Below are 144,179 nucleotides of genomic sequence, written 5' to 3' on the forward strand. Positions count from 1 at the left end.
CAACATCCTGAAAAATCTGATCCATCCACTCCTTATAAGTCTAATGTGCACAAGTACCCCGAGTTCTTGCAAGTCATACAAGTCGTTGCTAGCTTTTACATCCCAGTGTGGTGATAACGCTGCTCATCAGGTAATCCTCTCAGTAGCTTCTAATTCTCAGAGGAGTGTTGTGATCTGTAGGTCAGGCTGTAGTAAAGCTCATTTCATGCTTTTTGTTGAAGTCAGGTATAAGGGAGTCATAAACCATCATGAACTGTGGGTACCCAAGTTAGTTTGTGAAATAGAGAGGCTAATGCTCACTGAGGGAGATACTTCCCTGCTTCTGGCATTGCCTGTGAAGGATCTAGAGCCGGCACCTTGCACCAGCTTTACCACAGGGCACGGTAGAGTTCTTGTAAAGTGGAATTGTGAACTGAGACAGTGATTTGGGGTTTGCTTCCCAATTATCTGTCCTGGTGCTGAACTTTACAGGTGGTCTGAGAGTTGGGGTTTGGGTTGGGTTTTTTTTTTGCTTTTTCTTTTTCCTCTGCTTGTTTTCTTATCTCTAGACCCTTTCTTAAAGGGCAACAACACTGCTTGGGCAAGCCCCTGAGTATTACCACTTATCATCAGAGAGGAGTAAAGAGGCCTTTGCAATCATTTGTTTGCAACAGCAAAGAAACTAGAAGTGCTTTTCTGCTCTTTGGTTAGTTTTCTTTGTTTCTGAGCAGTAATTGAATCTTCACTTCTTTACTGAACAAGGGCTTTTGTGAAACCATGAACCGTGAACCATTTAAGATGTGTATGACCTCTCTTCAACAACCATGGCCATATCCATCTGGAGTCTTTAAATATGGAGTAATGTCCTTTGAAATGTAGGTGGAACTGAGTGAAGTGTTTCTTGAGACAGAGTCTTTAGGAGAAAAGATATTGATGTGTCCTGAAGAGAGAGCAGCTCATAATCAATGACATCCTTGACAGGAGCAAAACCCAGAATTCACTGGCCTGTTGAAGAGAAGAGAAAGCAATGCTTCCTCTTACGGCTTTTTAGAAGTCCAAACAGATAAATGACTGGCAATTTGTTGCAAAAAATATTAGTTTAACTGAACTGAAGTTGTAACTTGGAGCTTAAGAGAAGATGCCCAGGTAGATTGTTGACTGGTGATTTGTTAAAATACTTGAGAAAAATGCAGAGTAAACTTCTGGTACTGTTTCCAGTCCAAAAGTTGTGGTAGGGTTATAATGCAAATACTCCTAAAACAGATTTCACTTTAGGAAATACTCTTTCAATTTTAGACCTGCCCTGTGATGCTGCAGTTTTTAGAACTGTTTGCCTGCAACAACTGGCTGAAATCTTTCACTAGACCAATTAAATGCAACTTTTTTACTGTAGCAGTGGTATTGCCATAGGATGAACCTGTTTGGAAGAGCTTTGAGATCTGTGGGGAAGAAAAGAGGGTTTATAAAATGAAATTTTATGTGTATTTTGGCTGGCTGCTAAGTAGACTAAACATGCTGTGTGTTTTTTAAATCCACTGTTTGACAAGGATGTTGAACCGCTGTGGTTACTCCTCCTGTTTCCAGAATACCATAAGGTTCTTAAAATGTATTAATTGCTCATTAACAATCTTACGACTCTTTGTTGAGTCTGCTGGCCAGAGCGAGGCTATCACTGTCTTACTTATCTCCTCTTCCCAGTGTTACTGAGGAGATGAGTGAGATAACCTCCTATCTAATGTTGCGAAGTATGAACAATGTATTTAAAATTGTTTATATTCTTCATTATTAGTTATTTCATTGACAGAATTTTCAAAAAGATTTAGGTTTCTTTGAGAAGAAAAGATGACTTCACATGAAATGAGCGTTGTTTTAATCAAGAAATCATTTAGACACGTCTGATAAGTTCATGCAATAAAATTACAGTCTAGTAAAACTGGATAGTCTCTAAATACTCCAGCTGACAGAGTCTTCCTAGAAGGATTCTAATAACAAGTCATATACACCTGCAATATGCCATGGAGGTCAGATGGGATTTCCTTTAAAGGCTTTCCTTGTGGAAGCTGCAGCATTTGACATTTAGGGGCAAATCTTCTTGGTGACAGGATGCTGTACCTCTGTCGGGACAGGGCTGTGTGTTGGGGATGTTCACACCGTGCGGGTACAGCCACAGCTTCAGGGAGCGACTGCGGCGGCAGTCTGTCTGTGCTGGGGAACTGCTGCCGGTGCAGGTGCAGAGCCCTTGCTGCAGGTACCGCGTACCCAAATAAAGCTCTGTCGCTTCCTAAGGCATGCAAAATCAGCCTCGACGAGGGCTGAAGGGTACGGAAGTGGTGATGGGGAGCAGAATAAGAAGGAGCAAATGGATGCCATTCGTGCAGCGTATGGAACATGGAGGCAGGAGGTCTCCTGGGCAAGATGCAGCCCAGGGCGATTGTGTTACCTGCACGTGCACACAGCCTCCTTGGCTGGTGATGAATCACACTGTGGGAGGGTGTTAGCGGGAAATTGGGAGTAGCATAAGCTATGCTTACAGTTGCTCACAGAATTACAGAATGGTAGGAGTTGGAAGGGACCTCTGGAGATCATCTAGTCCAACCCCCCCACCAGAGCAGGGTCACCTACAGGAGGTTGCACAGGACGGTGTCCAGGCGGGTTTTGAATGTCTCCAGAGTGGGAGACTCCGCAGCCTCTCTGGGCAGCCCGTGCCAGTGCTCTGCCACCTTCAAAGTAAAGAAGTTCCTCCTCATGTTTAGATGGAACTTCCTATGTTCAAGTTTGTGCCTGTTACCTCTTGTTCTATCACTGGGAACCACTGAGAAAAGACTGTTATCGTCTACCTGGCACTCTCCCTTTATTATAAGTATTGATAAGATCCTCCCTCGGCCTTCTTCTCTCTAGACTAAAAAGACCCAAGTCCCTCAGCCTTTCCTCATAAGAAAGATGCTCCAGTCCCCTAATCATCTTCGTAGCCCTTTGCTGGACCCTATTCAGCAGTTCCTTGTCCTTCTTGAAATGGGGAGCCCAGAACTGGACACAATAATCCAGATGCGGCCTCACCAGGGCAGAGTAGAGGGGGAGGATGACCTTCCTCGACCTGCTGGCCACACTCTTCTTGATGCACCCCAGGATGCCATTGGCCTTCTTGGCCACCAAAGGAAAGCTGTGCTCAGGTGGTGCGAGCTCAAAACACAGCTGTCCGTATCTCTGTTGGGTTGTACCTCACCTGGGCAGCTTCTCTGGGCGCAAGCCTAGAAGTCCAGTTTATCTTCCTGTGCTTTTCTCATATTCTTTGGTCTGCATCCCAACCAAGAGGATTTCGCCTCTCCATTTATTTAGTCTTGGCAAGGATGGCCAAGGAAGAAGCCCTCAGCTTCCCAGCGCTGTGCTGTTTTAAAGCTGTTACTTTTAAATGTATTTGTTTATGTTGAGCTTCATGTTTATCAGCTAACGGAAGGGAAAGCACCGCTCATGAACTTGCTGTAAACATTCGCAAATTGGCTTCACTGGCTTCCCACATGTCCCTACTGAGACGTCTCCTTTGCCTCCAGGTTTAGAAAAACACCTTGAGGAGAGTTGGGGCGCGGGAGGGCCATGTCTCCCCTGCAGACTCCCTCTCCTTGGCGTGATGGGGACTTGCAGGGTTATTAAAGGGAAGACTTAAGTGATGGCTGTGGGCTGTGTGGCAAAGAGGTGGCCTCTCCATCAGGGTGACAGCCCCGCAGCCACTGGGATGGTCTTTTGTGGCCCATGGCGGTCAATACAGGCCGGCTGTGTTGGTGGTTACCACCATGGCCAGGCTGCCATACTGGGTGTAAATGCTGGGTGCCTAAAACAGCAGCTGCGCATGTGTGTCTTGCTAAACCACAGTGGTAAATGAAACTGTAAGCGGGGAAGCAGGGATTGGTGACATGGCCATTAAGAGGGATATTTTTCTTCTCCACCTTTTGAGAAATCATCCCGTAGCAAAGGAGCTTGGCTTGTGACCATGCCGCTGCAGTTTGTCCTGCTGGTGGGCTGCACTGGGCCCAGGCCGTAGGCATGAGGGCTTGCTCCGGCGGTGGCAACCACCTCTTCCCGTGTTCCTCAGAGCTGCTTAGAGGGACACCGTGTGTGACGGGAGGGAAGGAAGGAGCCCTCTATGGCAGTTTCCACTCCACCTGGGTTGGGGGGGTGCTGGGAAGTAGATGATGGCCAGGAGGGGCCGCATTGTGTCTTGGGCTGGTGGCCACTGCTGCCTCTCCCTCAGCCTCTGGCTAGTTTTGGTGGTGGTGTGTTTTGCCTGATGGCTGGAGCCGTTTGGGAGCAGGCTTTCAACCACACCGAGCACCCATGCTTAGACTTATTATGGGTACCCTTGTGCTTGTGAAAATGGGGGTGCGCGTGGAACACCAGGGGCCAGAGAAGCTCCAAGGCATTTCTAGAAAGCAGTTCAGCCCTACGGGTGTGGGTTTACTGAGAGGACAGCAAGGAGACTGCCGCCTGCCTCCCCGGCATCGCTGGCCACCACTGGCAGAGGTGGCAGTTAGGGGACACCCTTGTAATGACACCATGTCCATCTTGCCAGGTTATGGCTGGATCCAGCTTCGTACCTCTAGTAGGTGCTGGCAGTGGTTGTGCAGATCCATCCTGGAAGGCAGCAAGGAAAAAAACCTGTGGGATTTATTTCAGAGACTGCAATCTCTCTGCCTCTTGAATGAGAATAAAGTTTGATGTTTAGTTTCCCTTCAGCTTATCTGCGGAGTAACTGCTAATGCTAGTTACGTGAAAAAAGCGAGTCAGCAGGCAGGGTGTTTGGACCTGTCCTCCCCTCAGATTTTAGCAAGATGAGGAATGGGAGGTTCTCATCTGTATCGTCTGGCTCAAGCTTGCCCATTCACAAAGTAGAAGAGTAGGGTAGGGGTTATTGTTAACGATTAACATAATCAAATTTAGGAAGGGTTGTGCCTTTTGAAATGTATTCCTGAGGGCGCTTGTCACTGGTTGTCAGAAAGTCCTCAAGTATGCTCTAATCCTCAGCTGTTGGTGAAGTAACACCAGTGACTGTAACACCAGAGGATCCTCCTGGCACCTGGATATTTATTTTTTTTTCACTTTGAAAATATAACTGAAATTGAAATTCTTAAATAGGAAAAGGGTACAAACCCAACTGGACAGGTAAATACACTTAGTAAATACAACATTCCCTGCTTGCTGGAGGCCAAGCAGTATCTGGCAGTCTGTGGAAATAGACCTGCTAGTAGATAATGCTGATGGGAGGCTTTATAGTTTAATGATAACACCATTCGTTAGTATTCACAAACCCATTATCTGCTTTGAGCTGTGCAGAACTGAGTGGTATAATGTGATATTCTGAAATTTTCACTAAGTAAGCAAATACCCTGATTGTTGCCAGAGCTTCCTGTACTTAGAGGAATGTACTTAGAGGAAACAGTTGCTTTAAATGTCGTTTTTGTCGAAATATGGAACAACAGGAATAGCTTTTTATTTCCTGTGAACTAACTGGAAGCCCCCCGGATTTGCATTGCTTTGTGAAAATGATGTTCACACCACCAACAGGAAAGTCATGTTCACAGAGCAGCTTTCAGGGGACTCCCATGACCCTATCTCCAGGACAGACCCCTGGGGAATTTGGAAAAGAATGTAAAAAATGAGGTCCCAGCAACACAACATTTCAGCTACAGCAATCTGGTATTCTTTTGACTAAGAAGATGCGACTTTTTTTTAACATCTTTTTAGTGAAGTACTACTACCAACTGATGCTAATTTAAAAAATAAATATTTTCTGAAATAATTAATATTAAGCATTAAGAAATTAACTAGTATTCCCCTGAGTGGCTAAAGTACACTGAAGATCTCTGATAAGAATCTGTGGTCTGTCTGCAATTTTTGTATGAACATCCTGTAGGATTCTGGTAATACTAAAAACAACAACAACAAAACAACCCCCCCCCAGCCAAACAGAAAAACCCCGCCAAAATCTACAAACAGTCCCCCATGTCCCAAGAGCCATAATGGATTTTTTTCAGATTGTATTCTATAGAGCTTCTCTTAAAATCAGTTCATTTTCTGAAAATGGTACAAGGCTTTTAAATAAAACCTGAGCTGAATTGTTGTAATTAGTTCAAATTTCATCATGCACTATGATATTTCAGACAGTAGCTTGACATTCCTTTCAGGTATTATCTATATGTTAATTTGGGACTCACTTAAAGTTTGCCTCAGACTAACAGGATACTTACTTGATGCACTAACATACTAGTAACCATGAAGTGCCATGGTTTTCCACTATGTAGATTTGTTCCAGAAGATTTTTCATCGCTCTGAAGCTATCCCTAGAAGATTTATTTGGAGAACAGCCCTGCATTGACAGAGAAATGAGTGGGGACCACTTCTGCTTCCTTCTGTCCTACTCATGTACATCAGCCTACAGGAGGTCTTGAGGAGAATGACTATTCTAATTCTTCTTATCCATGCAAGGTTTAACGAGCCTTTGGAGATTATTGGGTTGCACTTATTTCCATTGCTTAAACATAGGCATTTGGTGCCATTTGAGATATTTACATAGGCCTGGCAGATATGACCCGAGACCTAGGGGAGAGCTGTTCTCACCTGGCCTGACAGCCGGAGGCAGGTGGTATCCTACAGGACATCTTGAACAGCTCTGTTTCTCTGTGTTCTGTGAATACAGGATCTACTGAAAATGGAAATGACACAACCAAGGACTTTAAATAGCATACTACATGACACAAACTTCCAGTGATTGCTGACTAGAGCTGAACTTAATTTGATGACCTAGAAGGTGAAAGCTGTAAAACCAATAAGCTGTCCCTTGGTTCAGGGAATTCCCTGAACAGTCATAGCTGAAGTCTACCCATGATTTGCTGGGAAAAAAAAAAGGAATAAAAAAAGGACATGAAGATAAGCTGCCAACATTATTTTTTTTTTTTTAAGGGGGAGAAAAAGGGCTTGGGAGAGGAGGAAAGACTGGAGCTTGCTGACATTAGAAAATCATAAAATGTTCCCCTTTTGTCTATTATTTATCTGTCAGCTGAAATTGATGGGTTTACAGATGAAATGAGAAGTGTGCTCAATTTCTGTTCTCCGCTTTAAGTCCTGAAGATGAAGGCATGGCAGATGTTCCTTTTCCTGAACCATTTTGAGGGTTGAAGTTCAAATCGTCAGTCCGGGACAACTAGCTTTGTATCAGCTCCTGTGAGGGACAGACTTCCCGCTCTTCAGACATTTGACCAAGGCCTGTGCTTTAGCACAGACATCGCCAAGCAGCAGCAGCAGTTACCTTTGTCCCAGCAGAGGTTATGGTGGTGACTGAGGGTGAGGGACAGTGCATCAAGTTGCTCTCTTCTCCTTTCTGCCCCTCGGGAAGCTGGCAGCCCCGCTGAAGCCCAGCTAGCCTTCCCGCAGGACTGGTGCAAGTGCTTGTGCTGAGGTTTCCATTCTAATTGCCAATTAATACTACTTCTCATTAAAAGTGATAGTTTCTATGCTTCACTTCAAGCTAGCCTTAATAGTTTATTCATTTTGAAGTGATGTTTTCTGTTTAGGCACTGCGCTTAAACTGATCGTGTTTTTGGATGAGAAAAGCGATGATGTACCCCGCTACATTGCTTTAGTTCAGATTTCAATTTGAACTAAATTCCAATTCAAGTTCAAATACCAATTTAAACTCTAATGGAGACAGAGTATAACCTTTTAAAAAGTAATATCTGGTACATTTTGGTCAGAAATGGGTGAGTTTGTCAGGAAGTTAGTGATTTGATGGAATATTTGACTCTAGAATTGCCAAAATAAATATCTAAAGCATATCCAATGAACAAAATAGTCAAAGATAAAATATTAAGAATAATAAAATTATTAAGACATAAACAATTTCAGAGACATTTTTCAGGAATATTTAAATAGTACAGTTTGATTTTTTCTGATTTTTGTTCATTTGTTACGAGCAAAGGAAATAAAAACCTGGGCTCACAAAGGAGTTGCTTTTTCCTGATGGCTACTTCCTTGAATTTTAAAGATGCCCACGTTCAGTGCAGTGAGGGGCTTTGAATCCACTCTTCGGCTCGTGGATGAGTACCCGTTTACCAGCCAGTGCTTGGGAGATCTGCTGTCACACTTGGGTAGTGCGGTTCCGTGCCCAGCTACCCAGCTCTTGTGGAGGCAGGATGAGAGCGAGTGGAAATGCCTTCATACTCCAGTGCTTTGGACTGTCATTAAGGAAGGAAGATGCTCAGGTTCCCATCTCTGATCTAGTAAGATTTCAGCGTGCCATGTGAAATGAAATTGTTTCAGTGGGAGAGAGGGGGTCAGTCTTGCCTTTGAAGTGCTCCACAGAGCAGCAGGTCACCTCCCCTGCTAAGAGCAGTGAGCTCAGACCCTCTGAGGCAGAAGATGGAGCATGGTAGAACAACTCGAAGTCTGGGTCAATCACTTAATGTAAAGCTGTGTTTTGAAGCAGAGTGACTTTGAGGTTTTGTGGTTTGGTTTGGGTTTTTTTAAATAATGGCAAGGAATGATGTACTTACACTGAGCAGTCAATTTGCTTTGCCCACATTTTTACAAATATGCTTTAAACCCCTAGTTTAGGCGGGACAAATTTAATTTTCCCCCACAGAGTTGCTGTCAACCATTAACTCAATACATGACTTAACCTTTCAGAAATAACGTTTCGAATGCAATTGTAGCTAATACGTGCGTTAATACTAATCCATATCTTGTTTCTGTTGTCTAAGCAGAACTAAGTCTGTCACTTGTGGTTTTTTTAATAGAGTTCTTGTTTCTTGCAAATCACTATTTTTATCCTTTTGTTTAAATGCAGTTTGGTCAGATATAGAAACAATGAAGCTTTTCATTGTGGTATGTTTATTTAAGGAAAAACGAGGATTTTATAGTGTTCAAATGTCTGTTCAATATCTGTTTCTATAATTTAAAGTAAATCTAATATTACAAAAGCAAAAAACTAAATTTTACTAACTTGCTAAGACAGTCTGGATTTTTTTGTTATCCTCTTGGTCCTAGCTAAATGTAAAAGAGAAGTTTTATCAACATGATTTTTTTCAAGTTGTTAATGAACTGCAAAATCAGGTAAGAAAAATATTGGGGTTAACTGGAATATAGCAGTGATTTCCTCTAATGGTACTTTGCAGTTCAGCTAATTCAATATCTAAAGGGTAAAGACAAGAATAGTAATACAGCCAGGGAGCTATTTTGACATTCTGAAGAGAGAAGAAAACATGAGAGGAATGCGAGATAAGTGTCCTGCAGTTGGCATCACCTCGCTATGCCTGTATTTGGTGGGATGTGAAACTGCAGACATCTATTGATCCAGATCTGTTTTCAGCTACGGGAGTTGTACATATGTGTGCGTAGGTGGAAGTGCAGTGTGTGCTACGTAGGGGTCAATCTCCCTTGGCCTTCCCCGTTGTGATTAGTTTAGCATAGGGGTAGAAGACGTGAGTTGTGTGGAGGGAGCAGAGATTCAGACTTAGCGCTGTCACTGTCAAACAGCCATCCCCATCCCATTGGCATAGCCATTGCTGGTGTTTGAACTTGGAACTTGTATTGGAATTCAGTTCCAGTTGGGGTTTGAACTAAAGCCGCATAGACTGGGAAGTCTTCACTGTTCCATCAGAAAACATCATCAGTGTAAGCGTCATGTCTAAACAGAGTATGTCATTTTATAATGAATGAATCATGAGATGAAATAACTTATGACTATTTCACTTGTTGAAGCATTTCAATTAGAAACATATCTGTCAGATATCTGTGCTAGTCTCACCAGTCACCTGTTTACAGGATTTTTAGTCAATTGAAAGACACTGTGTTTTGGGTGGGAGAAGTGACTGTATTCCCTGGAATAAGATTTTCAATGTGAACAGAGTTAAGTAAACAGCGAGAATTTAATTAGATTTCTACCTTACACGTGTTCTTTACAGGGTGAGATTTGAATTTGATGGATGCCTATGCAATTAGCCTAAGCTGGTAGGCAGCTCAGCAACTGAAACTTAGCAAGCAGAGTCTGAGCTGATGTTGTGGGAAAGAGAACTAGGTTTTGCCTTGAAAAATGCACTTCTGTAAGGGAGAGGAGTGTCCAAGAACTGACTCGGCCTTTGTGGTTTTTTGGAGGTCTCTGTAGCCTCCAGAAATGGTGCATGTCCAAATATGGCAGTCATCTCCCTCCTGGGCTGCTCATCTGGCTGTTTGCATCATTCCTGTGCGAGTTCCAAGCAGTAGTCCTCAAATGCCAGGAAAGTAGCTGGATGCGGAGAAACAGGGCAAAATGCAACAAAAGGCTGTAGCTACAATCTGACAGATGTGTTACAGGCGGCACTGCAGAGCGCAGTTTCTTCCGTCTGCTACAGGAGCTTTTAGCAGCCTTTTCAGCTCTGTCATTGACAGGGCTTAATATTCCTAAGGCTCGGTTCCTGATTCATGGAAGTTAGAGGTCTGGGTTGTGATGCCCATTCATTAACAGCACTTTTTTAGAACTATATGTTAATATGACAGTAAATGGATCGCCATCCTTTAGGCAAAGAGTATGCATGTAGCATGTTTGTATATGTGAAGGAACATAATCTTTTTGTAGTTTAATACTGATTTACTAGTGTGATTCACTGAGCTTATCAGTTGCAGCCAGTCTGGGAGAACAAAACGAAACGGAAATGCTTGTCAAAAAAATGAAGCAATTTGTATCGCTAAAATGAGCTTCTGCTTCTGGGCTGACTGATATTTTGTGGGAGGAGTGAGATAAAATAAATGTCTTCAAATATTGTATGAGAGGCTGGGCTGTGGTTGCAAGGAAGCTGTGGCTATTTGAAAACTGCAAGCCTAGCCTGCAAAGTAGGTGACATACCATGGTGCACCTGGCCAAAATCTTTGGATTAGTCTGTGTAATGGGCTCCTAGACAAGGGATAAAGAGCCTGCCTTTTCATCCCCCTCCCGCCCAGATTATGCTTCCTGCCCAGGACCTTTCCTTCTCTATTTTGGAGCTTGGAGGACAGTAGCGATTGCTCAAGCTCTGTGCAGTTTCTGGGGAAGGCACTGTTACAAAGAGGATGTCTGGGAGATGGGACAAAACTGTATCTCTCCATTTGTCTCATTTTCTCTAGTCATGTGTGGCAGGAAACCATGAACTGGATTCTTCATGTCATGCGACTGATTTAAAATCATAAAAGTTTAGAAACAAGCAATAATTTGCACAGTTTCAGCTGGCTTACCTTGTGATGATTATCTTTATTCCCTCAGGGTGAAGTTTCCCACTTGGGTCTTGATTATGTAAGATTCTTAAGTCATTCCTAAATGAGTATCAGAAATGCAGATCTACTTGTGTTCAAAGATACTCAACTAAATTTCTAACGATTTCTGAGGAATGAAGAGCTATTGTTATTCTCTGTCCCATTCTGTCTGTAACCTCTACCCCTCTGATCCTCTGTATCTACTTCTCTCTCCGTTTTCCCCCTTGTTCTCATACATAGCCCATACTCTTTTCTGCCCGTTTCAGTCTCTCCTGCTTAGCCCTTCAGGGTGTGCTTCGTCTGCGCTGAAAACAAGCATCCCAAATAGGTCAGCTGGATCCCAGCACAGAAGTGCCCGTTTCTTGCCATTGAATAAAGGGAGACTGCAGTGACTCGCAGAGATGTTCGTACTTAGACCGGGTTAGGTGAACCCAGACCCTGATTCTTGTACCTGCTCTAACCATCTTGATCTCTGTGTCTCTCATTACTTAAACGCCCCTTTGACCTCTTTAGATTAACCTTTGATCCATAAGCTTTTTCCAGTCTGGCCCTCCCATCTTCCCAGAGGACCAGGAGGAAAAAGCTCATGCTTCCTCCTAGTATATGCAGCATGTTGTCACATCCCTCAGATTCAAAAATACATTTTAGTAGCTGAGGATAATGCTATCTAGTAGTGGCTGTCATTGTTGGGCAACCTTCCATCCTCCTGCGGAGGTGACAGTGAGTGACAGTAGGAAGTGATGCTACTGTAAAATAAACACAGAGTTTTGTAGGGCAGGTGGCCTGTCCTGGCATAGCAGGCTACAGCATTTGACTGCAAATAGGGCCTTATGCAGTTGCGCTCCCTGATGCTCAGTACCTTCTTACCACCCTCACCATTGGTTATTCTAATCTGAGGCTTAGGAAACAGGAAAAATTGAATATAATGGCGTCATTTTGGGGACCACAAAAAGAGACCTGAAAGCACAGGTCCATTCTTCTGGCCATGCTAAATTTAAGAACAAAACCCAACTGAAAAATAAATAACAACATGTTTTTTTTCTAAAACAGTGCATGTTAAATAACAGGCTGAAGGAAATATGCAGAGATTAACTTGAAAACAGATGTTTATAATGATTCGATGATGTATTTTAATTACATTCCCAGATGCAATTAAAACAGACTTCTTCTGAATTTAAGGGATGTGTTGATAAAACTGATAACATTCTACATGATGCTGGAGGAGGAAGTATGAGCTGCAAGCATGCGTCCTCCAGCTGTGATCTCATCAGGTCTGAAAAATTAGGAGAGGTCATGCTGGGTCACTTCTTGAAATGGGAGGCCCAATGTTTTTGCAGGCATGACCGTGTACCACAAGGAGTAAAGCAGGTTATTCATTGGGTGGCGCTTTTCCCTCCTGGTCAGTACTGAGTTGGAGTCGTAGCATGAGTTGGTGTCATTTTCAGATCTAATTCTCTTTCTGCAGTATATGATAAATCCTCGTTCTAATCAGTGTCAATTTTCATCTTTCTGTGCATTTGTAATATAAGATGGTAAATTGCAGTAACAATGTAAGAGAAAAAAATGTGATTATTTTTGCTTTACGTGAATATGGAGAAATTTGACGTCAAACAGCAAATTCGGTGGATCTACATTTTAAAAATTAATCTCAACAAAAGCAACATACTTTTCAGGAGCTGGTGCTTTGGTTTTATTGGACAGCCTTTAATAATTTTATTTTCAATATTAAACCCCCATTTCTCTTTGATGCTTTACTTTAAAAGCAAATGTATTTACCGAGCAAAAATGGTACTGTATTATTTAATTTTCCAGGGTGATGGTGTTTATTGGTCTCTTGGTTGGAGGTTTTCCAAATTCAAAATGGATTAGGTACATTTCCTCTTATTTCCCAGAAGTACTGAGGTCCCTGTAGACAGTGGAGCCTGCAGGTGTGGAGGGACAGGTGCCCAGCATCCGTGCGGAGAGCTGGCCCTGGAGAGGTGCCGTCCCTGACTGCTTCCTGATAACAGCTGAAGAGGGCTGCCGAAGGATCTGGCGTGCGTTGATGGAATATTCAGTGATACAAATGTCTTGCTTCGTTTCCTCCTCGTTTGTTTCTGAGGGACGTGACAACAGTAAAAGCGATAGACTGCTGAGTCACTTGCTGGTGGCTTCGTGACTATAAGCAGGAAAAGGGGAGAGTAGCCCAGATGCACTTAAGTGCACTGAAATACTTGGGGATCAGAAAGCGACTCCAGGCTTTTACCTGTGCATCAGTTAATCTGACTTCTGTCATATGTTATCACCTTTCATGTTTTGCTCTTTATGATAATGTCATAGAAATCCTAATCTTTTGGTTGTTGTTGACTCAATCCAAACAAACCAACCCCCAAATCTCTCAAGTATCTACCTTAAGGCTGATGTGAATGAAGGCATGAAAGCTTTCAGTGGCAGCATTTAGTAATATTAAGCTCCCTTCTTCAAACACCTACAGCGAGATCTTCTCTCCCTCGCTTCTGAGGGAAGTGGCACTTAGGAGTATTTCATACGATGAGATCAGCAAGGCCAGCTGCACGGTCCACCTTGCTTCCCTCCTGAGATGCAAACGCCCCTCTCCCAAATCCTCCTGTCCACCACCCCTCCAGAATTTCACTTCACAGAATCCCGATAGACTTGGGAGTCCGTCAACACCTATGCTGAAGTACCGTTGTTTTCTGGATGTACAAGTTGGCTGTATGTTGACTTTAGTTTATCTAGTGTAGAAACCCCACGAGGTGGTGCTGTCCTAGGGAAAGGATCTCTGTAGTATCTACTGGAGAATAATTCAGACTGGTTATGTTTTTACACGTTTTCTATGGATTCTCCCGCGGCAATGAATTTGATTTTACTGAGTGGAAGGTTTCATAATGACAATTACAGTTAGTCATTATAGAGGGCAAGAAGGAAAGAAGATCACTTGAAGTGTAGTAGATGTAACAGACCAGAACCCTGGAGCTAGTCATTGCCTGGCCAGTAAACATTAACAGTTGCCTCCATATCTATTATTTAACATTAGGATCAGTGTGCTCTCTTAGAGGCTGTGGTTTGACTTGATTTCATAAAGTATGTCCAGAATTACTTTAATTTCCTTTAAAAACTATCATCTTCCTATCTGTTGATTGCCAATTGCTGATAAAAAAATTTAGTAAATCAGTATTAAGAGATCTCAAAGTAAACATCCAAAGGGTGTAGGCAACATATTTTGTCTTCAGAAAAGAAACAAAAATCATATTCTTCAGGTCTGTTATTTTTCTCCTTAAGCGTAGAAAATAAATCATGAACTGTAGTTTCACCATTCCTTTCTCCTCAGATCAATGGCACATATTTACAGAGATTAAGTATTTATGCAGAATGCAAACCATTTATTAACAAACTGATATTAAAGAGATGTTTCTATGACTGGATTGATTTTGTTTAAAATGTTCTGTTGGGCTCTAAATGCACAAATATAGAATCCTAGAGGAGAATCCACTTGTTTTAAATTGAGGTGTTCATATTGCTAGATGCAGAGTATGTGTGTATTCTATAAAAATGAGTTATTTTTTAAATGTGGGCCCCAAAGACAATGATTTAGAAGTAACAGGACAGTTTTGTATGGTTAAAAACTATAGCAGGCTTTTTCCTTATATTACAAAGCCATTTTTTAGTGGACTGTGACTGAGACCAGAAGTGTACGTTTATATAAAGATAACCAATTATTGCTTCGGTGATTGCTCCCCATGCTGACCAGCCTTGCAGTCCGGGTGGTACTGCTGACGTCCCTGGCTCGTTGCGGTATGTTCTGCCTATGACCCAGTTCAGACAATTAATTCTGGATTTCTCTTCTTTTCAGGGTTGTTCCGGTTGTGGAAAATGTGACTGCAGTGGAGTAAAAGGGCAAAAGGTGAGTAGTTCAGCTCTCTCCGCTTAATTATCTTGCTTATTTAAACCACATGGTGTATAATCTCCTGGGAGGCAGGTGAGCCGTTGGTTTCAGTGAAGGCTTGCACCGCCACGGAGCATGGCCAAAGCCAGGCCGTGAGCCCTTCAGCGGGGTTTCCGAAAAGCGCCAAGCTCGGTGTCTGCAGCAAGCAGAGGGCGGGAGGGCCAGGGGTGGGAAACAGCCGAATGCCCTCGCTGTGGGGTGAAGCCCCTAGCCTGGTGCTTGGCCAGGCCCTCCCTCTTTCCTCATCGAGCGGGATGCTGACCTGGCACTCCCACCTTTCCTACCACCTCGCCTCCAGTCTTTTCAGTGGGTAGCAGGCTTGACATCCTGACCTCCTCTGGAAGCGATGCAAGCAGGTCAAGTCAGAAGTGCTCCTGCCCTCAGCATGCTGTGCAGATTGCTCTCCAGGATGGCTGTGATGCATCATAAGCAACATACCCTGACCAGCCCTGGGAGGCAGTAATCTGCAATAGGAAAGAGGAGGTTAATAATTAACCTAAATACAGCCAAGTGTTTCAGGTCAAGAAAAAAAAAAAAAATTAAAAGTTTTTGACAGACCCTTGCAAATGAGTTTTAAAGTTCCCATTCAGCTATCCAAACTTTCTGTGTATGAAACAGAAAAGGCACTTTAAAGGCTTCTTTTAAAGCAGTAACATGGAAGAAAAATATAGCGTACTTAAGCATTCCATAAATTCCCCCTGTAAATTACCTGCTTTTGTAAATATTGTAGACATTCAATCACTCCCCTTATCTCTTCCAATTTTGCTGTAGAGATTTTAACCTAGTGTTTTTTTAACCTAGAGATTTTAACAGCGTGTTCCGTTGTGCATGCACATGTACTGTATATCTACCATTATAAATGAGTGTAAACCAAAGGTTTTGTCATCCTGTGATTGCAGTGGGAACGTTTTTTGAGGTAATTTGTTTAGGTCACCCAAAGGAGTGCTTAGAAGACATGGGGGGGTTGTTTGTTTTTTCTTTTGGGGGGGTGGTTTTGTTTTTTTGAATAAATACACAGCTGGTGTTCTACATTGTCTCACATGCGATAGCTACGTATTTACAGATGAGGGTTTTAAAAATGTTTGTTGACGGCTTTTCTTCAGTGTTTTCTAGAACAAGAAATGTAAATTACTTAATTGGAGACTCAAACAAATATCATTTCCTTTGTAACAGAACACAGATTAATTTGTGAGACAGATTAAATGTGTCAAGGTTCAAAACATTTTTTAAATGGAGTCTCCTTTTTTAAATGACCCATTAATATCTGTTTAATAAAAGTCAGCTATATATTAAAAATAAATAAAGCAAATATTTGGGAAAGGTTCTGAACTCTGGATTTATTTATTGCTATTTTGATCTTGTTTTTCAGTAATAAGTACAAATGAATCATTGTAGAATGAGAGAGATATTACATTATAACTCTGTTGTTGAAAGGCATTAGTTTTCAGTTCATAGAGTATGCCAGTATTTTGTAACTAGATCATTTTAAAAAATGATAGTTTGGGGAAATAAATTGTATTAAACCTTATACTTCATTGATTTCCGGCTGCAGTCTGGACTCTCTTTGCTAGAGCTCTTGCTGGCATTTTTCATTTGCATATTCCAGAGTCTCAAAAAGTTCTCTTTGAAAGAAATAGATGCTTATCTGGTATGCTAGAAGCCAAAACTACCTCAAATTAATGTAGGTTTTTTAAAAATGTAGAAGAGAGAAAAATATCAGTCCATAGCAACAGAAGTCATATTAAACTCCAGATGTTGTGCAAACTTGTCCAGCAAGTCATTGTCCTCTGCACTTTTCCTAATGGGTTCCATCACAAACTTCTGTGACTTTGGAAGTGTGTAGTGAAATATTTACATACTTTTAGATTGTGTAGGAAATTTAATTGTTGACATTAGAGAGTTCTAGACAGGTGAATGAATAGTTATACATAGAAAACAATATTCAAGAAAGGCAGTTGAAAGTATTTTGGAATGCATTTAAAAGTAACTTGATTCAGATGAATGTATATATAAATGCTTGCTCATTATGCTAACACTCTGAGGCTTTCAAATGTGTACGTAGAATTTTGAACAGAAAAATGAGTTTTATTTAAAAACATCTGCCTCTCACCCTTGTTTTAGCCTAGTGCAGCTTTTCATCTCAATTCTTTACATTTAATGCCTGTCTAGAATAAGAACAGCCCTGTTACCCAGGCCTGAAGAAAGAAGTTGGTGAGGGAAAGCAAGGGAAGCATCTTTCCTGCTTGCCTCTGTAATATTTCTAGAAATGGTCTTTCCAACCAATGCATTTGGATTTGAAACATGTCTCTGCTAAACACGGTACCCATTAATGATCGCATCAGTAGTGGTACGTGTCACCTCAGAGATCTACGTGAATGTTGCTTAAGCAGAGAAGGACTGCTTAGAAAGAGTGATCCTAGCCAGGATGCAGGCCAGAAGGGGGCCGCCATGCCCAGCTCTTGTGGTACCCCAGGACACCATGTTAGAGAACATCTGCTCTCCACTTCTCACGTAGCCATTTGCATGGGAAGTACATATCCATTCTGCCCTGCATCATCCACAGCCAACGCGTTGGCTACACTGGAAACCCTTTTGATCTGGCTTCCATGTTGTGCAGAAGTGCACAAACGCTGAAGGGCCTTTTCCAATCCACCCACGCTCTTCAGCAACGTAACCACACCAGTTTACAGCCGTGGGAGCTTCGGCAGCTGCGGAAGTGGGCGCTGGGTTTACCCTTTAATGCCTTAATTATTAACATCTGGAGATATATTTCCTACCATAGTGTGGGAAGAAGTTCCAGACCCTATGATTTGGGGGTGGGGTTTAATTGAAACACATTTGGCCAAATAGTCATATTAATGATCTCACCAGAAGAAGTGCTGAAAATAGTATTTGACTTAAAAGCTGTGAAATGCCCAAGAAATTACCCGACAGCATTTCAGGCATGGAAGACTACTAAATTATATTGCATTTGAGAATCTTTTAATCAATGTGACCATTTGGATGGCCGTATTTAGAATACATTCAGTAAGTTCTCTCATTGGGCTGTTTCCATGAAAATTGCATCTCTATGCCAAACTCCTTTAAGATGACTCATACTTTATCAAGGGCATATAATTGACAAAGTCTAAGGGTTTTCATCCCTTTCAGAAAATTTCAGAAAGGGAGAGTAATTGCAACAGATGGCTCTTATCCTATAAAGCCTTTATTATTACACTGAACATCAGGCTGTTATTTTAAGCTATATAATGTAAAGTATCAAGTATTTGCCAAACAAAAGGTGCAGAAATTTTAGAAAAACATAATATTGCTAAAATAATACAATAATAAATAATACCTTACTGTTTTCCATTAGATGGATTAGCCTAAAACATCTTCATTTTTTTCCTCTTACACTTTTTATTTGGTTTTCTGTATAATAACTGACTGTTCTTCCTAACCGCGCTCAAGTGTGAGATCTGTTGAAACTGATTAGAGTTTTGAATGCTTGCCTACATTTTATTGGGTTACTCAGAAGTAGGCAGAAGCTATGTTTTCTCTTTTATGCCTACCTAGATTTTGAGAACAATTTCAAGCTGCTGTGGAGATAAGAAGTTCTAGCCATTAATGTGTGTAGAAAAAGCATGTTAAGCATTTCATTACCATTTAGAACAAAGACTGTATAGAGCTGAGTAAAATTCTCCATGCACTGACTTTTTCCAAGAATGTTCAATCTCTCATTCATGACCATTTACACTCATTTTACTCCCTATCAGAAACATGTATAAATGGAGGTAACACTGGAACTTTGCTGTAACTAATACAGAATGTTTAATCTTCTAGCACATATCACTTAGAATGCATTGAAGTATAAATTCTCATTCTTTAGTATAAATCCCTTATGATGATTGCCCTGCCTCAGCATTACCCATTAAAAGTAAAAGTCACAAGAATATCAAATGTGATTTTGTCATTGCACGTGAAGTATTGCACTTTAAAAAAAATCTCTGCTAGGAAATTCTGAAAGTAAATAGAAAGTAAGAATGTCATTAACTCTTATGTAACTGCTGCTTTTTGATATTTTTTTTGTTTGAGATGTAAGAAAACTTGAGCAAATTGTTTTATATTGGCATATTTTTGTTTGCCTAATTCTGAGACTGTATCTGTATTACTATACCTACATAAAAATTACTTCTCCATTTCCCTTGATGGGTGCATCATCCCCATGTTGGTTGACCATGCTGCAGAAATACACAAGCTGGATTGCTTGAGCCATTTTGGGTATGGAAGATGGGTAGTTCTGTTACTGGCTTAGGCTGAAAGTCACTGGGACATCTCTGTGGTCCCCCATCAACAAGAGCAGTCAACAGTCTTTTCTTTCCTGCACACTCATACAGTCTTAAAAGTCACACATGGTTTTGCTGTCTGTGGGTGATTGTTCTTCTCCGTTTTCTCTGGGTGATGAAGAGTTGAATGTTCCAGTTGACTGTCTCCCTTTATATTTGTTTTGGTTTGTTTTGTTTTTAAAAGGTTTACCAGATCGGGAGGGCCTTCAAGGTTTTTCCTCTCATTTTAGGTATCAAAAGATAAAGCAAAAATATCTGTGATATTGATTAGTTAAAAGAATGTGAAACCCCTTGTTGGAGAGAAGCTCCAGCAGTTAGTGGGAAGATCACTATTAAGTACTTCTGAGTTTCCTTTACTATATAGCAGAGGGCAACAAATCAGTTCCTCTAGTGGAGCAAATCAGTTATCGCTAGATCTGTGCTTTTCATATTCCACCTCTATTAGCAACTGTCACGGATGGAAATATTTGACACGGTTATGATTTAGCAGCATTCAAAATTTATTAATGAGTTGAGGTAGATGAAGAGGTTGAATTTTAGCAGCACTTAATCATTAACTGATTTAAGGATTTACAAGATGACTTAACAAAATATTTGAAGTGTGACTTAATTACAGATTTGAAAATTACAAGATTCACACTAACTTATTATAAGGTATCCCAAATCAATGCATATGAGCACGAACATACAAACACACTCCACTGGAGGGGTCACACACACCCCCACACCTGAGTTTTTAACTGCTAGGACCACAGGTCCCTTTGCAGCAGGTGACTCCAGTGAGCTGACGGGTTCCCCTTTTAACTCCTTACACACGCACAGACAGATGGACAGAAAGTATTTGGATTCAGTAAAGTATAAGTTCACCCACACTTGTAAGAGCTAATGTGTATGTTAGAGACACGTGGGTAGAGAGGTGGATGAAAGAGAGGCTAGCCTATAGTTAAAATGTCCCTCTGCTTGAATTTGGAGTAAATACTCACAATGCATTGGCATTCCTCAGTGAGCAATAACTGAGAGGGTTGATTTGCCCTGGCTTTTTAATCCTCGAGGTGTCTGCTGAGTGGTGTCCCAACTCAGGGGAGGTGCTGGTCACAGCCCACTGCGATCCAGAAGAGCTCGAAGGGTCTCACTAGAATCACTACTTATAGGGCCTGAGAAAATTGACTTTAGTTAGGTACTTTTCCACTCCGGCCTAATGCAGGCAATGGGATATTCTGGTACATTTCACCAGTTGTGCAAGGCCAGAACTTACTAGATCTTGGAGTTCTGCTCTTACCCCCCTCTTTGGGCCAGACCCTGGGCAGGGCAGGGTGTAGTGTCTGCAGAGATCACGGTGGTAATCATTCCACAAGGATTTATTGCATCCTGTGTGGAGAAGTTATAGAGGGAAGGAACGAGATTCTGTGCTTCTGCTCTATCAGGTTTCTGAGATCAAATTTGACAACTTCTGCTTTTCAAAAAGAAAAAAAAAGAGAAAGAAAAAAAAAAGAAAACTGTCAGGAGTGATTGAATTACTGTTCTAGTTCCCAAGCGATAGGAGTCATGGGAGCCAGGAACGCTAAGGGGTTGCCACAGCATTCTGGTTTGTTACTTTCCACCTTTTTCTTCCTTTTATGTTGGACCAGTATGTGTCTTAGGTAACATTGTTGTCCATTGTATTGTTATGTGCCCCAGGTAGGAGGAGAAATCGCTCCAAGTGCTGAGTGGCCTAAAGTGAGGGAAGGGTTGCACCACCACAGCAATATCAAGACTTTTTTATCAAGAATGATCATTTTTACACTTTCCTTTGGCACTATTTCATATCAGTGTGTACTATTTGGTTTTAATCAGTTCTTCCATAGTTTTGCTCAGTGTTTCTATTAAGCGGCTGCTGTAGAAACTTATCTCGTGTACAGCACCTGTTCATACCTGAGTTGGAAAGACTATGAGCTGGCAACACCAAGGAAAGCACAGCTAATTATACATCCCAGAGAGGGACATAAAGTTGACAAGAGGACTAATGGGCAATGTGCGAGGAAATATAGTGTTTGTAGTCTGGAAAGGGCTAATAGATAATCATAGAATCATAGAATTGTCTAGGTTGGAAGAGACCCTTGGGATCATCGAGTCCAACCATCTACCCTACTCTACAAAGTTCTCCCCTACACCATATCCCCCAACACCACATCTAAACGTCTCTTAAACACATCCAGGGATGGTGACTCAACCACCTCCCTGGGCAGTCTATTCCAATGCCTGATCGCTCTTTCTGTGAAAAATTCTTTCCTAATGTTCAGTCTAAATCTACCCTGTTGGAGCTTGAAGCCATTCCTTCTTGTTCTGTCATTAATTACCTGTGAGAAGACACCAGCACCAACCTCTCTACAGTGTCCTTTCAAATAGTTGTATAGAGAGTGATGAGGTCTCCCCTCAGCCTCCTCCTCCTCAAACTAAACAGTCCCAGCTCCTTCAACCGCTCTTCATATGATTTGTCTGCTAGGCCCTTCACCAGCTTCGTTGCCCTCCTCTGCACTCGCTCCAGCACCTCGATATCTCTCTTGTATTGAGGTGCCCAAAACTGGACACAATACTCGAGGTGTGGCCTCATCCTGAAAGGGGGGAATCAGAAGACTGTAATAAAATAAGCAAAGATACTGATCAGCTGCAGGTCTGATATTCTTCAGGGAGACCTATGGTTTATGAATAGTTTTGAAAATAAGGCCATTGTTACACTGTTTGTGTCAATTCTGCAGTGACAGTAGTGTATTTTTATTGATTTACCCTTTCTTTATGTCACTCAGAATAAAATAATCCTTTTAATTCAAGTCAGGGGAAAAAGAACATCTATGTTTCGTAAAGAGAGCACACCAACAAAGCTGCTGTCCTTGAAAAGAATGAGATATCAAAAGACTTTGAATAATATTGAGTGGGATGTGCTAAGTATTGAAAGTTTTCTACAGTTTCCCAACTGTCAGACTGAACTGCTAAGTGGCATCTGGAGCCATCAGATTTTCTTCATTTGAAATAGTCATTGGAACCATTTGTCCCATTTGTCCAAATGGAACTGAATGTCTCTGGCAACATTTCTATATTAAGATGTATTTTTGCACTGAGTTCGGTACACATCTTTGGTTGACACAAACTAGTGGATTACACTGATTAATTTATCTCCATGGAAAAAGTGCTGTAAAAGCAGATTTCCCAGTAATACTGGGTGATGGGGTATGCTCATATTTAGTTTTCAGAGCTGACTTCTAAAAGTTTTCACGCAGTAGTATTTCAGTTGGCATAATACGACCTTTTAGCCAGCTGTTGCCAGATGCATATCTTTGCCTATAAAGGTGTTGGTATTATAATCTCAGGCATTCATCGTGGAATAAAACATGCTGTCTGGCCTCACAGAGTTTGATTTTACATTTTTACAACTGCTTTTTGGGTATGTCTTCATGATGGTTTCTCAAAGGATTACAGGGCCTTATTTTGATCTGAAGCATGTAAGCCTCCAATGAAGTCACTGAATTTTCCCAAATGTGAGATCAAAGTAAGAGGAGAAAAGACCTATAAGGTCTCCAATTCTCTGAAATCTGCGTGCTCAGGAAGCGAGAAATGTGTAGTTTGGAATCTTCCCAAATTTACAATTTTGTCCATGCAAACTGAGTCACGCTTCCAGTGTCTACTGACTACATACTGATTATAAAACTTACTCCCTAGCTTTGAGTTTTTTAGTATCTGGTCACATGCGTGACAGCACCTGTAGTCTGCATCTGCTTTCTGTATGCTTGTCTTAGTGCCCATAACACTAACATTCTATGATGCAAACGGAGTTTTGTGGGTGTAGATTATGGGTCTGGGACAGCATATGTCTGGGGAACAGCAGAAGCTACATTTTGTAGTTTACCCCTCAGGCTTCTTTAAATCATTCTGCCATTAAATTTATATTGTGTTTGCTGGGGATCTCAGACCAAGCCAGCCATTATAATTGATGTATCTGTGATGTCAGTTCCCACACAAGAATTTAATACTAGATGCACTTAATAACCTGTCTCTGCCTACATTTTCTCTGTAGCAGTGTTCACAAGAAGAAACACGGGCATATATAATTATTACTAGGGAACCACAGTAATATGGTAATCCCTTAAGTCACTTTTTAGTCTTTCTAGCCAAGAGCAAAAAGTGGTTTGGGGGGTTGTTTGAGCTTTTTGTTTTTTTTTTTAATCTCATACCAGTGGTAGTAGTTTGATTCTCTTTGCTGAGCTACCTCCTATTTCAGATTTCAGACCCATGTTTTCAGTGAGAGGTCGTAACTTACATTAGTCATTGAAAACATCTGGCCACATGATGTTGGTTGTCAGAAAAGCAGATCTGAATTTGCGTAAAGTTTGGATTTCATTAGGAAAGGGTAAAAAGCCAAATTTCATACAAAATTCTCAGAAACACTTCCAGCAGAAGCAATAGCAAAACTTGTAACCATATATGCCCGGAAGGAGATAGAACAGTAAGAAGCAGCACGACAGTGGGATTTTCAAAGAGGAAACCTGAAGTAGCTGCTAAAAAAGTGATAGTGGAGTACTTTATCACACAAACAAGTTCCTAACCAGCTGGAGAACCTCTTTAGTATAGGCAAGAAAGAAGCTTAAGATCACAGAAGGAGCAAGACCAGCTGAGAAGGCATTTTTAAGAGATATTAAAAAGGATTTACATTTCCTTTCAGGTAAGTGTAACATCTGAGAAAGTTTTACAGAACAATAAGTAAATTGAGTTATGGACAACATAGCAAAGAAAGTTAACCTAAGTGATGAAAATAATCATTAGCTTTCAGTAACAGGTAAAATCTTCTCCTATGTCATCTCTAACAACAGAAGAAAAGCAAAATTAAGGTAAAGGCAAGGGAAAAGCAACTTAAGACTCCTGTCTGGAAAATCTTGTTTCTATCCCTTAGAATATTTAAGAGTGACTAGAATGGCAAAACCTACCCATAAATTTTGTAGCTCTTAAAGAAGTCATGTGACAGCTTCCACTGAAGTTTAGCTGGAACATTTTTAAATGTTTTGATAGGCCAACAAAAATAATTCTCACCAAGGCTTGTGTCAAAGATCAGTTTGCACAGAGTAAATAACCGAGTTGAGTGAGGGAGTGAACGCAGACACCGGCATCGTCAGAGGTCTTCTCACTCTTTTCTCATTCCACACTGACTGTAAACTGATGGAACAAAAGTATTTCATGGCTAGCTGGCAGAATACTAAAAGCTTTGGGGGGCTTTGGTAACCCTTAGTTTTGTTAGAACGGTTTGCTCGACTGCCAAGCAAAGACTGAAAGACTGCAGAACCGCAAAACAAATGGGTTTAAGTAGTAGTGGTGGAGGGGAGGGACTCCAGCACACAGGGGCAGTCTAAAGTGCCCTCTGACTCCCAGGTCAGGAGTCAGGTGGAAAAAAAGGGAAGAACACCAAAGGCTTGTGTGCTGGAGCAGTGAGTGGAGAGAAGCCGGTGCTGCTGCCAGCTGTGCGTAGCACCATTAACGAGATTGCAAATGAAGGATGCTATTGCGGATCTTCAACTGAAACTTCGTTTCTGCCTGAAAACGTGGAGATGGAAGCTGGAAATCGAGCAAGGGCACATGCAGCCTTGTAAAACTCCTCCAAAGGGATGTCTTCGGGAAGTTTTAGGTATTAAATGTAATTAATTTATCTGAATGCCAAGGAATGGGAGCTGAAATAAAAAGTAAAGGATAGTGCTTGGGAAGGGGAAATTCCCCAGATGTAAGCAAAGTACAAGCTTTTGATAGCAAAACTGCCCTCGCACCCTGCCTCTCATTGGGCAGGATCGGCTTTCGGGAAGGGCAGGGAGATCCTCGATGCCGGTGCGAGTGGCGCCGGAGGGGAAGAACTGTCCCGTGTGACTCCCCCCTCCCGCGGCTGTGTCACTTCCTCGCGAGCTCCTCTGGGTGGCAGTCATACATCACGGATTTCATGTATTCTGACAGGCCCTTTTATACAACCTTGCTTTTTTTTTTTATTATTTTTCTGGTCAAAAACTTAAAGACACCTACTAAGCTGTATACCAACTTGTGGTTGGCATTCACTGACAAGTAATGGTGCTGATATACTCCACGATGCCAAAATAAGGAAAATATTTGGTGTTTATTATTATTAATGATTATTGCATCTTCAGCAACTTAATTGGTTTAGGCTGAACGATCTGAAAGTACTAGAAAAAAATATATTGTCATTTCTGTTCTCCAGTGCTTCTGATTGAGTCAAGAGACTCTAGAGATTAAATTGAAGAAACACCGATTTATAGAATCATAGAATCATATAATCATAGAATCATAGAATCATAGAATCATAGAATCATAGAATCAGTGAGGTTGGAAGGGACCTTTAAGATCATCAAGTCCAACCATTAACCTACCCTGATAAAAACACCACCACTCCTAAACCATGTCCCTAAGCACCTCATCTACCCTTTTCTTAAACACCTCCAGGGATGGTGAATCCACCACCTCTCTGGGCAGCTTATTCCAATGTTTAATAACCCTTTCAGTGAAAAAATGCTTCCTAATATCCAATCTAAACCTGCCCTGACATAACTTGAACCCGTTTCCTCTTGTCCTATCACTTGTCGCCAGGGAGAAGAGGTCAGCTCCCATCTCTCTAAAACCTCCTTTCAGGTAGTTGTAGAGGGTGATAAGGTCTCCCCTCAGCCTCCTCTTCTCCAGGCTAAACAACCCCAGATCCCTCAGTCGTTCCTCATAAGGTTTGTCCTCCAAGGACATATACTTTTGAGGCACAATGTATCTGCCTTCTGGTATTTTAATGATAAAAAGTCAGAAGCTAGAATATTTCCACTAGCTTTTGTGGAAAGATGTTTCACTCCTATGTAGCTTTCAAAATGTTTAAAATTTTAGAAATGCCATTTCAAACCTAACCCCAAAAAGCAGCTAGAATAGCACTGTCTAGAATAGTACTGTCTGTCATGTACTCTCTAAGATATGAGCTACTTCATTATGAGAACTTTATTGCAGTCTGTACTGTCTAGGACCAGCTGCCCATGTTTTTACTATTTATGGAAGAGATTATTTTCTGTAAATATGTCCATGACAAACCTTTGGCAAAGAATAAAACTTGCATGTAATGTCACATTTCATTCCAGGTCTAGGATCTGAACAAAAATAAATTAAAAAAGCCTGAAAAGTTCAAGACCTTTTTTTTTCTGCTGTTTCATCCTTAAATGTGAGCCTTCAAACAATGCCAAATGCAAACAAATGCTAAATAATTTTCACTAATGAAGAAGGAAGGGCGTGGAGCATTTTTGCCCCTTATATTCTTGGACCTTCAACACTGGAAGTGATTTAACACAATGTGCAATAAAACAAAGGAAGAGTTACTCAGACCTAATGAGTTCAACAGATGATTAGAAGGGGTGGGAAATATAGTACCCTTTTGATTCAACCTGTCTCCAGGTGGTAGAATTTCCTTCTTTTTACACTGCAAACGCATTTGTCCTTCAAACGTCCTCTTCCCTTGCGGTTCTTTGAGGTTCTTCTATTCCCCAGGGTGGCTCTAACTGATGGGAAGAGGGTCCTTGACCCATCTCTGATTCAAAAAAAAAAAAAAAGTTTGGAAAAACCCATGCGTACCTTTGGTAAAAGGTTTGTGTGACTTCCTCCTGAAACATCATGACCTCTGTGGTGGTGGTTTTTTTTCAAAAATCAAGAAAAGTTTAAACACAAAGACAATGAACCACATTCCTTGGTGTTAAACTGCCAAGCTTTATGCAGACAGCCTTCCACAGTTGGAAAAGAAAGTTCACTTGCTGTCTATTGACTTCTGCTATCTTTTAGTCTTGTCTTTGTATTCCCGTCCTTTATTTACCATGCCCTCAATCATACTTTGAGGTAGACTACTCCTGGCATATAAAATGTTCAAACTAGGTGTCATGCATGCTATCTTTTGTGAATGAATGGAAGGTGCATGTACCTCACCAAACTTCAGTGACTTTTTCTTCTTTTTTCTTTTAATGGAGGGAAGACAAGCAAAATAGTATTTTGCTGTAAGTACGAATATGTTCCTCCTCAGCATCCTAGCTACTTCTGTATCTGTAACATTTATCTACACTGGACTCAAATATCACACAAAAAGTACATCAGCCAAAGACATACAAATATAAGGAAACATGGAGAGCTTAAGAGTGTACATGGCTCAAGAAGTCGTAAAAAGTGAAATTTGGGCACCTCTGTTGAAAAAACTGACTACCGCAGTTGGAAAATGAGGAATAGCTATGGGGTTAGCACGAAGAGGAATGACATGCAGAAAGCTTGGTCAATTAGCTGGTTTAACTGAAATTGTACAATACTGATAGGCAACTAGTTGCTTGACTCTAATTAAATGGAGGCTGAGTCTGTAGTCATGACTGACTTTTGAATATTAATTTTACTTCACTCAGCTTATTTTACTTCTTATTCAGCTTCTAAATCAAATTCAGACACACTGTACATCTACTCGCTTACTTGCATACCAACTAAGCACATACATACTGATATGTAGAGAAAAGGATAATCAAAGATCGTTATTTCTAGTTATTTCTATTTTTATACTCCTGGGAAGCACTTAGCAGCTTCCTGAGGAATGCTCTGTGCAGCCATGAGGCAACACTGAAATATGCTTTCTGTCTAAGCATTCTGTCTTATTTAGGAGACAGAGGCACGGGCTCAGTTCCTGGACCATAAACATGAACAGCTCTCTAATTAAATCTTTATACTGATAGATTCACTATTGGAGTTTTGGGTTCATTTTGTATCAAGCTGCATGGGTTCCCCCGTGTTGTAAATTCACGAGGCTCGGGAAAGGATACTTTCATAGAGGGAAGAGTAATCCTTTCTGGAAGTGAAAAACCAGAGCTGAATGAGGTGCCATAGAATCATAGAATGGTTTAGGTTGGAAGGGACCTTGAAGATCATTGAGTTCCAACCCCCCTGCCATGGGCAGGGACACCTCACACTAGACCAGTTCTCAAGGCCCCATCCAGCCTGGCTTTGAACACCTCCAGGGATGGGGCAGCCACAGTTTCTCTGGGCAACCTGTTCCAGTGCCTTACCACCCTCAAAGTGAAAAATTTCTTCCTCATGTTTAATCTAAACCTGCCATCTTCCAGTTTAAAGCCATTCCCCCTAGTCCGACCACTACATGCCATCATTTGGTGACGAGAGTTCAGGCTCTGCCCCTGTGTATATGAACCTGTACGGCACTGCCTTTTGCACCGTAAGTGGGCGCTTCTCAGTGTTCCCACCTCGAAGTGCAGCCTGAGAGCTGGTTTAACTGTGGAACTGAAGGAGTCCCAACACCTGAGAATCACCGGGGAGGGAAAAAAGGGAGAAGGAGGTGGCAGAACGAGCACCATGACTAGAGAGTGCTGTTCCCCAGCAGCTGTTGGGGTAGCTCTTTGTTGACATACATGTCTGTGTATTATGTAGAGCGGCCCTGGTAATTCTTGAAGTTGTGCAGGGGACTCATCCAGCCCACAGCCAGCCTGACCGTGGAGCTGTGCAGGTGCTGTAAAACTGTCATGGCTGCTCCTTCTGTTAGTCATGCCAAAAATGCTGGACTCGTGTTTCCACATGAGTGAGCTTTCTCAGATGCTTCCTGGCAGTGCAAGAATCCAGACTTTGCTGAGTCTCCCCCCTCCCTCCCCTCCTGGCCCCCCTTTTCCCTTCTGCATACTGTCAGAGGCTCAGGCCCAAAACTTCTGGGTGAGCCAAGATCTTTACAGAGCTCCTACAGAGATCTTTACAGAGCTCCTACACAGATTCTTTGCATGTCTTCACAGTTGTTTGTGTAATTAATTGCTCGTTACTCATGTGGCTCCAGAATTGTGTAGCTATCGCACAGATAGAGTCTAGTGCTGAAGGATGTGCAGTGGGAATTTTGTTATGTTAAGCATCCTCAGTGCATTTGAGGACTCTCGCCCTGTGAGCATATAGCAGTAATTCCATTTGACTGATATCCACTTCACACTTTCAATAAAATACTGAAAATGGTGAGTGCAGCTGAGGACAAACAGATGATATTTATTGTACATGTTTATTTTAATCCTGAAAGATAGTCAGGGCCAGTGCTCCCTCTGGTGGTTAAAAATACTCTTTTAAAGAATTAATTAATATCCAATTCTTAAAGAATTGAACATTCCCCATCTCTACATCTTCACTAATGTAACACTGAGCCAACGACAATTCTGTAACACAAGTTTAAAAGAGCGTGTAGAGAAACACAGTGACTGGAGAGTGCTACTTTGGTCGCACAATAGTGTTTCCCACTGTGCGGCGTAATTACTGGTCTAACACCTCGAAGCCAATTCACTTGAGTGCTCGCAGTTACAGCAGCTGAAGGAACAAATACAGAGCTTGCATTCTCCTCTCACATGGCTTGGGGTAGTCTGGGTAGAAACCATCTAGGGCATTGCAAGGCCATTGTGCATCACTGTAGATTTTACAAGGTCACACTGGATCATCAAGGAGTGATGAATAGTTTGGATGGTGGGTTTTCTTATTAACAGTTACACCTAGGCCTCTAATCTCTTTCAAAAGCAATGTTTGAGACTGTTTCTAAAATCAGACTTCGGATAAGAGAGAAATAGAAAAGAATGCTGAATTGTCAGGCCCTACTTCTCTCTTTTTGGAAACTGCATCATCATTTTTCATCTTGAAGGAGCTGGTTTTCTTTGCCACACATGCCCTTGGTGGCATTTACGTTCAATGAACATTAGCTTTTGGGAAGAGGGAAGCATGTGTGTTTGTGAGAGAGAAAGTCTGAGCTTATAACAATGCTGGAGTCAGCAGCAACGCTGGTCTGAAGGCAGCTTCTCCGGCAAGGTCAAGCGTTTGTTAACTCCCAGCTCAGTTCCTCTTGCAGTGAAGGCACAGCTGAGGAGATCTGGTGGATGAACTCCAGCAAACCCCACTGTGCTGGTGTGAGAAGCTGCTCTCACTGCCTTTCCGCCCTGCATCCTGCATTGCTGTGTCCTCCTCTCATCAGTTTTGGCAGCTGCCTGGCCACCTGATGAGCTCCTCAGCCTTCTGAGGCCAGGGCAAGCTCACTCGCTAAAGAAAAGTGAGTAAATTTAGTGAGCTGAACTGGTTCAGCAGAGGCTGAGGGAATCATACCCGTTGGTGTAAAGAAGGGTGAGGTGGCACCATCCCTTTAAAAAGAGGAGGAGAAGAGCCACCTTTGCTGGGTAGATCAGCTCAGCTGCCTTTTGACATCTCTCCCTAAGACTGCCTTTTCAGCTGAAGGGCAGGCATGTGTCTGTCCTGCCGCCTCAGCTGCAGGGTGATCGCTGGCTGAAGCAAGTGAAGCATCTTTCAAATGGCTTGGGGAAGATCTGCACATTGTTATTCACCACGTGCCTGAGTCTCTGGAGAGCCTGAGAACATTGTATTCGTACGGGCCAGACACCCTGTGAGCCCGCGCTTCTGGAAACAGTTGATTTATATCCATGTTACCAGTCTCTCAAGTCTACAATCTCCCAGTCCAGCAGTCCCTAGACGAAATAATAGGGGAAATAATTTATAATGGGGTGGTGATTATTTCCCCCCTCCTCAGTACTTTATTTATTACAGCTGAAAATTACTTACTTCATGTGACTCTCTTGCATAGCAAGCTGCAGTTGTTCCATATGTCAAACAGCATTTCATGGCTAATTTGGAAGGGTAGGTGCCAGCAAAACCATCAGCCCACGTAGTTATGCTCTTAACAGGTTCACCTCTGTTTAGAAGTCCATTCAATAGCTTTTCATTTGAACTATCTAATACAAAGGCATTTGGATGCATTTCACAAAAGCTGGGCTAACACAGCCATCTTGCTTGTTAAATGAGTGCAACAGTGAGTGAGCACTTGCTGTCTTTTTATGTAGCACGTCCACGTTTTCAGCAGCTGAGTGGCAGAATATTCATTTTTGTAAGCTGAGCAATGAATTCTCCTTTGTGCTTTCTGACAGTGCATTGAATCAGCAGAGGTACAGATGACTTGGTTACATCTGTTTTAATTTTTGAGTCTCATGAATTGATTTGTAAGAAGCAGAAGCTCTTTCAGTATTACTTGCCAACATTTTGCAGCTGTGAATATTGGAACTTGAACAATACATAGCCCTTGCAGTCAGAGTCTTATGCTCTTCACGCATCGCAGCTAGAAAGCTCAGTGCTGAGCGAAAAATAAGTGGGGTAGCAGCGGTGATCGGTGCTTGCCAGTTTGTGTAGTGTGGATGCTTAATGGGTTGCAGCATAAATGTAGCGCAAACACTAGCTGTTGGGCTGTTTGGCTGGAACATTGAGTGAAGAACGGCACTGGGCAGGCAAGCAGGGAAAGGATGCTGCTCAAGTATTTGCTTGCAATGCAATACGTCTTCAGGTCATGCTTGTCTCTGTACTGCACAGCATAATAAGCGATAGCTTCACCTGAACTTGAAGTTCCAATTAAGCCACTTTGGGTAGGAAAGCAACAGTAGAAATGTTGCTGCCCCAGTGATCTCTGTGGACTAATCTACCCAGTGACATTAGGACACTTGGAGCTCTGCATTCACATGACTTTCCAGCTTCTAGATGGTAGAGTTTCCGTACTCTCTTTTTCAGTGTAGATACTTTGAGACTGATTGAATTTTACTGTAATTTAGTGTAGTTTCACTGATGCAAAAAAAAAATCTTATAGTGGAAGTTGGTACTAATTGGAGCAGGAGCATTGAAATAAGACCTTTGTTCATTAGTGAGGGCTCTGACCAACCTGATCTAGTTGAAGATGCCCATGCTCATTGCAGGGGAGGTTGGACTAGATGACCTTTAAAAGTCCCTTCCAACCCAAACTATTCTATGTTTTTTTCCTTACAGGTTTTGGCACACTAGTTTTATAAAGCTGTTATACAAAGAGGCAGTCTGATACCTGGACTAAAGAAAGGCACTGGAACCCAGGAATCATCCCTAGGTCTGTTACTGGGTCTTGGTGGAATAGGTTGTCCTAAATTCTCTGAGTTTCCGTGGGTAGCATGGAGGAGTAAGGTCCCATTAACTGTGTAGCCTGACACCACACAAGTTTGGGCTACTTGCCCAATACTTACTTTGGACTATTTACCCCAAACTTACTTTACAGTATAATCAAATGGGAAGGCAGAGTAGAGGGAGAGGTGTAAGCAGTGTGTATGTCCATGCTGCCCTGTTAGAATAAGTGGCCAAGGTGGCAGGTTGCATGCAGAGAGAGGGATCCAGTAGTTCTCACACGCACAGTCCCCTTTATGTTTCCTTACTTCCCTCTGGCAAATCACAGGCAAAAAGATGATCTCGATTCCAGTATGAGAAACCATGAGCGTGCAGTATTTGGGACGGTACAGCCCTCCACATGCTCGGGAGTTACGCTCTCCGGGCCTTGGGACATCCAGTAGCTTGACTGGATGTCCAGAAGTTCTGGACAAATAGCCAGTTATTTTTCTTGTTGGCCTAACTGTTCAAGTCAGTAAAATAAAATGTTTCTAGGGAAACCTGGATGTATCTTAGCTCGAAGCGACTCGGTATGGTCTCGGCTCTGCTCCTGCAGCTATGTTTTACCCCTCAGACAGGGCAGCCTGGGAGGTTGAAGACGGCCTTGAGAGAATTGACTGTAGTTGCCTTGGAAGCCCAAGTTTGTATTTATTTCAACCTTGAGTTAACCTCCTTGGCAAGCTGAAGTGGTCATTACCTTACTGAGCGATTTACAGGCACGTTAAGGCCCTTTTACAGTGCCAAAACAGTCTTAAGGGAGCCTTAGACTAAGTGAAAATCTGATCTGTAAACCTCAGTTTTATCTTCCCTTAAGAATGGAGGAAAGACTATTTCACTGTGTTTCAGGGTGCAGTGGTTCAAAGTGTGTTGAAATCCTCAGATGGACAGAACTCCTGAGTGCAGAAAGTATTAGTCGTGTTACACGACTCCTGTTTCTCCGTGGGTGTCAAAATAATCTTGTTGTGCTTTCCTTCAGCAATGGAAACCCCTTCTATGTACTTGAGTGTCTTCTCCCTCCTTAGTCCATCCCTCAGCAGGTCATGAGAGCAGGTGCCCAGGATTCAATGTGAAATCCTGGTCTGAAGTGACACAACATCTGATTTTGTAGAAATATATTGGTTCCTGCAGTGCCAATTAGACAGCCAAAGGATGGGTTTCAAAACTTCAGTTTAACATTTCAGATAGCCTTCATATTTTTAATTACTTCAACATTTATTCAGAGGCCTGGACCCTGATACATTCTTCCTTAAAATATTTTTCAAAACCATATTAGTTACTTTAGAACTTGGACTTTTTACCTCTTACAGCTAACCTAGAAATACATGTCTTCAGCTGTTCTGCTGTTTGCTTTGTTTTGCTGTGTTTTGTGGTCTAACACACTGCCTCAGATTTGGGTTGCTAGCAAACTTTATTCTCAAACCATGACAAAGGATACTGGGGAGTAAATAGAGGAGATCATGCTATCTCAGCAGTTCAAGGAAAAACTGATTGTTTGCCTCAGTAAGTACCTTTTTATTGAAAAATTTATTTTTGTGGGAGGAAGGAGAGGAAAGGCAGCAGGGGGATTTTTCCTGGCAGGAAATTTTAATAAATGAGTGTTATTTTGATTTCATTTTCTCATGCTCTTACCATTTAAGTTACAGTTTTCTCCTCTCCTTCCTCCTTGGCCCTGGTCTTCTTACCTGTCAATCACCTCTCTTCTACCTTGTTTCTTCATCTTCTTAACAAAATCCCGGCCAAGGAGCTAAAAACTGACATCAACCCAGTAACTCCACAAATCTTCCAATTCCTCTCATCTTTCAAAAATATCTAGCACCATGTCTGTGGGTCATCACTCAGTATCCTCTGCCTGCAAATCATAACCTTTTCTTTGCAAGATGCCCATTATACCTACTTGAAGAGCAAGCTCTCCAAGAGTTGGATGTTCTTCTTCTCTTGTGTGCTCAGTCCTCAGCTGACCCCTGCAAGTTACCAGCATATTGCTGGGAATCTTTGTCCTGAGCAAACAGGAGATAAGTTTCTTGCTATACACTATCTTAAATTGTTTGTTAATTAAAAATATCAGTCTCATCTCTCACTGTTCTGCTGAAAATACTTACATCTTTGCATAGCATCCTTTTGTGTGTTTTGAACCTTGTTGATTTTATTTTCTTGTTGGTATCCTTTGAAAATTGGTCTGTGGTTTGAGTTTCTAAAACAGATGCCATGTTTTTTAGCTGTTGTCCTGACTTGTATACCTTTTCCTTTTTGCAGTTGCTCATTAACGTTTTATTCATCCAATATTCCCACATTTTTTGGACAATATGAAGTGTTTCTCCCTGTTTCACACCGCCCCTTGAAAGGACAACTCTGGTTACTTCCTACTTGGAATGTTTGACTTTTGATTTGCTTGATTTGCTGTTTTCAGACTTTGACATACATATTTTTTTCCCCTCTCCCCTCTGTATATATTTTGCAGCCTTTATTCAGACAGTGTTCCTCTTGGCTTCACTGGGAGTCCAAGTAGAGCGTGGATGGATTTTCTGCCTCTATATTTATCTGATTTAAATACATTTGGGGTCTCAGGGAGAGGGACAGCTCAGAAAACACAGATGTCCCACACAGTGTTGAAGAAGAACCTAAAGGACGACACATACAATCTGTGTGTTCAGCTTCTTGGGAAGATCCTGTATCTCGAAGCACTCTGTCTCTGAACCATCCTGAAACTCAAGACTAAGTGACGAGCCTGGTCTCCAAAATCTGCTGTTGTGAATGATATATAAGAAGACGAGTGGCATTGGCCATTCATACAGCAGTGACTGAACAATGATATTTCCAGTTTTCAGGAATTTAATTGCTGATTTGGGGTGTTACATTTTCAATCAGGATTTAGCAGTATCTCTATAGGAATAAAGAGTGGCCTTATTAGAGGGAAAGTGGCCTTCCTGATCCCTGGGTATAAACATGCTATGAACAGAGCTATTCAGAGAGACAGAAAACAAGTTCCATTGACATTCAAAGAGTGCTTTTTTATTAGCCTCTGCCAACCTATTATTGACCAGAAATATTTCTTTGTTTATAGTAATCCTTCTTTCAAATACCAACATGAAATGTTTGCTGTCACCTGTAGCTTCTTACCACCTGACAGGTTTCTTGAGCACAGAAACAGGGAATATGTGGGTTGCTTGAAGAAGTAGCTTCAGTTGTTTAGTTGTTAACGAGTTTTCTTCTTCCACAGGGAGAAAGAGGTTTGCCGGGACTACAGGGTGTGATTGGGTTTCCTGGAATGCAAGGACCTGAAGGTCCCCCTGGACCACCAGGGCTTAAGGTAAGAACTTAAGCTTTAATATTTAAAACGCTCAGATCTCCCTAGATTCTTGTCCCTAGGAAAGACAAAATTATCTCTTTTCCTTTGCAGGGTGATACTGGAGAACCAGGACTGCCAGGAACAAAGGGAACAAGAGTGAGTTCTAACTTTTTTGCAATTCGGATGTCTATGGGTCTATATGTCTTTAATTTTCCATGGCTGCCTTCAAGTTCAAGCTGGGGTTAGTCTTTTCTTTGAGTTAATCAATGGCATCCCCTTGTGCTGCACAATAATTTCAAAATTCTTGCTTTTGCCTTTGAAGTTCTTTCTGTATTGGGCAGTCAGTGCCTTTGTACCTTTGCATTTTCACTTAGTACTTACCACTGCATCGGCAGCACAGGTTGGTATCTTTCTGACATACCAAGAAGCTTTTTTCCAGTTTAAATATGAACCAACCTCATGACCTCCTGCAAAATTCTCCTTTATGTTTGCCATCTAACTTGTAATGTAAATTGGCATCTCCTGGCAAATGTGTTTGTGTGCTACAGTGCAAGTAGACTGTATTTTAGCAATTACAAATTTTGGAACATGCAAATACATTATCTGAGCACAGGATTCCCGTACATCTTTTCTGCTTCATAGTACATGTGTTAGGAAATACTGCATGAATAAATAAGCTGGGAGGATGAAAATGATGTGCCAAGTTAAATTCCTGATTCATTACACTGAAAAGCTGTTCAAGGAGAAAGAGTTATCTCAACCTGGTAGGTTTTTTAATAATAAGGATGAATTGATACAGTGATGTGGAGCATGAAAGATAGAGAAGCATCTTTGCAGTGCATTAACATCATCTTCTGTTATAAAGAGGTGCCTACAGTAAATTTCATTGTGGGAATGATGGTAGCGAGAAGACAGCACCTCTGCATTCCTTTTTACCTGTACATAAGGCTCTGGTCCAGTTCCTGATGAAGGAAAGTCATATTGCTGCTTGAAAAGTTAAATATTAAAAGTTGCTTTCAGTTATGGATTACTCAGGTGCCATGTTTGAGCAGTTTTGAAGATTAGAGCTATTTTGTCAAGGAAGTTTAAAAGAAACTGCTACTTGTTTCTTGACTGTCACCACTGGAGATGAGACTCGGGCTGCAGCTTGTCGTTGCTGTTTTGTGGGTCTGTCATTTCACTTTATGTTTTTGTCAATTGCAGGGCCCCCCAGGAGTGTCAGGCTTTCCGGGAAACCCAGGCCTTCCTGTACGTATGAAGTACATATATTGGTACAAAGAACATCAAGGTTTTAATCGTGACATCTGACCAGCGTTACTGCTAATATTGCTAATTTCTTTACTTTCTTTTCATGTAGGGCATTCCTGGACAAGATGGCCCTCCTGGTCCACCTGGCATTCCAGGATGTAATGGCACAAAGGTGACATTTACATACGTTTATAACAGCATCTCTGTGTTGAAATAAAAACACCCCTCAAGCATATATTCCCTAAACAAAACCAATTTCTCTGTTCCCCTCAGGGTGAAAGAGGTCCAGTAGGTCCCCCAGGTTTACCAGGACTGACTGGGAGCATAGTAAGTAGATTCTTTCATGCTTGATTCACTTGTTTCAACCCTGATTCTTGAAACGCAAATATAACTATATGAAATTATATAGAATATAAGATGTAAAATATACAATACTGAGGAAAAATAACATCAAATATGTCTTTTTCCACAGGGACCCCCAGGACCTCCTGGAATGAAGGTACATTTCACTCTAAGTGTGTTCTTATCCTGCTTCTAACAGTAAGAATTGGGGTGAACTCTACACCCTCTAAGACTAGCAGTCCTTACTTAAAGGCCGAAAAAATGTACTTGCATGTTTCACTTTGTACTGTGTTCTGTAGTCCCACTAAAGACAGTGGGGCAACTTCCAGTTAGTAACAATTGAACACATGTGGTATTCCATGCCGGTCTTAAAAGTGTAAGTATTGCAGAGATTACAACAGGAAAAAACAAAAGTACATATGGTTAATTATGTATAAGTAGTATGGTGGGTACCCAATTGTGCCTGAAGATTTAGACAGATGTTATGGTTCAAACATTTGGTTCGGTATTGACATTTCATTTATCTAAATAGTTTCAAATTAGATAATGTTTGTGGAAGAAGGTCATATAGCCCACAATATGAGAAGCATCCAACACACACCAAACAGTTTTGATATTGTAGATCTGAGTGCGTTTTGTAAGCTGGAGAATGAAATACCGAATGTCAACAGAGATCTTTTGCTCTTTAAAATGAACGGATAAAAAGTCTAAATGTAATCTCAGGTTTGTAATGACATGACTACCTGAAGTTGTAAAATGCCCTTTTCTCTTTCTCTCACGTGGGAAGAACTGACTCAGTCTGCAAAAACTGAAGTACTCAAATGTTTCTTCCCTAGGCATGTATGCATAGGTACACAACGCCTGAAATAAAAAAAAAAAAAATTACAATATTGCAACTTTGTACAAAAACACAGAAAAAATTGGGTCTTCTGCTATCAAAAATAAGAGACGTAAACAAGTGGATAATGATCAGAATAGTTTTCTAAAGTGAGACAAAGTGGATTCTTTATTTGAAGAAAAAGGATGCCATAAATGGCTTTAATGTCAAAATTAGGTATAAGACTGAAGATCTCAGCCAGGAAAAGAGATTGTGAGATTACCGCTTCCCTCAACAGCCAGGTCAGATGCTCAAATTGTGTGGTGACACTAGTGACAAATTTGGGGCAAAAATCTTTCTGATTCCTCATTACAGTATAGGAAATTGGGGTATGAAGGAAAATTTAGTACTGGGATCTCTTCAGGTGGCTTATAGGACAGTGGGCAATTAAGGTCTTAACTTTTAATATCTCTTGCTGTGTTTCCGCTGAATTAAAAGAAGTAAGGTGACTTTTTTTAAGTCAGCTTTCCAAATGATTCCAAATTTTCACAGCTCCAACTTCCCTCTCATCTCAATGTTAGTGTTTTTCAATTTATTTGGATGGATGTTCAAGTATTATTCTTTTTCTTTTCTTATTATAGGGAGATCCAGGTGAAGTGATTGGTCTTTTACCTCCTAGTTTGCTAAAAGGTGATAAAGGCTTTCCTGGCCAACCTGGACTACCTGTAAGTCTAAATGATGTTTGAATAGCAGTGAGCTTCAATTAAAATTATATCAGTATCATGAAATTACCACACGAATATCACTTTTTAATTATGCCATTTTAATTTTTCATAGGGTCCACCTGGAACTCCGGGGTTTCAGGGACCAATGGGGCCACAAGGGCCTCCAGGAGAACCAGTAAGTTTCCTCTCGTGGTGATTTGCACTTTACTTATAGAGCTTTTTTTTAGGAAAGTTTTACAAGGTGTTTGTTGGGTTTTGAGAAAAATAACCTGTGGTTCCAAGCTTCAAGTTTTGCCTCCTGAACTCTACTGGAATGACTAGGTGACGTAGGTTTTCAGTAGCAGCTGTTCCTACAATCATCTTGCAGGCTTGGAGGGTATTTTTGTGGGGGAGGGGTTATAATAGTTATTCCTCCTTTCTCCTCTTCCCCCACTTAATTTATAGAAAATAAACCACAACCCTAGCAGCCAGATGTAAATCAAAATGTTTGCTGAAGTTTGTCTTATGGGCAGCCACAGTAAGTAGCACTGTGGAAAGCAGGATATCAACTGTCTGTTATTATGGTAATTGCCAAATGCTGAAGGCATTTCAGCTATTTGACATTTTGACAGGTCTAACAGGTACCTAATATCTTCTCTTCCTGTACAGGATGCAGGTAACACTAGCAGGGATCAGTTATTAAACTGATGGTAAAAGTCCACCCAGTGTTTCTGGCTACTGAAGTGAGCCATGTGAGACTTCTTACCTTTCTGAAGAAAACTGAAAGTTATGTAAAGCAAAATGGTGGTACAGTTTAGTCAGCATTTGCACTCGCTGATGTGAAAAACAATTTTAATGAAAGAAAAGGGAGGACTAATATTTAGCATGCAAAACTGAAAAAAAAAAGTCAGCAATAAAGTTATTTTACAGTGCAGTACCATAGACCTTTTTTCTGATTGTCTCTTGTCTAGACGCTGATTAGGTCCAATGCTCTTAACTGCAAAACAAGGTCTGATAAGATATCTCAGACAGATTCTCTTTGGTCTTATTATTTATTCTCAGTTGCGAGTTACACACAGTAGCAGAAAAAGACTTTACATCTCGGTTTAATGGAAAGATTTACAGTTTTGCTATCTTTATAGAATAAGGCATTATTCCATCTAGTGTACTGTATACATATATGTGCTAAAATCTACTGTCTTATAGGGTCCCCCAGGGCCACCAGGACTCCCAGGCGAGAAGGTAAGACTCTTTTTATTATAATGATTAAATCTCTTTGTTTATTTACTTGGCACACCAGATCCCCCAAAATCTGGCAACTAATGGCCCTAAAGGAGTGGGGGTTTTACACTCTATTACACTTTTTACTCTATTATGTCTTAATGGGCATCATAAAGTGAGATTTTGAACACATTTTTTAGTTTTTTTTTTTCTCACTTTTTGCATCAGTAGTAATTACAACATTCTGTGATTCTTTGAACTCATCTAAAAGTGTCAAAATTTTCAGTAAAATGTTGAAAAAGAGAGCATACTGACAATAAAATTACATTAGATAAAATAGATTCTATCTATTTTTTTCACAAATTGCTGTGACACAGGACTTAAAAACAGCAGGGGAGTTAGGACATAATTATTTATTTGTTTGTTTCACACGTGCATTTAAAAGACACATTCTGTCTTTTCTATCCTCTCCTAACTTTTGCCATGTACGAAATATCTTTATATGTATGAAGGCATGCATGTATGCACTTCTGATAAAAATTGACTAAGTACGTGTAATTTATATTTTCAGGGCTACATGGGCTTGGGCTTTCAGGGTCCCAAAGGTGAAAAGGTAAGACTCTTGAAAACATCTAGAGAACAACTGTCAGAAATATTCTTGATACTTTGTTTTAGATAAATAAACTGTTGGAACCTATCAATGGAGAAAATCAGCAGTGTAATTTTTGGAAGACTTGAGTAAATCTGTAACTTACACCTAAATGAACAAAAGTCATGAATGGGTACATGCTTTGTTCGTGATGATGTTATACCTGACATTAATTTATGTCATTATCCTGTTTTCCAGCTCTGACTAGTACCAACTACTTTAGCATGCAGTAGGCAGATCTGGAAACCTTTACTCTGTATATTCGGACTCATCATAAGATTTATTGGAAATAGGTTTAGTTCTGAGGGATGAGATTTAATGTGCTGTAGTAGGACTCTTGAGGGCCTGTCTGCATTAGTCTGGACTGCTAGTATATACTTTTGAACGACATCTTTGAGTTGTCCCCTTTTTCTGTGTTTTGGCTCAACCAGGAGCAGTTTTCAGAGCACACAGGTTGGTTTACTTTTGAATGAAACTAAGGCAAAAGATGTCCTCCAGGATCCCATTTACTCTCTGTCATTGACAGAGGCCCTTTGGAGTATAAGTAAATTGTGTTACTTAAGTGGTGTTTTTTTACCCATCGCCTTATTTACGTATTTTGGGCCACACTCTTCCTAATGGATGGCTGGGTTTTTTTTGCTACATGTCACAAATTTCTTGACAGATGTTGGCCATGCAAGTATGTGGAGATTTCCTGGACTCCTCAGGCTATGCATTACTACTTGGCAGAAACATATCAAGTCTTTTTGGAGGTCTTCTACTGTAAAAGATAGTGCTTTTGCATTGTATAAGGAGATGAGGTTCTGACCCTGCTATGGACACATACTTGCTAAAAAAGCATAATCCATAGTTATTATCTTGAAGTTGGCCTTTATGGACAGTTGTAAAGCTGGTAGAACACTATAAGCTTTGACTAACATTTTCCTTCAAACATCTGACCTCTTTCCTCCTAATCTCCTTCCTCCTAAGGGAGGCATTAAAAAACTGTTGTACTATTACAATAATGAATTGGACATGTTCCTTATATTTGGTATTAGTCAATCTTTACCCTAACAAGAGATTCAGAGATTTTTCTTCAGGGCAGTCTCTGTCTGTCACCCATTATACAGTTGTGTCTCCTATAACTGTGTATGTAATCCTTTCTCTGACTGATTCTGCCAAAATAAATGTAAAAATTAAAAAAAATTAGCTATATTTTTAAAAGCGAGTGGTAGTTCTCTTTAACGTTATTTGCCTTAGTAATGTTTGTTCTGTCAGTACTGTTTTCAATGGACTATCCTGGATTTGGTGTTGACAGGGAGAACAAGGGGTAAGGGGTCCCCCAGGCCCCCCAGGACCGTCACCGCACATGAAGGAAAAAGGGAGTGAAATCATAAGGGGAGAAAAGGTGAGACCTTAAATGACTAATCTTGTACTCTTCATTAAAATATGATCAATAGGAATTAGCAAACAAAAGTAAAACAGGAAAAAGAAAATATTGTCACCTACAGCCAATTTTAAAAAAAATTCTCCATGTTTTACTTCATGAATGAATTTTGAAGATATGATAGATGATAAATGCAGAAATAATTGCATAAATAGGTAATGCATACAGCAGAGGACTTTCTGAGGAATGAGGATTGGTAAGCATAGTCTTGTAAACACCAAATATTCTGAAAATTTGAATTAAATAGTTTATACTGGACTTTTCATATACAGAACCACATTAATGGAGTCTGAGTGCTACTGATTTTTTTTCAATTATTGAATTAGACCGTCTAAGCAATATATACTAGGATCATCAGCTACCTTAATGGATTCACAGTTTGTGTTTGTCTAACTTCTTTTTGCACATCATACTATTAGGCATAGTTCTTGAAGTAGAGAACAGGGTTAAATGTGCTTTTGCTGACATGAAGAAGAAATGATTTACAGCCTAAATGAATAATGGTTAAGATTATGCTTCCTAATGTACTTTTTTTTTTTTTTATAATTTCATTAGGGTGATCCAGGTGAAAAGGGTGAACCGGGAGCCCCAGTAAGTATTGTGTAGGGGTTTTTTTTTGTTGCTATAGAAATTATGAAGAATCTGATAATGGCCCTGAATATCTTTATCGCTATTTGATAAAAGAAATTTACTTTAGAATTTGGTAGTATTTTTAATCTGTTGTGTATTTATTTTCCAGGGATTCCCAGGTTCAGGTTTCAAAGGAGAAAAGGGTGAACCTGGGAAGCCTGGTCCACGTGTAAGTAAGCTTAAGTTTGTCAATACCATAATTACAGTTGTATTGTTTCTATTAGCTATTTAAACTTTTTAACCATTAGCGGAACAGCAAATTTTGTATATTTCAAACAAACAAGTTTTGCTGTAGGACAGATGTACAAGTTAAGGTAGTAATAACATACAGTAATATTAGTATGTTCCATGTTTTCAGATAATTAAAGACACCTAACAGTAGCTTGCAGTGCTGAAGGCAAAGGCAGACTTCCATTGATCCCAACTGATGCAAGATTAAGTCATTCCAGAACAGAAGGAAAAGCAAAGCAAAGCGAATCACTCTGTAGGAATGACTTTAGCTAACGTGTTGAACGCGTTGAATTTAGTTCAAATACTCTTACATGCAATCTACAAAATAAGCCTGCTTAGCCTAAAGTTACCATTTCTTACAAAGAAGACGAATGGAGCAAAACATAGATGACTGAGATGAGTTCTCCTGCTGGTTTCTAGCCTGACTGTAGGTGATTGAGGCCATACGATCTGTTACATTTGCCTAGTCTGACCTATATCATAGTCTCATGCACACAAATTCAGCATGAGTCATGCTGTATCTTTCGTAGCTGAGCTGGTAGCAAAAACATACATCTGCTACATGCAAACATATCTAAAGTATTGTTTCTCAAATTGTGGGTCTTCATAAACTGTTAGAAAAAGAGCCAGCACGTCCATAGGCATTGAATTGTACTTCAGTCTGAAAAAGAGAAAATCTCCCTCTATGTTATATTTCAAGGTCAAGTGTTCTGTCATCCTTTCAGTAAAGATATGTGATGGGATTATCTTTGCTATCATGTATGTATGTTTATTCTTACAGTAAATGAGGGCTTGAAAGCTGGAAGAATGGAGAAATGTTGGCCTAGAACTTGTTGAGGAAACCAGAGCATCTTTGAACTGTTCAAAAATATAGCTTCAGTTTCTGCAGCGTGCCCTGAACAAAGTTTCTGAGATATTTTATGTATAGTTTTTGCTGTCCAAGGAAATCATAGCTACTTCTGAAATTAAGATAAGGCGTGAAACATGAACAGATTTTAAGATCTGATATTCTAGTTTCATGGAATGAAATCGTATGATTAATTCCACTCACAGTGTACATTTGAAGACTCTCCTGACTTTACAGATCATATTTTTAATTAATCATTAAAAATTACTTGTAGCCCTTCTTTATGAGATACCATAGCTGCATGCTTTGGTGGTGATGGCCTGTTCACATTTGTCGTATCATTTTTATCCTTCAGTTGCATTGTTTGAGATGGAATTTTTGACCTAAACTGATGGGATTATTTTTTAGACTGAATTGCATGCACTGTTACTTTGTGTATTAAGTATAGACGTTTTCTTGGTTTTATGGGACGTACTCATGTTACTTATGATAAGGCATACAATAAGCACTGTGACACCAAGTGAAAGCCAGCCTCCAGTGGACTAGAGGCTAGAAGCCTAGGTGCCAGTCCCTTCATAGTCCATAGGAAGAGGAAGGGAATGCTGAAAAGTAGGGTAGTCCAACTCGGTCATTTATCATGTACCTGATGATTTCCTCAAAGGAATCTAATCCCTTCTGTAGGCAAACACAGTGGTCTAATAGGGAATCATTTTGCTCTGGATGGGAGAGTCTTGAATTCTAGGTTATCATCCACCTTGTGATTTGAAATTACAGCTTTCAACTTAGGGAAGTGGTTTTTACCACTAGATTACCAGGTGATCTGATACGGGGCCACTCTCCAAGCCTTCTGCTGAAACTGAGCCACTGAATGTCTATGAATAAAGGTTTTGTGGGGCTGGAGAGTATATATATAGAAAGGGATTGCTATGAAGGGAGAAGTTTCTGGGTCTGGTTCCAGTTTCCTGTGCTGTTGAGGTATTTTGTCTTGAAGTCTCCTCGACTGGGAAATCCGTATGTTATTCCTGGATCTGGGAACAGATTTGCAGGATTTTGTTTAATTCTGCAGTTTGTAGGATGTTGAGTAACATAAGCACTAGGCAGTCACAATTTGCCTGCTTTGTACCCTCTGCGCTGTTAGCTGTGGCAGCACGTTCGGATTAATGCGCTACAATCGTGACTGTTTTGTTCTAGTCTTTCACCCACCATATTTAGAAACTGCATGTATGCGGCCATCTGTTTAAGCAGAGCGCAACTTGGTGTTTTACAGGGAAAGCCTGGAAAAGATGGTGAACCAGGACCAAAAGGAGACCCCGTACGTATTTTACTGGATTTCCAGTAGCATTTCTTACATTCAGAACAAAGAACTGTCTGTGTATTATAAATGGTAGAAATTTTCTAGCCTTCTCAATTATTTACTTGAAGTTGTTGCTTTCGGTGAATTAGTGACTGGTTTGAAAACTTAAAACTTTGATGCTGCCAGGGCTAAGATGCAACTATATTTGTCTTTTCTGGTCTTGCTGTCTTCTACACACAGGGTTTGCCTGGTGGGTTTGGGATTCCAGGACGACCCGGGGAGCCTGGTACAAAGGTGCGTAGTAGCGGCCTTTGCTTCTCATCGCACAGAATGAGGAGTTAAGAGCTTGTAGGACGTGTTCGTAGATGTGCATTAAAGCAGTGAATGCACATAAAACAACGTTAAATGAATCTTACAAAGTTCTGAAGTCCTCACTCAGAGACTAGAAAAAGTCAAAATTTAGGTAATGTAGGTATCCCTGGTTTAGATCTCTCGTGTGAATTGATTAATGCAGGCTTTATTTTCACAAGCTCTTTGCCCAGCCAGCGTACGTACAAATGTACTTTCCTAAAAATTCCAGTTTCTCTTTACATAGTGTAAAGCAGTACAGGCCTGCAAACTAACTACTTGCTGCTTATTGTTATGGTCCAGGTACTTATCATTTGGACATTGTATGAATCTGTATCAAAGTGTTCATTTGCTAAGGAAATCCTATTTTGCGGGGCAAAAAAATGTGATCTGGATTTAAAATGTAAATTGTGTTTTGATTTAGGGTGACAAAGGTGAACGAGGTTTCCCAGGACCTCCAGGAAGAGTAAGTAAAATAAATTCTCGTTTTATTTTAAACTTTAATGAAAATATACATTTTGTGAAAGTTGAAGTGCTCAAACAATGAGGGGGAAAAAAGAAAGACTATGCATGTTCTGATCTCATTCTAGTCAGTCACATCCTCATTTTTTCTTAATGGAAACAGAAGTTGGATACAGTCCTTTTGAGTATGTTTGAAATTTGGAAAAGGAGCTCTCAAAGATAGGAATTTCAAATGTTTTGGACTATAAAAATGATAGGCATTGTTAATCAATACAAAGTATCCACAAGAGAGGCTCAAAAGTGTAAGCCTGTCAGCTTTGCAGTCTATAATTTTAACACTTCAAATAAAAAATGGGATTAGTCAGCAACAAATAGATCATTGATGGTGCTGCTTCCCCAACATGGGGGAAAAATCCCAGCATCTGCTAGTTTGATTTGGAAAATTGTGCTTACTTCCTGAATATTTTATTGTAAAAGTTAGCATCCTATACGTCAAGCTCAGATCAATGTTAGCAGAAATTGCCAGAACTGAACATTTTAAAATTAAAGGTAATGCAAACCTAATGGGTCAGTGCTTAGACCATGCTGAGGTTTCTTGGCATCATTCTTATTCAGAAAGGTGCTATGCAGCTCTCCCCTTAATCTTACTACTGATATGAAGGAATTTTGATAGAACAGTACTTTTTCTCTGGTAATTCCTCAGCAGCTACAACCCTCTAACACTAGTTGTTATGTATTGCTGAAATTGCAAGCATAACCAAAACTGCTCAAAATTGTTATTGTGAAACAAAATGACCTCTGTGCCATCAGGTCAAGATGGGAGAGATACAAACGAGGGCACAGTTGTATATTTCTAGTGTCTTAGTCTTTGTCCTGTGATTCAGGTAATAGATCCTGGACCAGTAGATACCTTTGGTGAAAAAGGAGAGCCTGGAGTTTCAGGTTTGCCTGGACTGAAAGGTCAAAAAGGTGAAAAAGGTGTGTATTTTGTCTTGTCTTTTTGATTGAGCTATGCTTTTAGTTTTCTTATTAAAGGAAATTAAAATTGCACTGTCTGTGAGCTCAGGAGCTCTGTATGACAGTGAAATGTTCCAGTTATTTATTTAATTGCTTTCAGGTTATTACATTTTGTTGTAGTTTGTAGGACACTTCTCATCATAAATAAAACTGCCTTTCAGTTATAGATTGGCAAAGGATAAACTGGGATCTGTTTTTATGGCAGCTGAGTAATCCAGTGATATTATTTAAGAAAGATGGAAATCAGCACGAGCATGAAGAGGATAATAATGCAGAGAATCTTGACACTCCTTTTAAAAAGTCAGTAGCTAAGTTTTAGTCTTAAAATTGGCTTGCATAATTTACAAAATTCTTCAGTAAACAGGGAAAAAACAAGCATTCCCTTTCCCATTCCCCCATTACAGACCTTACCCTTTTGAAGAAAGATCAGTGGAGAAGATGGCGCACAGCAGGGCCTTTTCCCTAAATGCAGATATCTGTAGATTGTTTAACTTAACCTTTGATTCAGGGCATACTAGCTTGTAACATGTACTTAAATAATATGTGCTAAAAGTTCACTGATGTTGGCATCGCTGACTTCATTGACTAATTGAAAACCTCTTTTTCTAAAGGTTTCCCTGGTATACAAGGAATCCCAGGACCTCCAGGTATGAATTTATGGCCACTGTTTTGTTCACATTTTTCCTGTGTTCTTTTTGGGTGAAGAGTCCTGAGAGATGTTCTCCTTAGCTGCTGCCAGTTACTGCCTGACTTACAGAACACCCAGGCAGTGGCCTCTCTGGGGTCTAATCATGGCTTTATTGGGCAAGAAGAGTTGTAAAATGTGACTATGTGCATGGGTATGTGCATGTGTACTTATGCATATATACTCATATGTAGTATGAGTATCATATGTAGAGTATGAGTTACATGTAGATACTTTGTTTTGCTCTCACTTCAGCTCTATATGTGTTCACATAAATATAATAAACCAAGGTTTGCAGGGAGAAATAATAGCATTTATTCAATCAAAGTCATTCCTGAAGGCTTCCTGCTTTTTTTCACTGTCACTTGACCTAATAAAAGTTATTTCTTTTGCCTGCAAGTGTTGCCTTTTTTATAGTCTTAACTTCTTTACATCCATGACAACACTGCTGTTATGTATATATGTGCATGTAAATGTGTTTGAACTGAGCCACAATATTTGCTTTTTAAAAATTAAGCAAATAATCTGTGGAAATCAGACTCTAGCACATCCTGCAGTGATACTACTGTTCCCTCTTTTGCGCGCATTTTCTATCTTGACAGTGAGCTAAATATGATATTAATGTGAGCCAGGGTCAGATAGTTTCCAGGAAATTTTTCACAGTTTAGGGAGGAGATAGTATATACCGCAGGCTGTAATAGTTCCTAAAGAATCCTGTGTGACAAGACAAGAAGAATGGTAGCTCTAAGTCTGTCATTATCCTATAGAAACTGAGATTTGTGTGACTTTCGTATCTTCCTGCAATGTTGCAGAAGGCTCAAAATGGTTTAGTGATCAAGTCTAGTGATGAGTTGTGAACTGAAATAACTCATTAAAGTATGAAGACCTGTGTGACTGTACAAATAGCAAAAAGGAGATCTTAAGTATTTGTGTTTCTTTCCTAGCTGTTTAACTACTTCTCTTTATTGGCTGTTGTTTGCTTATTATTCCTACAAACAGCTTTGGTTTTAGCATTCCTGAAATCTAGCGTTGTCAAATACTTATTTACTCAAGTTCTTAGACATGGTGTCCCTTTCTAGGTGTGTTTAAGATGTAATTTATTATGAGATAAGGAAGTGTGTAATAGTTTCTAAGTGTAATAGCTAACTTAACTTCTATGTCGCCACTATTTACTACACTGCAAAAGTTGATTCAACTAAATCTCAGAAAGGCACTTAGTACAGAATAAGTGTGTTTGTCTAGGGACCTAACCGAAGTGACTTACTCTGAGCTGTAATGAGTGTATAATCTCAATTTTGTATAGATCACCAATAGTAAAAATACAGTCCCTTATTTGTTTTATACTAACGCTTCTCCATTTCTTTCTGAAACCTAGCAGAAGCGAGTGTGTTGATAACGATACTGTCTTTTCACTTTGTCACTTTTTTCATGTCTATTTTACTCTGCCCAAAGGTCGGCCACTTCCAGACAGGGTAGGATCACCTGGTGTCCCTGGAGAGAGGGGTGAAAAAGGTGAAAAGGGTTCTCCAGGATTCCCTTTACCTGGACCCCCAGGAAGAGATGGTTTCCCAGGTCCCCCGGGGTTGCCTGGCCCACCAGGTCCTCCAGGCAAAACAGGTAGGTAAAGCGCTCGGTTGCTTTTCACAAGGAAGACTCAATAATGCACGTAAAAAACAAACAAAAAAAGAGACAATATTATACAAGCTGTAATCAGAATGCATCTACATGATGGAAGAAACATTTATGAGTTGTTAATGGACCAAATAAAAAACTGTTCCACGCAGTAGCAAGCCACTCATTTCCTTATTGGAACAAGGATTCTTTGCTAAATCAATGTTTTTAAAATGTCTTCAAAAGTTAATTGTAGACTGTTACAATATAACCAAGTAATTGACCTTATACATACATATATTAGTTTCCTCTGTGTCCTAATGTGCCAACCTAAAGATATTTGTAGATTTTCAATTAAAAAAAAACCAGATATTAATACTGTTCTTAGTATAAAAGATAGCTGTTCAATATTACAATTTACAAGTCCGCATTACCAATCTATGTAACAGATTGAACGGGTGTAAAAACTGCAGACTGAGATGCTACTCTAGCCAAAGTTTTTATTGTAAAATGGAATTACATCTTTCAGGAGAATGGGGTCAACACATGCTTTATAGAGGTAAATGTAAAGCTAGTAATAATGTAATAATTACATATTAATATTAGTAGAAATGGTAACATTATACAGCTATGTATAATTAGATTCTGATAAAACATTTTTAAAGAGAAAAATGTTTTGGTTTTTCTCAGCAATGAAGCAATGAAAAAAGTACATATGAAAGTGGTCCATGCTTAATAGCTCCTTACAACTGATGTTTTAACTCTTTCATTGAAGGACAACTTTTGCTGATACTGATATTTTTTGGTGATACTGGCATTATGAGTTAAACTGTCATTTCAACATAAAAAAATGATTACCTAAACTACTGTAGTAGGGATGGCTATAACTATTGAAAGGAACGTTATTCTCTATGGAATTCCTAAACCAAAAATACTTTGTTCAAAACCAGTTGAAGACGCCTAGTTGTTGCTGTGTTTGCCAATGAAGCAGTAAAAAATTCAGCACCTAGAATATGGAATTAAATAGCTAAATCTGACCTTGCCCTAAAAATAAGAGCAATTCCTGTTTTTCATACAACATGTTTCTGTCACTGCTTACTTCTGCTCCTTCCCCAAACATTTCTTTAGCTTTCTTCAAGTGCATAACGGGAAACAATTTATTTTCATTTAACTGCTGTTTGCCAAACTTCGTGTTAACATTTTGACTACTGACATGGGCAAAAGTGATGTCATATTGTATTGGGTCAGGATCTGTATCTATTGTATCATCAAACAGAACAAGCACAATTTGTATGCTCATATCGAGCCTGCTAAATATTCTCATTTATTACCTCTTTCAGATCCTACCATATGAAGTTTCTTGTTTGCAGGAAGCTTTATGAGTGAGAAGAAGTTAAATAGATGTTAACAAGCTGCTCTTGACCTAGAAAGTTTCCTAAAACTTTGAAAACAAAAGTCAGGGTACAAAAAACTGTACTTAATGAATTTCTTCAGAATTTCAATATTCTCCATTCTCTTCAGGCTCCAACCATCAATTTTTCACCCACAGCACTTTTCTTAGCCAAAACTTATTATAAAAATAGATTTTATGTGAAAGTTGTTTGTAACCTTATTATGGCAGAGCCTGTCTTTTCTCTGTAATTCTCAGGTCTTCTTAAGCAGCATATATAGATTCAGAATACAGAATCCCAGTTAAGTTTTTCAAAGTAAATCAAATAGAAAAGTAAAATGCTATCCTGACTTACCACTCTTCATAGATTCATTCAGCTGAGACGTTCATAAATGCAGCCCTATAATGGAAACTTGCACTTGTCACACAATATTCTTTGTTGCATTTCCATTGCAGATGGAATTGATCAATGCCAGCAGGGAGAACCTGGTGCACCAGGTAGTCCTGGACCTCCAGGAAGAGATGGATTTCCAGGAGAGATGGGAGAAAAAGGTAATATTATTTTAAAGTGATTGCTTTCTAATGCTCTGTACCCTGGAGCTTGGGTATGTAAAGAGGCTGAGCAAGTTAGGCTGCATCAGAGAAAGCGTACTTAAAGTTAGTAAAACAAATAATTCATAGACATGGAACATGTTTCTTGAGTCTCTGGTGAGTAAAAGAAGGATATTGTTTATTGAATTGTGTGACACAAACTTCACTTACATTTTACTTAGACTACTCATTGCTGGAAAGTGATAAGGATGATGCAGGGCTGAAAGAGAAAGTGGGAAGAAAAAAAGGGTGGAGTATAACCCCATTAAGTGTAAATTGAACTGTTCATGGCAATTTAAGATGTGAATTCTGAGATGAAGAATTAGAGAGGGGCAGATGAGTTGGGAATGGAAATGGTTTATGAATCATTGCCATGATTATAATTGAAGCTAAAATTGTAGCACCTATAAATAGGACTGTCAACCATGTGTTTTAGCAGCATTGACTAATGGACATATAAAAAAAATGAGCTGCACTCATCTACACGATGGTTGATCCTTTCTAATCTTGTTCTGCTCACTGCTTTTGTAAAACTGCAAAATTGCAGTGAGTATAGAGATTCTACTTTTTCTGCTTCAATCTTTTTATTTCTTCTATACCCAATGTATATTTCTTTTCTTCTTTTTGATCCTCTTTAGCCTGGTCCCTTTTAACTGTTCTGTTAAATATTATTGCTAGGATAAGACTTAAAGGAATGGTATGAAAATCAACTTAAAAATTTTAAAGAATTTTGAGTATCAGTTTGCTGATAAATTCTCTTTGAAGCATGTAATTAGAAGTAGTACATTTATTTTTATTAATAGAATCATAGAATCATAGAATGGTTTGGGTTGGAAGGGACTTAAAGGTCATCTAGTTCCAACCCCCCTGCTGTGGGCATGGACACCTTCCACTAAACCCAGTTGCTCAAAGCCCCATCCAGCCTGGCCTTGAACACCTCCAGGGATGGAGCATCCACCACTTCCCTGGGCAACCTGTTCCAGTGTCTCACCACCCTCAGAGTGAAGAATTTCTTCCCAACATCTAATCTAAATCTCCCCTCTTCCAGTTTAAAACTGTTACCCCTCATTCTGTCACTGCACTCCCTGATGAAGAGTCCCTCCCCCTCTTTCCTGTAGGCCCCCTTTAATTACTAGAAAGCTGCTATAAGATCTCCCCGGAGCCTTCTCTTCTCCAGGCTTATTATTTCAACTTGAAGTGTGTTAAATTGACATTTGCCCCTGAATCTACCTGCTTGCAGTTGTCTTAAATCTTTTCATTGTTATTCATTAGTTTTGTTGGTTTTTTTTTTTTTTCAGGTGACAAAGGTGAATCCTGTGACTTATGTGATAAAGTAGGACCTCCTGGACTTCCAGGGCCACAAGGGCCACCAGGTCCAGCAGGTAAAAACTCATTAACTACCTGAGAATTGACTTCGTAGGCTAAAATCTAAAAGTGCAGCATATATGATAAAATTAATTACTTTTTGTCCCACTAATAATATTGTTTGTGAACTAATGAAAGGAGGATGGAATATTCCTGCTTTTGGTCTGATTCCAAATTTCCGATGTAATCAACAAGAATTACCTAGGAAATAGAAATTGGCCACAGTGGAGGGTCTTTGCAAACTGTGGCCCAGACATTTTCACAGAAGGTTGTGAAAGTGAAAAATAATGTGGTAAACATTTGCCGTATGTGCCCAGGCTTTGCAGTGGCCCATACATACATTCCCAATCCTAGCATTAAATTCTGTGGCCAAAAAAAGATAGTTATTTGTCTGCTACCATATGAGAGAAGTGCCACATGCGAACAGTGATATTATACCTAAGGTTTGTTCTAGTGACTGTTACGAAAAATGAAAATGGTTTAGGTAGTTTCAAGACCGCGGTGGTTACATGATAGGTCTAAATAGTAAAGTGAATTCATTCCTAAGTCAAATGTATTATCAACTTGTGAATGCAGACACGTGGAAGACATGAGCACATGGACTGAGTTTATTGGACTGTGTGGATGCGATGGCCTGGCACGTTAGAGCCATAAAAGTATAAAGCCCTGGTGAACACTGATGCACAGTGCACCCTATTGCCATTGAATCCTAAAAGGGCAGAACCTGTCACTATTACTGGAGTGACGGGGGGGTCTCACAAACTGTCTGTATTGGAGGCCAAAGCAAGCCCAACTGGGAATATATGGGAGAAGCACCCCATTGTGACTGGCCCGGATGCTCCATGTATCCTTGGCATAGACTTCCTCAAGAGAGGGTATTTTAAAGACCCAAAAGGATATCAAAAGGGCTTTTGGTATAGCATCTGTAGAGACTGAGGACATTACACAGGTGTCTACCTTACCCGGTCTTTCAGATGACCCTTCTGTTGTGGGACTGCTGAGGTGGGACTGGCACTTGAGAGCAGCTGCCAATTGCTACTGCCACGGTGCATTGACGACAGTATCGACAACTTCACTGACTTTAGCAGCATTATGCTGATGTAACTGGGGGTATAACTTTGAGAAGTATCACGAAGAATTAACATACAATGAGCTATTTGTAAAAGCATCTAATAGAATTTTATTTTTGTCTCTCTGATAAGGTTTTCCAGGGCAATCAGGTTTCAAGGGTGATAGAGGCTTACCTGGACTGGATGGCCTTCCAGGAGTACCTGTAAGTAATGCCTTGCCAAATGCAAGTGTTTGTTTGCTAGTGGACATGTGATCAAAAAATATGTGATCATCAGTGTAGTTGTGTAATAGTTCTGTTTAAAAACAGACCAGCACAGTGATTTGATAAAATTAAGGAACTATACCTAGCAAAAAAACCCTAGGAAGCAGTGTGGTTGAGCTATGAGAGGAAAAAAGAGCTGTCAGAAGTGGGTTATATTTCTGTGCTTACCTGTCATAGGAACTTGGCAGGACACGTGACCTGCTGACTGAACACGTTAAGCAGTGGAGTTGGGTAAAAAAGCAGGATTTCACACGAAACACATACAGGTCTACCCTGACCTTCTCATTAATCTTTCCAATAACTATTGTGTACATATATACTGAGAGAGAGACAGTGCCATCTAGCGTAGTGTAAGCAGGCTAATATTAGCATGGAATATACTTTGGCAGTTTGTCTGAATTTTGGGAAATGTATGCAGTATATTCCATAAAAGATAATTAGTTGTCAGGAGAGCTAAGTAGTTTTGAAACAATAAAGGAAGGCTGTGAAAGTGGATAGTGTCTTGATTATATGATCACTTGTAAATTATGTTGAAACAGTGTAACACGGCTGTCAGTGAATAAGGCTGAATATCAGAAGCAGAACATCCATAAGCATAGCACTTGCCTAAAATGTAACACAAATTACTCCTAGATAAGTAGCGTACTAGAACAACTTTATTTGATCTTGTCAGAGTTCACTCAAGTGTCCCTACGTACACTGTGGTGTGCTGTAGACATGTTCCTGTAGTGTAGTGTGGATTTTGACACCATTCCTAATGTAAGTAGACTGAGTTTGTCAGAGTCATCCCAGACTTTTTTTCCCGAAGCTGTTTTGTCCTTCTAGCTGATAATTTTTGACAATACAACTTCTCAGTGGCATTCACGTGCACTAACTTTAACACAAAATGGAGTTATGCAAGCTCCCTCTATCACCAGCAGTGAGAGAGGCACCTTCAGAGGTTAAACCAACCCACCTGTATGCATTCTTTACTCAAAGAATCTATTTCTCTTCCTTGAGTATAAATAAAGCCTAGAAACCTGAGTTTAGCTGATGAGAGTTAGCTGGGATGTAGTGCATTCTCTGCTTCTACCATGATAAACAAGATGGTATTACTCAGTGAATGAATTTACTATAATAAAGTGGGATCCGTGAAAGAAACAGTGGAGAAAAATAAGACATCTTAATGTATTCAAGCTTTCTTTGTGTCTGGCATTTGTTCTCAGCACATGTTTTGCCGCACCTTTGTATTTTTCTTTTATTGCCTCTTAAGATCTGTTCATGTCTTTCATCAGACAAGGACTGGCTACTGTTCTGAATGCTTTTAAGCTTGTTTTGTTCCACAAAGTTCAGCCAGGTGGTGTTCCAGCATATAGTTTAGCTTGGAAAAACTACATAGATGCCAGTCTCGCAACCTGACATTGTTTAGACCCATGCCAGAGTATTACAGTCTGATCCAGTACCCACCAAAACTAATGGAAGGACTACCTTTGACTGTGTTCTGGTTCAGGTTTAAGTGGAGGGCACATATCAGCCATAAGCAGTAGACATTCCCCATGAAGTTTGTGCTTTCTACCCTAGTGAGTCACTCTGATTCACTTGAAATTAGAGAGGCTGTTCCTATGAGAAAATTTCATATAAGTCCTAGAAAATATGTAGGGAAAAGTGGAATTCTGGAAATCCTATGGATATATTATTAGGTAGATAATTTCTTCCCAAGAGAGCTTACAAAACTCTTTTCCGAGCATGCGCGTAGTATTCTGATAGTACCAACTGACTGTGATTGTTAATTGTACAAGGCAATGAACGTTAGTAATGAAGGGAAATGTGTATTTGTGTCAGCTAACTGTCATAAATAAACTACCCAGGGAAAATCTTTCAGCCTTCAGTTAGCCTTAACTCTTGTACAAATAACATTTGAGGTTTGTTTAAGACAAATCATTTAATTTCGTAGACAATACGTACATTTTATGAATATTATAGTTAATTTAAAAGGTTTTGAAAGAAAGAAAATCATGGATGGGGTTCATATAAGCAATTTAAACCTGTAGGTTTGGCTGAGTTTGTCTTTGCATACTGGAAGTGTGTTATTTTCCTGTATTAGTACTACATCTGCTGGTATTGTAAATATTGTGGAAATGTAGGGATACTTTTCTTGCATTTGCATCAGAGAAATACATTCCACAGTGTTACAGAATTCAGCATTTAAAGGTTGGGGCAGACTCTTTAACTCTGAAAATGCCTCTTTAAAAAGCCTCATTTGCCTTGATGCTGATATTGTATAAATATGCATAACTGAAAGCCAGTGGGTAGTCTATTGAAAATTCATAGTTTTTTGGTATCATGGGCTGCAGTTCTTGTGTTAGGGGTGTGAGCTTATATGCACCATCTAAAATGATATACCTGTGATATAATGAATGACAAAATGGTCAAGATAGATTTGCATTAATTCCTTATTCACACTGCTGTGTCCTGGAAAATATTCTTATTTGACCTCCACAATCGAAAACTTTATGGTTTACTTGGATGGTGTACTCTTTAATTTCTGAAGATTTGTTTTATTTTGTATCAGTTGAAGGGTTGGTAGGGCAACTAATAACATCTGAATTTATGAAATTTCAGGGCCCACCCGGCACTCCAGGACTTATGGGCAGCCCTGGGGCAAAAGGAGAACCAGGAGATTTTACTTATGATTCTATCCTGAAAGGTGAAAAGGGAGATCCTGGTTTCCCAGGACAACCAGGTATTCCTGGAAGAGAAGGAAGACCGGGAAAAGATGGTTTACCTGGTCCTCAAGGTCCAAAAGGAGCAGCGGTATGTGTGTTTATGTTTACACATTGTCCTACTGTGTGTTTATTTATGTTTACATACTGTCCTATACATTCTGTCTTTCAGATCAGAATTCACATACTTTTATGCCCTATACATGCTTTATGTTTATTGGCCTCATTCATTGTTCCACATCTTGTCCTTACCTTGAGTAGTTCATTCGTCCTCAGAGGAAGACTCCAGTTTCCCTGAAACTGGTGAGGAAGGCGGTCCTTTAACAAGAAGCTACTTCAGATTTAGATTTTGACCCTTTCTTTTTACATGTCATGCAAATAAGTGATCTGACTCAGATGTATTCAGCATGACTTGCTACTTTCCGGACTACAGAGCAAGGATACTTCTGCTACAAAGTTGTGGGCATGGACCATAGTTTGCTTCCTTTCTCCCTTTCTCACTGCTTGATAGTGAAAACTAGTGCAGATGATTTAGCAGATATGATTGAAGGAATGCAGTTATCCAAGTAGAGATTCTTAAGACAATTCGACTCTATCTAGCGTACTTCTCTTCTTGTGGAAACTACTGCTTCAAAGTTTTGCACTGATAGAGAGTTCAGCTGATATGGATGTGGAGCTGAATGTGGAGCTCACATCTGCTCCCAGATCCACCACTGGGAAGATAGCCTACATGGTCCAGCTAGCTGCATTGCACACTAGGTATGATTTCCTGGTGTTGTTCCACGTGGAACCCAGTTCTATTTCCAGTTATGAAAAATCCACTTTTGTCAGCATTACAGATACTCATGCTAATTCCAAGTTACAAAATATTTAAACAGAGACGATGACATGTTCTGTCTTGCCAGTCAGGCAAGAAGTACACTCATACTTTCCAAAAATTAGGGTACAGCTGGCTTGAAAGGAGAACGTGGTCCCCCTGGCCAACCTGGATTCCCTGGAGTACGTGGTGAAAGAGGTTTTCCTGGCCCTCCTGGGATAGGCACTGCAGGGTTACCCGGTGACAAAGGAGACAGAGGCTTTGCTGGAACCCCAGGTTTACCAGGCCTTCCAGGTAATACTATAGTATGCTTTAATAAAAATAAAAAATAAAAAAATGTGCCCTTTAAGTGGTACAACTTAGAGGATCACTGGAATTTAAGACTGAAATAAAAAGACTTTCCAGTTTAAATCAGTGTTTGCTTTCAGCAGTATTATTGCAAATCTGTAAGAACAGTTTTCTTGAAGAATTTATTAGGCAAAATGGGGTGGTTTAGGTTCTTCCTAAACTGAGTTCATCCTAGTTTTCTATGAATTTTCTACAAAAAAAACTTCATAATAAGTCAGTGCTAATGGTGTGGATGGACTAATATCGCTGGCTAGGTGAAAAATCCCTTGTTTAATTTCATCAGTTCCTGTACTTAATACATCTTTGCATTCACAGGAGCAAAGGGTGAAGCAGGACGAACTGTACCACTCCCTGGACCTCCTGGGGCAGATGGCCTTCCTGGGCCACCTGGTTTCCCCGGACCCCAAGGTACAGTAGCCTGTTAATCTGTCTGATGATCATAATGGCTCTGTTCCCCAGAAGCTAGCCTTTGTATTAACATTTGTCTGTTTTCACTTGTAAAGGTGACAAAGGGAATCCTGGGCTTCCAGGTAGACCAGGCCTGCCGGGAGAAAAAGGTGCTGTTGGGCAGCCAGGTATAGGGTTCCCTGGACCTCCAGGACCCAAAGGTAAGATAAAGTTATTCATCTAACAAAGCTGGTGGAACTGGAGTGTGGAAGGAAGCCTGCACTGTATCATTCAGCCATAGCTGTATGAGATTTGGGAGGTGCAGCTGAAGAACCTCCCTTGAGAAAGTCCACAAGCATACTTTCAACGCACACTTGCTTTGTGCAGTGACGTGGCGCAGATACAGATGGTGTCAAAAACTACATGATCTTACGTTGGAGCAACTGAGGTTGCTGAGAGATGAGATGACCTTTCCGAGAGATGAAGCACTGTATGTGGTTGGTCAAAAAAACATGCTGACATAACTATAATATTTTTGGGCCAGAGCTAGCAGCTCTGCTGTGTCCCAGGCAGCTGAGAGTGGTTTGGTTAGAACACCAGAGTACTCAGCGTAAGTTTAGTCTTCCCTGCATGGCCTTTTTCAGGGTATGCACATAGCTTAGAGGAAGTCTAAATGTTCATATTCTGGTTTTGGATTTTGGGGAGATGTATTTCATAGAGCTGCTACTCATTTAGAACTAGACGACTAAGCTTTCAGCAGACACCTCAATCCCTAAAATTCTTGTGTGTCTTCATTGTTACTTTATTTATTATGATTCTACACACCAATGAACTGGGAGGGTCAGAAAGACTTAAAAAGGAGAAAGGGCAAATCTTTACCTGTAACCACCTCCAGTTCCTCTGAGACTGGGGTGGGACAAATCTGAACAGAAAAAGCTCGTTGCATCTGGAAAAGGATTGCTATATGCTCTTTGATTCCAGAAAGAAAAGAATGACATATCAAATACATTTATTTCAAGGACCCTTTCTTGAATTCAGCTCTGCCCAGTGGGGCTTAGCCTAAAAGCTGGATTTCCCACTCCCTGAGACCTTTGCCTGGGAGAGGAGCTTCATCTCAACTTATTGTGCGTGTGCTGGTGTTGAACGAGTGCCATCTTTAAGTGAGTTGCAGAATGCTGTATGTATTCTTTCCTGCATTCCCAAGGCACAGTGCATGGGTCAGCTGTGGCATAGAAACCCTCTGTGTGTAACCCACAGTGGGACATGTAGGACAAGTCACACAACATATACTGAACAGAAGGTGTTGATTCACGGATAGATTTTGTTGTGCCTCCCTCAGTCTGATACCCCATACATTAGGTTGCCTTTTCTGAAGAAGACTTTGGGAACCTGGTTTTGCAGACAGGATGTTTCTCAATGACATGAACCCACAAGTCTATTAATTTAAGAGGAGACACTCAGCATTTGTTTCTCCTGGGTGGTTGTTTCTCATCAGAAGCCAAATTCTGCATGAAGCTCAGTGTTTGAATCTCTGTTGAGACATTTGGATGCTGGCATCCCTAGAAGTTTTTCATAAAAGGCTACACAGACATTTTTAAAGAGGTCCCTGTTAGGATGTAAATAGTTCAATTAGAGGCTTAAAGAAACAGCAGAGGACACTTACAGGCAAAGATAGTAATGATATGAATTTTGTTTTGTTTTGTAGGTTTCCAAGGTCAGCCTGGATCGCCTGGTCTGCCGGGGACTCCAGGAACCCCTGGCCTGGATGGTTTGCCAGGTGTACCAGGTTTACAAGGTCAAAAAGTAGGTGTCAGGTGCTGATATGGTTATCTATGACTGCCCATGTTAACAGAAATGTGTTCAAAGATCCTGCTCTTAAAAAAAAAAAAAAATGTTGGCCAAACTGTCCTTCATCTTATGTTTCCCACTATGCACATAAAGGAACAGAGTAGACGGATGACTGCTTGACATGAACGCTAAAGGGCTTACAGCTCTGCCCTGAAGTCACGTACAGTGCTGCTTTTCTTCTGAGTGGTTTAAATACAGTCAGTGAATGAATTCTTGGTTTTGATGTGTTGATTCCTAATCTATTGTGTTTCTTGGCTAGGGTGAACCTGGAGTAGGTCTCCCTGGCCCTAAGGGATTGCCAGGCCCCCCAGGCCCAGCTGGCATCCCTGGAGAAAAGGGAAATCCAGGCCTGCCTGGCTTACGTGGCGAGCAAGGCTTTCCAGGCATACCTGGACAGCAAGGATTCAGAGGTAACGTAGCCAGAAAAACACAGCTCTGTATTTCTGTTTCTTTTTTAAACTCACTCCCCTATAGATGCAGCAAAAAGTCTATTCACCACTGGGATGTCCTACTGATATCTCAGGGTACTGCCCTTTTCCCTTCCCCTTGTTTTCTCCTACCAACCACCAGTAGCAAATGCGAGCAGCAAAGAGCAACCCTTCCTCTGAGCCCAGCCAGGAGATATTAGAGGCTGAAACGAGGTCTTGTTGGCCGAGTGCTTCCAAAGCACCTTGTCTAGCACCTTCAGCAAATAGGGCTTCAAATAACGTCAGAGGACGCTCAGCCTATATGTCTCTCTCTCTCTCCCTGCAGGCGACCCCGGCCTCCCAGGGCTGCAAGGCTTGCAGGGCCCTCCGGGCGCCCCGGGGCTGGGCCCACCTGGATCGCCGGGACCCGCCGGGCAGCCAGGACCCCAGGGACCACCAGGTGAGAGGGAAATACTCCCATGACGGTGCTTAGGAGCGGACTTTTGGCAAAAATGGGTATTGGCGTTGGTAAAAACGTTGCTTGTGAACTGTTTTGTGGTGTGAGGTCGGTGGGGGTGCATGGGGGGGGGGGGGGGGGGGGGGAAATGTCGGTGGGCCTCCTCCGTCTGGTCCAAAACGCAGGGCAAGGCCTCCTGAGAAAACGCCTGCTGTTTTGTTCGGTCCCCTCAGGTCATCGGTGGGTAATATATACAGGATCAAAGACTCGCTTAGAAAATGAGGACTACTACTGCTGTCTGGCTTTGCGTCTTCATTCTTCATGCCATGTAATTTCTGAACAGCAGGTGGATGTTATCAGATATTCTTGTTAATGGTGTTCCCCATGCTCCGTTAAGAACTAATCCTGTATTTTCTGTTTTTCCTAGGATTTCCTGGAATAAAAGGAGAAAGGGGCTTCCCTGGTATCCCAGGTCTAGATATGCCAGGACCAAAAGGCGATAAAGGTAGCCAGGGCCAGCCCGGAGTACCAGGGTCTGTGGGGTTACCTGGCCTGCCGGGTCCGCAGGGGGCTGTTGGACTGAAAGGATCAGCAGGTAAACATCTTTTCCCTCGGAAAGCAGCATCTTTGACAACTGTTTTATTAAGTTGTGGTAGTATGCCCTTTCACTTGATTAGGAGTGAAAAGGCCCAAGCTTGGGAAAACACATGGGCTGACATCAGTGAAGCAAATCCATGCACGTGTTACTGAATTGCTACTCAAGTCCTTTGGTGGATCAAGTCCAGCAACTTGCAGGAACTAGTCTTTAGACTCTAATAATGAAAGGGGATTATTCTGCACAGTTTCAATGGCAGAATGTGGTTTTAATAATGCTTTTGTTAATGACGGTGTTCACTGTAATAGGAAGTTTAAAGAATCTGTCAAAAACCCATTACAAACTGTGTTTTATACTGGTTTTCATAACACTTTTTACTATTGTTTTCTCTGTCAGGCTATTTTAGATTAATCATCTTTGTCACATTTTTCCTTAAGTAGGGCAATTCCTAATATAATAGGGAGTAAATAATGCTATTTCTTGTACTTCTTTACACTGCTTGCTTAATTTCTGTTATTCACTCTTTCACTTTGGTTTCAGGAGCCAAAGGAGAAATGGGAGTTATGGGAACTCCTGGATTGCCAGGAACTCCTGGACCAGTTGGAGATCGAGGGTTGCCTGGTGAAAAAGGTAAGAAAGATTTTCTCAAAATCAAAGTTGGAAAATCCACCTTTTTCCCAGCAGAAAAGTCTGGAAATAACAAAATATAAGGAGCATGAGTTGCCTCAGGAATGTTTTATGTCAAGTAACTTCCCTGTAAGTTAGAAATAGTGCAATTTAGAAAGCCATATCCTAGGAGCACTCATGTATTTGGGCACCGAGCCAGGATTTTTGATCTGTTCTTCAACAACGTAAGGATTTGCTAGGTGCGAGGATGCTATAGATACTAATCCAAGAAAAATACTGTGTTTGAAATTATAAAAAGCCCGCAGGAAGGTCTTAATTAAGTTCTTCAAATAATGCCCTGTATTACTGCCAAACTCCTATCCCTGTTGTTTTGAGAGTCAAAAATTAACAGCTGTGAAGCGAGAAAAATATGTCAACTTTTTTGACAGAGCTATTGTGAAGTCCTGGTACTAAAACACTTCATATGAGATAAATCAGATGTTCCAGAGCATGGTATTTGGTGCTCAAAATTTGAATAATTAGCTAATTTCATTTGTTGTTGTCTAGTAAATACTTTTGCAAAGTTTTATATGCCACTACAATATTCTGTGCTATCCCTTTATAGGTAGCCAAGGTTTCAAAGGTGTAGTTGGACCACAGGGTGATCCTGGTGTCAAAGGAGATAAAGGTGAAGCTGGTCTCCCAGGAAAACCTGGAACGATGGACAATATGGACATGGTTAGCCTCAAAGGCCAAAAGGGAGATCAAGGAGAAAAAGGTAACTTTAATCTCTAACTGTGGATAAGTGCAATTAACATTTGTATACTGTTAAGCAGCAATGCTTTGAGTTCAGTTGTATCTTGGTTTTAGACAACAGTTTTTAAAACAAGATTAAAGAATTTCACACAGCACCTACAGATATTTTTCCAGTATCTTTCAACTCCATAGCAACAAAGATTAATCACAGACAGAAAGGGCTTTGGTTGGATGGAAGAGGTTCAATTAGCTTTTATAAAATACTTTTTACCTCTTTTATCAGAAGACTCTCTCAAAAGAAAAGAATTTTTAAAAGTAGAAACTGGAGCTTGCCGGAAGAGAAAAGCTGTCTTTCATGTGAAACATATAGTGCAAACATTGTTGTGGCCATGAAGACCAACTGGTACTATAAGAAAAAGTGGTCAGCCTTTTTTGGCATATGTGTTTCCTTGTGACCTGAAGAAATTTCAGGAAAGACACTCATGTATGCCACTGATACCAAAAGATCAACTTACGTCAGTTTAGAAACATCTGGAAATCTGCAGGAGAAAGGCAGTCAGCTTTATATTTAGAAACTTAATGGTGGTAGAGATATTAGGTTTTTTAGACAATGTGTTCTTGTATTTTTAGTTTTACAGCTACATGAAAATTCAGTTATTTAAGATCAAAGAAAAAATAGTGCATATTTTATGTATTATTTATTCTATTATTTTTCCTTGTTTCATTATGATTTACTTTTTATTAAAAAATTGCATAAGAGTTTTTAAACAAGTGGTAACTGTTTTAGTTAAAATAGGATTGTAGGGCTTACAAGGGAGCTACCGAGATCAAGTAGTCTTCCATTTCCCTTGATCAATCCTTCAACCTTTCATCGTATATCGTGTTTTCTGAAATAATTATCATTCTTGCTACCATTTCTGACTTCTCCCCAATTTGGCTGGTTCCTTGTTCGAGTGCACTTTGCTGAAACAAGGGAAGTACTTCAACTCAGGCCCTGCTAGAATTAAATTTCCCTTTCTTGAAACAACAGCTGACTCAGTTTGTAATTAGCTATAGTCCTTAGTCCTTCACTTCTGGACTGCTACCTATGCAATTGTTTTTCATTTTGTATGCATGCTTGTGACTTCTCCTTGCCACATATGTGGTGTAGTACGCTTTTTAAATTTCATGATGTTGATTTTTTCAACCATTACTTCAACTCTTCAAGATCCTTCTGCAGTCTAATCCTCTCCTCCTTTCAAGCCATTCCAGTTTAGTGTTATGTGTACATTTCATCGATGTATTCTCTGTTGGACCCAGGACAGAGTACATGAGACTCCTTTCCGGTTTGGCAGTGAATCACCAATAACTATATTATGTTATATTTGAACTGTAGGAATGGGAGAGTTTCCCAGTCTAGGTACCTCTTATCTCCCTGTCCTGACTGCTTGACAGAATGAGACCTGGGTTTGTGTGTCCCGGTTGGGTCTCAGAGAAACCTAAGCACATGGATAGGCAGTGCCTCCCAGCTTGGACTTCAAGGGAGGGCAGGAGCAAGTGTGGAGTGTGTCTGCCTCAGCTGAGATGCAGCTTCTGAGAGTGCTTTTGTATTTGATGAGGCTCCCAGCCTATAAAGATTTCATCTAGATTAATTTTTCTCCTTTGTTTCTGATCTTGATACGTATATAGGGTGGTATGAAAAGCCTTAAAACAAACCCATATAGGTTGTTTTTCATTACTTTCTTATCTATTATTGGCCTGTAGGTTGACTGATTGATAATTAGTTTTATTTCCTTTCCAGAAATCCAAATTAGGCACACTGGTTACATGCATATAAAGAAGCCTTTGCTGAGAAATTCAAATGGTTAATTTCTTTGGTTTCTAACTTCTTCATATCTCCAGCACTAATAATGCACGCTTGCAAACCTGTATGCTCTACCTTTTCCTGACCAAACACAGTCTACAGATTGGCCTGGCTCACACAGCCTGGAAGGGTAGGTTCAAAACAGATCCCAGCCTGCAAATTTCTACTGTTGCTCTGCCCATCTCATCTGCTTCAACCCAAGGATAGTTAGTACCAGCAGAGAAAAATAACCTAGTTATACTCCATAACTTTACTCATCATCATCATAACTTTACTGCCTTCATCTCTCGAGGCATGAATCACAGTAATGTTTTTAAAAGCTTCTAAAATACAAACTGTGCAGAAAAGACAGTATTTTTATGAAAGATTGTCAGTGATATTTAATAAAAAAATTGGGTTTGGACATTTTGGGATGTTTTTACTAAAATCCGCTTACTTAAAAACAGTCAGCGAGCTATCTTCAGTAACCTACTGTCCTGCACCTGTATGCAACACTAACAGAAAGGATTATGACCAAAAAGCTTGGACCTTAAAGCTGGAGAAGAGGCACACCACAGTATAAGAGGTGGAGCCTTCTGGAGTGATGAAGATGCTTAAACATTAGATAGAACTGAGGAAACAGCAAATTTGTGTCTGTGAACTGGTTGCTCACATTTCCATCTTTAGACAGCAGAAGTGTCAAATCAATCATTTCTGTTAGCATCTGATATTGTCTGGCACTTCTGAAATAAGGCATTAATCTAACTCAAACACATGCTCATTTGCAATTTCATTTAAAGATATAACTTGCCTTGTAATTTGCACAGACACCAGTAAAATTGTTATAGTTTGCAGCCTTTCCTCAGCACTCGTTTAGTGACTGGAGAGGTGTGTTTTATTCAAGTGTGACTCTCCTGAACAATGTACGAAGCTTGAATTCAGCCATTTCCTTGTTCAGCAGAGAGAAGCAACAATGATCAAATATTAACTAGAAGGATTATTATATGGCATTGCAGTATTATTTTTTTTTTACAAAACTGATCTCACTGTGTTTGTTTTCTTGGTGTCCAGGGGACCACGGAGCAACAGGAGAAAAAGGGTTACGTGGGGAATATGGAGAACCAGGAATTCCAGGGAAAGATGGTGAACCCGGTACTCCAGGACAGCCAGGTATGTTGGAAGCCAGCAACAGAGAGACCGTTTTATAAGATATTTTAAACCACATTAACTAATGGGACTCTTGTTTTCTCTGCTGTCTGTAGGACCAAAAGGTGATCAGGGCCCCCCAGGGTACCCAGGGGATCCAGGAATTCCAGGACAAAAAGGATCGGTTGGTGAAATGGGTTTGCCAGGTACTGATTGTCGGGAATTTCTTGTTTTTGTATTCCTCAAGTTAATATAGAACATTACGAGAGACCTGTATGGAATATTTGTTGGTGTAGATCTACTAAATGGTTGCACTATTTACAGTGTCTGAACTTTTAGGCTTTTGGGATATTGCTTTCACAATCCTATTGTGATATACAAATAATAGGGTGGTTTTCTGAGTTTCTACATGTGAATCCTTTACCTAGATATATAGGATTTGTGTATTTGTTGCAGACAGAGTTTTTAGAGTGATACCTGTTTGTCTGTCTGTCTCTGTATCTGCTAGTGTGTGAACTGCATTAAGCTTCTTGTGTATTTTCCCCCTTCTAAAAAGTTTGGTGGGTTGTTGTGTACTGCATGTTAATTACAAACTGTAGTGGTCTGGGAATAGTGGTGGTGTGGAGGGGATTGGTAAAGAACAGAACAGAAAAGAACCTATTTCTCAACATGGAAACTTTATCTTTGTTCCGATGGCCTTCTGTCTAGCATATTTAGGAAATCAAAGGTGAAAGACTGAAATGGTAAAGGAGGACAGAAAAATTTGCTACAGCAGAGTCCCTTTGTCACTGCGGTCCTGTTAGAAATTATTCAAATCAATGTAAACTCTTGCTAAAAATATGATTTGAATAAGAGCTCTGTTTACTCTGAATCCAAGATTATGACCTTCTCTTACAGAGGAGAGCTTATCTTCCCATAAAAGGTCCCATTTAGAGAGTGAATCTCAAAAGTTAATTTACTAGCTATTTTAGTGAGTTACATTGCTTTTCTAGCTCTGAATAGCTAAGGCATTTGTCACCTCTCCTAGGGTACCACTAGTTCTGATACACCTATTTTTCCTTTTCTCTTACTAGGAACACCTGGAGAAAAGGGTCTGCCCGGAGTACCAGGTTCACCAGGCACACCAGGCTTCCCTGGGCAAAAAGGTGAAAAAGGAGACAAAGGAGCACCAGGTTTTCCTGGAATTGGCTTTCCAGGGTCTCCTGGTGAGAAGGTATTTACAGCCCTAAGGATTTAATTGTCTGTCTCTACTAAGTACATCATTTGAAAAGATGCTGTTCACCTTTAAGCTATTTTATTATATTTTCTGTTACACTCCTTTAAATACCTGATGAGAAACTTGAAAGGTGTGCATATGCGCAGGTTTAGATGCATTCAATTTGATGGGACTGTTATCTTCAGGGTTCTTATTTATTCTATCTCTTCAAAGTAGGCTAATTTACAGTGCTAGACAAGTGGGGAATAACTTTTAAAAATACTGAGTAAATAAAGTAAAAAGTGCTTCTTACAAACAGAGCAAATAATCACACTGAAATAGTGTTTCTGTACTTTTACAGAGATACTGGAAAGCTGAAAAAACCTATAATATGCTCAGATATTACTGAAAAGAGAACTGTGTTAATACTGTCTGTAAAGTTAATTTAATCTTTAATTGTATTCTAATAGGATTATCATTTGTTTCACATTCCTTTTGCTAGCTATACAATGATAGTAATCATGAATTTATAAGTAAAAATTGTAAAAATAAAATTTACTAATCTGGTAGCAAACTTGCTGAAGACTTAAAAAAGATTTTTTTTGTAGATGATTAAGTGTAATAAGTAAGTTTGGAGGCTAATTCGGAAAAGACTTTGTAAAAACTGTCATAAAATTGCATAAAAAACTACTCATTTTCGTAGGTATTAAGCAATTGCTAAAAAAGTCAATAATTCTGATAAAGGAATTTAATGACAAATTTAATCCTAATTTTTTTTGTTTCTAAATGGGAAAATAATGTAATTCTGTGTAAGTCTGATGAATAAGAGGGGTGACATCTACCATTGCAAACAAAAAAAGATGTTTCAGAATTAATGTCTGCATTTTATAATGTCTGCTGCTTCTTCTAGGGAGAACCAGGAAGAACAGGTAGTCCAGGTTTATCTGGAGATAAGGGTGAAAAGGGTAGTGCAGGAATTCCTGGAATGCCGGGTGCCCCAGGTCCCAAAGGATCCCCTGGCATGGCAGGATTTCCAGGCAAGTGTTTATGCTTTAATAAAACAGAAATTACAGTGAAAAAATAATGTCAATCTTATGCCAAATATCCTGCATGTAAACCCATGTCTTCTTCCTTTCTTTAGGAAGCCCTGGCCGCCATGGAGAAAAGGGTGAAAAAGGACTTCCTGGCTTGAGTGGCATTCCAGGTTTAAAAGGAGAACCAGGTAGAAAAGACATACAAAACACCAAATGCTACTTAAAATATTGTTCACCTCCATGGAGTAACTGAAACAAATACTGTGGCATCCTACATTTGTTTTGGCTCAGATATTTCCCAGTACATTTGTTCATAAGTAAAAAAAAAAGTTAGAGCTGTTTCCCAGGTAAATCTGAGTCACTGTACTCTGGAGCTAATAATTCATTTACACTGTTTGTGGAAGAGATTTAACCACCTTCCAGTTGATAGGCCCAAACCTGATTTACCACATCAGCATCATTACATGGATGTTAAAGAGGCAATAGAGTAGGGAGGAGAGTAAGTCCATTGCTGTTATAACAACATTTTTGAACATGGAGCTTCTTAGTTTACTGGCTTCAGGACACGTTGTCTCATTGGACAATGGGCTGTGCTATTCACAAGTCTTTGCTGGAGTTGCTGCACTCTAAAATCACTGAGATTCATGATAATTACCTATGTCAAAAACTTTAATACTTGAGCCCTGTGTCACACAGATTTAAATCAGAACTAATCTCAGAGAGAAGTCACACTGAAGTCATCATGCAGTATCTGCTTGGACTCTGTGGGGGCAAAAGAATAAATTAAGCTTTTCTTTAGAGGAAAAAAAATGTGTAAAAAAAAAAAAAAGTCTGGTGATTCGTAGGTGAAATGAAAATGGCAATGATTTTTTCAGGTGAACCTGGTGTTCCGGGTCCTGCTGGTTCCATTGGACAGAAGGGTGAACCAGGTTATGATGGGATTCCAGGTGCAGCTGGTGCAAAGGGTGAACAAGGTACTGTGACTGTCACGTTAAGTTTATGGGGTACGAAAATGCACAGAGACAGGCTACACAAGAGTAGCTGGTAGAGGGGTCTGCTGGGCTTCAGGTACTTTGGATGGAACCTTAGAAAATAGAGTTAGCAAGATGTCTTGCTGACTTCTGATACTGACTATCATCCATCATTGTAAAGCTGATCATTTAGATGAGCAACTGTGTTTAATCAGTGTAATCTTAAAAGAATTTATTTCACAAAAGTTGGCAATACTTTAAAGAATTGGCGTGTTTTGGAATTAATTTCAGTCTGCAACTTAGCTGTGAAATAATGGAGCAGGCTTGCCTTTTCTTAGGGTAGGGCTTTCAGTCACACGGGGCCCATTGTGCTAGATACAATACCAATACATAACAAAGACTGTCTCTGCCCTGAAGAACTCTTGCATAAACCATTTATTTAGATTTTAGATTTGCTTAGTAGAGTTTTGTTTGTTACAAGTTAAATTTAAGTGTTGTCCCATCTTCTGATTTTTTGCTGCCTCTATTATTACAGGTATTCCAGGTAGAGGACTTCCAGGATTTCCCGGTGCAAAGGGTGATAAAGGTAAAACACTTTTTTAAACAAGCAGCAAACCTCCCTCCCAAGAAACTATAATCATAATTCTGTAATTTAGACATACTTCCTACTTCATTCTTTTACATGCTATACCTTTTCAGAGCAGGCAGAAACTCTGAGAGGCTCAAATACAAATTTCTGTTACAGTGGCAGCATCTCGGACATGAGTTAGATATGCCCTAAAATAGGTAATTATTCATAGTGTGGAATTTACTGCAAGCTGTGCTGTGATGAGGTAATATAAATAACTCCCGTATTTGTGTGCTGTGCTTTTGACTCAAAGGATTTCTGTTTTCCTACTAATTTTGCAAGAATCAAAGTCTAGAGAAGCTCTGTGCACCAGACACCTGAAGATAGTAGTTTTGTGACCAGGATACCACAGAATTTTTTTACCTGAGTCTGTTGTGCAGCCCAGATGCAATTTCATTCATTGCCAAAATAGTTATTCTCTATAGCTCAGCGGAGCATGTCTAAGCTATGCACAGGAGCATGGTGCAGAAATGCAAAAGATAGCAGAGACCTGATGAGATCTTACTGAAAATTGTTATTACCTGGACTCAGGACTGATTAGCTTGGGTACAGGCACATAGCTAGGACAATTTCAAGACTGTTTGTAGTCTGCGCAAAGTGTGTCACTACACTGTGCTGTGAGAATGGCTTGATTGGCTTGAATTAGTTCTTGTTCAAGGTGTCTGTAATGCACCATGCTCCATTTTATGAAACAAGTATGTCCTAGACACTAGACTGCATAACATACAGTAGTGAAGAAATATCAAACTGCTGCTGATAAAGGAAATTGTGTACAATTAAAGGATTTTCAATTCTAAGCATCCAGAAAACTAGAAAGATTTAACTAGTCCATCTGTGAAATTAATATGACATGGCAGATTTTGAAGAACTTCTATAGCATCAATGCCCTACCTCACTCATTCATTCTATAAATACGGGAAACTTGTGTGGACAATCAAAAGCGATAAACCAGAATTTTAGAATATCTTTAATTAACCTTTTCAGAGTAATTAACAGTCATTAATCGATGAGAAAGCCTTAATGTTAGAGAACTTATTTTAATAAGCAAATTTTCTAATCATAGCTCAGTAAAGCATGTAGAATGCTAGATTATGAGAGCACTTTTCTCACCTTACCCGCCTCTCATTTTGTCAGCACAGCTCATTTAAAAATATCTGGGTTTAGAGTAAATAGATATCCAGCTGACATAATTTGTGTTCAAAATGTATTGTAGTTCAAAAAAAAAAAAAGTCCAGGATTTAAAGACCCTGTTCTTTTTATGCAAAGAGCCTGGGATAGTGTTTTTTATACATTTTATTTCTCTTATTATCATACTTATAACAGCTAATCTATATTCTTTTTGCTCAATCATGATCTAAAATTCGACTGAATTGCAAATGTTAACTACTTGTACAAGCCTGAAAGTAAGTACTAAGTGTCTATATCTAGATCTTAGTAAAAAAAAAATAATTCCCTTTTTCTCCAGGAGCAAGTCCTTTTATGCTTAGTCAAGCAAAACATCCGTTACTCAGCTATGACAATAATAATTGTAATGGAGTAAGGGTTTGGGGGCTTTATATTCCTTCTAGAAAGACTGATAGAGAGATGTTGGATGTTCATCTATTTTTAGAATGAATTAAAATAGCCTGGTGATCAGTTTAGCTAAGAAAAGATATGTCAGTCAAACTACTCTTTTCCTCATATTTTTTGTCATAATGTGGAGAATAATACAGTTTTCCTAAAGTTTTGCATTTTTATACAAATGTATAAAGGCAAGGTCAATATTTTCTTAAGCAATAAAGCTTATTAGGAGTGGTAATAAGGCAGAAGGCTTCAGTGATTGTGATCCTTCCTCTAATCATCTTTTGGGGGTTGTTTCAAATCTTAGGTGCGAAAGGTGATGTGGGTTTTCCAGGATCCCCAGGAAGTCCGGGGATCCCAGGCCTGAAAGGAGAACCAGGGTATGCTGGTCCACCCGGCCCCAAGGGCAGTCAAGGTCTTCCTGGACTACCAGGAAGTGCAATCGAGGGCCCTAAAGGAGACCGAGGACCCCAAGGCCAACCTGGCCTTCCAGGTAATTCTCTATCTTTAGTATTAATGTACTGCTGTTAATCAAACCTCACCTAATTAATTAATAATTAATACAATAATATATAATTAATATAACATAATAATATAATATATAATTAATATAATCAATATTGGTTATCCTTGTTTATCCTATTCTCACAGACCAGAAAAAAGCTCCCCTTCATAGGCTGTTTCGCATTATGTCCTGGAACGGGCTGATTTTATGTTCTCAGGCAGTTGGGTTTGTCCATCAGTCTTTCTGACATTTAGAAGTTTGCCCCCCATTTCCATGTTTCCCTGTCCCATGTTATTTACTGTTTCAAGGCAGCCATGGCTGTGTGTTCCTATGCCCTGGAATGTTAATGTGTTTAAAACTGGCCCAGCGCGACCTTACCTTGGCAGTGGCCCTGTACTAGAGGCTAAGGAGGACAATAGAGCAGAGCTGCATGTTCATAGCTGAGAACATACCATCTATTTGTTCTGCACATATAGAAAACTCTCCACTATTTTCCATCAGCCACAGGCTGATAAACAATAGATGTCCAGTCAGATAGGAAGTCACATGGACCTCACTGCAACAGATTCTCCTACTTGTTTTCTTGAAATGTTATGATAATTATTTTGGTTCTTCCTGTCTATAGATTGAGCCAGCTCATCCTCCATCAGGTGCTGCTCTGAACAAATAGTGCCACTAAACACTTTCTTCTTCTGGTTTGTAGGTTTACCAGGTCCAACAGGGCCACCAGGACCCCCAGGTCTGAAAGGAGCCAAAGGCGAGCAGGGGAGCAATGGCTGGCCTGGGACTCCTGGGGGTCCGGGAGTCAAAGGTGATCCGGGTTTCCAGGGACTGCCAGTAAGTTACTTTCAGTATGCTCCAGATTTGCTGAAAGCTGGTTCCTGTGATTAATGGATATATTAATCATAGATGTTTCTTGTTCAATGTAATGATACTTCATGCTCAAAGTTCCTTTGGACTCACTGCTGACGATGTAAAGTCAGTTTGAAAACATTTCAATTCTCTCCTTTTAAAGGCTGCCTACCAATAAACCCCAGCAACCTAATGAACTTATTAGAAATTTATAGATAGCGAGTGGTAACATACAACACCCAGAGTATAATTTACACTGTATTAACAGTACAGAATGGCTGCAGCACATCCATAAATCCTGCAAATGCATTAGTAGTTAATTTTAAAGGTTGCATATTTCACGATAAATTGCCTTCTGAAAATACCTGCACTGTTTGCTTTTGTTATGAAACCTTTCAAACAAAGTGCACTTGCAGTACTGTCAGTGATGAAATATAGCTGCTGATTTAGAAATACAAACAGGCAGTGCTATTAATACATTGTTGTCATATATTATTCATTTTCCCTGATCTAAAACAGTCCCTTTCTGTGTATTAGGGAGAATCAGCTAGAATAGGACAGTCAGCCAGAACTATTGGTCTTCTATACTCTTTCTCTCAGAGTGTCTGCTGCCTTTTTCCATACTGAAAAATACGCTCTATATTTTAACGTTCTATTTTGTCTTTCCTACTAAGAAAGTAATAATAATAAAGAAAACTATGGAAGAACGAATAAGAAAGTAGGTAGGTATGACTCAACAATTCCTAGTGTACAAAAGGAAGACTCAGGAATAAGGTCCTGATGTTAAAAGCAGGATACTGATAGTGGGCTTAAAAGGTCTTGATGAGGCAAAGATGTACTGCATCCTTTTCTGCATCTGTGAAGTAGTCACTTCACAGAGACATTAAGGATTTGCTTCAGTGTTCTGACACTAGATCTTGGCTGTGCCTTTTTACCTTTGAGACCATACCATACCAGCTTTGAAGGTAGTCGATTTCAAAATAACATTCCAGTTATTATATTTTTCCTATTTAAGAATTTGCAGTACTTCTGCAGAGAGCTAAACTTTTATACCCCAGGAAATTCTAAAGCTTTTCACAGGTTGATATTCCAGTCCAAGACTGTTTGTTTATCAAGAATGGGAAATGCCAAAGGATTTTGAATCCATGCCTTCAGGCAGAAAAAAATATTTTACTGTCCCTGAGCCACAATGCATAGTATTGGGTTGTTAAGTCAGTGTGAAATGCTCCAGTGAGAGCTATAGCTATTTCAATATTAAACTTCCTCTGGTGATACATACTAAGATGGTTTTCTAATGTCTTCATCCTCTCCAGTGTGACAGGCTCCTGCCCTGATCACAGCTCAATTGCTCATACAGGTCTCCAGGTACATGGTAACTTATATCAGAAAGGAGGTTTTGTTACAACACGCGTGACGCAGCCTGCCTAAAAATCCTATCCAAAAAAAGTGAATGCAGAGATCAGACTGTGAAATACAAATCCCATGGGTTTTTCTGTCATTTTAACGTTAAAATGAGAACAGAAACATTTTCATCATTTTCACAAACTGAAATAGTTTTGTTTTATTTGGAACAAGTCCAAAACAAAGTATTGTTTGCCAAGCTATATCTGATGGGGGAAAAACGTTTAAGAAACTGCATACTGTTGTGGAAAAAGTATTTTGATGGAAAGCTTCCAATAAACTCCTTTTATAAATAATTTCATTTTATAATTATAACCTAAAAAACGGTTATTAAAAAACCCCTCTTTTAATGAGATTCTCTGATGCATGACTGTCTTCTGAATGAGTGTTAGCCCTCCTGTTTAATGCTACAGAAATTCATGTATTATGATACAAAGAGAGTGCCATTTCTTTAAACAACCCTGCATACTGTGAGTATGTGACTGAAGGAAACCAGGGAACCTTACCTCATTAATACCTCCCTTACCAGTCCAACGGTAGCATTTCTTTTGTTTGACTTTGGAAGTCTCACTGTTGACATCCGTTTTTGAGCTAGTCATCTCTTCTCCCTTTATAGTCAGTGGAAAGAATTAGACATTTGTAGGGAGCCATTCTTCTCACCTTAATATAAACATCTAACTTACATCAAATGAAAAATCACTCCTGTTTGTGTCTGATCTATTGCTCTCCAAATACGATGAATATGAAAATATGAATCCTATTAGTGGTATTATTTTTCACTGAGTACTCAATTCACATCTCCAACCTCTGATTGGTAAGTCACTTAGCAAAGGGAGTTTCTTTCCTCCACCTGTGTTTCACATTTTATTATATAGGGGGCTATCACTGCCATATTGCTTCAGCCAGGGAGAAACTCTGAACTATACTTACAAGCTTTTTGCAGATGATCTGCAACAGACAAAAGAAGAAAAGGAAATTGTCAGTCATTTAAAGGACTATTTACAGTGTCTTTTGAAATATGAGCTTGGTTTTCCTTGAAGTGAGGCCATAATGATCTTCTTACCATTCATTTCAGGGGAGCAGTGTGTAATAGTGAAGGCAGGAGGAGGAGTTTGCATTGTGTTTGAAGTGAGTGAGTGAGTCCTTGAGTATTTTAGCCCAGTTGAAAAGTAAAAATCTTCAGATGACTATAAACCATTGAGCACAGTTATTTTCATTCCACATGTGAATGTAGAAGTTTTCAAGTCTGCTGTAGTCTAGAATTACTGCATTTAATTATCTGACTAGCAACCGCCTGCTGGGGCTGCACTGAAATTGGTGTTTGCTGAGATTTGTGCTTACTGATGTTTTTCATAACACTATAGTGTATGGTTGAGAACCTTTTATGAGACATGCTGCTAGTGAGACCCTATCCTTATCTAGTATCTTTGTAAGGCAAAAAATAGTTTAGTAAGAACAACGTGTCACTCTTCTTCCTGTAAGAGAAGCTTCTCATCTAATCATGGTAGAGAATAACCATTCATTAAACTTAATGGCTCTTCTCTCATGTTAAATTTTTTTCACAATTTTCAAAAAACATACAGTCTATTTAAGAGTCATATCATAATAGCGTAGGATAACTATACTTCATATTTTCTTTTATACAGGGTAGTCCTGGTTTACCAGGAGATATTGGTCAAAAGGGTGATATGGGACCTCCAGGAGTACCAGGCGTTCCAGGTGAGAAGAAAATTTACCATATTCCTAAAAAGTATGCAAAGATGTCTTTCATATCATTCCTCTTAAAAAAGATGCTCAAAGAATGCTGACTTTGTTACAAATTATTGAAACAGGACATTGAAAGCTGCATCAAAAAGCATGTGAGAACATTGGTATTTTTCTCAACGTTTTTTGCCTTTTGCCTATTATCTTGCTTTGCCAATTTTAAGTGTGTGCTTGCTTTAAAAAGTGGATGTGAAATCAATTGTTTGGACATTACCAGTAAAGAATCTTCAAGATTTTCTTGAGAATTGGAGAGGCAAATCTTATAGCTATATTTGAGGAAACACAGGCTCAGTATTTTCCCATTGTTGATTACACTGCTGCTACTGTCACTCTCATATACATGAAAATCCTGCTTGTATAAAAAATGTAGTTATTAATAGAAAAAAAATATAATTTAGAGAAAGATAATTAAGAGAAAATTGTTTTCAGTCATTATTTCTTTGGCGACTTAGTGCTGCTGTTTGTATCTTGTTCTTGTAAACAGTTAAAAATTACTTGTGCAACTAAAGTCATGGCCCTTACATGATCATGAGGTCCTACATGATTACTCTACACATATCCTTCCCAATCAATAAATTATTGAAGTTCAATGTAAATATTTCCTTTGACTTCAGGTCCAAAAGGATCTCCTGGCTTCCCAGGCCTTAAGGGTGAGCGAGGTGACCAAGGTCTTCCTGGATCTAAAGGTATATAATACAAAGACCGTTTTGTTTTTTTTCCCAGATGTTGTTGTTAAAATGGTTATATGTGACTAATCAAAGGATATCTCACTCCCCTTTTTATTTAGTGTAAAAAGTTAGAATATGAAAACAGATATCATATGATATCAGCATCTGAATGGTCAGATTACATTTAAGTATTGGGTAGAGAGTGAATGTATTTATCTCCTGCTCTGAAAAATCAATACTGAGGTTTTGACATTATTAGAATCTTTAAATGGTATCCTAGAACTATAGAATCATGGAAAGGTTTGGGTTGGAAGGGACCTTTAGAGATCATCTAGCCCAACCCCTCGCCCATGGGCAGGAACATCTTTCACTAGATCAGGTTGCTCAAAGCTCCATCCAACCTGAATCTGAACATTTCTAGTGATGGGGCATCCACAACTTCTCTGGGCAACCTGTTCCAGTGTATCATCACCCTCATTGTAAAAAAAAAAAAATATCTTCCTTAAGTCCAATCTAAATGTGCCCTCTTTCTGTTTAAAATCGGTACCCCTTGTCCTGTCACTCCAGACCCTGGTAAAAAGTCTCACTCCGACTTTCTTATAAGTCCCCTTTATATGTTGAAATGCCATAATAAGGTCTCCCCAGAGCCATCTTTTCTTCAGGCTGAACTCTTCCAACTCCCTCAGCCTTTCTTCATAGGAGAAGTGTTTGAGCCCTCTAATCATTTTCATGGGCCTCCTCTCGACCCGCTCTAACAGGTCCATATCTTTATTGTACTGGGGATCTCAGAGCTGCATACAGTACTCCAAGTGGTCTCATGAGAGCAGAGTCGAGGAGCAGAATCACCTCCCTCAACCTGCTGTCCAAGCTTCTTTTCATGTACCCCAGAATACGATTGGCTTTCTTGGCTGTGAGCACACATTGCCAGCTTATATCCAATTTCTCATCCACCATTACCCCCAGGTCCTTCTCAGCAGGGCTGCTGTCAATCTCCCAGTCTGTACTGATGTTGGGGATTGCCCTGACCCAGGTGCAGGACCTTGCACTTGGCCTTGTTGAACTTCATGAAGTTCACATGGGCCCGCTTCTCAAGCTTGTCCAGGTCCCTCTGGATGGCATCTCTTCCCTCTAGCATATTGACTACACCACTCTGCAAATTTGCTGGGAGAAAGTCCATACAACCTAAGGTCTGGACAGCTGTTTCAGCCCTTGGGAGGTTTTTTTTTGGGTGGAGACGTCGACATCTATAGACTGTAATGCTTCCATTTGGGTTTCAGCCACAGCCTTGCAGTTGGGGTGGTGGACACCATTTTCTTTCAGCAGGTAACAGTCTCCGTACAGTTCTTATGAAAACAGTCCACTTTAAAAATGGTAATTCTTTTTAAAGATGGCATCCTTCTAATTCTAATTCCCTGGAGACCTCAAGCTTCTGGGTAGGCTTGCACAGCCATTAGTTGGCGTGACCGTCAGGGCTGCAGCTTCAGCCTGCTGGTGAGCAGGGCAGGCAGCAGCCCTGTAACCGGCAGAGTGTGCAGCTCTTCTGAGCAAACTGCTGTGCAAGCTGCCAATGCCACTCCCAACAGAAGCTGCTTCCTGTTTGTGCACCCTGGTTGCATCCATCTGGTCAGAGACACGTCTCTGGGCCTGCTCTGTCCTGTGTGGTGGGAGATGGGAATGTAGGATATAGCAATATGTTTTTCAGAAGCATCACGTGCAGCTACTTAGGTGTTACTAAAGGCTTGTCAGTGGCAGAGGCCCAGCCCAGGCTGTTTGCTCCTTTGTGCCTTGAACCCCATTGTCTTCTACCCTCAGTCATCTTTGGGTTTAGCTTTTTAACAGGTGTGACCCTACTCAATGCACTTATAAAGTATTGAACGCATTGGTATCTTGTAGCTACATGTTCTGTCTATTCTCTGACTACATAAATGGCAATACAAGGTAACATTGTTTTCTCACTTTTCTATTGTGCAATACTAGATATGTGCTGATTTCCTCTGTTAACTTTGGCAGGTTTACAAGGCCCACCAGGCCCACCAGGTGCTTTTCAGCTTGTTAAAGGGGATCCTGGCTTACCTGGCCCTGTAGGACCAGTTGGTCTCAAAGGATTCCCAGGGCTTCCAGGTCCCAAAGGACAGCAAGGTAAGAGTTTCTAACTTGCCAGTACAAATACATTTTAAGTAATGTGGAAATAGACCAATGGTAGGCTAGACACTAGAAGATTTTTGTTATAATATTATCCAGCTTTTTATAAGCCACTTAAATTGTTTCAGCGATGAGGAAGAGTCTCCTTCTTTTTGAAGCTCATCCAAAGGAGTCCCAGAAACAGATGGCCTAAACCACGACACCTCTCTAGTGATTTTTTTATAGGTTCTCACTCTTCAGTCATCAAATCAGTATCCAAGATCAGCAGTAAGCAGGATGACTTGTAACACACTGCTCATCCTTCCCCGGAATGTATTTGTTAGGGTATCTTCTGTCTTTAGTGTTGAATCCAAGCTTAATTATTGTGTGTCTTTGGAAGAAGAAAAGCATGAGGAAAAACACCTTGATCGTGGAGTTGAAAGTGCTTCCTGAGGAAGCTTGTTCCATAGTCCTAGGTTTTGACTCTTAGGCATAGAATCATAGAATCATTTTGGCTGGAAGAGACCTTTAAGATCATCAAGTCCAACCATTAACCTAGCACTGCCAAGTTACCATTTAACCATGTCCCTCAGCACTACATCTACATATCTTCTAAATACCTTCAGGGATGGTGACTCAACCACTTTCCTGGAAAGCCTGTTCCAGTGCTTGATAACCCTTTCAGTGAAGAATTTTTTCCTTATATTCTGACATTGCAATTTCTATAAAGAAAATACAAACTGCAAAAGTTAAGCACATTAGGGAATAAGAGAATGGAGCAAAGGATAAGACAAATGAAATGCTGGCACAAGGACACGTGTCCTTCAGAATGACAGGAGGTGGAGAGCAGGAGCTCAGAGGTGTTCTTAAGCTATTAAGATTCTAAGGGAAAGCTTTGTTCCGATTGTTTTATGAAGAGGTGATGGGGAATTGCAGTGGATTCTTTCTATTTAATGTAATAGATATGGAAGTTTGCTCTTGAAGGTGGGGTTACAAGTCTGCAACTGCTGTCCATTAGGAAATAGCTATGAACTAATTTTAGTGATTGAACATCGCATGGGTTTGCTGGTATGGGTTTTGTTGCTGTTCTCTAGTAGTCAGTTCAATACATGAACACAATATTGCTTTTTGAGTGATCAGGAAAAGGACAGCCGTGACGATCTAAAGCTTCTGATGTGCCACAGAAATGTTGGTATGGTGGTGATGGTGTTAACTTCTTTTTCCCAAAGTCGAAGTTAAAGAGTTTATGAAGGACTCAAAGTATCCCTAGAAATTGATAAAGGGAAGACATAATATACGTCTGAAAACCTGTTTGGGAAGAAGCTAAAAGAATACTGATCTTCCCACTGTTCATGACCCTACTTATTTATGGTCTGTTGTTGATTGAGTCGTATGATAAGCAGAGAGGGAAGAGATTGCTGCCCTTCTTTTTCATATTCCAGGTGAATACTGGTTAATTTAGAAGCACACTCTGTGCTTACTTCTCTGTTCTTCTCTACTATAATCACTTAGTCTGCAGTAACCCACATATGTGCTCTAGATATTGAAATACACGCACTGAATCTGCATGAGTTTAGTTTATGCTGAGGTGTGGTTGTGCCGTACTGTATTAGAAGCCCAAAAGTCGGAACTAACATGAAGGAATATCCAGTAATAACTATTCCTTGTTTTTCAACAGGGGTGACAGGACCTTCAGGTGTACCTGGACCACCTGGTAGTCCAGGGTTTGATGGTAAACCTGGGCAAAAAGGAGAAGTTGGTCCTTATGGTCCCCCAGGTAAGCCCATGAGTTCTTCAAAGACTTGATTCCTTCATAGAAAAATAGCATAGGAGATTAGCTGTGAATGTGTCTAATTTCACTTCTTTAGTTATGTAGCCAGAGTACTGCTGTCTGTAGAGATAAAAGGAGACTCTCTGTATTGTAGGGCCCAGAGGATTCCCTGGTCCACCTGGCCCTGAAGGTTTGCCTGGTGCTATGGGCCCACCAGGTGCACCATCTGTTGCTCATGGCTTCCTTGTTACCAGACACAGTCAAACCACTGAAGAACCATCGTGTCCATTTGGAACAAGGCTGATTTACCATGGCTACTCCTTGCTTTATGTACAAGGCAACGAAAGAGCACATGGCCAAGATCTGGGTAAGTAGAGACCAAATTAGAATTCAATTATAATTGGTTACAAACTAAATGTTTCTTTCTGTTGTAGACTGTATTGAACAAACCTGAGTAATTATTCTTGACTAGCTGGTGCTTTCTTATGCCTTCTAGGTTTCTACAAATAATGGTTTGGTGTATAGTGGAAACAGTGTCAGTTTATTTAAGAAAGTCTTTATCGAAGCCTTTGACATAGTCATCCATAGTATCTTTGTAGTCAAATTAGTGAGATATGGGCTGACTAAGTAGATGATAAGGTGAGTGGAAAATTGATGGGTCTATCAGGCTCAGAGGGATGTGATCAGCTGTACAAAGTCTGAGTGGTGGTTGTTGAATAGTGATGTCCCTCAGGAATTAGTATTGGGCCAATACTGTTTAATTAATTTATTATTGACTTGGGTGATGCAATAGAGTGCACTCTCAGCAAGTTTGTGGGTAATGCCAGATTGGGAGGAATGGTTGATTCCCTAGTGGACACACTTGCCATTCAGAGGGACCTGGCCAAGATGGAGAAAAGGGCTGAGTAGAACCTCAAGAAATTCATTAAAGGCAAAAGCAAAGGGGTACACTTAGAATGAAATAACCTTGTGCAACAGAACAGACTGGGGACTGACTGCTATTTCCAGTAGCAGCAGTACAGACTGCTAGAAAGCTGCTTTGCAGAAAAGGACCTAGGAGTCCTGGTGAGCAACACTGAACGCGAGTTAGCAATGTGCCCTTGCAACAACTGCCCCATTCTCCACGCCCAACCTACTGGGCTCTATTGGCAAAAGTGCAACCAGCAGATGGAGGGAAGTGATTCTTCCCCTCTGTTCAGCAGTTGTGACACCGCATTTTGTATATTGTGCCCAGACTTCAGTCTCCCAGAACAAGGAAAATGTTTCATATACCACAGTGAATACAGCATCTAGCTACTGAGATAGCTAGTGGGGTCTGGACAGTCTGATGGAACTAGGTTTGCTCAGCCTTAACAGAAATTTGGGGGAGGGGGGCTTTATTGCTGTCTACAGCTGTCTACAGGGAGGGCAGATGGATGGAGGGTATGATGGAGCCAAACTCTTCTCAGAGGGACTCAGTAGCAAAAGAAGCAATGGACACAAGTATGAGATATATTCCAGTGAAACATAAAAAAAAAAGCTTTTTTACCATGATGATGCTCAAACACTGGAATGGGACCCCAGAGAGGTGGTTGAATCTCTGTCTTTGGAGATACTCAAAACTCAACTGGCTATGGACCCAAGCAACCTAATGTAACTGGCAGGGGGTTAGGATAGATGACCTCTAGAGGTCTGTTCCAACCTAAGTTATTCCATAATTCCACAGGCAAGACTAGACTACTCCTTGCCTTGCCCTGTTCCTTCCTTATGGAGCTTAGAGAAGTCACTTCCTCCTAGAGAACTGGGTCATCTGCTTCTTAGCTGCTCCTGGAAATATTTGTTTGGCAGTTGGCAATGGTTTAACAAAAATGGGTTAACAAATAACCTTTCACTTAACTTTTCAGGCACGGCAGGAAGCTGTCTTCGTAAATTTAGTACAATGCCTTTCTTATTCTGCAACATCAACAATGTATGTAACTTCGCATCAAGGAATGACTATTCCTACTGGCTGTCCACTCCTGAACCCATGCCAATGAGTATGGCTCCTATCACTGGTGATAATATCAGACCATTCATCAGCAGGTACAGTTTCAGTTCTGTTGTGTTTGTAAAATGAAGAAGCCTGTGAAAAGTGCGTATGGTACTTTATTTTTTTGGAAAGGCTTTTAATCTGTATATTTCCTGCCTTTAAATTTAAAGTTTGAGTTCCTTTGATGAAATGTTTCAAAGTGTGCGTGTTTTCAGTTTAGACTTTGATCAAAAATAAATCCATTTTGGGGGAAAACCCAAACAAATAAAGTAGTCTATTTTGAGTCTAATTGAAATGAAAAGATTTACTTTGAAATTACATTTTGCAAAAGCTATGATGTACTTTGAAGGAGAAAAAGTTTTGAATTTATTCACAATTCTTGTAAAAAACAATTCTTTTTTTTTGACTAGCCATAGTTAGAAGCTTTTTAGGTCTCACTTTCCTTTTCTTTGAAAATGGTACCATTATTTATCATACAGTACACTGCCAGGCTTCTTCCATTGTTTTGAACATACTGCTTGAATACAGCCATTATTGTCTGAATTAAAGGAAACGGTTGCAAAATCAATCTTTTTTTTTTTTTTTTAATAATTCCAGATTCTCAGCTGGCATGAGGTGTGGCAGTTATATCAGACATAACTGTCCTGCATCAATCCAACATGTTGAACTTTTGGTCCATTTTAAATTTTAAGACTACCAGCAAAAACTACCCTGGCATAATATGCTCAGTGCTGAAGGCAGACATGTGAGCAAGAGTGTGGTGAACTGTACCACTATTGTTAGATAAGAATCTGACAAGGGAATCTCCAACTTATAACTTAAATGATAATCATTAAATATAGTCATTACTGAGATTTCTGTCATTGCTTCTAATCTGTATCAACTCTTGCTGATCCCTCTTCCTGCCGTACAAAGCGAATGGGAGTGGAGACTGCTGTTATTGGTTTCGCGGGTCTGTATATACCACCCAAGAGAAAGGAACAATTCAAATCATCAGTGGGTTGTAGTCTTGACATCTTGGTATGTTCAAAAAACTATTTCAATCTGCTGCAAAACATTTGATATTTATTTTGCGTAATAAAAGCCATCTTGTGTCTGCAGTTGTACTCTGTACTCTATTTTTGGTTTAGTGCCATAGAAATTGGTATGCCTTGACAATGAGTGGGCAGAATGAGGGCAAGATTCTCGAGAGAGACTATAGTTTTTGTTGGTCTTACTTTTTTTGTTGTTCATTGGATGTGAATGGAATGGGCTTGACTTTCAGAAAAATTCAAATGACTGACCTCTGAAATTCATGTTCCTTTTATGCCATCCCTGATCACATACCCAAAAATAACCTTTAACAATCACTTTTGAAACTCTTGCTCAAGGAAATATCCCCCAACATTTTGCCTTATCTTATGCATATAGAGTAGCTTTTGCACCATAAAAATGTACCTATGTGTGTATATATATGTGTGTGCGTGCATGTGTGTGTATATGGCTTTTTCTCCTTTTAGCCGCAGCAGAGAGTGAGATGATTTTAATACACATTTTTTAAACCAGGAAGGAATCTGAAAAGGCTATTTTTTCAATTTATTGTATTAGTTCAGGCTTTTAAACCAACAGTTTTCCCTGTCCAAAAGTTGAAAAGGTGTACAAGCGTCACTTGCTGCCTTGGGTCATGGGACTTCTTTTCATGTAAGGCCTTCCACCGAAATACCAGAAATCTCTTGAAGCAAAGCAGAGCTCCAGGAATAGAGGCAGCTTTACATTCTTCTTTTAACTTAATCTTTCATTGATGTGTTTCTTAAAATAACTGTCTTACTTCTGCACTAAAGATGAAGGCAGTAGGTATGAAAGCAGTCTTTACAAGTCAGAAATAGAAGGCTTTCATTCTGAATTCCTTTGCTTCTGTGCGTTTTCCAGAATCCGATTTAATCCATTTTGCAATTGATTCTTTTCACCACTCTGATAATAGGAATCAGACTGTTTAGTTCTAAGTATCTGTTTTGAATCACTTTCATCATAGCTAACTGCACTAGCCAATTTAGGAGTTGTATGAGAAAAAATGGATTATATCTACCAAATTCTTTATTATCAGCTCCCATATTAAAATTTCCAGCCCAACTCACATTTTTTATGATTCTCCTGTGAAGGCACCATTGTTCATTGGATTGTTCAGTAACAGAGCAGTTCTGAGACACAATGAATTTATCTAAAGTAAAAGAACTGATGCTGCATAGCTTTCTGAAGTGTTGCTTTCAAGTTCATCATTCAAATTACTTTGCTAGAAATCTCCTAACTGGAGATAAAGACCACAAATATAAATAAAAGCCACTTTGAAGGAAAATGCATGGAGAAGACTAGCAGTGATTACTTTTGTAAGACATTTTCCAGAGAGATGGCTTTCTCTCTGGAAGTCACTTAGGGCTATGTTTAGGATGATGAATTGCTTTTACATGTCTCTGATCACAATAGACCATTTTTAAGTGATACTTGCTGAGTTATAATGTTTGGCTCTTTGCCTGTCATGTTCATGACATAAGCACTTTTAGAAACTACAGTACAAATGTGACGAGAAAAGACAAATACATTTAAATATTAAGATAAGAGGTCTCTTGTTCTTTGCTTGTAGGAAGGCTAATAGGAATAAAACTTAATAGTTAAGCTGTCCCTAAGTAAATGATGAAAACTAAAAAGAACCATCTGGTTGTTTTTCTAAATGAAATATTTTGATTTTCCTTTGTTTTTGAAAGTGACAACATTTTCTAATTCAAGACTCCTTAAAGAAAGTAACTTCTTAAAAGAGAAGTATTAACCCTCAAATGCATGTAGCTCATTCATGTCTTGGTCTTTCTAGATGCTCTGTGTGTGAAGCTCCTGCTATGGTAATAGCCGTTCACAGTCAAACAATTCAAATACCACCGTGTCCTGAAGGCTGGAGTTCACTTTGGATTGGTTACTCCTTTGTCATGGTAAGTGCACTGGGGCACGCTCTGAGCTCAGAAAAGCATTTGTTTCATGTGTTTGAGCTGTACTCCTGCTCTAAGAAAGTTAATATCTGACTACGTCGCTTCAGGTCTTAGGAGGGCATTAGACCTCTACCTTTTCTAGTGACTTTAAAAAGATTCTGGCTAATTACTAAATGAGAATAATGCAAAAGTAATTAGTTGTTAATTTTGGGGAATTGCACACAGCTTGCTGTCTTGTTTGCAGCTACAGCACAGGATCCAAGTGCTGAATAAATGAGGAAATAAACATAATTTTCCATTTTCCTTTTACACCTGTGTTGCAGTAGCTTCCTAGAGTGGTGGTAGCACATCAGTGCCTGTCCTCTTCCCATTTTTTGATGAATAAGCCTTTGGTTTTCAGATGGCATTTTGGACCTTTTATCCAGTTTCTTCATCTGTATCTATACTAGTAAAATAAATAGGGCCAAGGAGTGGCCTGGAAGACTATGTAGTCCTCCGTAGTGGTTCGTTGTTAGCGTGCTTCCTGGCATGCTCACAGCCTGTATCAACAGCCGCTCTCTCCCAGGCAAGGTCTGGGCACGGTCTGCGAAACAGCATGGATCCAGAGCTGTTAGCACTATGTAGTGGGAGAGAGGCCACTGTGATGTTGGGCAGGAATTGGGTTAAGATATTCAGATATAAACCATACCAGTCTGCATGCCTTCTGGGCCACAGAGCCGGCCCTGTCTTGTTGCTAGCGTAGAGATAGCTTGGGTCCTACTGTCAGCCCTGAAGGATTTCTGTGCATACAGCTGCCCCAAAGTTGATGTTGCTGGTACGTTGTGCTGCCATTAAGCAAAAGAACCCAGTGCCACATCTGGAGCCCTTCAGCTCCACCTTCTTGCTCTTCCTTGAGCTGAGAGACAAAACAGCAGATGGACACAGCAGAGGACAAGGAGAGGCATATGAAGAAATATTTGTGCAAGAGAGTTAATAGGTATTGTAGCAGAAAAGGTAAAAAGACCGTCTCTGACTGATGCTTTTGCATGTTTCTAGCACACCAGTGCTGGTGCGGAGGGCTCTGGCCAGGCCCTGGCGTCTCCTGGTTCCTGCCTAGAGGAGTTTCGCAGCGCTCCCTTCATTGAATGCCATGGCCGGGGCACCTGCAATTATTATGCAAATGCTTACAGCTTCTGGCTTGCCACTATAGAAAGGAATGAGATGTTCAAGTAAGTTCATGATTTATTTATCAGTGTTTGAGACTCAGGCAAGCCTTGTCGCTGCGTAAGAGAAGTATTGTTTGAATATAATACGTGGTTCAAGTATTGGCTGTGCCTCAGCCTGTTTACTATATGCAGTTAATGATTTTCATAACAAAAAGAAAAAATTGTAAGAGCTTTTGGGGGAATTAATGAATGTATCTTCTGTTAGTGTTTACAATGTTGTCATTTGTACCTGGTATTTTACTTTTCAGAATAATCTAAAAATATTCACGTTGTCACCGTGTTTGATTGTATTTACTGAGTCGTAACTGGGATAAACTGATGCACTGTTTGAAATTAAGTTAGAATATAACATTCCCCCTAGTGGACGTTAACACATAATAGAACCACTTGAAATTAGTGCAGGTGTTGAACTAAGTGAGCTGAACAATTATTTACCTTTCCCTAATGTTGGAAGAAGTATGTTTGAATAAAATGCAGCTGAAGGCAGAGGCCTTAGGCATTTCTTCAGTCCTGCTGGGGTTCTAATTTCAGGAATTAAGTGGTAGTAGGCTTTGTTCTGGTCTTCTGCACATAAGTATTTTTCAACACAGTCTAATTTGTTCCATATGAATTTTATTAATATGTTAGCATATAGACTGGTTCCCGGGTCTGCATAGCTTACCTGATTAGCAGACATTCCTCTGGAGTGCAGGCAAGCATCATCCTCCGCCGCAGTCCAGGCTGCTGCTCCTGGTTCCCTTCATCTGGTACCCTTCATCTCTTCATGTCTTCTAGATCTGTGGAAGCTCCTTAGCCTGTCTCAGTCAAACTGAAGCAGGTTGTGAAGCCAGTTTTGACTGTTTGTCTATGAGATAGTTGTCAACTGAGTAGGTAGAAAAATTGAGTACCGGGCCCGATTATCATTGGGGCAGTGATAATCTCATCAACCATAAAAGCTACTACTGAAAGAGACCATTTGCCAACACTGGGGTAGGCACTGGCTCCCTAGGAAAGGGGAAAGCCGGTCAGGGGAAAATTTAGAGGAGTCAGCACTACAGTTGTTTGTATTCATTGAGTCCTACCCAGAGACCTATCAACTTTGTACCCTGTTCTGGCTGCAAACTGTATCTCAAATTAATAAAATAATCCCAGATCAGGGGACCTGTCTTACTATCATAATGCACAAATACTCTGCAGTTTCCTATAAACACTTAATCTTTTTTAAAGAAAAGCATTAAATGTAAGCACACTTTTGTCTGAAAATGTTGTTTTTTCCACCTGCTAGGAGTAACTCCTTAGGATAGGTTACAAACTAAAGATTTTGGTTTGTCTTTCTATATGACATCACATATTTTCCTTTGCCGGCTTTCTGTTTGTCTGTAAAGTTACAAGAGCTAGCAGAAACTCATGAACGGTTAAATGTCTTCAGTTTCTTTACCTACATTTTTTTACTACCCAAATTCCAGCATGTTTTCAAACAGCTGATTAAACAGGTAGTGTCTTCGTGTTAAGAAAACATTCAGCCTCATGACAGAACTGAATTCTGAAGTAATTGGAAGTGGACGATGTTTAAAACTAACCTGGTGACAGTTTGTGACCAAACTTGAAAGTGAATATACATTGCAGAACTTAGGGCACCTTCTTGATTCAGCATAGCTTAAAGAGGCACTTGGCTGCATTCAAAGTTTGTGTTGTTAATTATAAATCTGAAAATTAGTTGTTTGTATCAACAATTGTTAACAGGTCTTTTCATTTATTTCTTTTTAACAGGAAACCGACTCCCTCAACTTTGAAAGCAGGGGATCTGCGCTCAAATGTTAGCCGTTGTCAAGTCTGTATGAGAAAAACATAATGACTTTTGAATTTCAACTAATTTCACACAATATGGTGCTATTCGTTTAACAGCAATGAAGCCTAGACATATATCATATGTACCTCATTGTTGTCCAATATGAAAACAGTAAAGTGCCTTTTAGGAACTTGCATAACTAACACACACTGCTTTACTGGCCCTGTCCTTGCTGAAGAAGAAAAGAGACGACAAAGATAAGCTTCAAATGTTGACATGCCAAATGGCACTTTTGATCAAAATATATGTATTTTTTATATAAATGCAATGCACTGATAGAATAAAAAGTCAGCATTTATCCAGAAAAAATGCAAAGGTGCTAGGAGGTATGCAGTTCTGCCTTATACTGTTTGACCCCCCTCTCTCATTCTTGTATTATATATTTAGATTCATTTTTCTTCCCCAGATAAGTTTGTTGTTACCGTTATCTAGGTGTCTCAAAATCTCAGGCTCTTGGGTATGTACTTATTGTTCCTGTACAAAGCAATACTAATGTAAAAAAGAGTTTTGGGATTACAGACTGTGGTTAAGCAACATGTAACCATCTTTTCACAACATAGAATGCCATCCTGCAAACCTTCGCTTCTGTTTGTAGTCTTTAGTGCTATTGGTTTTAATGGGACTACATCTGGAAGAGATTGCCAAACTGGTTTCCCAAGTAGGCAAGTAAGTGTTTCTGCTATGTTGGTACTATGCAGCTTCTTTACGCAGTAGAACAAACTTTCCTGTGGAATAAAGAATGATCCAGCAATGGTCAAGAAAAAATATATATATAAATATTTTAGTAATTTATATAGATATCAACCATTAGGCAAATCAAGCTCTGAGTTTATCATTTAAAAAAGAAGCTTACAAAAGTTTTCTTCTTTTCAGTGTCATGAATTAGATGTTAAATGCCAAAATATGATGTGAAATGTTCATTTTACATAGGCCGTTTCAATGCCGAAGTTGCAGAGACTGAACCCAGGTTAATAGATATTTGTGTTTATTATAGTAAATCCCGCTTTAAGCTTATAGTCTTTATTCTGTATTTAATATTTTTCAGGGTTTTAAACACTACTCACACACTGAATGACTTGATTTTGAAAAGTATAAGGCCTTAATTTTGTTAATATTGTGCCAAAAAAAATCTTGTAAGTGGCCTCAGAAATATTTCTAAAGAATTTCTATGCAATGATACCATTGTTTGAGCACATCTGTGTCCAGAAGTGTTTTATAGACTATTACCATGCAAATACCAAAAGATTTTTGCAAATGCCAAGGCCTTTGTATAATTTCTTACATGTGTATTTCTTAAGAATTCAAGTTTGTAATAAAACTATTTGTGAAAAAAAAAAAAAAAACAAAAACAGAAGAAAAGAAAAAGTTTTTACTAATTTGTTATTAGCATTCATTTACAGCAATGAATTAATTTTTAATAAGCCACCAATAAATGCACAAGCTTGATGCAATCCTAGATTATTTTTGTTTTGCACATCTTTCAGATGTACAAAGCATCTTCAAAAGGGGAAAACAGGGCACTGTATTGACACCTCTGTTGTTACCTTGTAAGAGCTGGTACTGATAAGACAAAACATGAGTTATGCATCTATTAGTGAAATACGTTTCATGTGAACATGTTACAAAAATCTGCTAACTTCATCTTAGCTCATGGGAAGCAATCCAGTTATATGCATTTTTCACTCTCCCCTTGAATGTTTCATGCACAGATCAGAAGTGAATTGTACAGGATAACATTTTAAATATCTCCTATAATTTTGCTTGTAAGTGGGCAAGGTGACTCTTGGCTCTGGTTGTCAGAAGAAGAGATTGGCCGTGATATCTTTTTCCTGTGCAAAAGCACATAATTTGTTGATGTGTCTTGTTTTTTCCCCAAATTTGTGAAGGGGCTGCTGCTGCTGCTGCTGTTCTGAACTCGCTTTCACTTAAAATCCTTGAGGACATTGGCTGGCCAAATGACTGTATAGAAATTGGCCATTTCCTTCAGTGCTGATTCTTAACTCTCATGAAATTTTTGACAGGTAATCATTTGATTTATAAATGATCAGTCCTCATAAAGGTCCCTTACCAGCCTATAAAAGAGAAGAGTTGGGTTATATCTAATCAGCCTGATGCAGGGTTTTCCAAAGTGCCACTTGTTATTCAGAAGAGGAGGAGAAGATTATAGGGTGATCCCATGTGGCATCTAGGGAAGAATTAAGCAGACATTCAGCCTTCTCTAACTCAAGAGGATCCAAGCTGCTGCTCAGACTTTGTAATTGCACTCTACAGCTTATCTCCTGGTCAGCTAGGGATTTAATTTACTTGGTTCAAATTGTCTCAGAAATGCCGGACAGATGAGTTTATGGAGTCCTGCATGTATGTCTAAATCGTAAGAATACATAAGAATACATAAGAATGCATAAGAATACAATTCCTGTGCATAAGAATACAATTCCTTTTGCTAGTCAATGGACTGCTCACTGCAGCCGGGTGTGTACTAACCTGTGTTTTCTCAACTAAGAGCATTTTGGAAACAAGGTCCTTTGAAAATTTTCAAAAACTGTTTGAACTATAGTTTGATCTCTTACTTATCTAGTAGTAAGTATTTATTCCATACCCTCCAGCTCATAAAATGACCGAAACTATTGTGATGCTAAAGATGTTATTTCTACTTAAGTCAGTGAGTAAACTTTTCAGTGGCTTTCGAGTACCAATCAGATCTACTGGAAATGTTGTGAACGCTAGATTTTGATGAGGAAGAGCCCGCTTACTAAAGCAGAAAAGCTTTCTGGCTTTCAAAAATCTGGAAGTACCCCACATTCAGTCATTTATGGCCAGCATTGTTGCTACAGTACAGTTCATTGTGTAAACAGGCAATGACAAACACATCGTTTGTTAAAATCACCTTGCATAAGCTTAAATTTCAGGAGAAAGCTTTCCTAAAGAAGTCCAGCTTGTTCAGTAGGCCTGACTGTTTTTGAATGCAGTACTTGAAGAGTAACTTTCTTGACCCAAATAAATACATTTCTAAAACAGCAGGTGGTGCCCTTGCTCTCTTTATGGTAAGATTGGTACTAACAAATGCCTTGTTCTCTAATCCACTAAAATGTGAAGCAGCCTGACAGTTCTCTATTTTTCCAGGTCTCTGTCTCTATTCTGACATGTTCTAGTCACCAGTAATTTTCCTTCTGAAATAAGGATGAAGCAGTCTTCAGTAAAAAAGAAGTAAAAAACACCTATACATAGACAAAATAAAAAATAGAATATAATTAAATAGTCTAACATGTATTTTGAAACAAATTATCTCTCAGCCTGTGTGTCTTTTCTGACAGATATACATTCAGTTTATAATTGTATCTTTTATCCTTTTCATAGTGGTAACTTCCTTGAGGAAATACACTTTTTTCTATGAAACGGGACTCCTGAGAACAATATCCTCATACCAGCCTCCCTGAGAAGCAATTGCATTAAAGCCATACCTTTTTATGACTGAAATTGTAAAGCTGCGTGACTTTTTCAGAATTCCTTTCCTACCTTTCATGTTTTTCAAATCGTGAGTAATCTGCGCTATCTACACAAGGCGGAACATAAACATGTAAAACAAGAGGGCCAGGCACATGGGTCCCAGAGCGCCCGCTAAACCCAGCAAACAGAAAATAGGGTACCTGCCACAAAGACGGACCCCTGACAATTTGAAATCGCAAGTGTCTTGGTTCTGCCTGTGTCTCCATCCCTTGCTCTAATAACGGCAATGGGCCAGGCCTGCGCTCGGACCTTGGGGAGGAGTCCAGCAGCGTTCTTCCTGAGGCTGCCGTGGGGCTTCCTCTCTCTTCGCTGTTTGTGTAGCGGCAGCGATGTGCTGCCCACCGCATGTCTACCTCTTCATACAGAGCTAATCTTTCTTATGAACTTCACAGTCTGAATTAGCTAACACAGCGAGAAGGTGAGAGACCAGTGTGGATCCTTAAATGCATACATCAGGCTCAGGCTGACGCTGAGACCAGTGATAGTCTGGGATATAATTAATCATTATTAAGAAAAGAAGTGTCCCATGGCCACATGGAGTAATTAGCCTCTCTCTTTTCAGACTGAGGTAAGAGTGTAGAGAGAAAGAAAATCATTCCACCCATCCACTGGTTGTAGTATAGTTTATTTAGTATGAACATAATATTAATTGTGAGCTTGCAATATTGGGGGGATTTGTACAGCATAATTAAAAATAATATGCAAACTTACTTTTATTACTAACAACTGAGGAGGAAGCACCACATGTTATTTGTGGAAGATGTACTAACAGTCAGAACGACCTCAAAAAATAATTTCCTAAAAGTATACCTTTTTTTTTAAACAATCCTCTTCCTTCAGCGCATCAGAAGAAAGTCCTTCCAAAGAATGCGAGGAGTGGGTTGTCGTTTTGGTTATTGCTGTCTAGCAAACAATGTGCTGCTTGTGTTGCTTGAGGTGTTAATACCTGTGGGAGGATAAATTACTACTACTTCTCATGAACTCAGAAGTGCTTGCTGTGGTAAAGATATTTCACCCAGCCAGGCTTGCTGACACCACCTTCTGTCTTCAGCTCCCGCTGTAAGAGAACGTTACTCTGAGCTGAATATTCTTACTTATATTTCAGTGTCGGTTTCTAAAGATGTATTCCTTTCCAACTTGTTCTCTTCAAACCAAATAGAACGGAGCGTTGCTTTTATGTAAACAATCAAAAGTTTTACAAATGTCTGGATCTTTTGGGTTTACATATGTTAGAGAGCCGCCTTCATTTTCCTCTGGCTATATGCAGTCAGCTATATTTATTATAATTGGCGTGCAGAGGACAGAAGACTTGACAGAGTGAAAGTTATAGATGGAACATGATCATTTGATGCTCTGTCAACTCCTGTCTCGCCGAAGAAAACATGTTACATTGCATGCAGAATTGGGGCAGGCTTCATTTGTCATCTCAGCTCCATGAAGTATGATTTGCACTGTAGTAAATAAGCATGTAAAATGGCCTGGGCAGGGGAGAAAGTCCTTGTAAAACAGTTTAAAGAGCGTTGATAAAAGCTTTTTATTACTCTTAACGCACAGCTTTTAGACCGCTGTAACTCGCTGTATGCTTTCTCTACAATGTACCCCTCGGGCTCGCACCAAAGTGGTTGTTTCTCACCATCGGTTCCTGGAAGAGGTTCAAAGTGGAGAGTGCTAGCACATGCCCAGTGCTATCTATGTTCTGTCAAAGCTTTTGTTATCTTTGTGGGCATAGTAGCTGGCAGTGGAAGAGGTTCCCCTCTTCCTATTTCTTCTAAATAATTATAGCAGCATTTTTTCCAGCCTAATTTTGGACATGAACCTGTTTGTGAGATGTGATCAAAGGGGCAACCAAATCATAGGGGCTTGAAATGCAGTCACGTGAATCACATGTCAGGAATTGTTTCTGTGTACCACTTTCAAAATGTAACTGGGAATCCCTACACGATCTGTGATGCTCAGACGCCGATTCCCAGGCGAGTCTCATTAAGTATCGGTTTATAGTTACATTGAGACCTCCTGTTGTCTTAGCATGGAGGATGTGTTGCAGCATCTGCAGGAACTCTGACAGGTGAGAAGGTGACTACCAGACAAAAGTGAATGCAGACTCGTAGCTCAACAGGTTCATCTACAACTGAAATGACTGTTTGCTCGCATGTCCACATAGACTGACTACAGGTTTTTCACAGATTTTTTTGACCACCCTTGATCAGCACTTGGAAACTGTCAACCATCTCTCTTCAAAGCTGATACCATCCAGGCTTTTTAGCATTGTCCCTGAACTAAGGACAGGATCTAGCCCAGGGCACTGAAGGATACTCCCTGTCTTATTCTCGGCCCTCCCTTTGCCAATAAAAAACATAGAAAAGAAAAGAAATGCCGGCGTTCTGATAAAAATACACTGCAGCTCCTCTGTTCAAAGGCAAATCTTACTTCAGGGAAAGATGGTGAGCTCTCTGAAACGTGAGGGAAAGCTCTGAAATGGAAATTTGGAAAATTATTCTCTAGATAATATATTCATATTATACCAACAGATAATCAGAGTAAGAAAGACAATATCTGAAATGCTGTAATCAACTACAGTTACGAGGGAATTTCAGGGATTCCCCATAAAGATGGGGATTTCTTAACAGGAAAGCTGTAGAAGTTATAAAGGCCAAATTGAAAAAAAAAACATAGAAATCACACTGGCTGCGTAGACTCTCCTGAACACAACCTTATACATTTGAAATAAAAATCATATTCAGATTCCAAAGCCTACCGTGGTTGCTAGTGCTGCAAACCAGAAGCACAGCATTCCCTAAGGAAGGCACTGCGACCTGGGGATCTCAGGAGAGTAACTGGGATTCTGCTCAGATGAGGCGTTGTGGAGCCCCTGCGGGGTTTCCCTTACAGCCGCGTGCCTTTTCAGAGAACTGACCTAAAATGTTGAGTAGGTCCTACTAGTCAAAGCCTGAGATTGCGAGGACATTTGTGAAGAGGATCTGGAAGCCATGGCCAAGCGCTTGATTCACCGCTATGAAAAACATGAGCTTTTCTGTGTAGCTTTAGTACCAACGCATTTTTTGGTATGTTTTGTCCTGATCCATTGTAGTCAGAGAAATGTAGCCAACACATGTCTATTAATAACTATTAGCAAGAAGAAGATTTCTTTCCAGAAACACACAGCGCAGTGGAAATTTTTAAACCGCTTCTCCTCTTTTTCAGGCAAATTGCAGAGAATCACCGAGAGAGAGAGAGAGAGAAATTTTGTAGTTGTTTGTTTGCTCTTGCAAGGCACTGAACATGACCCCTCAGGAATGTGTAGGAGAGGAAATGAAAAGCAGACGTGGGAAGCTGGAAAAGCAGCACTTCTCCTCTATCATTAAGTATATAATAAGGTAGATTACATCAGTTGTTGGCCTAGTCTCCCTGGTGAACAGGTGTCATAGATACAGCACTGTCTAATCAAATATTAACTCATCATGTGGCAGCAAGCAGTAGGAGAGGGAACGTGTAAGATCATCCTCCTCCTTTCGCGTGCGGCCAGCTCTTCTGTGAGGCACTGGGCTTCAGTGAAGGACGTTCTTGTCATTCTTATGGAGTGAACCTAATTTTCTGTCCTTGCCTAGACTTGCGACAACCAATTTTTCTCCGCTTCCTATAACAGAAGTAACATCTGAACAGCCACAAATTCAGACAAAGGGTTATGCTTCTGTACGTAGTTCTAAAGTAAACCCATAGGACTTTAGTGGTAACTATTTTCAACCGTTACTTAGAATAAACTGATACACAAGATTTTTGATTCATATATTTCTACATTGTTTAAAATTGCAAATAAATGCCATTGCTCCCATTTGACAAGCAGGAAAGATGGAAATGAAATTACATGCAGTTAGTTAGAAAATAAGTCAGTCCTTAATTCCTGGACCAGGTCTGTCCCTGCTGGATCATGGTCTGCCCTGAGGGGTTGAGCACTCCTGAACAGTGATGAAAGAAAGAAAGAAAGACTTGTTTAGTTTTTCAATATTCCGCTGCATTTGTTAGACCTTTTTACTTTATACAATGTTATATAGAATGCAGAGTTGCAGTAGTTTTAAAATGCCAGCTGGATCAGCTATGTGGGTCTTGTACATAAGATACCAAATAACATGAGAGGAGGCACCTCATGAAAGTCGCTTTCTGTCTTCTCAGTCACTTTCCTGGAGAAGAAGAAAGTCAGTAAAGTATGGTGTTCAAAGTACAGCCTCCAAAGCAAACTAATGATACATGAAATGAGGCAAGAAATTTTTTTTTGCAGGAAAAACAGCATATCACTTACTCTTTTTTAATTTGGGCTCCAGGAAGAGTCAGTATAGAAGGAAAAACAATGGGTAGGATGGATGACCAGGTATCCTGACATACACTCTTACAAGTGTCCTCCTTGATTCACCCTAGCTGTCATTTTTCCAAGAGCAGAAGCCTGAAACTCCTCCACACAGTTTCAGAGGACTAAAAAATCTTCCTTTTAGTAGAGAAGGGTGTAAATTGACCATAAAATAATTCAGCATGGAGAGTCCTTCATAACCATCAAAGGAGGGAGTTTTGGAGCTGTTTTTTTGATAAAAATGTAGGTGCAAAAAATGTTAAGTGTTTAAGACTGTCAAATTTGCATAGTTGTTTGGTGGGGTTGTCTGAGCTGGCAGGACTGAAGAACTAAAACACTTTCCATCCCAAGCTGCGTTAGCACTTACCGAGAAGAAATGCACAGCTCTTGGCCATATCTGTAGTTTCCTATTATCAAATATTGCCCTTCCATGTTCTGGTGGGATTTTTATTATGGGCAAATATATATATATATATACATATATAATCAACAGTTATTTTGTATATATTTTATCTCTAAGAACTATTATCCCATCCTCTGTAGTATTTGTCCAAAACATTATTAAAATTCAGCTGATGGAAGGGTGAACCTAATGTATAAGAATTAAGAAGTCCTGCTCTGTAGTTTTTAATTACCCAATGAAGGTGGGAGATGTGCCAAGAGCTGGAGAGACCTAGGTGCAAATTTTAGCTCTGACTCAGCTCCACCTCGAATGGAGATACAGGTGCAGACTGCTCCCTCTCCACCTCACTTGCTTTTGAGAAGAAGCCCGGAGACACAGGAAATGGTGGACAAGCTGGAAGTGAGCTCCAGAGGGTTCATGAGCTGGGCGGTCGGTGAGTTAGAACCGGCGGGTGCATCACGGGGTAAATTCGCTCTGGGGCTGGGACACGGCCAAGGTGCGTGGCCTACAAGCACGACAGCCGCCCCACTGTGCGAGTACAGCTGGTGTCATCCCACTCTGCTTCTCCTCAAGTCAATGTTAGTCCACGGGAGCAGAGCTGGTGAGGCTTGAGCACCTTGAAAAATCCCTTGTGATGTATTTAAAAAGAAGGGTTGAAAACAAGCACCGCTAGGCCACCTGTTGGTGATAAAGCCATGTCATTTATTTGAGATTAATTGAGGATGTCTCTTCGGGTTCTGTGTTGTATCACCTTCAACATCTTTTGGATACCTTAACGTGACAGAGCCGGTGAAAGGAGGCAGCCTTCTTGAACTCTTACTTCTGGAAAAGAGACCAGTAAGGGCTTGTCATCAGTTTTTATTAACACTAAATATTTTAGCAAGCTCTTGCCATTTTAAGTATTGTGGGGAAAACAAAGCAGTCATCTGCCTCCTCTAGCAATTTTCATAGCTCATGAGACTAATCGTTCCTGTCAGGTAGCTGGATAGCTTTTTCATTCTTCGTAGCTGACAGCCTTTTTGCATTTGGTATTGAAAGCACCGGCTTCAGCCTTATGCTACCAAGAATATCCTACATATTTTAATCACTTCCTAGAATCACTCACCTTTTGAAAGAGGCGCAGCACTGCTCTGCAAAGTACAGGAAGGACAGTGTTGAGTCTACGGAATTCTTACTCTCTGGAGGATTTGTTGGCAGAGGTGTAATGCTCTCAGTGAAAGGCGTTGAGAACAGGCTCCGGTCTGATCTTGGTGAACTTGTGATCCTTACTTTTATTTCATCCACAGCGTGTGCTGTGAGTTGATCTAGATTTCAGTTCTTTAAAATAGCTGTATTATTGGTGGGTCCTGGAGGGCTTGTTACAGAAAGAGAAATACAGAATAGGAATATTCTCTTGTTTTTGTAAGGAGAAGTGGAGACTCACTACCGGCAGAGAGATTCTGCTGCGGTAAACTTGTACTGGTGGGACAGGTTTGAGCACTTAATCCTTTTGCTGCTCCTGTTATAACAATTCCTAGAATATGGCAACACTAACAGGATGTTTTTCATAGAGATTAAAGAGGATTATTCATTTTAGTGACTCATCTCCAGCCAGTCCATTGTTGAAAGCTGTGGCTGATTGTACAAACAGTGTGTTTTCCTGATGAAAGGAAAGCAAACTGAAGAGACCTGTTCCTTTTCAGCCACCATCTATTCTGACCTTTGCCCTCTGTTATCAATATAACGGTTAAAAATCCCAGCAAAGCCTCGTTCTCTTCAGCGTGTCCTGTGTGTTAGCCCAGGCATCTGTCTCTCCCTGTCCTTTACCTCTACAGACTATTCAGAGACAAACACCACAACATCACGCAGTGTCTACCCCTCTGTTTTGTTTCAGAGCAGCGTAATGTCTGTGTGTCAATACTAGGGGCGCATCCTCATCTGGCCCTGCTTAGTAGAAGTTAATTCCAGGAACGATCAGCCCAACAATATTTCCTGCAACAAAAGAAGTCTTCATTTGACAAGGTAACAAGAGCAGCTGGGTGGAAGCACGATTGGTCCACAAAAAGATGAAAAGTTGTCTTGCTTTCTTACAGTCAGGCAGGAATTGTGGTGCTGAGTAGGGCTCTCTCCTCTCATATTCCTCTACTACTTATACACAAAGTCTGCCCCTTTCCTGAAGGCAAACTATAAACTTCTGATTGAATTCATTTGCTGTCCTCTCAGTCTGCTTGGAAAAGGTTTAAATAGCAAGGACAAACAACAAAAGCCTTTACTTAAAAAAAAAATACAGCTTAGCTTGGAGTGTCTCTTTTAATATTAACTTTTCTGGCACAATTAAATAGCTTCTTACCTTTTGCTTATCACCACGGGCTTCTCTGTGAAAACCTTGTCACATATTTTTTTCATATGTGGGAAAGTCAATTGGCTTTCTAAGAACTACTTTTAATCTTTCAGTTTTGTGGGTCGTCTTCTGGCTTGTTACCTACTACTTTATGGACATGAATTGCCAGAAGGCTTTTGAGGTACGACAAATGCGTACCTTTGAGATAACTTTTTGGGATATGTTCTCTAAATAACTAATTTTACACAGAAGCAAGAGTAATTTTCTTAAATTGTAAACAAAACGGACTTCAGTTAAACATTGTGGAGCAAAAGTTGCTTGGATGAATGATTTTCCTGTGAAGCAGGAAATGTATGTTCTCTTGACATCATTGACACGGCACATACTGCCATCTGGGTGTCCTGAGAAAGCACCTGGCTTGCTTCCTTACCTGCTGCTCTCCTCCTTTCTCAGTGGCCACATCAAAGTGCACCGTAAACACAAAAATGGCATCAAATGCCAAGCTTTCAACCTTACATAATGCCATTTGCTCCGGGATTTTGCAATGTGATTGATCATCCCTGTTCTGCAGGTGGAGGAGCTGAGGCAAAGCTGCCCGCGAGCCACGGGCCGGGAGCAGAGCTGCAGCCCAACTTCTTTACGTACTCGGTGCCTACTCGGAGGCCATGTCCACACCTGCTGTTGTCATTGTGGCCACAATTACTGCCAATCACCGCCTCTATAAAAATATTCCTTCTGAAATGTTAAAGCATCTTAAGGGACCATATGATAATACTACATTTATATCTATATAACAATTCACGCTGCAGTACTAACTCAGAATCAATCATGACTAATATTAATGGCACATTTCTTTCTTCCTCTGTGCCTAGGTAGCTGAGTGCTGCTGAAGTGCCTGATTTTACACGTTATTTGATATGTGTCTATGTGTAGGTCACTAAGAGTACATTAGGAATGCAGTGACATTTGTCATTCAAACTATCGCATCGACCAAGCCACTGCGAGCGTTAATTATTTCACAAGTGGCTGCACTCAGTTGTGTGTCTCAGGCTGGCGTATTGCCAAAGGAGGCTGATTTTTTTTTTTTTTTAAATGAGTCAAAATTTTCTTTCCATACTAGTATCCGGTTAGGTGGGATCATGGTCCTTAGATACTTTCAGAGTAACGTGAAGGCACGTTGGGGAACAAACAAAAAGAGGTCAAAATTGCAAACTGCTAGCTGTCCTGTGTTTTCTTTCTTTGTGGCAGATCGCTGAGGTTCCTGCTACACTGTTCAGTCTTTCGGGAACTGAAAGGCAAGAAGCTATTTCATTGCCCACAGGAACTTGAAAGGGTTTGTATTATAGTCAAGTAGCAAGAAGCCGTCTCAATAGGTGCTGTTGCCAGGAAGCTCGCAGAATACTTTAAGTCTTTGTCATGAATCCTGAGTTTTTTTCTTACCATAGGCTGAAGCGAGAACCATAAACTGTACTAAAAATCAATATAATTTAGTAATGTATTATAGAGAGAACAAACGGGATTTTTCTAGAATTTAGGAACAAATTGCCCGTAGACTACTGCTGATGGCTCAATCTCCATTTCACTCTGTGAACAACAAGACATATGGCCAGCTGGGGTTTACTAGATACTTCCAAAGCATCCTTATTGCCAGTCAGAAATGCTATCCGCATTTGCGAAGTCAAATCCCCACAGTGGAGGCTGCTGAGTCTTTGCACTCTGCCGGAGCAAAGGCGCTACCCTGATCGTATGTAGCCCAACTGGAGCCATGGCTGTGACAGGAAACTGAGTAGAGACGGGGCAGCCTGGAAACTCTGTCCCTGGTCATCAGGTTCATTGCTGCTATAAAAAGGCTTCAGTCAATTATGAATTTTGTCAGAACATTCTAATACGGATGGAAGGAGAAGGTCACTTTGAAAATAGCTCGTATTTATTTGTCTGTCAGTGCTCATAAGAAATTACACACATACACCAGATGCTAGACTGGCTGTGCCCTTTGTTCATAACACAGGCAATTAAAACAAAAAGAAGAATGTCCAAGTGGTATAGTTTTAATAATCCCAAAGATTAGCAACTAATCCCAAACCATAATGAATTTTCCATCAGCATGACTTGTAGGTCACTGTCACTATAAATCTAGTCCAATGAAGTCCATTACCCAAAGGAATGCTCATGGACTGCAGAAAAACAGAAGAGAAGCCAGGGTCAGCGATGAAAAAAATAAAAGCAGTAAAACATTGCCCGGAAGGTGCTGTATTGACAACCTGTAGATGGCACTGCACTCAACTCAACTGCTACCCACATACTCCACAAGGAAAATACCTTTGAGGAGGTAAACATCCATCATCTTTTCCATTTACATCACTTTCTGTTCCATTCCATCTTAATAATACCGAGTCTTAGTGCCACATGACTACTAGAGTCCTTGTCTTTAATCACGAGTGTCCTCTGAATGACTATTAGTCATATTGGGTGAAAAGACTTGGACTTCTGCTCAAGTACCTGAATGGTGGACAAAACGGTTCCACCTCTGTGACCCTGTAGAGAAATAAGTGTGTGAGGGGAGACTTGTGCTTGAGACAATGGGAAAAAATCCTCTGGTCAGATCATGCCTTTGCTGACTACGTTATGTGAGCACTGCCAGTGTAGCGTGAAGTACCAAAACGTCAGCCCTAAATCGCTTTTAGTGGCCCATGGGTGCCTGAGGCCACAACCCATGGAAGTCTGAGGTTCTGGTGCAGATGAAGTATCTTAAGACCAAAACCTTGTGAACCAGAAGCCTTCTGCTAAGAAGGCAATTTATCTCAGAGGGAAGGGGAGTACCTGGGATTACTTTAAACTAGGTCGTGACTGAACACTGACATGAAACTATGACCCGAGTGAATGTCTGAAATGGTATCAAAAACATATCTGCGTGAACAAATGAACATTTGGCACTGTCTCCCACAATCCAAGTCAGGTTGTTATAGCCTGGGTGGGTGGACAACTAGATTGGTAAGAAACCATTTTGATGGTCAGGCTCAGAGGGTTATGCTCAGTGGATTGTTTTCTGCCCAGAGTGTGCAACAGAGTAGGTACCACAGGGTCTATCCTGGGACATGTGCTGCTTAATGTTGGTATCAGTGACCTGGAGGAGGCTGTGGAGTACACTCTTATCAGGTTTGCAGCTAATGCCAAATTGGGGGTGGCCAGCCAATACTCCCCATGGAAGGGCTATCATTCAGAGGCTCCTAGACAGGCTGGAGTGATGGACCAACACGAACTTCATGAAATTCAACAAACCAAATGCAAAGTGCTGCACCTGGAAGAGTCTCTTGCCGTGATACAGGCTGGGAACAGACTGTCCAGGGAGCAGATCTGAGGAAGGGGCTTTGGGGCAGTGAGCTGGTAGCACGCCCTGGCAGCAGAGATGACCAGCAGCATCCAGGGCTGCATCAGCAGAAGCACTGCCAGGAGATCAGGGCAGTGCTTGTTCCCTCCACCCAGAGCTCATTGTTAGACCACATCTGTGTACTGTGACCAGTTTGATGCCCCTCAATACACCGATAACCTGGAGTGAGTTCACCCCCACAAAGCTCAGGGCTGGAGGATGTCCCATGAGCAGAGGCTGGGACGGTGGGGCTTGTCCATGTGGACAGGCAGGCCAGGGGGCAGGCAGAGGGTCAGGCTCCATCCTCAGGGGGGTTCAAGACCCGTCTGGGCAAAGCCCTGAGCAACCTGGTCTGACCTCACAGCTGGCCCTGCTTGGAGCAGGGGTGCACCAGGGACCTCCTGAGATCCCTCCCAACACGAACTATTTTATGATTCCGTGATTCTAACCAGCAATATTAGACATAGGAGCATAAAGAATATTTCTCCCGTTGTGATGGTATTCCTATGCAATTACGCACTGGTGATAAATCCTGGCTGGGGACAGTAACCCAGAATCTCTGCATCTTGACCACTGGCATAAATTAGCGTACACTTTATTGACTCAAATGTGTTTAAATATAGCAGATGCCGTTGCTCATTTTTTACTGTGAATGGCAAATTTGTCAACAAAATATTTCAATGCTTCTCAAATATGGAAAAAAAAAACAAATTAAGAGTTCTGCTTTTTTTTCCATCATTATGTACAGTTCACTTCCAGTATCCTGTAATGGACCTAAGCGTGACTTAGAGTACATTTTGTTTCTAATTTGTTCTTTTTTTAAAGCTCTGTTATAATTTTAAATTTTATTGGTCATTCGCTGTGACTGGTGACATTTCACTGATTCCTTCAGCTTCCATTATCTCCTTCCTTTTTAAAGTTAAAACTTATCACCACTGACATTTTTCTTTCCTTCCCAGATTATAAATATTTATTTTGAGGATTTCTTTATTGCTCTTTGTCTTTTATTTTTTAATCCACTGCATTTTTCATGGTTGCTCAATCACAGTTTTTTATTTAGCATCCAAGAACTAGTTCTTAAGCATTTCCTCATGTGCTTGTCGAAAGCATTTCTTGCTCTCTATATACATTCTAGTCTATAAGATTGCCAATTAGTTTAAACATTTTAAAATGTCTATTTAAAGCTCGATAAAATATAATGCTCTTTACTGGCAGTAATGTGGACAAATAAATTTAACCAAATCATGATCATTAATACACAGACAAGCATAAATATTCTAAATCGGCAGTGAATATTTGCTTGTCCACCCAAATGAGCTCTAATGTGGCAACTTTCTTATCACCTTCTGTGAATATTTTAAGGTCTCTGTAGTTACCTTACCAAACTCTTCACCCAGATGTAAGTACTCACACTTTTTCAAACTCCCACAAAAAATGTCTAATATGTCATTCATTTGTTGCCAACACCTAAAAAACCGAGGCCCTTTTTCTAAACGTTCCTGGGTAGTTCCTACAATACAGCTAACACATGAACAAGGTGACCTCCAGAGGTCTCTTCCCACCTCAACATGCTAATTGTACCCATGATTTCTCCAGCAGTACCCTCAATATCTACTTTAGTATTATGTGTGCTCACTGCTTTCAATTTTGTGCAACATAGACCCTATCATTTTTTAACACCTTCTCACTGAGTACATTATAAATGGAATATAAAAGCCCGTGTACTTCAGAGACCCTTCAACCTGGACAGCATCATGGTTCATGGAATGGGTTTCAGGAGTGATATCTGATGCCTTAGTCAGTGGGATCCCATAGACTCATTGCTTTAGACTACAGTGCTGGTGCCACAGCCTTCTGGAGGCCCTAATTACCAGGACGTGTTAGCTGAGGAAACTCTGGTTTCTAGTTAAATGTAGAGCAGGGACCATGGCAAGAGAGTAAATCAAACAGACAGAGGAATGGAGAATATAGAACTCTGAAAAATAAAAATATTCTGTGAAGACCCTCCAACTTTGATCTCGCCCTACTAGCATATGCTGGGTATGATCAGTGATACTGCACAACATTGTCATTCCTTCCTCAGCCTGATTTTTTTACAGAAGCAGGGTCCAGGTTGGAAAACGCAGGGCTCTTTTCCTCATCAGCTTTCTAGGAAAAAACATTGGAAGACAGTAACAGTTGTTCCTGCATGGAGACAAGCCACTCTGATAGCCTATCGTGTCTCCGCCGCACGCCTGGGCTGTAGCTTGCCCAGCAGGGTGTGATGCCTTCAGTGCCGTGTGGCTACTGCAGCTCACCGAGGAGGCTGCAGCTCCTGCTCCTGCTGCACCGCTCCGTGCTCGGTCTGCTGCTTCTGCGCCCCCTCCCCATCAGCTGCTTCAACCCACAGGTTGAGAAATTGCATTCTCAGCGTTTTAAAATGTTCCAGTAAATAAAACCTAGCACGTGTAGTTAATCATTGATCTTTATTTTTCTTAACTTAGCACTAGAGGTTCAGAATAAGAGACTTCGGAGTCTTCTGAGAAATAAAAGAGCAAGGGGGAGGGAGGGAAAGGTGTGCTCGCTCCATTACTGAACACGGTCCAGCGACTGACACATCGCTGGGCGTAACCCACAGCAGCTATAGGAACTGCTGTAATTTAAGGCCATTTCTCAGGGATTTTCCACTGGCTTCAGAGCCTCCAGACTTATGAGCTCCACAGTTGTTCCCCGCTCTACCTTGGAAACTTCTGTGCCAGGCTTGTGAAAACAGCCACCGATTTGGGCCCTGACCTACCTTTCTTGTGTAGAATCAGACCTCTGAGGCTCATGCAAATTCCCTAAACGCTGCTTGATTATTTGGGGATATGTAGGAGGAGGGATGCCAGATTGGTGTCTTCCAGTTTCTTACTTGTATACACAGGCAGTGTATGTGGATACGTGTGGATATGTGGATATATCTTCAGCTGCTGTCAGACGCAGTATGCATCTGCGCCTCAGCGAGACAAGGCAGCTCCCCCTTATGAAGCTGAGCTCTACCCTCTTGAGGGAAAAAAAAAAACAGCGGAGTGGGTTTAACAGAAAAGGAGCCCTCCCCCTGTGAACCATCCAATTGTGTCCATCAAACAGAGACTTCAATTTTTACTGAGCTGGTAATCAAGGTTGTGCAGATGCCCGTGATTTTGAGGAACTAGAAAAGTGTGGGGAGCAAGGCTACGGCAGGTGAGAAAAGGATGAAGAGGTACAAAATTTCTGATCACAGTGACAGTTAATTAGGGTGGTGTTATTTGTGGTAAAGGGTATGGGGTAAGCCCATACCTTTGAGGGAATCACTGAGAAGCCGTTAACATCCAACCACACAGTGTCATGTTTTGAATCAGATTTTGAAGTCAAATCTTGTGGGAAAGAGAAGGTTACCCTTGTAAGGCAAAGATGCATAAAAGAGAACTGCTTGTGCATGAATGCAGCATCCAAAGCAAAGGAAAAGCACGCAAACTGAAAACAAACACACCATCAAGCAAAATACATAAAACGAAAACACGCACACTGCCTGCTTCATTCCCCTAGGTAACATAGGCTGGATCGTACCTGAAGGCTGCATTTGTAACAAGTGGATGCATTTTTAATGAATTTGTACCTCTTCTCATTCACAAAGTGCACTCCTTTTTTTTTTTTTTTTCCTGCAGTCTCTGAGAGGAGGTAATTCCCCATTCAGGCTCTCATTCCCAGCTGAGCCCTGTACCCCTCTGTTGTGCAGTCCTGTACACTTCTACTGCATCTCACTGTCATTAAAAAGAGATGAAACAGCAGCAGAGAGATGCTCGGCCGTGGTGTTTTACTGTGTGTCAGTGCTGTAAATTGCAGCAGAGCTTAAGGAGAGGCTCTAACCGCTGAATCCAACTGGCTGCCATAAAAACTAAGCACTTTGTTGCCATTTAAATGCAGCACCTCTACATTTACAAGCTTTCCCAAAGACTTTGCCGGTATTGATGTGATCTGAAGGGAAGCTCCTACCACCCCTTTGGGCCTATTTGCTTTCATATCCTAAATGTGTGAATTTCTTAAGAAAAGGAATATTGGCAAAGTTTCAAATTACTTACAGCATAAAATTCAAAAGGAGACAGAGAATAAATGAACTAAAATCTGCCCATTAAGTCCCTGCTGGTGTCCATCTTCACCCTGACAAAGAGATAACCTACAAACCTGAGCCACCTGACTTGAATTAATTCGGACACTTGGGGCAGTCCAGGAATGTACTAAAGAAAGATATTTCTCAGAGAGATACGTTTACACTGATATGTAACATATGAAGTTATCACTACATATTCCCTAGAATTGCTTGCTAACTCAAAAACTACTATTTAAACATTTACTCTTTTTATCAGCTGTGGAAACCTAATGACTATGAAACGCGGTAACACGGTAACTTTACTTCTAAAATTGCAAGGTCCATATTCTTTGGGTCAGTCCTAGGATAAGTCCAGAGGTCTTTAACTGTACCTTTAAGAATCCTTAGCATACACCACTGAAACTAGATTGTCCTGCATTATGCAGAAGCTAACAATGCTGACCATGAGCTGCACACTCGACAAAGCAGACCTCTGTCAGAGCCCTGGGCTCAGAGCGGTTTCTGAAAAAAACAACAGTCACTATCTGGGAACAAAGCATTACCTGCACGAAATACTCCGAGTGGCAGAATGAAGTCGCTAAAACCAATAGAGCTGAAATTTCCTGGAAATTTGGAAGGTAAATGGCTTAAACAGTGCTTCATTCTGTATCTGTGTTTTGCACTGATGAAATCTGCTAAGTTTTGTCATAAATGCCAAAAACAAAAGCCAAGTGAAGTGAGGGAGCCCATGCTGATGTCACAGAAAAAGTCTGCATCCTGGAGCAAAGGAGACAGATTTGTTTGTTAAGGAGCAAAGAACTGGAAAAGACGTCTGGATCTTCAGTATGTTGGATGGAAAAAAACCCCGTGTCCCTGTAAAATCTTATTCTCACTGCAAGGATATCATCTTATTAAAAGACACTAAACCAGGTGATTGTACGAATGAAATCTGCTTTTGCTTGACATGTTATTTCACTAAGTTCTAAGTGCAGCTTTGTCCTGGACTTGGAATCCTTTTTCTAGTACCGAAGGGCTAGTGGGTCTACGTAGCTGGACGGTGGGCACGGTCTGGTGGACGTGAACTCAGGCGGACGGAAAGGATCATGCATTTAACCAAAGAAATCCAGCTTGGTAGAAAACGGTCCTAGTTAATAAAATATTGATTAGAAAAGACCGGATGATCAGGCTCCGTACAAAACCACTCTAAATCGATACCAAAGCAGGCAGGACTGTTCCTGCCTGCTACTTTAACAGGCACAGGAAAGGTTGCAGCATGAAAAACACATCTCCAAATTGCAGTGAACCTGGAGCTAAGTGAAGAGAGAGCTGATTTAAGACCAAAGCTCAGTACCTGCTCCCACAGTGATGTTTGAACATGGCTCTCCCCATGCAGTGAGCCCAAACTTGTGTCATGTCCACACTGTGGGTTGAAGACAAGCTGGGAAAGTAGGGGTCCTTGGGATTGGATTACCTCTGAGTTTAGGCATGAATTTTGTTTTCACACCAAACCCATCCTACCTGAATCAGGCTCTTTAGCCCCAGCTTGGGAGACAGGCCGGAAGCTTGCAATAACCATACGCACGAGGCCGCTATTTAGTTAGTTAATAGGCATTTAGATTAGTTAATAGGCTGGTTATAAATATCACATTAACATCATGTAATCGTTGTCACTTCTGTCATCCTTAGCTGGGAAAAGAAAGTCTTGAGAATGGTATTTTCAAGGGACTTTTCCGCAAGCCAGCTGAAACCAGTTATGTTACACGCAGGCTCGTGTAATGGGCTGCTGTCGGCTGGAGCCCAGACGCGCAGTCAAAAAGACTTTGTCAAACCCTTGGCTCTGATGGGTGAGCGAGGAGCAAGCAGGTTATTTCTAAACTTTAGCAGCTAGCCTGCATTAGTGAGCTCGCTTCTACGTGCAGTTTGGACGCCCCTGAAATGTCTGTCACAGGACATAAACATTTATGATTTCTTTAACGCCAAACCCTCGGGCTCAGAACCAGTGAAGGTTACGTGAATACCTGCTATTATTATTAGCTATTTCAGCTTAAAGTAAACCCAGTATGCGTAGTTATTTAGCAATCAGTTACTTCAGGTTTTTAATGAGCGTGAGGGCAATCGTGCCTGTCAGTCTGGTCCACAACACCCTGCAGATAGTCTCACTTTCTCAGCGTGAAAGAGCGCACAGGGCCACCCGCATTGGCAGATGTGCTGCTGCTGTCTGACTTCTGCTGAAGTGGACCAAAAAAAAACCCTTCACAAAGAAAATAAAAAACCAAACAACCCTGTTGAAATAAGGGAGGGCCAGAGAAGACTCTCATCCAGCATATTCTCTGGCTTTAGGATCTGATTCTTAAGCTTTGGGTGTAGCTCCCTGCTCCACAGCCGTGTCTTGCTCGCTCGCTCGTTTGTTCTGGCTTCACGCCTGTGTTTCACTTCTTGCTTCTGTAACATACAGGCGCGTGGCACACAGACCCAACACCATGCAAGTTAGTCTTATGTAGTTATGTGACCGATGAAATAGCTAAGCAGCAGCCTCTTTTTTTGAATAAAGATTATCAATTTTCTTCTCACGGGGCTTGACACTTTGCTAAGGAAATAGCTTTGCTTAGCAGGAGAGTTTTTGCAGCCGGTTTCAGATCACAGAAAAACTCTCAAGATACTTGTAACATCTTCGCACACTCTCTGTTTGCACTGCTATGTTCGCGCACAGAGAATTATCAGTAAGAGGTGTTTGGGGTTGGTTGTTTTTTTTTTTTTTTTTCTTTATGCCAGGAGTCTTTTCTTCAGGACTTGTTTGGTACTGAGCCAAACTTCAGTGGTATAACATTAGTGATCTTAGCCGGGGCAAATACCCCCTATTTTTCTTTTCTGAGAGACCTTAGACTGTAACCCCACCCTTCAGGGCTGAGTTATGATCACGCCACTCTCTCAAAGAGGACAAGTCAGGTTACAGTGCTCACTAGATTAACCAAACATAAAACGTGAATGCAACAGTTCACAATCACAATGAGTAAATGCCCTTGAGAAAGGAGAGTTCCAGTTTAGCAGAACAACAACAAATTAGCTTGTTATGAATAACATTTACAATAACTTCACAAGTGAAGCTGCCATTCTGTTCTGCTAACTGTCTAAGACACGAAGTCACAAGGTGAAACTGCCAACTGCTAGGAAAGAGAATAAAATTCACTCCTTCACATCAGGGCTGATTAGAAATAACAGCTATTGCGTCTCAATTTGTCTTCCTTTTAACCTGCTATTGCTCAGCTAAAGGTCCTTTCCACTGACGACAGTTTTGTAAGATAAATCTTGCAGGTGCTGAACTGCATTCAAAACGCACATAGCACTCTGCAGACTAATAAGAAGGTAGACCTATTCAAGGAGTTGAAAAATGTGATCTTGCAAACACGTGTGAATGATCTCTTTGATTTCAAATGAGAGCTGTGATGTGATTAAATTTTCTCATGTGCGTATGCGTTTGCAAGATTAGGCCTGAAGCATGAAACTTAATGCCTGATTTAAAAAAGAAAAAGGAAAGAAACGCTTTTTGGTGAAAGAACAGAGGAAATAATGCCTTTTTAGGCTTTACTGACTTCATATATTTTTCTACTTAAACTATGCGTACGGTTTAGTGGTTTTTAATTTATGTGCGTGGTGGAATAGAGGTCAGAGTTGCAAAACCAAGTAATGAATAAAAGTAAGAAAGAATGCTTTTTATCAGGTGAGAGAGCCTAGTGATAGAGGTGCAGAGTCTGGTGTTGAGAAGCCACTAGAAGGCAAGGCAACACCAAACCTCTGTCTCTGCTCATATTCGGGTTGGAAGGTGAAGGGACAGGTTTTGAAAGCAAGATGGGTAACAGCTGGGACATGAAAAATCCTAAGCAAAGGCACACGCAAGGCAGTGGTCAGCAACATATTCATCCCTCCCTTCCCTGCCTTGTGATTTACTTCAGGCAGCTTAACTCAGAAAAATTGAATATTTAGTATGCTTTTGAATGGCATGATTTTGTCATGAAAGCCATACATTTATATCAACAGCAGGATGTCTGTCCGGAGGCCAGACTTCACCACATTTTCTGCATCTGTGGGCATTGTCCCCAGCCTAGTTAAAGAGGCTGAGATCATGCCCTGATGCCATTTCATGCCTAGACAGGTGGTGTTTTATTCTTGAAGGACCTATTTGGAGCTGGAATTTGAACAGAGCACAGGACAGAAAGTGTGAAGAGAAAGGTTTTCTGAGATATAACTAAAGGGAAGGATAAGGCAAATTCATTTCAGCAGCAGCATGTCATTGGTCAGGGGGAAAAATGCAGGGAATACAGGGAAAGTGATTAGGTCCACAGGCAGATGGTCAACATGGGCTTAACATTCAAGATCAAATTGAGGGATGGAATGAATCTTATCATAAACAGTTTTTAAAAAGTGTTAAGTGGGATTCAGTTTCAGTCTAAGATGCCTAAATTTTGGTTATGGTATGTAGGTGTCACATATGGGCCACTTGTCTAAGCTCCCACTACTGTCAACAGAGGTTTAGTCAATAGGATCCAGAGAGAAGTACAGCAGGCAAGTTGCTCAGGGCACAATTCAGCTGTCTAAACATAGACATCTAATGCCAGTTGAGATGCCCAAGGCTGTGCCATCTGGCCTACAGCTGCCTCTCCTGAAACAAGTAGGACAAACAGGCCTGTATTATATCTGCCAGCCCACACAGATGTCTCAGACACCTCCATGCATCTGAAATGGATGTCGGACACTTATGTCTAGAAGTATATCTGCACCAGCTGAATCGAGTCCTAGAGGCCTATTTAAGAATCAGCCCCTAGGATGCTCTCCAGGGTCTCCTAAATTTAGGTGTTTTAAACCTGATATGATTCCCATACAGACACTAATTCCAAGTTAGTCATTATCTCACCCTCACAGGTACAAATAAACAGACTCTTACTGAAGGTAAGCCATGTAATCTGAAAATGGTACTCAAGATGATACTAGGGTATACCTGCCAGTACTCTCTGACATTTATTATTATTATTTTTTAACTGCAAAGAGAGGTAAGACTGAATAACTTGCACTTGGATATCTGACTTCTATACATCTAGTAGCAAGGGAAGTGAAATCCAGTCTAGTGAAATAGTTCCAGAAGAAGAATTGATAAGATCAAGGTCTGGTCTACATAAGAAAAAAAATATCTTCCATGTAATTAACGGTGCAACTCTATCTGAATGATTTCATACTTATATGAACACTTATAATCATAGAGTCATAGAATTATTTAGGTCAGCAAATACCTTTAAGATCATCTGGTCTAACCATTAACCTAGCATTACCAAGTCCACCACTAAACCATGCCCCTAAGCACCACATCTACACATCTTTTAAGTACCTTCAGGAATAGTGAGTCAACCACTTCCCTGGGCAGTCTGTTCCAATGCCTGACAACCCTTTCAGTGAAGAAATTTTTCCTAATATCCAATCTAAACCTCCTCTGGCACAACTTGAGGCCGTTTCCTCTTGTTCTATCACTTGTTATTTGGGAGAAGAGACTGAGCCCCCACCTCGCTACAACCTCCCTTCAGGTAGTTGTAGAGAGTGAGAAGGTCTCCCTTCAGCTTCCTTTTCTCCAGGCTGAACAACCCCAGTTCCCTCAGCTGCTCCTCATAAGACTTGCTCTCTAGACCCTTCACCAGCTTTGTTGCCCCTCTTTGGACACACTGCAGCACCTCAATGTCTTTCTTGTAGTGAGGGGCCCAAAACTGAACACAGTACTTGAGGTGCAGCCTCACCAGTATGGAGTGCAGGGGGATGATCACTTTTCTAGTCCTGCTCACCACACTATTCCTGATACAAGCCAGGATGCCATTGGCCTTCTTGGCCACCCGGGCACACTGCTGGCTCATATTCAGCTGGCTGTCCGCCAACACCCCCAGGTCCTTTTCCATCGGGCAGCTTTCCAGCCACTCTTCCCCAAGCCTGTAGTGCCACATGGGATCGTTGTGACCTGAGTGCAGGACCCGGCACTTTGCCTTGTTGAACCTCATACCATTGGCTTCATCCCATCCATCCAGCCTGTCCAGACCCCTCTGTAGAGCCATCCTACACTGAAGCAGATCAACACTCCTGCCCAACCTGGTGTCATCTGCAAACTTGCCAAGGGTGTACTTGATCCCCTCGTCTAGGTCATTGATAAAGCTATTAAACAGAACCAGCCCCAGTACTGAGCCCTGGGGAACACCACTTGTGACCGGATGCCAACTGGATTTAACCCCATTCACCACAACCCTTTGGGCCTGGCCATTCAGCCAGTTTTTTACCTAGTGAAGGTAATACCCATCCAAGCCATGAGTAGCCAGTTTCTCCAGGAGAATGCTGTGGGCAGCTGTCAAAGGCTTTACTAAAGTCTAGGTAGACAACATGCACAGCCTTTCCCTCATCCACTAAGTGGGTCACCTTGTCATAGGAGATCAGGTTAGTCAAGCAGGACCTGCCTTCCGTAAGTCCATGCTGACCGGGCCTTTTATTCTGCGACCATTTTCCAATTTCACTTACGTTGTTTGTGAGGAGGCTGGGGTAAACCAGCTCCAGGATAAGTGTGCCTGTGTGGTATAACTCATAAGATTTCACTCTGGAAACAAAGGCTTGGGGATAGAAGAAGGGAAAGTAGAGAAGGGCTGCTAAAACCAATTTCACAGGGGGGGTTATGGTACTGTGGACAATGGACAATGGTAGTAAAAGGAAGCACTCATTTAAGTTCCCTCTGATTGTCTAATAATGATGATAAAATGTTGGCTCCATTTGCTTTGTTTTTAAATGGTTTGTGTTTTTATACTTACTGGCTGTTCCTTTAATTGTGAGCCTTTTGTTTGATACATATTGTTTCAATATGTCTTTGAACTGCCTGTTTGAACACATGGCTTAACTCACTTCCATTTTCAAGAACAAAATATCTCAAGGACTCAAAAATGTTTAGAAATAACTCCACACTCATAAAACTTTAAAATCTTTGCAAGTGCCTGGAGTAGGAAATGCTGCTGGTTTGTAAGATGTGAAGTCTATTTGAAAACCAATTGTATGTAAAAATAGTTTGTTGGCTTAAAGCAATTTTAACTTAAGCTGTCCCTTAAAATGACTTCCATGGCCAAGGCTTCTCGTTTTTGCTGCCACTATCAGCAGCCTCCAATCCTGCAAGCACTTGTGCACGTCAGGACAGCTGCCATAATCTAATGGACTTCAGTGGGACAACACCTAGACAGTTTATGCAGAAGCAGGGTGACTATACAGTATTCCTCCTTCCCAGCTGAGGGACTTAACTTCAGCTGCTTGCATGTTGTGTGTAGGAATCTTATCAGAAGGTTTCTTATATAGGAAACCGGGTAAACGGATCTTAGCAACAGATCTTACTGTAAATGTTCTGAACAGACTTTTAATCTTTCATCCTATTAAAATGTCTGTCAAACTTATTAGCCAGTTACTGCTCACAGTGACGTAAGCTTGCTTCTGAAGATGGCATGGATCGTGGTCAGATGAGAACTAATGTTACCCTAGGGTTACATATATGCTTCAAGATGCGTGTCTAAAATGATGCTCAAAACAAGGAATAGTTTGTGTTATCAAGGACCTATGACACAGTTATATAAAAGGCTTTTGTAAAAGGCATTATAAAGGAAGCAGAGAAGACATTGTTTCAATATCTAGTCTGCTGTGCCTTGTTTCATGAGCCCTTCGACTTTGCAACTTTAAATTAAAGCAGTCTTTGTTTAAGGGATTTATTTTGTTATTTTATTTTTTTTTTAACATTTCATTTTGTCAATGCAAAGCCAATCCAGTTATTCCCTCCTAGGAAATGTGTGAATCACAGTCTTCAATGTGGAAAACTCAGGAAGCCTAAGTCACCTTTACCAAGGAATCCCTTCTGTGGAAAGTCTGGAAACTTTACAGTGTTATTTTCTATACTGGCTGAGGTATTTTTGTTCCATTAAAACCAGATGCTATTCCTTAGTATTAAGACAGATTAATTTCACAGATACAATGGGATCCTATTATAGCAATCTGGTTTTGTTTTTAAACAGAACAATTTCATCATATGAATGACGCCTGGCTATAATATAACTGTTTTGATGTGCAAATGGAAATCTGGGAATCTGACTTTCTTACAGTATATGTAAAAGGTGGCTATATTTGTAGACTCTAAAAGTGGATTCAAGTGTACAAGTGTTTGAATACATACCATCTGTGTTAAACATATGTTCTTTTTAGGCCTGAATTTGCCACTTCCATTATTTCTTTGAAATGATTACAATGCACTTCAAACTGACTGGGCATCTCAGAATTCAAGATTAATTGACAGCCATCTTGTAAAAACTTGATACGTATTAATAGTAACTTGCTCCGTAGTTAACAAAAAGAAAGAATTGGATTAGTTGTGAGATGAGACTCTTCCCAACGCTGTGAGGAGAACTTAGCACAGCCTGGGGTAGAGCCAGCCATGCACTGATTTGAGCTTCAAAAGTGGTGAGAGAGGACCTTGGGAGCATGAGTACAAAAGGCGAGCGGAGAACGGCGAGCAGCCTACGGTATTGTTGTCACATCTGGTCCCAGACACAGGAGTGAATGGAGGGCTGCTTATAAACAGTTGAGCTGTGGCACAGTTCTCCTGCAGCCTTTCCAAGCGAGGTGTTTTCAGTGAGTAGAGGCTTAGTTACGGAATTTAGTTCTCTGTCAAGAACATCTGTGGCTTGCTTTTCTAATTAGAAGGACAGTTCACAAACAAATTATTTTTTTATGCTGGGAGAACAAAAAACATCTCAGAAAGAAGCTCAGGGCTTTAGAAAGATGCAGCAACTCGCAAGGGGGAAAAATAATTAAGCAGCTGTACTTTTCAGAACAGTCACATCACTTTTTGATAGTGTCATGTCACTGAGCCCTGACAATTACATGTGTGATATAAAATGAAATGTCACTGGGTCTTCCATTTATTATACTCCATCACATTTGATAGCCTGAGTCTTTCCAGCAGTGGCTTCGATCTTGCTGTTTGATTTATGTGAGCTGACTCTAGTGCCTTGGAAAACCTCAGCTGAAATCAGCGGGGTTGTGGAAGGGTGTATATTTTTGCTCTGCAGCTCAGGCTGCAGGATAGGAAAATAATTTTCTAAGATTGAAAATTGCTTTTTGGATTTGCTACTATGACTAATGTACTCAAAATTTTCATTTTCATAAATGCGCCCGTTGGTACATGACTGGAGAGTGTGAATTTCTGGAATGCTGGGTTGGATCACTGCGCACTTCCTGGCTGGCACTCCCCTGACTCGCAGGGCATTGAGACTAATGAGTGGATAAGGAGAGATGAATCTAACCCATGAAAATAAACGAAGAAGAGGAAAGCTGATTGTAACAACAGCAACAACAACAACAAAAATATTTTTATATTTCATATCAAATGGTTGAAAAAGTTCTCACTATTTCCCAATGCAGAGAAACTCAGGTCTTACCTCTCACAGCCTACTCATCTTCTCAGACTTCTTCCCTGATGCTTCTTCAAGGTTTGTGGTAGCCCATCTCTTGGTCACCTCTTACGCAACAGAATACCATATTACCAATTTACAGACAAGGAGGCTGCTTGCAGGCCTCCCTTGAGAAATTCAAATATTATTTATTATTTTATATATAAACAAATGCACCTATACATATATATATAATATAGTTACATAGGTGTTTAGTTTTTATTAAAATTATATACAATATATATAAAATAATAAATGATATTAGAATATCTCAGTCCCCCGAGACCAGTGGGAAATTCTGGAACATGAAAGATTTACCCCTGGAGAAGGAGAACCACATTAGAGAGCACTTAAACAAACAAGACATACTGAAGTCCACGGAGCCTGACAGATTGCATCCACAAGTGCTGAGGGAGCTGGTTGATGTCACTGTATGGTCACTCTTGATTATCTTTGCAAGGTCTCGATGCCCAAGGGATGTTTCAGAGGATTAGAAGAAAGCAAATGTCACTCCTGTGTTCAAGAAGGAGGATCTGTGGATCTACAGGTTGGTCAGCCTCACCTCAATCCCTGGGAAGGTGATAGAGTAACTAATCCTGAAAACCATTTCCAGGTTTCAGAACAAAAAGATCAGGGTTGGTCAGTAAGGATTTACAAATGGGGAATCATGCTTAACCAAAGTCTTCAATGAGGGGACAAGCTTGGTGGATGACGGGAGAGCGGTGAATGTTATTTCACTCAACTTTAATACGGCTTTTGACAATGTGTCCCACAACACCCTGACAAGCTGACAAGATACAGATTAGACAAGTACACAGTGAGGTGGACTGAAAACTGCCTGAATGACCAGACCTAGAGGTGTGCTGCCATTCAGAGGGACCTGGATAGGCTGGAGAGCTGCGCAAAGAGGAACCTCATGAAGTTCAACAAAGGAAATGCCAAGTCCTGCATCTGCAGAGGAATAACCCCGTGCACCAGTATATGCTGGGAGCCACCCAGCTGGAAAGCAGCTTTGCAGAAAAGTATGTGAGGGTCAACAAGTTGAACATGAACCAGAAATGTGCCCTTGTGGTGAAGGCCAACAGGACAGCATTAGGAAAAGCATTGCCAGCAGGTTGACAGAAATGATCCTTCCTTTCAAGTCTGGAAAGGCCACATCTAAAGTGTTGGGTCCCATTCTGGGCTCCCCAGTACAAGTGACATGGACATATTGGAAAGTGTCCAGTGAACAGCCACAAAGATGATGAAGAGACTGGAGCACCTCTCCTATGAGGAAAGGCTGAGAGAGCCCGGTGACGAGAAGGCTGAGGGGGATTTTATCAATGTGTATAAATACCCATGAATAAGAGGGAGCTGGGATCTTTTCAGCAGTTCCCAGTGACAGGACAAGAGACAATGGGCACAAATTTAAAAAGAAGTCTGAACACACACACACACACACACACAAAAAAAAAAAACATTTTACTGTAAGAGTGGTCAAACACAGGAATCGGTTGTCTGGGCTGTGGAGTCTCCATTCTCAGAAATATTTAAAATCTTACTGGACAGAATCCTGGGCAACCAGCTCTACCTTGCCCTGCTTTAGAAAGGGGGCTGGACTAGCTGGTCTCAAGATGTCCCTTCCAACCTCAGCCGTTCTGTGATTCTGTGATATTCCACAGCAGAGTTGCTGCCGTGTTTAATTTCATTTGTTCGTCAGATATAAAAATATCTCTGTGGAATTACCCAGTATCAGAGTAGCTGCACATAAGAATTATCATTCAAGGAAAAGCCCTTTTACTACTGATTACCTCAAGACCTACAGGAACTTCCTGGACCACAAAGGATGAATTGACTCCCTCATAGCGACTACTCCCCAGATTCCTCCTGTTCTAGTTCTGCAGCTCTCCAATACAATTCAAATGGCACTTGCCAACAAAATAAAGTTGTAGCTACTTGGTTAGCTGCTTGAAATGATCTCAAGTAATATCTCTGGAGACAGAGACTAAGAGTAGACTGAAAGCAGGAACACAGCTATCACATAGGATTTCTGCTTTTCTTCCTAGTATGTAGCTATGCTGGGAATTCTGTCATAAGGCTGACATGTTATGTCAATTCTATGGAGTATTTTCCTTTTACGGTAGTGCTTTGTTGCTCATCTAGCTGCTTATATGAACATTGCCCTGGCTGCTTGGCAATGCACTGTAATTAATATTATACAAAGTACCACTGCTTTTAAACCAGGGTTTTTTAAATGCACTTATTTGCAGGAGAAATAGGGTTTCGCATGCCAGATAAATAATTGAAGTGCTGGAATGAGGCTTTCTTAATACTATATTTATGCTGTTTAGTGGCACAAATGTATTTTATTAAGATAAGAAAATTAGTCTTCAACAGTAAAAATGATTTGAGTGTATCAGACACTTCATGTGAAGACAATTAGTTCACTGTTGCTATATAAACTCTTTCCTCGCTCAATAATGCTGAAGTAGACACTGTTTGTCCTTTGTTCTTTCTTAGTGCACATTTGTCTGTTATTTCATAGTGACTGCACAGAAACAGCAACCACTTCCAGATAACTGAAAATCCCAAAGATGTACACATTTCTGGAAAAAATCAGATTTTCTATGCGAGCTCTGTCCAGCTGGTCACTTCCCAGTAATAATGGACTGTGTTACACATGCACATACTTCTGCGTTTGGGAAATCCCAGAAAGAAATGCAACACAGTGCATGGGCATGTGCCCTCTTAGTGCCCAAACCAGACCTCCCTACCCCTGTTTCAAGCCCCTCTCACCTTCTGTGCTCTCACAACTTCCATCTTCCCCTTTTCCCCAGAGCAACCCTTTCCCCTCATGCTCCTGTTCTCTGGGCACCCTTCCCAGGCATGGCCCAAGCTAAAGACGCCATTCTCTGCCACAGAATCCCAGTCTTCCCTCTCTCTTCAAAACACTGTCTAATTCCCATACTCATCTTGCGTCCTCCTCAGCTCACCCCCAATCCATGGCACAGTCCTGAAGTGCAAGTCCCAGACGCTGCATCCAGAGACAGCAGCTGCTGCTTTGGACACTCATTGCAAGCACCAAGGTCAAGCAGTACAGAACGGATGGCGTACACCACTGCGAGTCCAACAGTAATAGCCCCAGTTCTCCCTTCTCAGCCCCCAAGACCTGTATAACACATTTAATGCCACTGTGGTCGACTGGGTGGCTGCAAGGTTCTCTTATAACCGGATCTGCCGCTCATTTAATACAGTATAGGTGGAAGTGTATAAAGAAATAAAATATACAGAGTGCTTAGGGGCGAATTAGGCATGGTGTGTGCACCTGCAGTGGGTCCACTGCTCCCCTCTGCTATCTTTCTAGTGCTAGAAAAGCCAGTGCTAGGTAAGGGTAAGGGGGAAAGACCCTCAGAGCCACTAGCTTTGGAGCTCTGCAGGAAACACAAGTGATGGGAGAAAAATCTTTGAGGCAAGGCAAAACAAAAGGTAAGACCTGAAACCTGCAAAGGATTTGAAGCATGTTTTTAAATGCCATGCTGGAGAATGGTTTTCTATCCTACTGATACAGGGGTGTTCCTCTTCAATGTAGTGATGTCAACAGGTATTTACAACATATTGGCAACGTAGTAATTCAGTTACCTCTTTGTTACTAGAAAATAAACTGGTAGTCTGATGGGAAAGGATAGCTCATGACATCTTCATCCGGCCATTCTTAGCCTCCAGGCTGGCCATCTTTTATTTCTTTTCCTAACAATTCTTGTTTCCTGCTCCTTCTCAGGAACCACTCTCCAAACTGCCTGGTTTCCACCTTTCCACCTCCCAGTCTTCAGCCAGGTCCAAATCTCCCTTTGCAGGCTTGTTCTTCCTGTACTGCCTCCCGAGGTCCTTCCTCCTGCTGCCCCTTCCCCCTGCCCACAGCCGCCTTCCCACCCTCACCCTGGAGTCCTTTCCCTGGCCTGGCCGCTCCAGCTCCAATTCCCTTTTCTGCTTTGCCCAGGTAAAACTGGAGGCTTGCTCTGCCCTCTGCAGCTTCCACCTGGAACATGTGCAGCAAGTGTGCAAATTCTAGAAAATTAGCTATAGATTTCTAAACAACAGGTGAAATCACTGTTTTTCAAAGGCTTATAACTGGACCATATTGGATGGAAAAAAACAGAAGGTTTTTTACTTGTAAGCCACTCACCTCCCCTTAGATTTCAAGTGCCTTCTGTGAACCTCTAGATTTAAGAGCAGATTTCAGAAGTTTTAAAGAATGTACAAAACACTATCCTTTCCCCCCACTCACTCTTGTGGGTGGCTGGACCTTGCTGTCTTAAATTTTCCACAAAAATTCAGTGTCCGGTATATGCCTCAATCTGAAGTCTTTCATGCATGTAGTTAGAGGTTGACAAATCCTGTAATGGGAAGTCTTGTTAAGAGTATTATCACCGAAAGTGCCAGGCTATCTTCCTAGCAGAAGTTGCTACCAATCCCACCTAGTACAGAAATGAAAAAAAGAAAAAAAAATCATTTATTGATTTAGAACACCAACTACTGAACAGTCTAGTAAAATATGTTACGCTGACACTGTGTTTTGGTGTCACCTCACCCCAGACTTAATTAAGACAGCTCAAAAAGCATACTGACTTCAATTAGCTTTGTATCAAGTTCTGACTGAACAACCAACCGCTCCTAAGAGGTAAGAGAGATAATAAACATGGCCAGCTTTTTTTTAAAAAAAAAAAAAACAAACGTGAATTTGGAGGAGGGAGGGAATAATGGGCTGAGAAATGTTTCATTTCTTCTTGTCAGGGTGAAAGAAAGGAAAAATACACCCAAGATGTCTCTTTAAAAGATCCATTTAAATGGGACCACTGTCAAAGGAGGTAATTATTTTTTTATCATAAAAGCTTGACAGCCTCCTTTTAGGGCTGAAATGCAGAAACAAGAAGAAATCTTTTGTACGATGGATTGACTTAATGCACAGCAGCTTTCTGAGTGGGAAAACCAGAGAAGTGATTAGGTTATTTTTATTACTTTAGCAAGAGAGACTGGATACTGCTGCTACAACTAGTCACTGGGGTATAATTAATAGACCATTTGCTAATAGAATATAGAGCTTTAAAGGCAGATGCCATTTGAGATTTCAGCTGCCTTGCTGCGTCCCAGAGGGTTGTAAAGAGTGGGGAGCTGCGTGGCACGGTCTGGCTTGTTCTCCTGGACCCTGCACGGTTAATCTGGGTTGCTCAGAGAGACCTTTGGTGTGCAGAGGGCTGGACAGACTACAGGGCCTGCCTGGCTGCCGCCGCTGGGCTGCAAGCCGTCTGGCAGCCTGCACGCCAGGGCGTGTGCGCTCGGCCGCCAGCTGTGCCAGGTGCCAAAAACAGTCCCACACTCAGCTCGGCAGCAGGGAGAGGTGGGGCTGTTTTGCAAGAGGAAACGAGGAGCCATTTTTTACCATGCCGGGGCAGACGGTGAGGGACGGCTGGAGAAGCGAAGAGCTACCCCGAGCCTTCGTGTGAGCTCTGACCTGCTGCTGGGTGGTGAAGCCTCAGAGTGCCACAGACAGAGTTTCTCTTTGTGTCACCCCATCAGAGGTACCCCTTCCTCCTCATCCACCTGCAGCCATGAAGGTGTTGCCCATTAAGGCTGACCCAAGGTTAGCTGACAGAAGAGTAACTTTCCAGCACCTCTGGGTGTTGCAGGTCTTTACAAGAAAAGGGTGAGGGAGGAACCTGGTATCACTCCAGTTGCTTTGCGTATATGTGCTCGTCCAAGGGAAAAAAGAAGGAGAGTCAACCAGGAATTTGAAAATAGCATGTTGGGGCTATTCAGCCCGGAGAAGAGAAGGCTCCGGGGAGATCTTATTGCGGCCTTCCAGTACCTAAAGGGGGCCTACAAGAGAGCTGGGGAAGGAGTTTTTACTAGGGCATGTAGTGATAGGACGACGGGGGATGGCTTTAAACTAGAAGATGGCAGGTTCAGATTGAACATTAGGAAGAAATTTTTCACTGTGAGGGTGGTAAGGCACTGGAACAGGTTTCCCAGAGAGGTTGTTGAGGCCCCATCCCTGGAGGTGTTCAAGGCCAGGCTGGACGTGGCCTTGGGCAACCTGGTCTAGTGGGAGGTGTCCCTGCCTATGGCAGGGGGGCTGGAACTCGATGATCTTCAAGGTCCTTTCCAACCTAAACCATTCTATGATTCTATGATTCTATGTGTAAGGGATTCCCTGACACAAGCAGAGACCTAGTCCAGTGGGCTCTAACACACATTACCCTGGTTTTAGGATACATCTCAGCCCTGGAGAGCCAGATTCAGGTTACTGTAAACTTCAAGCTGTCCCAGTCTGTGCTGGAGATTGGGTCAGTCTCCCAGCAGGGTCAGAGTACAAAGACCAGAACCATGTCTTACTGGTACTGCCTCCTCTTTCTTATTTTGGATGTAGATAGGAATACAGACCCAAGTGTTTACTTACATGTTCCTGATTAAAATGTTGTTTACCACTGGGATATAACAGCATTTAAGATAATATGTGTGGGAGATATTAAGAAAATAAGTGTAATGAAAGCTCTGAAGGATTGTGTTTCCCAGAAAGGATGCTAAGAGGGAGAAAAAGTGATTTATTGTGGATGCAGTGTAATCTTTGAAGACACCCAGTCAATTTCTCTGCCTCTCTGAGACATTCTGCAGGATCTCAGAAATATGAGATTCAGTAGTACCCAGACCTTTTTTTCCATTTTATTCTGAATAGTTTGCAGTGCTCTAGATGTCCCTACACTGCTCATATACCTGTTTACAACTTTTCTCCCCAAATCCCTGAGCCTGCCGTTAGCTGGGGGTAGGACATACACGTGCCCTCCTTCTCCTGTCCTCTGCTGCTTCTCTGCTGTCCGCCTAGGTTTTGTTTCACGATTTCCATTTACTTTTCAAGCTATGTGGACTGAGAACATTGAGGTTTTCTACCTTTCCAAGCATGGTTATTTTAGCAAATAGTTTGTGAAGCAACTTAGGGCCCATAAGCAGTGGGAGGGCTGCGAGAAGCCTCCTTGGGGGCCCCTGCCACCTTGGGGACCACTTTTCTGCTCAGGCCCAGGAGCCCGCTTGTGCCCGGCCTTGCTGATCTGGATCCTCCTGGCTGGCTTGTCATCCCAGCCTGGCCTCGGCCCGTTCCTGTCCCCACAGCCCTCCCTGGCCACCTCCCGGTGACTGTCCTGGGTCCACTGGTGACCACAGCTCTGCGCCGGGTGGGTGAGGGCCCGTCCTATCCCACCATTGCCCTCAGCCTTTGCTCCCCTGTCTGCACAGGGGAGTGGGGTGGTGGGTGGTGGAATGGGGTGGTGTGGAGTGGGGTGGTGTAGATGGTCTCCTACTCATATCTGCTTCAGGGTTGATTTCTTTAATGTTTTTTATTATTATTTTTATTATTAATAATATTTTCCATTGATATAGCTAGTACCAGAGCGGGCAATTGTATCCGTGGCTTTTGAGAGCTACCACAGCAGATTTGGGCATACAATGACATGAGTTTCCAGAGCTTAACAAGCTACCATAGTTCAGCTACTCCAGTAGCTACCTTTGCATGTTCTTAGTCTGAAGCAAATGCAAGATAATTCAGTTTATCTTAACTCTTTATTACTGCAGGCTCAATTAAATCCAATTACCTCACATTTGCTACAAGATTACACACACACAGGATTACTGCCGCTCTGTTGATAGTGGAGAATCTAACAACGGCTGAAGAGCCCAGCCTAAATATTTCTTACTACTTTTAAGGATAATTTATACTGCTGTCTGTATCTCTTCTGGGTTTGTTCTCCTAGAGCTTTATCTCTGAGAGAAGGTGGTATGCTTCTAAGTGCCAGTGCCTGTTAGTAAAGGAGTTCACATTAGGCTAAACTGGTGACAGTGGAGAGAAAGGACCAGACTCTGCAACAAATGGAAAGTCTTAACCTCAGGCTTATACGATACTCCAAGCAATGAAAGGCTAGGAAATTCCCTTACAGGAATCCCAGGCCCTGCACAGTTAGCCAGAATTTATCAGAGACGTTTCTAGGGATGAAGTCATGCAATATTTTTCTGTTACTATTTTGGTGTGTTTCAACAGGAGAGAAATTGAAGCTCAAATCTCCCCAGTACATTTACAGTTAAGTTTTGGAGCGGTTTACTGCTAAGCAGGTACACAGGATGAAAAACTTAACCAGAAGTGATGGAAGAATTCGAGGCATACGTGAAAAAGGATCAGTCCAGCAGGGACTGTCGGTGGGGGGAGAATGGGAATACAGGCAATCTCTGAGGAGACAAGGAACTTTCTATGAAAATTAGGCCACAAATAGAAGAAGGACTATTTTAATATGGCATATATTTTGAGGCCCTGATGAGTAAGGTATTTATAGAAAAAAATTGCACACATGTGATCGTCTGCCATCTGAGGCTTAGTGACTCCCAGAAATCTGCTACTTAGGCAATCCATTATTCCCTTGATAGAAGCATGTGATAAGGGTTACAAAATGAGGTGCACACCGTTTGGTGTTGTTTTTTTTTTTATAAAACACGGCTGCATGCACAGCCTGGAGGGCAAGGTGAGCACAGATTACCTTTGCACGTAAGATTAGTAGCTGGCTTTTCAGGTAAGGTAATAATGGATTGTAATGGCATAACTAAGAAAAGATATCTTCATCTATTTCCCTCAAGCAGATTTTATGGGTTTTGAAGAGCTAATTTTGTGCCAGAATGATCTTGAGTGCCATACTGCTAGCACTCCAGAAAAGTATTCCAGCACCTGCTCTCACACAGAATTAGCTCTACTTATATTCCTAAAAAGAAGACCAAATGAATTCTACTATCTGCTATCAATAATTTCCCATGTATATTCCAAGAGACATGATAATGTAAATATTCAGCAGTTTCTATTCATACAGTAATAGGATGAGGTAATACACCACTTTATGGACAACTTCCATTTCAAAATAAGAGGAGGACCAAATGTTTGATCTATATATAACACAAAACACTTTTAAAATGTACACCCCTACAGTTTTGGTTATTGTTCAATGATAAAAACTGAAAACTAGACGAGAATGAACTATGTCCATGTCAATATGTTTGTAAAGCACCCTTTTTGAACACTGTGATGGATTGTGAGTCAAGTGGCTTGCTCTTTATGTTCAGGGATTTCCATGAGGTCAAAACCAGTAAGGTAAACCTTGAAAGCATTTGCTATTTATAAATCACTGAACTTCGAACAAGTACACGTCATACATTGGAATCTGACCTTAGCAGAAATAAAATCTAAAGGGGTTGGAAACTCACACAGTCGTTATACCACTTCTCACACAATATCATATTTAAAGCATGTTCTTCTAGGAGCTTCTTCAGTTAGTATGGTTCATAGGTCAAAACGTTCAGCTTCATTTATCACAGCCTTAAATATACAACTTCCCTAAGTGTGAGTGGCTTTAGAGAAAAAACAAATAATGAAGAAGGAAATTGGGACATCACATTTATCTGTTTTTCAAGGGAAGCTCAAAACCAGCCTGAGAGGTATACTTCTGGGGTCCAGTTCAGTCCAGTTCTCTCCTGCCAAGTGGCAACACTGGGACAGACAATCTAGATGATTTTACAGTTTAAATTCAATTCTATCAAGACTGAAATAAACACAATAGTGACTTTTACTGTTCGTATTTACTTGTACAGATTCTTTAATATAGAATTTTCCAGCTGAACTCTGGGAAGTGTCAGACCTCCTGTACCTGCTTTCTGTGGTTTTAATTCAGATATGCATTGAATCTGACCAGCCTCATTAACTGCAGATATCATAAAGAGTCACAAGGTGCACAAGTGATTTTAGCTATGCAGAACTGTGAAAATCAGGGCAAAGACATTCAAAAGCCTGTACTATATACAAACCTTCAAATTCCTAAGGCAGCCCTGGCTAGGGAGGTATGAGAAGACATCCCTAATGCTGGCTGTGCTGTGGTAACAAAACAACTGGGAGGGAAGGGACCTGATATTATCTTCAGCTGACCTAGATGGATTTGGAAGAGGACATATGTCTACAGCTTCAGCCAAGGGTTATAAATATGGGATTAAGTTCCCATTCCTTTATGCTACACTTCCATCTAGGAAAGCTGAGTTACCTCAGTATTTCCACAGTTATGAACTACTGATCTTTGCCATAATGGCTAAATAGCCACATTTTCATTCCAGAGCTGTCTGTCTCCCATTTATAGGTCACCCATTAAAGTGACCCCTTTAGGGAGTTTTTCATATAGCAATTATATTTGGGGATCAAATCTTTTTGGTGGCAAGATATCATTCCTATGATTGGTACTTAGGAAATGAAAGACATGTTTCAGATTTTGGAGACAGAGAGGTGAAAGACTCTGTAATCCTCTTAACAATCTATCCAAAATGTGGATAATATAGTTAGATAAAGAGAAATGTTACAGCCATGAGAAAGATATATTAAGCTATCTGAAATGAGAAGAAATTGCGGAAATGAGAGGAAAGGAACAGAAAATTATATTCTTCATGGGATTGTCTTCAATCCATTTGCAATGTCCTCAGCTCTCTTCATGCACAATATGAAGCCCAGCTGTTGATCACCCATACAGTGTGGATGCGACTCTTACACCACATTTCAACCATGCCAAAGTGACTGTCAGCAGGGTTGCTCCATATATAGTCCTGTAGAAAAGAAAGAGGGACAAAATAGAAATAACACTCTCATCTGAAGAGGAGGATTTTGTGCTCATGTTGGAGATGGAAAACTGGTCACATCAGACGCTATAGTGAATCATCAGAACTTGTGTGTTCGTCTAGAGGCGACTCCTTCGTCTGGCAGCTGAAGCTTTCTCCTCATTAAGGAGTAGCTGCTGAGTGACAGAAATCATGGGTTAAGATGCCAGAGTGAAGGGGTCATTTTACAAACTTGGCCTGTTAAAATGTGAGATCTCCCTGTAGCATATTTAAAAATCTTCATAGTCTTAATTTGTTCCAGTCTTGCTGGTCAAGTTCACATCTCCTATCCACAGATACTAGCTAGAAAGATAAATGCTTTGATGGAGAGTTCAGTCAGGAACAAACCTGTCAGGGTTTGCTGCTTTACTGTTACCGTGCAGGAGGCAGGCTTTGGGAGACTAAAAACAGCAGAAGAAACACTGGCTTGTAAAGTATCAAAAAGTACATATGCTTCACAGCTCGGCCATTCTGTCAAATACTGGTAGAGAAACTGCAGATGCTTGTTTTGCTCAGCCTAGGAGGACAGAGCAACCTTCTGATACTAGGCCATTTATGTTAAGTTTGATAAACGCCTAGGGCCCAAAAGAATGACTGTCCATGCCGAAATCTGGAACCAAAAGTCAGACAGGCATTTTGTTAATGATATCCCAGGGTAAAAGAGTGCTCGGGTAGTCTTTTTTTACATCACATTATACTGTGAGCAAGTGTGCTGAGATTCAGGGAAAGATGAAGTGATGACTTTAACAGATAGAGAGTGGATTGTGATTTGGAGGTAAAATAAGTCCTCTTTCCATTAATAATTTACAGGGATAAAATTTACACTGTCTTCACAAGGAATTTGCCCCATGTAGCATCATTTAAAGCACTCTGAGGCTTGAGCCCTAGGCATTTGGAAGTAATGAGTTCACAGGTAAAAATTTGGCTGTTCACTTTGCTTTCCTGAATTTTGCTTTATTTCTGTGACTAAAGAAATACCTGCCACCTCTGTCTCTCTTTGAGGTTTCAGTTTTCCAAGATGATTTTGTCATTCAGAATGTATGTAGGGGTTACCTACCACCTGAAACACACAGACCTTATTTTTATGCTGACAGGAGCAGCCTGTGATCTTCAATACGTCTAATTGTGAAATGACCTATAGTAACCCGCTGACATGTGAATGTATTTACTTCTCAGTCAGCTTTGAGTATCAAATGCTAAATGCAGCATATAAAGACATTAGGTCAATCTGTAACATTTTCTGGAAGAATCTGATGTTGAGGTGACAGTGAGATGAATTGAGAGTTGGCTGCGGGACAGAACTCAGAGGGTTGTGATCAGCGGCACAGAGTCCAGTTGGAGGCCTGTAACCAGTGGTGTCCCCCAAGGGTCAATACTCGGTCCAATTTTGTTTAATATATTCATTAATGACCTGGATGAGGGGACAGAGTGTATCCTCAGCAAGTTTGCTGATGATACCAAACTGGGTGGGGTGGCTGACACCCCAGAGGGCCATGCTGCCATCCAGCGTGACCTGGACAGGCTGGAGAGCTGGGCAGAGAAGAACCTAATGAGGTTCAACAAAAGCAAGTGCAAGGTCCTGCACCTGGGGAGGAAGAATGCTAGGCACCAGTATAGGTTAGGGGCGGACCTGCTGGGAAGTAGCTTGGGGGAGAAGGATCTAGGGGTTGTGGTAGACAGTAAATTATACATGGCCCAGCAATGTACCCTTGTTGCCAAAAAGGCCAATGGAATCCTGGGCTGCATAGGGAAGAGTGTGGCCAGTAGGTCGAGGGAGGTCATTCTCCCCCTCTACTCCGCACTGGTGAGGCCACAACTGGAATCCTGTGTCCAGTTTTGGGCTCCCCAGTTCAAGAGGGACAGGGAACTGTTGGAGCGAGTCCAGCGAAGGGCAACTAAGAGGATTAAGGGCTTGGAGCATCTGCCTTATGAGGAAAGGCTGAGAGAGCTGGGACTCTTTAGCCTGGAGAAGAGAAGGCTGAGGGGAGACCTTATTATGGCGTACAAGTATCTAAAGGGTGGGTTGAAGGAGGATGGAGCCAGGCTCTTTTCAATGGTTCCAAGTGACAGGACGAGGGGTAATGGGCGCAAGTTAGAACATAGGAAGTTCTGTTCAAATACACGGAAACACTTCTTTACGGTGAGGGTGCCAGAGCACTGGCACAGGCTGCCCAGGGAGGTTGTGGAGTCCCCTTCTCTGGAGATTTTCAAGACCCGCCTGGATGCAGTCCTGAGTAATGTGCTCTAGGCAATCCTGCTTTAGCAGGGGAGTTGGACTAGATGATCTCTAGAGGTCCCTTCCAACTCTGAAAATTCTGTGATTCTGTGTGATTCTGTGAATCTGGGTCCCTAGCCATTTATTAGCCTTTTATTGGTTTCACAAGCACAGCAGTAAAACAGCCAACTCATTCAAGATCTATGAAGTTAAATTACCTGGTATAAATAAGCCCAAAGCTGCAAAGTTGACAAGAGTCTGTAAATGCCCAAATGGGGGCATATCCTGGAACAAACAGTTCCTATGATTGAACCAGATCTGGCTAAAGTGACCCGGGATAGGTAAACTCAAGTTATCCAGCACCAGGCTTTGAACAAGCCCTGGTTCAGAGCTGACCCAAACTGCATCACACTAACCCCTGTGCTGGTATGGAGCTGAACGGAAAATTTATTCAGGTGCCATCCTTATATGACTGGACCGTCTCATGCTAATTTTACGTATGGCTTTTTGCTCATTTGAGGAACCTGTAGATGTTTTAAGCACGTTGGTTCTGACATGTGCACTTTAATTCAAGGAAATTTGTTCTTTTCACTCATGTGAAGCTCACGATGACCATGGACTTGTTCCTACCCATTCTATGGCATGAAGTGGGCACAAGTTTCCTAAGTGTTTCAGAGCTCTGGCTTCAAGGAAAAAAACCTGACCTGATGTTTATAGGAGTGGCTTTTAGCCCAGCAGTGACCATTAAACAGTTAGCCACAGGGAAGAGGGTCTGGCTGAGTCTCTGCTACAAAAGAAAAGAGGTTCAGTAACCAATCCTTAGCCCAAGGATTGGACTGGATTATGTCCACCCAGTAGAGGAATAGCACTGCTAGATGTTACTTGCCCCAGTGAGGGCAAATGGGAATCATTTGAAACAACAGCCAAGTAGTGGGAATGATCAGGTCTCCAGGAGCTGAACTCATTTGCTTGTGCTCTTGCTGAACAGCAGGAACTGTGTTTGTGGCTCCCGAGAGATGTATTGCCATAGAGGGGGTGGGAGGAAGAATGTCTCTGTCCCTAGCCTTCTGCAAAATAACCTTCAGAGAAGAGTACAAAAAATATAAGTGTTGCTCTTAGAGATGCCAGCCTTCCAGGAACTACTGGAGTAGTGTTTCTTCACAATGCTCTTTTCCAGGCAAGTCTTTATCCCATGTGATCCACCCAAAGGGAAATAAATATGAATCTACCAACTTGCCTTATCACACCAGGAGCTTAGAAGCATTCCTGGTACTTGCATATGCCTCTCACCTCTCTCTATGCAGCAGCAGAGCCTTACCTTCAAACCAAAAATGCCTGTGTGGGGATACTGAGCACCATCTTTGACCCTTTCTTTGGACGCCCCAGTTTGGGACTGTGCTCTGTGCTGCAGAGAAAACCAGTTTGCTAGCACTCTTGGGTGGTTTTCTGTTTTTGGACTGCAACAGAAAGTATTTTGTTTGAGATTTGTTTTCCTCCACCACCACAGAACTGTGATGTTGTTCTTTTGTTGTTGTTGATCTTCTATATCAGTTGAAGGAATTAAGCAAACACGCTTTATTTGTCAATCTGGCAAATGGAAGGAAAGAGAAAAGAACAAATCCAACATCACAGGATGCTAAGAAAATTACTTCTATTTTTAGTCTGGTACATTTTCAGACATGTAAACACCTCTGTTAATCGCAGACCCTGCGGCACTGCTCTAGGGATTATTGAATTGCTTGGAAAGCTGGCAGCCCTATATGGCATACCAGTGAAGGACCTGACAAGGCTGATTGTGTTCCAAGTTGTTTTCAGCACCAGTGGGAAATGAGGTCTGTGTCCTGGATGTACTGTACAAACTAAGTAGTAATGACGGAGGAACGGGAGGTGGGAAAAGCAAGGTGCTGAATAAAGGTAACAGGATCTATAAGCATATGACATTTCACTAATATATTTGGCGTCTGGAATTTGAAAAGCAGTTGCATATTTAAAGGGAGTGAGATGTACTATTAAGAATGCCCATGATTCCCTTGGAAATTTTAAATGGCTGTCATGTCCTGAGTACCTCTTTCTACCTCTCTTCCCTGTAACAGTAAGAATATGAAATTCATTATTAATGAAGTTTCCCCTCTAAATACAGGATTTTTCAAATCCAGAGAAGTTATTTTTTTTTCCCTCCACACATTTATGAAGCCTAAAATTTATGTCCACAAAGTATCAAACTCTGGCAATAACATTTCAGGACTGCCCTTTCTTGGAAATTCCCAGTAGTAGCAAATGATTTGCAAATACCTCTTTGTTTACCTTCCTGTCTTCAAATACAAGTTTTCACCTAGCCTATTGCTTGAGTGACTTATCTGCTGTCCTAGGAAGTGTTCCTTAAAGAGTACTTAATTCAAAACCTGTGTGAGCAGGTGAAACTTCTCTGGTGTTTGCACCTGTTTATCTCACATTTCAAATTGATTCTGTTCATCAAATTCAGCATATTTAACCAAACTACTTTCACTGCATTTGGAATGCATTCGTCACCCATTTATGTGACTCTTTGGGTCCTGGTGGGAGGAGGCAGGTAACCTTTTATGGCTTAGAGCTCCAGGAAAACTAGCTTGGTTTCTGTGCTGCAGGAACAAACATGCCATAAAAACACCTCATTGAAACAGTTTTAACAGCATTTCCTCTTTTTATGAGCACAGCAGTAGATTTGTGCTAGGTCTGGCTTTGATGCTTTCTTGTTTTTCTCTGTCATATGCTGTTAAGCGTACAATCTCCTGCAGCAAGTGAGCTGTTTCTTCTTTCCTAGGGCATATCTTCCAGTCTTACAGTGGCAATGCAATCTAAGATTCTGATTGTACTCAAGTGTGCTAGCTCTTAAGAGTTGGTGTTATGAGCCCTCTGACTGAGGGTTTAATAACAGGAAATTTTGGGGAACGCAATCTCAAAGGGAAATTGTTGGCATCATGGGGCTCAGGAATAATCTGTCTAACAGAATAATAAAAGGGAAGCCAGATAAAAGGATGAAAGGATGTGAGAGGAGGTATGGAGGAATGGAGGCTTGGGGAAAATAGCCAGGAAATGAGAGAAGGTCTGGAAGAATATCAGGGGTGTGATGGAAAGAGATTGTGAGGAGAAGTGTTTCCAGAAGGGAGAAGCCTGGCAGAGAAGTATGAAGTGGTATTAAAGGGAGTGATGCATGCTCTGGCTTGGGGGCAGGAGCAGACTGAGACTTGCAATGCAGCACTCTCCTTCTAGGGCTCTGGGCCAGAAAGCAAAAAGATTTTTATGTTTGGGAGCAGGCTAACAGCTTTTTGTTGGTACACTTAGAACAAACTGGCGAGGATGTTACTTCCTATCAAATTTGTTCAGTTAGATCTGGAGTGGGAAGGTCCTGAAGAATACTTAAATCCCACTAAAAAAAGAAAGAGTAGAGTGTGCGCTCTGGCCCACCAAGCAAGTGGCAGTGAAATGATAGAGCTAAAATGTTTCTTCTCTTAACCAAATAAGCTGTTCTTATCCATTTTCTCTAGTGGAAGCAGGCCTTTGTCTATGTTCTCCCCTGAATCATGCCTGAATATTGGCCAGGAGGAGCTAAAACTTGCGAGGGAACCTACCGACAGTGTGGCTGGTCCACGTCCCTGTTCAGTTTCCCAGTGAAGTCACAACCCATGAAAGTGCACTGTGATTCAGAAACCAATGGGAGAAGGATGGCTTCCTCTGAAAATAAATGTGAAGTCTTCAAGGGATGTTTCCAGTCAGCATAGGTTTTCCTGCTTTCCACTATGCCTGGCATGAACGAGATCAGATCTAAAACTTGCACAAGGGTGAGCATAGGGTAGGTCTCTCCCAGTTTCCCCTATCAGAGTAATGGTGACTAATTGGCAGGGGTGCCAAGTCACCCAAAGAGCCTTGGGATGGTTCCAGCACAGGCCTGATTTTTAAAATAAGTTTGAAATACATCAAAAAGGTTGATATAGGGATGACAACTTCAGTATAGGATAGTCCCCTTCTGTGGGGATCCTGAATATTTAGAGATGAGTTAATTGATGGTGGAGAGGGATTAGAGAGATTGGTCCCAAAATGCTAAAGTGAGCATTTATGATTATTTTACTATACTACCGAGAAATTAACAGGTAATCTGCATTGGTGTGTGTCATAGCGTAGCCTGCAGGATGGTTTCCTGATGATCTAATCTAGTGTCATAGTTGGAGACTGTACCTATTCCACATGCCCTGTCCTTTACATGGTCTTGGGATAAAAGGGCAAGGAAAGTAAATTGTGCATCTCTTTGCAAAATAGAGCTAGGATGTAGCCAAAGTACCTGTGCAGATCCAGAAACTGAAGAGTACCCAAATCTTCCCATCGCATCCTACGCAGTTGTAGTGTATTTATTTTTTTTTATCATGAAGCTGAACTTTCTAAGAAAGTAATAATAAATAAGTTCATAAGAATCTATTCTGAGAGAAGCTGTAAGTATCAAGACCAAGAGCTGCTATGATTACTCCACAGACATCAGCACAAAAATGGTAATATATTCTGCCAACAAACAATGTGGTGTTCCATTGCTGTAGGACTATCAGCCCCAAATTGCCATCTGTGTCTCCTGCAGTGTTCAGTGTCCCATGTGGCTAATTAGCTGGCATATGCCATCATGTGAAAGAAGGAATTGTTCTGTCTTGTTGGAGCTTGGTTTTTTTTTTGTACAGAATTTAAGATATCTACACTTGTTCATCTAAAAGGTAAAGTGTTTATTATGGGGAACCATAGATGTTCTGAGTATGACACAGAAAAAATAGGACACATAATCTTGCCTGTAAAGAATTTATCTAGACCAAAAGCTTAGAGGGGCAGGTAGATGACTGGTCATACATTTTCAAAATTGCTTCAGATGGAAGACTGGGTTTTCAAGAAGAGAAATTAACAAAAAATTCTTGCTTTGAACCGACTTGTTTTTAGGTAGGAACTGACCACAAGTTTCAGTTCAGATACTCCGCTGCAGAGCCTTGCAAAAGTTATAGTTAGGCTGCTTGGGATTTTCTTTCTTCTTTGTCTGTAATTCCCCTTCATGAACTGAACTGCAGTCCCACAGATGCAATCTCATCTCTTGCTAATAGGAGACCATGTGGTGTCTCACGGAAGGTGTAGGCTAAACAATAAACCTTATTTACAGAGAAGAATGCACAGGAAATAGTCTACAACTCCCAGTGGAATAGAAATATTGCACCAAAAAGAGATTCACAGCAAATTTTCACAAGGCAATTTCATTTCATTGGTTTTGTCTGTCTTTCCCTTGTGGAAGGGCACTGTCTCCATGCCAAACAGACATCAAGGAGCCAGAAGGGTGGGGAATTCGTAGTTGAAAAGATGAAGAGAGGAGACTGGTTTCTGAAATACTTGGAGCTGACAATATTGCTAATAATCTGTGGCTGTTTTTTAAAGAATTATAACCTGGCAGATTCATTCAACTTCTGCTGACTCTAAAAGGTTATTCAGATAAAAATATGGTTGCTTACTTTAGCAGTATAAGTTTGCCTAAATAATTTTTCAAACCTTAGAGAAAATTGGCCTGAGGAAGCTATTCTGAACTCAAGAAGCAATGAAATCCTGTCTAGATATATTATCCAATATTATTATTTATAATTAATATATATTCATAATTATTATGACTAAAATAATATCTAGCTATGGCTAAAATGCTTCTTTTGTGAGTACTTTGGGATACAAACCACCTTTTTCCATCCAGAACCTAAGTGCAGCACTGAGCGATTCCTGTTTCATGCGCTGAAGCTCTGTTGAAAATGAAATTCCAAATGAAGCCCTAAAGACAATGGGGAAGGTGGGTTGCAGTAGCTGGGCTCCTTCTTTAGGAGGAATTTTCTTTTTACTTCATGGAGTTAAGAAGTTGGTCTGGCAGGGCCCTGTGTCTTTCCAGCTGAATCCCATACATTAAATAATTTCCTATTGCCTGTGGTTTAGAAAGTACAGAGAAAATTCCGGGTAGATCTGAAAACTCCTCAACAATTTAGCTGTGATCAGAGCAAGCTAGGTTTCTGTGAAGACCCCTCTTAGATAAGTCCCCCTGATGTTCTCTGCTGGGCTTTCAAATGCTGTTTGCAGCTTCAGAACTACAATAAATCTGTAATAATTCACCTCAGCAGCCTCTCTCAGGGGCTTTTATCCCAAGTAGTTTGCCAGCTTTCTTAAACATGCTTTACTGTATATTGACACTTCAGCTTTTTGGGCATTTCTGTTTCTTTGCCCGTGTGAACCACTCCTTAAAATGGCCTGTTTCCCTGGCACTGGGAATGAAACTGGAACAGCTTGTCCTGGCAACTGTTGCTAGTCTACAGTAATTGGATGTATTAAAAATAAAAACAACAACAAAACAATTGTTTTTCCTCATTCCTTCCCAGTAGAAATCAATTAGTCACAGCCTTTATTTAGCACATGTGACATTTACCTAAGCAAAGGCAACTGGTGAGCCGGTTATGTGTAACAGTCCTGGGGAGCACAGATCTTACTCATGCTCCAGGCTTCGCTCTGTTGTCCCGCTTGTCACCACGGGTTAGTCATTATGCAGGGCAGTGCAGGATGTTTCTGGTAACAGGACAAAGTTCTGGGAGAACCTTGTTGCCATGAATTTGAAAGGAATTGGACGGGGGAACCGGTTTCTTTACTTGCTGTTGGGAGTACCCTCCAGCAGCATGCCACGCAAAGAGCTTTCCCTGCTGGGCTTCATGCCAGGGCCACATCCTCAGCATAAACTGTCACCTTTGTTGCTTGCTGGCTGCTGTCCATCAGATCTCTGTGTGCTCCAGCTCACACGAAGGTTCATGCAATAAATCACACACTTGTTCCTCCCTCAGACGGTACCTGCCCCCCTTCTCTCCCCGTCCCAGCAGTGCTTATCTCCAGGCTCCAGGGAGAAGTGGGGGATCATTTTATTTTCTTGACAGACACCTGACTCATGACATTTGGGTGCAGTTGTCTTGGGAATGCTGCTCAAGACAGGTCACAATTCAGCTGAGGGGAAAAAAAAAAAGGAAAATCAGGAAAGTCTTGGTTTAGTTTGTGTGGTTTCTTTTTGGTTGAGGCAAATCTGGTGGAAGTGGAGGCCTTAGTGGACCTACTGCAGATTTGGATTCATTTCCCTTCTTGAACTGACGTCATCTGGAGCTACATCACCCATGTCTGACAGAAACACCATAACCAACTGGCACAAGGCAGATGACCTCTTGGTATCACCTCTGAAGAAAACGTGCAGTTTTGACTCTCTAACCTACTTATACTGGTCTGTGTTGGGCAGGAGTACAGCTGAGGTCTAAGTACCTGACCTGCCACATGGTACATGCCTTAATAACTGTTGATATTCCTGTCCTGCAGCCTCCTGCCGGTGTTGTGACTCCGACTCATCATTTTCTTTACATTTATTATCAGTTTCTAAGAGAGAACTGAGTCAAATGAAATGTTTAATGCAACATGAGAAGAATTTTCTCAAGGTTTCCCTTCACTTCAACAAGAAATATCAGGAATAATTCTTGGTTTGTGCCAAATTGAATTGTTCTTTTGATTTTATCCCCATTACTGTCACATCAGACATTATCACTGTCTCAGTTCTGACCAGCCTTGTGTGTTGCCTGTGTTTCGTGTGTTGCCTGTGTTTGGAGGGGTGGTTTCCGTCTGTCAACTGTCTCACTCAGAAAAAGGCTCTTTCTTTTCTCTGACAGTATCTTGAATGAAAAATAATGCTCTCACCTCTCAGTTTCATCTAGGCATCACCCTGCTTCTGCAAAGCAAGCTATTTTGGTGCGTACATTCACATGAGGATGTTCTTTAACTCTATCAGCTGGTGATTAATGGTTGCTTAGATTCAGAATATATAAAAATTTTATTTTTAAAAGATACAGTGCTATACATAAAAGCCTCCAAGGGTGACTTTGAAGTTTGAAGATAATTATTTGGCAAGCAATGTGGGGTCTGCTGACATGGTTGGTTAAAGAGCATATTGTGCTAATTTGCAGTTATACTAACAGAGATAAGAAGCCTGAACTACAGAATTGAGTACAATCAGGGGCATGTAAATGGGACCTATGTTATGTCTGCTGGATCTCCTGAGGTTCTGGCTCTAGTTTAGAGCATTTCTTTATTTAAAACCCCACTGTCAAAAAAAGAGACGTGTTGGATGTTCCAGAGGAATGTGAAAGCTGGAAGACTCTCCAGAAAATGAAATTTCCCTTTGACGCTTGATATACGATTCATCTATTGTTATGTGCTTTTCCTCTCCTGTCTAATTACAAAAAGTATGAATTTTATTCCTTATTTTAATACATCTATCAGTGTTAAATACTTTATTGGGTGAATTGAGAGGTTCTGAACTTTGCGAAGACTCCACAGGCGAGAGTGTAGGGCAGCAACTAAGTGTAAAGACATTGGTCTTCTAGTTTGGCCTTACTGAGGCTACTTCAGGATGAACTTTGGTGATTCATGCAGGAGTGATTTAAAATACCTGCTCCATTTTTCTGCCAGACACTATTACCCCAGCAGCAGAGGCAGCAGAAAGGGTGATATACCCTTCTCTCAGCTACAGAGGTCATAGCCTGGTGTATTCCCTGAAACTGCAGTAAGTCTTAGCTTTGGGGCAGTAACTCCTGGCTGTGTGGGCAGGCAGCTGAGAGTAATAACCCCTTAAATTATTCCAGTGTACATTGGAAGAACTCATTTAGAGGCACTCTGCATAATCCTGGGACCATATTTTCTAAGGTGTATTTCCTTTCATGAAGCTTTGCATACAGGCTGTATGTGTGCGTGTACCTGTGGTCATTAGGCTTCTCATCTCTGCAGAAAACCATCAAAACTGCACACGTGAAATTGCCTTGCATGCAGCACGGCTGGAGTCGCAGCGCTACTGATCACAGTACTGTCCTGGTGCCTTTAGAAAGCCTTTTCGTCTGCCTTTGTAAAGCGGCTGATAATGGCACCACGCTCCAACCCCTGCCTGGGAACCCTGAGATGGCAAGTGAAAACCCAGATATTTCTCCTTCACACCAGAGTTCCACAACATACGAGGCTTTGTACGTATCATGTAAACCACTTGGGGTTTCCCTGGGGTTCGCAGAGAAAGCAAGATGCTGCTTTTTCTCTCCCAGGACCTGGACGCTGGTACCTCTCACTGATGTTTGTCAGGATGCCGTGTCCGCAGCTCCCCGGCCCTGCTGCATGCCACTCACCTTACCAAACACCAGCTTACCAAACACCAGGTTTGGCATCTGTGCTGCTAATTCCTGCTCACAGGTGGAGCTGCACTGTTGAGAAATCAGTTATATTGCCATTATCTTCCGACAATATCTCATGGCATGAAAGCCTTGCGGACTAGGAGACAATTGCTATACAACTGTGTTATTTGTGGGTTTGGGTATTATTATTTTTTTTTTGTTAGAGGATTAGTGATGTGCTATAATTACTATATTCTTAATGGAGCCCAATAAAAAGATTAATAAAACTGTTCTGTAATAATGACTTCGGTTTTCTTTACATAGAGAAAGCAATAGTAATGAGCACAGTCTAAGAGGGAGCAAGCAAGAGCTATGACAATCCACCTCCCTCCTCACCAGCACCTCCTCTGCTGGTCTGGTCCTTCTTCAAAAACTTTTAAATAGGCTTTTGAAGTCACACTGACCTCAGTTGACTTTGGACTCCCAGAATTCTCTGAATGGATATTACTTGTCCCCTAAATTCATGGGATTTCTTCTGATTTGATTGAGGCCTACATCTTTTTCAAGTCTAAGTCAAACTATTATTTCCCTAGCCTTCATACGTTTTCGAAAAGTATTAATTTATAAACAGCTGTACTTGACATTTTACTTGGGATGGAGGAGAAGCTGGCTAGTGGTTTCTGTTGCAGATATATCTCTTCAGGAAATGCGTGCTGGAAGCAGGACTTCAAGGTTTACGTTGGCACATCCAAACTGGCATTTGGAAAAAATAACTTCGGTCATGGCTCTAGTTTTTGTTGATGCTAAGAGTTTTGTGCTTACTAAAGTATAGTATTACAGTATTAATAAGAGTATTAATACATCGTATATAGTATTAGTACAAGCCAGTCTCAGTTAAGCCTTAGTGATCATGCATGTTATCAAATCAATAAAAATGCTGACCTGATGTACCCCAGCTTGAGCACTGTTATCCTCAGGTTGGAATCTGAAACTGGAGTTCCCTTACAACTGCATGGCCAGTAACCCCAGAAGCTTACTTTAACCCATCAACGACACCTCTCTTTTCTTCTGGGAGGATGATGTTTATCAAGTCTATTTTATGGTTTTGATTCTTTTCCTCAGAAAATGAAGACAATTAACACAGTTCAAGTAGATATTAAGTTTTGAAGGAGTTGTTGTTTCCTTTTTTCTATATAATCTTTGGCTGCCCATTCCTTGAAATATTTCTGTTCCCCTCCCTCTGCCCTGAAGAATTCTGATAATGGTTTTGGGTGAAGTCATCAAAAAAATAAAAGTAGTGACATGCATGAAAAATCAGAAGGGTGTCTACTTTTTCTTGTATTGCTTCCTTTGAATAAAGTCTGAAGCAGTTTAAGCAAAACATGATCTTTTCTTCGTCTTCTGTTAGGGAAGGTCAGTTATCAGTGGGTTATACATGTGTAGAGAAGTTACCTTACCATAAATATAATTTCCACTCTTATTTCTTAAATTTATTGATAGCCATGCTACATTGTATAATCTGTGTAATCATAACAAAAATTTAAAAATATCTGTAAACACAAGCTGTAGTTCTGATGAGAAACCTTTACTACTTCAATTTTTCAGCCCAGTTTAGATTTGTTTCCCTCCTCTCTTTCCTCACCAGCAGACTGTAAATATTCCAGTAAATGAAGGCTCAAGATCTAAATTTCTTCTTAAGAACAACGATCTTAGGAACGTTGTTGACTTTCTTTGAAGAACGAGAACCTGTAGCGAGACACCTGATACTGAAGGCACTTTCTCCCATACCCCTTCCCCCAGACCCCATTCATCTGAGTTCCACCCTCAACCTATTTGTAGTGACTTTTATACTATAGTTTCATCTTGGGGGGTGTGTGTGAATTTTTGATGCAACTATGGGTGCAGAGGTTGGTATCTGGTGCCTGAGATTATTTCAGACGTACGGTCTCAAGGATTGCTGTAGACCACCTGCACCAATTTTCAGGGCACACTTGCAAAAGAATGTCTACGCTGCACAGTGGTCCGGTGTTCAGAAAGCAAACTTGCTTTCTAATTTGCTAGCTTGCTAGCTCGCTAGCAAACTGGCTCTTGAGAATGAGTTAATGATAGCTCATATATCTGGAGTTGGCACTGCATTGTGGAGTGTAGCCATAGCCTTAAGAGCCTTTAAAGGATGAGTGGCTATTACTGATCTATAAAACATTATTGCGTAGCAATTTATTCCACAAAAACAAAATGCTACAAGGAGAAACTGTATTCATTACATAAACAGCACACTTTGACAAACAAGATTGACATTCTATAAGCAGCACACACGTAGGAATGAGAACTTTATAAAACAAATCGTGAAAGGAACAAACTGTTACAGTCTGATGTAATTTCAGTAATTTTGTAATTGAGAATTTCCACCCACTACGCATGAAAGGAAAAGTACACATAGTCCTGCACACCCATTATGCATCGACTTCGACAGTGGTAAGCACGTTAGCTGTTGAAATGATGGCTTTGGGTTCTTTCCATTGTTCCTTGACCACTCACAGAGATGTCATTGCTTCCTAAAGTTAGGAAGGGGAAAATTTGTATTTTGATAATTAATATCATCCTAATTGGAAGAAACAAGATTTTAACCAAAACAAAACCAGTTATTTAACCGGGGCTTTTTTCTCCAGCCAGACAAAATAAGCTGATCGGGAAGAAAACTGTGTGATAACTTACAGTTGATTCCTTTCAGACAGCAGTAATGGAAACTGTCCTTTTGAATATAATTACATATGTGAACAATCAGTGAGATCTGCCAGAGTTTTCATTGCTGTGAAGTTAATCTTTCATCTTTTCAACAATTAACTTATAGATCCAGATCAGTTACAGGAAGAACAACAGCAGCTATGGCCTCAATTATAAATGCTTGTACTAATTGGTAGAAAAGTGTGCATGTATATATATACAAACACACATACCAGTATTTCAGACACACACCAGAAACTTCTATACTGCTAAAAGTAAAATCAAAGTCATATTTTCCATTTCCATTTTTGAACCTACCTTTGTGTTATGCTGCAAACTTTACTGACTTACTAGGTTCAGACACTGCTTATCATTCAAACTTAGGTTACTCATACAAATTAAGCCTGAACATCAAATATTGGAAGGTCAGTTTTTGGCACTGCACTTCTGGAAAGACGTGAACCAGTTGGAAAGATTCTGGAGGAAAGCAACAGGAATGAGTAGAGGTCTAGAAAACATAACCTATGAGAAAAGGATGAAGGTACCAAGGTTGTTTAGTCTAGAGAGGAGCAGATGGAGGGGAAAAATTTTAATAGTTTTCACATATCAGCTACGTTTATCTATTTTCCAAGCTGATGACTGATAAAGCAAGAAGGAATGATCTTAAACTGTGGTAAAGGAGAGACAGATGAGACACTAGGAAATACACTGTAATAGTATGGCCAGAGGAGCACTGGAAGAGTTCTGGAATCTTGATCACCCGGAGATTTTAAAAAGCAGGTTAGAAAACCCTCATCCTAGAGTAGACTTTGGAGGGGAGGCAGGGGAAGGAATAAAGGGATTGAACCAGGCAATCTTTTGAGGATCATATGAAAACTACTTGTTTATAGATTGTATGATTTCACATCCTGGGCTGTTATAGTAGGGTATCACACTCCCTTCAGTACCCTTCCAGGCATTCATGATAGCCTGGGGACAGATCTCATTTTCCAGATCAAAATGCACCAGTGGAAAAGGTTACCACCCCGCGTCGTTGCATGCACTGGGAGCATACTGTGTCCTTATTCTGCCTTTCCAGTCAGCTACCAGAGTGGCTTATGTGGATGCTCCAAAACCATTTCAGTTAAAATAACTGAAGTAAAGATCTATTTGAAGTGTGTATGTTAATTTGGCTATCTCGTTTGACTGAGCAGCTTCTGTCAGTAGGTCTCCAGCAAGATCAATGATAAGGAGGGGGTGAGACTGGGCTGTTTGGTTGAGCATACTTTCTTTTCCCTTCTTAAGACTTTGTAGACATTGCTCCGACCATAAATGTCCCTGCTAATCTTGCTGCTTCCCCCCCGCCATCCTTTCTTCAAGGAGCAAATCTCTTTACCATTTCCTCACATCCAATTCATTTTTAGATAATTTTTGCTCTCTTGGACAGAACTCATGCATCATGGGTTCTACCGCTGACATTTTTTACCGGACATCAAGTTAATGTATGTTAGGATAAGTTACAGTCAGTGCGAGGCAGACCGGGGTTGGAGGCTGTTGTTGTCCTCAGAAAGAAATGGGCAAGGTAGAAAATGCTTTACAGTTGTTTTAAATATCATGTTCATTTTGATACATTGCCTTTCTGGCAAACCGGGTCCATTCTTCAGGAACTGCCAGCATGAAGCTGATAATGCATTACACACTGCAAAATCAGTCCAAGAAGTTATAATGGTAACTGGCAAGACCTCCTCTTCTTAACAACCTGTTAATATTTAGAGGGTAAGTCGGACATTTCAGTTCTTTGCTAGCTGAAACTCAGGATATAACTTTAGATTCTGGGGAAGAAAACAGAAACTACTAAGAGACTGATCAAATGGTACATCTCAGCCTCTTACACTGAGACCCAAAAAGGGCTCAGAAGTTGTGCACTTCACCTTTTAGTGCCCAGATTTGAGCTGGATCAGCAGCCGCAAGCCAGGTGCCTGGCCCCCCTCTTCGGTGCATGGGGAAAACATCTCAGTGTGGAGGGGGCTGCAAGCACCTATGTCCTGGGCAGAAAGCCACCCAAGCTGGCTGCTGTAAAACACGGGTGGAGGTCTACTGAAAAGCCTTGTTTGCTTCTGGCCTATGTTTGGGATACTGTGTGGCTCCTGTGGATCTTATTCTTGAAAAGGGGGTCGTGAGTGACACGTCAGAGAAAGGAGGTAGAAGAGAGAGGGCAGACTGTGGAAGGATGCTCAGCTTCATGAGTGAGGCCCCCTGGGAGCTAATCTCAGCTGTGATACGTACCAAGTAGGCAGATGAGTGCCCCTGTTACAGGTGAAATTATGAGTTATTCTCCTTCCTACTCTGTGCCTCTGAGTGAATCTGTAGTTACCATATCCCTGTGGACTGATTTTGGCCAGAGCTGGAGAGTACCTTCAGCCTTAGGTCTCCCACACTCCAAAGCTATCCCCTACCTTTGGAGTCTCTGGACAGGGAGAGGAGACTGCTGCCATCACCCTTTCTTCCTTTAGCTACATCTAACAAGGGTAGAGTCCTCACCTGCTCTAGTTTTGAAACAAAGGTAAGGAAAATGTTCAGGACTGTGCATCTTGAGGGAGACAACTGAACAAGGTAAACGCATCCCAGAATATTAAAAAAAACTTCCCCAAATAACCCTTAGTTGTCTTAGCTGTGTCCATACTCGTTATCCTAGCTGTTGTAGGTCATTGCGATGTGCTCATTTGCAGCATCGCCTGTGCTGACCTCTGGAGGAAGCAATCCTTTGCAAGACTGGAGGGAAAATATTGATGGAAGATTTTGAAGACATCATATCTTAGTTAACTGATGTATCTTTTCTGCCGCTCTGTAAAAGGGGGCAGGGAGGGAGCTGTGTTCTTGGCAGGGATAATCTTTGTATTACACGGATATTTTGTTAGGGACAGAAGCAGACATGGAAGCAGACATGTCTAGCAATACCTTGCAGACTGATAAAGCTGAGTCCATGACTGCTAAAAGGCTAAAATAAACCCCAAACTTTCTTCTAGTTTTTTGAGACCTTGCATCCATCTGCCACATCTCTTGTCCTACCTTGCATTTCTGGACCCTCTAAAATTCCCAGGTGTGTATAAGCATGACTCACACAACTTCCATCTGCTCCGTGATCCATGTTGGGCATAAGAACCTTATATCGCTGCCATGAAGCCAAAGGGCTCCCTTCAAACTAAACACACTTTTTGGGTGAGTAGAATGCCATCTTAAAGGGATACTCCCATCCGAAGATTTAATTGCACTTACGTGTAACTGTTTGGCTGATGCAGAGGTCTATAAAGGTTGTATCCTTACAAAAAATAAGTACTGCAATGGCAGATGAAAATGGATTCCAAAGAGCCGAACTTTTTACAAGAGTTCTTCAAGATTTACAATTGTCATAGAATTTAGCACAACCCTGATCATCCTTGAATTAAAGATTTAAAATTGTTCTTGTTCTTCATGATACTTGAAATCACTCATTT

The 144,179-nt window shown here is 40.9% G+C and overlaps 1 protein-coding gene across 1 annotated transcript; it reads left to right on the forward strand.

Moving 5' to 3' along the window:
• Positions 1–4,347: 4,347 nt before the first annotated feature.
• COL4A1 (collagen type IV alpha 1 chain) lies at positions 4,348–91,366 on the forward strand (the record flags this gene model as incomplete). The annotated part of the gene is made up of 52 exons (XM_082494133.1): positions 4,348–4,500; positions 15,080–15,130; positions 35,714–35,803; positions 35,894–35,938; positions 36,986–37,030; positions 37,140–37,202; positions 37,304–37,357; positions 37,503–37,529; positions 38,831–38,914; positions 39,027–39,089; positions 40,100–40,135; positions 40,686–40,727; positions 42,061–42,150; positions 42,745–42,780; positions 42,929–42,988; positions 45,165–45,209; positions 45,432–45,485; positions 45,964–46,005; positions 46,886–46,979; positions 47,630–47,665; positions 49,156–49,320; positions 51,161–51,256; positions 52,594–52,677; positions 53,863–53,933; positions 56,595–56,786; positions 57,638–57,806; positions 58,176–58,268; positions 58,364–58,468; positions 59,953–60,050; positions 60,355–60,505; positions 60,849–60,962; positions 61,387–61,554; positions 62,095–62,184; positions 62,786–62,938; positions 65,810–65,908; positions 66,001–66,090; positions 66,958–67,097; positions 67,990–68,120; positions 68,225–68,301; positions 68,989–69,087; positions 69,620–69,670; positions 71,580–71,765; positions 72,481–72,614; positions 75,677–75,749; positions 76,409–76,480; positions 78,473–78,601; positions 80,262–80,360; positions 80,509–80,721; positions 82,238–82,415; positions 85,205–85,319; positions 86,352–86,524; positions 88,271–91,366. 52 exons carry the CDS (start codon positions 4,348–4,350, stop codon positions 88,350–88,352), a joined length of 5,100 nt encoding a protein of 1,699 aa, XP_082350259.1. The 3' UTR covers positions 88,353–91,366.
• Between the last annotated feature and the right edge of the window lie 52,813 nt (positions 91,367–144,179).

Source organism: Vanellus vanellus, assembly GCF_965231255.1.
Source record: "Vanellus vanellus genome assembly, chromosome: 1".
Lineage (NCBI taxonomy): Eukaryota > Metazoa > Chordata > Aves > Charadriiformes > Charadriidae > Vanellus > Vanellus vanellus.